At 38.3% G+C, this 144179-nt stretch overlaps 9 protein-coding genes, 2 long non-coding RNA genes and 1 pseudogene across 19 annotated transcripts; 11 read left to right on the top strand and 1 right to left on the bottom strand.

Annotated features, from left to right (window-relative positions):
• The first annotated feature begins 5997 nt into the window (after positions 1-5997).
• Positions 5998-10402, top strand: LOC103454641 (hydroxyproline O-galactosyltransferase HPGT1-like). The gene is made up of 12 exons (XM_008394238.4): positions 5998-6347; positions 6485-6548; positions 6714-6763; positions 6861-7054; positions 7263-7326; positions 7404-7476; positions 7973-8096; positions 8619-8706; positions 8810-8860; positions 9305-9376; positions 9484-9596; positions 9973-10402. Exons 1-12 carry the CDS (start codon positions 6235-6237, stop codon positions 9993-9995), a joined length of 1029 nt encoding a protein of 342 aa, XP_008392460.1. The 5' UTR covers positions 5998-6234; the 3' UTR covers positions 9996-10402.
• Positions 10403-10852: 450 nt separating this feature from the next.
• LOC103454642 (common plant regulatory factor 1-like) lies at positions 10853-14568 on the top strand. Of its 5 annotated transcripts, none has more exons than XM_070823556.1 (8): positions 10937-11099; positions 11507-11578; positions 11708-11894; positions 12047-12102; positions 12228-12275; positions 12536-12741; positions 13148-13351; positions 14025-14568. In XM_070823556.1, exons 3-8 carry the CDS (start codon positions 11776-11778, stop codon positions 14250-14252), a joined length of 861 nt encoding a protein of 286 aa, XP_070679657.1. In that variant the 5' UTR covers positions 10937-11099; positions 11507-11578; positions 11708-11775; the 3' UTR covers positions 14253-14568. The 5 variants fall into 5 exon arrangements, with proteins under 5 accessions (XP_070679655.1, XP_070679659.1, XP_070679657.1 ...); XM_070823559.1 differs by having other exon boundaries at positions 10957-11099; positions 11746-11894; XM_070823557.1 differs by having other exon boundaries at positions 10960-11099; positions 11681-11894.
• Positions 14569-16328: 1760 nt separating this feature from the next.
• LOC103454643 (putative glucose-6-phosphate 1-epimerase) lies at positions 16329-18980 on the top strand. The gene is made up of 7 exons (XM_008394244.4): positions 16329-17134; positions 17366-17440; positions 17545-17762; positions 17865-17999; positions 18084-18186; positions 18273-18372; positions 18473-18980. Exons 1-7 carry the CDS (start codon positions 17042-17044, stop codon positions 18637-18639), a joined length of 891 nt encoding a protein of 296 aa, XP_008392466.1. The 5' UTR covers positions 16329-17041; the 3' UTR covers positions 18640-18980.
• A 20514-nt stretch (positions 18981-39494) lies between these two features.
• LOC114825684 (U2 spliceosomal RNA) lies at positions 39495-39632 on the top strand (annotated as a pseudogene).
• Positions 39633-46944: 7312 nt separating this feature from the next.
• LOC114819121 (probable inactive receptor kinase At4g23740) lies at positions 46945-51229 on the top strand. Of its 3 annotated transcripts, none has more exons than XM_070823560.1 (4): positions 46945-47121; positions 47380-47472; positions 47865-49179; positions 50369-51229. In XM_070823560.1, exons 3-4 carry the CDS (start codon positions 47946-47948, stop codon positions 51022-51024), a joined length of 1890 nt encoding a protein of 629 aa, XP_070679661.1. In that variant the 5' UTR covers positions 46945-47121; positions 47380-47472; positions 47865-47945; the 3' UTR covers positions 51025-51229. The 3 variants fall into 3 exon arrangements, with proteins under 3 accessions (XP_070679661.1, XP_028960568.2, XP_070679662.1); XM_070823561.1 differs by having other exon boundaries at positions 46986-47026; XM_029104735.2 differs by having other exon boundaries at positions 46974-47472.
• A 1119-nt stretch (positions 51230-52348) lies between these two features.
• On the top strand, positions 52349-54931 carry LOC114825678 (uncharacterized). The gene is made up of 2 exons (XR_011582041.1): positions 52349-52796; positions 52837-54931. It is a non-coding gene; the product is annotated as an uncharacterized lncRNA (long non-coding RNA).
• Positions 54932-60013: 5082 nt separating this feature from the next.
• On the top strand, positions 60014-70586 carry LOC103454639 (ubiquitin-conjugating enzyme E2 10). 3 transcript variants are annotated; one of them, XM_008394235.4, is made up of 5 exons: positions 60014-60200; positions 60320-60392; positions 62068-62195; positions 62998-63102; positions 70246-70586. In XM_008394235.4, exons 2-5 carry the CDS (start codon positions 60323-60325, stop codon positions 70387-70389), a joined length of 447 nt encoding a protein of 148 aa, XP_008392457.2. In that variant the 5' UTR covers positions 60014-60200; positions 60320-60322; the 3' UTR covers positions 70390-70586. The 3 variants fall into 3 exon arrangements, 2 of the variants coding, with proteins under 2 accessions (XP_008392457.2, XP_028960569.1); XR_011582337.1 differs by having other exon boundaries at positions 60059-60200; positions 62998-63477; positions 70001-70586; XM_029104736.2 differs by having other exon boundaries at positions 60105-60200; positions 60285-60392.
• Positions 70587-87281: 16695 nt separating this feature from the next.
• On the top strand, positions 87282-89065 carry LOC103454637 (ethylene-responsive transcription factor CRF2). The gene has a single exon (XM_008394232.4). The coding sequence runs from the start codon at positions 87832-87834 to the stop codon at positions 88876-88878; it is 1047 nt and encodes a 348-aa protein (XP_008392454.1). The 5' UTR covers positions 87282-87831; the 3' UTR covers positions 88879-89065.
• An 8796-nt stretch (positions 89066-97861) lies between these two features.
• Positions 97862-99289, bottom strand: LOC103454638 (umecyanin-like). The gene is made up of 2 exons (XM_008394234.3): positions 98923-99289; positions 97862-98403 (listed from the first exon to the last, which is right to left on the bottom strand). The coding sequence occupies exons 1-2, from the start codon at positions 99098-99100 to the stop codon at positions 98018-98020; spliced, it is 564 nt and encodes a 187-aa protein (XP_008392456.1). The 5' UTR covers positions 99101-99289; the 3' UTR covers positions 97862-98017.
• Positions 99290-103908: 4619 nt separating this feature from the next.
• On the top strand, positions 103909-107492 carry LOC114825466 (uncharacterized). The gene is made up of 3 exons (XM_029104194.2): positions 103909-106136; positions 106239-106635; positions 106740-107492. Exons 1-3 carry the CDS (start codon positions 103909-103911, stop codon positions 107490-107492), a joined length of 3378 nt encoding a protein of 1125 aa, XP_028960027.2.
• A 2235-nt stretch (positions 107493-109727) lies between these two features.
• On the top strand, positions 109728-111567 carry LOC114825536 (uncharacterized). The gene is made up of 3 exons (XR_003774291.2): positions 109728-109909; positions 110654-110699; positions 111403-111567. It is a non-coding gene; the product is annotated as an uncharacterized lncRNA (long non-coding RNA).
• A 3629-nt stretch (positions 111568-115196) lies between these two features.
• Positions 115197-120510, top strand: LOC103423445 (uncharacterized). Its single transcript, XM_070823050.1, has 8 exons — positions 115197-115432; positions 116708-116772; positions 118366-118646; positions 118877-119115; positions 119244-119459; positions 119572-119670; positions 119752-119832; positions 119934-120510. The coding sequence occupies exons 3-8, from the start codon at positions 118373-118375 to the stop codon at positions 120453-120455; spliced, it is 1431 nt and encodes a 476-aa protein (XP_070679151.1). The 5' UTR covers positions 115197-115432; positions 116708-116772; positions 118366-118372; the 3' UTR covers positions 120456-120510.
• Positions 120511-144179: the final 23669 nt, after the last annotated feature.

Consider the following 144179-nt stretch of genomic DNA (forward strand, 5'->3'; position numbering starts at 1 on the left):
CGCATTTGAGTTTGCTTTATCGGTCGCGTTCCAGGCTTAACTGCAAGATGATGTACAGCGATGACAGGGTCAAGGCCGGGCATTTCCTTGTAAGTCCAAGCAAAGACGTCTTTGTACTCTGATAACAGTTGGTAATACTCATCTACCTCGTCTGCACTTAGCAGCGCACTCACGAAGATAGGTTTCTGCTCCTCTTTTGTGCCTAAGTTGAGCTCCTTGAGATCATCAACCGTGGATTGCCCCCCATCCTCAAGTTGCGGTGGCGCAGCAGCGACATCTTCTTCGGGGATCTCATCTTCTCTGCTTTCTTGGATCGTGATGTGGAAGACATCTTGGAATTCCTCTTCGGTGTCGTCCTCTTGGGCTGGTCGGCATGAAGATTGTCCAGTGTGGATAATGGTGCGCCTTCTTACTTTCAGTGGTCCATTTGTGTCCACCTCCAAGATTGCTTGGCGCTTCATCCTTGAAGGAATTGAGCTTCGAATATCACATTTTTCTGCTATCATGTCGAGTTTTTCTTCCTTTGACGTTGTCTTCCTATTTCTAGAAAACTTCTTGTTGTCTTCAAGTCTTTCCAAAGCTGATTGACGAGGAAGAGAGCTAGTCGTGTTGCTTTGCTTCTTAGGTTTTGACAACCTTTCAAAAACAGAGCTTTGGGATGCTGGCATGTTAAGTCTCTTGAAGACGGAGGTTCGGTTTTGACCACCAATGCGGTTAAGTGCTGACATTCTGGATCTTGAACGATTCATCCTATCGAAAACTGACGTCCAAGGGGTGGATTTAGGCTCATCATGATCTTGTTCAATACTCACGCTGATGTGTTGAGTGCTAGCATTTTTCGCTTTGCTTGAAATCTTCACGGGTGCATTTGGTGTGAAGCCTACTCCAGCTTTGTTGTTATCAACTCCGTAACCGTGCTTCTTCAACTTCTTTTGAGTCTCGGTGAGGTCACGTTCTTTATTGTTAATGGTGTTTGAAACCTTCTTTTCATGATTCGAAGAAGAAGCGAAGTCGTAGCCAGCTTTCGACATGAGTTTATAGGCGTTTGGATCAAAACCTTCTTCGGTCCTCTGGGTTGGGAGAAAGCTTGGTTCCACCCCCTTTGGTAGAGCTTTTATGAAGCCTTGTGGTAGTCTTGCGACCTTAGTGCCGCTTAGCTGTGTCAGAGGTAAAACTGCATTCGTCTTGAGCAACTTTACATTATCCATATGCCTCTGTGCATCGGCTTTGTTTGCTCCAGTTTCGAACGGAGATTGACCATTCTTTCTTCTCGACATCGGGATGTATCGGAAGACGGGTGTGTTTGGTCCATTTGAGGGCGTCCTACTCCCCTTTGTTGTTACACGTTTAGCCAGCTCATTATCGTTCTTGCTTGAAGACGGCGTAACTTCTTCTTCTTGCTTCTTAGGCATGGCTTGTCGCTCCTGCTTTTTAGGTGTTGCTTTGCCCGTGGATTTGATCTCTTTTGGAAGAGCTTCGGGTACCATGTCTTCATCCATGTAGAACTTGGCGTCTGCGAAATGTGATTCGGCTTCAGTGAATGGTTTGGTGTCGCCATAGATCACCTTCACTCCTTCTCGGTAGAATTTTAAGCATTGGTGAAGGGTGGACGGTACTACTCCATTCGCATGGATCCAAGGCCTTCCTAAGAGTAAGCCGTAGGAAGTTCTTGCATCAATCACATGGAATATCGTGCTCGTCTTGAGTTCACCAATAGTCATCTCCACTCGGATCATGCCCATCGCTCTTTGTCCTCCTTGATTAAAACCTTGGATTAGTAGACGACTTAGGGACAGCTCATCTGCCTTGATGCCGATTGTAGTCATTGTTGACTTTGGCATGATGTTTATGGCTGATCCACCATCCACAAGCATGCGGTTGACTTTGTGCCCCTTTACATACCCAGAGACGAAGAGAGGACGGTTGTGAGGCTTGGATCCTAGCAGCAAGTCTTCGTCGGTGAAATGGATTGCATCCTCGATAGCACAACATGTGGCACATTCATGTGGCTGAAACTTCAAGCCTTCGTTCTTGCTTTCTTGCACTTCATGTTCATTGGGACTTTCCAAGACCGCTGCTAATGCTATTCGCATCTTCTTTGGTAATCGTAGCGCTTCCTCAATGCTAAAGTGTGTTGGCAGACCTTCTTCGAGCGTGAGAGTTTTTTTTCCCTCAGTGGTGATATCTTTGCCTTTTGGAGGTTCTTCCGTTTCTACTTCGACCATATGGCATGCAGCGGTAGTGCACTGTTGGAAGAAGTCATTCGGGAAGTACTCGCGCAAGGAGACAAGAATGCGTGGCTCTTGCTCTATGGGTTCCCCAACATACGTTGGCTTATTGACTTTTACGTTTCTTTTAGGCTTCCTACTGTTGCGGCGACGATTTTTTCTCACTTGTTCCACCTTTGGTCTTGTGGCTTGTGGTTTTGGTTTCCTTGTTTTTTTGTAGGTCACCAATGTCCATCCTTCATCATCATCAGTATACGCATCTTGTTCGTTTGCCCCCGGCGATGGTTGAGTAGAAGGCGCCTTGTAGCTTGCACATTGATAGGAATGGTCGGGTGTCGTTTGGAGAGGCACGGGATCGAAGGATCCGAACGCCACCGTAGTAGTATGTGTTGCGGCTGTGTCCTCAAGGTCTAGCTCGATTCTCCCTTGTTGCGCTAGCTTCATAATGAGTTCTTTGAGGACGAAGCACTTGCCCACATGATGGCTTACGATACGATGGTACTTGCAGTACCTAGGATCGTTCGTTCGATTCATTTCTTCAGGGCGCTTGCACTCTGGTAACTCAATTACCTTCTTTTCCAGCAAGTCATCTAACATCGCATCCACGTCTGAGTCAGGAAAAGGGTACGTCTTTTGCTCCAACTCTCTCAAGGTGTTTTTATACTTGTCTTGGGTGTGAGGAGGCTCACTTCTCTTTGTCTCCTTTGCCTTGGTCTTGGAGGAAATCTTGATAGGCGCAGAGGTGGTCTTGATAGGCGCGGATGGAGTTTTGATGGGGGTAGTGTTGACAGTAAAAGTTTCCTTGGCAGGCTTTTTTCCAGTCTTGTCCACACTTGGGGCGAACACCTTATCCTTCTTGAAGTGGGTGATCGGCTCATTCTTTCCGTGATTGGCGATACTCAGCTCCATGTCGTGGGAACGCGTTGCCAGCTCCTCAAACGTTCTTGGTTTTATGCCTTGGAGAATGTAATGTAACCCCCAGTGCATGCCTTGAACACACATCTCAATGGCAGAGGTTTCAGAAAGCCGATCTTTGCAATCCAGACTTAATGAACGCCATCTATTGATGTAGTCGACGACGGGTTCCTCCTTCCACTGTTTCGTACTGGTCAGCTCCAGCATGCTTACGGTACGGCGCGTGCTGTAGAAGCGGTTGAGGAATTCCTTTTCTAGCTGATCCCAACTGTTGATAGACTCGGGCTCGAGGTCGGTGTACCAGTCAAAGGCGTTGCTTTTCAGCGAGCGCACGAACTGCTTGACGAGGTAGTCTCCTTCTGTTCCAGCATTGTTGCAGGTTTCAATGAAGTGGGCGACATGTTGCTTCGGGTTCCCCTTTCCATCGAACTGCATAAACTTTGGTGGTTGATAACCCCTCGGCATCTTCAAAGCGTCAATCTTCTTGGAGTAGGGCTTTGAGTATAGTACGGAATCATGTGAGCTTCCTTCATACTGCGCCTTGATGGTGTTGGCAATCATCTCCTGCAGCTGCTGGATAGAGAGAGACCCCATGAGTGTCGCCGCTTGGTCCGGCTTCAGTGTCTCTTCGACGTTCTCCACTGGAGGTTCCTCATCCTCGTCGTTTTCCCTCTTTACTGGATTATCCCCTTGCCTGACTTTCTCATCGGGCTTTGCATCTAGTTGGTTAACGAGTGCTGCGATTTGCAGGTCTTTGTCCTCCACAGTCCTTGTGAGTTTTGCGATTGTTTCACTCATCTGAGCCAGCTGCTCTTCAATTGAAGTCGCTCCAGCAACCATGACTTGTATAGCTATGCCGCTGCTTGAGTCGGCATCAGAAAGTAAGGATTCAGAGTACTTCCTCTGGCTTTCCTCTCTTGGCGCCTTGAGCGAGGCCAGGGTGATCACCGGTTTGTGCCTCGGGTGCTCTTGTGCCTTCGGCGGAGTTGATGCAGGGGCGGAAGAGGCGGCAGAAAGAGCTTTTGCCTTGCTTCGAGTTATGATGCCTGGAGTGACGCCCCCTATCGTGATGGCGCTCTTGTTTCTTGCATTGGCAGCGAGAACAACTTGGGCCTTCCTTGACGCCATTTGTGCTTGTTGCGGATTCAAAGATAGAGATGAGAGGTAGAGACGGTCCCACTGGGCGTGCTAATTTTGTAAACACGGAAAATTCCTGAAACGAATGAGACAAGAACACGTGTACAAAATAATATTTGTATTAATGATTTAGGGGTTACAATCTCTTCTACGAATTTGGCCTCTGATTCTATCTTTGAAACGTGTAGATGTAGTGTTGCTGATCCAGGGGCCGTCGAGGCTTGATCTTGAGCGAACAGTTGATGAGTGATGAACACCTTCTTCAAGGGCCGTCGGGGCTTGATCTTGAATGAGTGGAAGTTCTTCAAGGGGCGTTGGGGCTTGATCTTGAAGGAGGATTTCACGAAGAACGAAGAGGGCTTTCTTGATCCTTTGGGATTTGCTTGAGAGCTTCTAAGTTTCGAGGCTTCAAGGCTTTGGTGTGGTGTGACTTCTCTTCCAATTTGGGAGTAGAGAAAATGTATGTAAAAATCCTCCCTTGATTCTTTGATGGAGGAGCCTATTTATAGGCTTTGGGAATGAACCACCACCATCCATTTATTTTGGTGGATGTTGTAGGTGAATTGGTGGATTGTTGTAGGTGAATTTGGGTGGAGGTTGTAGGTGAATTTGGATGGATTGTTGTAGGTGAATTTGGGTGGAGGTTGTAGGTGAATTTGGATGGAGGTTGTAGGTGAATTTGGATGGATTGTTGTAGGTGAATTTGGATGGATTGTTGTAGGTGAATTTGGGTGTATGTTGTAGTTTTAATGCAATGGTCAACATTTATTTCACTAAAATTTCAATGTTTACAAATGTAATTTTAATGCGATGGCTAACATTTATTTCAACGAAATTTCAATGTCTACATAAATCCTAGTAGATCTAGGAATATCTTTTATATTCCTATTAAGAGTTGATTACCTATTAAAAATTGTAATTCTAAAAGGATAATGATTTTACCTTACTACTATAATAGGCCTACAACAAAATAATGTTATTTTAAAAAATTAATGAGAGTATTACATAAATTAGAACTGCACTTTGCAAGGTAGCATAGGCATTATATGCGGCATAATAAACAGCGACAAGGTGCCACTGATTGTTTGCCATTGCCTGAGGTTTAAAAAAAATTATTTAGCTTTGAAACCCTAACTTCTTAACTTACATTCTCTCGAGGATGAACTCATTTATCTATTTGCAAATAATATATATTTATCATAAAAATTCATAATCTGAACCGTTTAATTTCTTAATTTTCATTTGAAAGTCATCTTTAGAAGAATAAAAAAAACATTTGAATCGGATATTGTTTAGTCATATAAATATGTCAGATAAATCAATAGTGTAGGTAAGTATATTCATGATAAACCGTTGATTTATTTCAAATATTTTTAGATGAGTATATGGTATTTAATTCGAATGATTTTTTATATGGATGATTTAAATGAAGATTAAAAGATTGAATGATTTCGATTATAAAATTTTATGATAAAGATACATATGAACAAGCGGGACAATGAGCTCATCCCCTAAATAGGGAAGATATTATTATGCACACATTCATTTTTACTTCTCACGTACCTCTCTTACTTTTTGGCCATCAAATTGAATAAATTAAAAAAAAATCAAATTCTTATTTTATAAAGATGTATTAAAATTAAAAATGAGTGTCTGAATAATACTTTCTAATGAAAAATCATTCCAATTTATTACTCCAAATTGCAATTACCAAAATGACATGAATATTCTTTTACAGAGGATGCAAAATTAATTGCAAAAATCCCGTTACTGCAGAGAGCACAATCGGTTACAACGTCTTCGTCTCCTTCTTCTTCTTCCTTCTTCATCGAGAGTATCAGTTAGTTTCCGACTTGATCGAGCTCCGAAACCCCTCCCGTGATCTAGCTCGCCGCCACTCACTGAAATCCGCTCGAGCTCTGCGCCCCTTTGTTTTCTGCCGCACCGGAAAAACATGCATAGCCGGCCGTCGCACAACCGGCTATCCGGCTCGGCTTTTCACTCTCGGATTTCAGCTCTCTTGCTCGCCATGGTCTCCACCATGGCCGCCATCTACGTCGCAGGCCGGTGAGTTTCTCAATTTTCAAATTTTGCTATTTCATCTGTGATTAGAGCTGTTCATAATTTAAATTTTGGATTTTTGTGAAAAAGTTTGGTTTTTTATTTTTGATGAATGTTTGATGGGGTGTGTGGTGTGTTGATAGATTGTGGCAGGATGCTGCCGATAGGGTTTATTTGATTCAGGAGCTTGATAAAAGAAATGGTCAGGTAACTTTAGTTTTTCGGTTTTTGTTAATTTTGTTTTTGTCCAAGTTTTTACCTTTCAATTTCAGTTCAAATCCCTCATGCAAACAGTAATATGTTGCTGCTTACATGAATTCAATCTAAGAGATTACGAATTAGGCAGATGATCGTTAATTTTCGATTTTTCAGGGTCAATCTGCTATAGCCGTAGACGACACACTTAAAATTATAGATTGCAGGTACATTGATCCAATCTATTCTGTAAATGGTGTCATTGTTGAATTTTGAGAATTTGTGATATTGTCTTTGCTGTGATGAATGATGGTCGTTTTCTAGGGAGCAACAGAAGCAGTTGTCCGCCCTTGAGATGCAACTGGCTGGGGCAAGGCAGGAAGGTTTCATTCCAAAGAGCTTGTCGAAAAATGAGGGGGCTCATTCTAAGAAGAAGCTTGTAGCTGTTATAGGAATTATTACAACATTTGGTCGCAAGAAAAATAGGGAGGCAATTCGTAAGGCGTGGATGCCTACAGGTACTTCCTGAAAATCTCGTTGTTCTTTTCTTTTATCTTATGTATAATTTTATGCTATATATAGTGACCCATGTTAGTGTTATAGTATTATACAATCCTGCCAATTTTCTAGTTACAAATGTTTTGGCTTGCAATGGTGAACCAAACTTCTTCTAGTGGTTATAGCAATTATATATATATATGTGTGTGTGTGTGTGTGTGTGTGCAGGTGAAGCACTGAAAAGATTAGCAGATGAAAAGGGCATCATTGTGCGATTTGTAATTGGAAGAAGGTCTGTATATTGATGATTTAGAATGATGACAAGGAATTGTCTGCATTTCTGTTCAGTTAAGCATGTGTATCTTGCAGCCCAAATCGTGGAGACAGTTTGGACAAGGAAATAGACAAAGAAAATGACCGGACCAACGACTTCATTATTCTTGTATGTTAACCATTTGAACAATTTTGTTTTACATATATTTGGTGGGATCTTTTGGTTGGATGAAATTTCGTACTGTCAACAACTTTTTTTTTATTACTACACACATGTAATTCTATTTGAATTTCTTAAGAAGTTAAGTCCCCTGAACGATACAAGATGCTGTCTGAGGCTTTGAGCAATAGCGGGGAATTGGTATGTAGAATAGAGACGAAGTGATGGCTAGTTAGAGTATGACTAAGTGATGGCTAGTTAGAGTATGACAAAGTGATGGCTAGTTTGTAGTTATGAACAAGCCAATGTAACCTTGATTGTAGTTCAAGGAAAGCTGGCTGTGCATTCCGTATTTTTATTTCTTGCATCATGCCCATGGCCCTTAGCAAAAATTTGTGCACATCCCTCATGGTTGATTCAAGTATCATTTACGGGATAACTGAAATTGCTATAGGCAGATAAGTTTACGTCGCATTGTTGTTCAAATTGTTCTTTTACCTTACAGGATGATCAAGTGGAGGCATCTGAGGAGCGGCCAAAAAAGACAAAATTGCTCTATATTCATGCTGTAGAGAACTGGGATGCTGAGTTTTATGTTAAGGTCAATGATGATGTTTATGTTAATCTTGGTATGTAGTCGTAATATAATTATTTCTAGTAAACAAGAAGATAGTTAATCCTCGTGATACTTTCTGTTATACTGCATAACATTAAATTGTGGTAATTAATGTGGATGATACTAGTTAACAAACCTGTGCTTACTAGTGGAGAAACCCAAAGAAACTGTCAGACGAGAGCATAGGTATATGGTTATCTAGTCATGATCTCAACTGAAGTGTTGATTTCTATCTCAGAAATCAAAGCTGCATCATATATAATTTCAATTTAGGTATTTGAATTTGTTGCCATTGTTTTGTTAATAGAACCTTTCTGCAAAATGCTGCAATTGTTTGTCTAACTTCATAGTAGCCTTGATTTGGACACCACTGGGTATAATTGATAAGTTGTAGCCAAACCAAATAAATTTAGTAACGGGGCTTTTGAAAGTTAAGAAAAGCAATGTTTAGCTGTTAACCGTATCAGAAAAGTTAATGCCCCCAAACAGATTATTTGAAGTGCATACTAATATTTGGCTTTTATTATTGATTAAGATGTCCTGGGAGCAACTCTAACTACTTATATAGATAAGCCTCGTGTCTATATTGGGTGCATGAAATCAGGCGAAGTCTTCTCTGAACCGTGAGTGCCGAAAACATGCTTTATTTGATGAAAACTTTGAAATTATGAGTCATTTTAGAATAGATTTAACTTTTTCTTTTTTTGTGTTGTCTTAATTACACAGAACACACAAGTGGTATGAGCCAGACTGGTGGAAATTTGGCGATGCAAAATCGTAAGCACAGATAATGTTTATTAGTGAGATATGTAGAGGGCTCTCGACGTGACCTGTTAGAGTAGCCCACCGAAATGTTATCCTAAAAAACAAACATGTGTAATAAACACTGATGATTGGTTTTATCTATAGTGCCTTGGTGATTTCTTCATATAGACCGTTCTACGTGATGCTTGATTGCCTAATGATTCTGGGAGGGTGATTATTAGATCTTTGTAGGGAAAAACGTATCTGTGAAAATGTTTGTTAGTTAGGTAAGTAGAAGGAAGACACGTAAAGCTGATTATTTGGTTTTCTCTATATGTCCTGTATATAGAGTATTCTCACCTGAACAGTCATGTAGGCGTTAGGTCATCAGTCTTCAAGTACTGAAGCAATGCATAATAGCATTTGGTTGTGCTGCTTAAATTCCCAGGTTTTAATTTCATTTGGCTTCCGATGCAGATACTTTAGACATGCTTCTGGTGAATTGTATGCCATTTCCAGAGCCTTAGCTCAGTTTATATCAATAAACAGGTGCTTCTGCTGCCTCTTTTTCCTTTTTTCTTTCCTGTTTCAATAGTATTGTGTAAAATGCTGACAACCTTGGGAGGATTTAGTTTATAGCCTTCTGTCGGTTGCAGATCTATTCTTCATGCTTATGCTCATGACGATGTTAGTGCTGGATCATGGTTTATTGGGCTTGATGTGAAGCACATCGATGAGCGGAAATTTTGCTGCTCCTCTTGGATGCCAGGTCTGTTGGTCTTTTTTGTCTAGTACATATACATATCAATATGGACATGATAAAACTTTTCCTGATCATATCTGATGTTATCTTGAAAAGAATATTGAAGTATAACTATTTTCTTAATATCAAGGCAATAAATCATCTTGCTGCGGTTACTTGTTTCTAAACCATTTTCTTGGAAAATGCTCGTTGGAAAGGGAAATTAAATTTAAATAATTAGAAAAACACAACCGAGGACAAATAAAGAGATAGTGAGAGGGTCTTTAGATGGTCAATGCCATTCAATATGGTTCTCCGTCTTCACTCCGGTAATTTCATACGAGAGTGATAAATTTGAATCCGATGATTTTCGTTATTAATCCGTGTGCTTCTTTCATTTCAGGAGCAATATGTACAGCTGTGTAATCTGACATGCCGAACACCTATTGATTCAACCAGTGCATTATGAAAGGGAAGGGTCCTTCGTTTACAGCAGTGCCCTTCAATGCCTTCTTCGACCAGATGATTCAAGCAGCACACAATGATTTATTCTGCCCCAACTTGATTCGAGCAGCCTTGAGCTAAGTGGTTACGTTAGAATTGATTTCTCTATGCTGCTGGTCGAAATTCTCTCGGAAGTTCCAGATCCTGTTAGCTTAGTTTTCGCCCTCGTAGTTACTGAAAGTCCGGTGTCATTTTTACTTTTTCGTCATACCTGTATCAGTACCGTAAGAGTTCACCTTTGAATCTCACTAATTTAACATCTATACGTATGGAACGATTACTGGAGAGTTACAATTTTTGGTGGTTGATAATATACAAACTTGGTGCAAGCATTGGTTTCATGGTGGTAACATTGCACTGCTTATAACTTTTCAGTTACTGCCAGTTTGGGAATGATTTGAACATGACTTGAACCTGACATGAAATTAACAGGTTGAACCTTACCTCATAAGGATCCGAGAGGGAATACGATAAACGAACATAACTACGCTCAAATTAACTTAGAAATCTTTTTTGTTACGTAAGAAGCTGCATAATTGTGTGAATTTGAGATTAATCAATTAATCAATCTATTCAATTCAGATTTTAATTGATTAATCCGAAGTTATAAGCAAACTTTTATCAACATTACAAAAACAAAATCGACTAGGAAAAAAAAAATCAATTAAAATCTTAAAACACAAATTAATCAAAACAAAATAATAAAAAAAAAGTACGAATAACGGTTTGTGGCGGGGCCCACAGACCGGTACAACATTGAAAAACGAAGGCCCCGTGAAGGGGACCATCGGCCAATGTCTCTACACGTGTACGGCTCAGAATAATAGTGCCACATCGATCATCTGGGCCAATCCTATTAACCCAGTTTACGACCAGACCGGCCGGTGTACGACCCCATCGAAGCCAAAATTTTCCATCTAAAACGCGGGAAAATTGAGGAGCTAGGGTTCGGTTCTGTTGAGGCTTCTTCAAAATTACTGCCTTGATTTCATTTCTCCTCCCTTCTGAAGATTTCCGAAGATTCAGGTACATTGCAATTGCCTCTTATGTTTTGGTAGAATTTCATATATAAATATATATAATATAATATTTGTGTACGACTCGGAATATAAATGTGGAAGCTTTCCGGATCTCTGAATTTTGCAGATGCATGAATGGGGAAAATTTAAACTTTCAAAGTTAATTGTGGAAGATGACAATTTTTAATATTTTTAATGAAAAAAAGGGGGAATTATTTGGTGTGCAATTGATCCGATTTTATCAATTAGAAATTGTGGGACAATTTGGGAACAGTAAAAGTAGAAACTAATGGGCATGAGGAAGGTGAATTCTGTGTGTGTTGCATGTTTTGATTGAAATGATAAAGCTTCTGTATTTGGTGAAAATGGTCAAGTTTTTTGTTTGTTTGTTAAATTGTGGAATTTTTCGTTCAGTTATTTGGAATCGGGTTAATTGAGTTCAGCTGAAGCGTGTTGTAATTCGAAATCTGGATTTTGTCTTCAGAGGTGTGTCCCTGTTGTTAATTTGTTTTGAAATAATGTCATGGAAGCAGATGAAAGAAAAAAAGGATGGTTATTAAATTTTCATTGAACAATATATTTGTGTAGTTTTACATTCCCAATGTGAAAATGCAGCTGTGGAGAGTAACCTGACAGTTAGCTACCCGTCACAGTTTCTTTAAGCACAGGAAAGGCCTTCTAAAATGTTGGACAGCATGGACCAAGATGTAACAAAGAAGTTGAAGGGATCGGATGGAACTGCATTGCCAGTTGGATATGACAGTCCCAAGGACGGGAACCTAGTCCTTGAGGCATCAAAGAGGTTCTTTCTTTATTCTTTTTTCATTCACATTGGGGCTAACCTTTGTACGGGACAAAATTGAGATTATGAACAGTCAGCAGCTTCCAGTTAGTTCTCTGATGTTGTCACTAGATTTAGCCAAACTAAACTTTTGATCTTATGAACATGTGCAGTTTGGAACAAAAGGTTGATGGTTTGACTGATGGAAATGATGGCAACACTAAAGCAAGTGCTTTTTTTGTTATGCCTGCTCAATCTGAGACAGGCCTCTCCTTTGAATTCTCCTTTCTTTAGATGCTATCTATGCATGAAGTTAAACAGTTAAAGTAATAATGGATTTCTTCTACCAGGCAGAGCACTTCACTCAGAGGAACAATGGGTCGGAGAGCATGCAATCTGCTGGTAAGATTAAGCACTCTCATTAATTTATACTTCGCGATTGTAATGTGGGACTTTTTCCATCAGGATTTCTGTTTCTGGGGTTCAATGTGGGAGGGCACAATTTCGTGGCCTGTTTTTGCCCTCCATCATCTGTTGGTTTTGTATAGAAAAGGGGATGGTTCTTTCCAGTTTTGGTTTTACTTGGATAAGTTAGGACTTTGCTACCATTTGTTTCATAGTTCATACTGACTGATTTGTTTCCTTAATTATCTGAATGACAGAAAATGATGTGAAAGTTCATACTCAGGTCAGTCCTACAACTAAAGGGGAAACGAATGAGAATTCCAAAAGTGTTTCTGGTACTGCGCCTCCTGCTGTTGGTTACGTTGGAGCATCTCTCAGGCCGCCATATGAGACAATAGGAATTAGCACAGCTTTTGTTGCTCCTTCTGCTGGTTCTGGGTTGCCTTTTGGTGCACCTGTTCTGGTATGGAAATATTTACCTTGTTGATTTTGGTACTACTTATTTGTTTGCAAGCTGATGCCTTTCTACTTCAATTTGAATTGAAGTGAGATAACGGTTTAAAGAATTGCGGGCTTTGATACTTCTCTATTTGTTTGTTTTGAACAACACTCAGTTACTGGTTTGATTGAAATCATGGGACTGATGAAAGATTACGGATTTGGAATTTCCTCAAATTTTGTGAGCCAGAGTTAGCTGTGAAACAAAGCCCATCTTAAGACTCTGCAGGGCGGTCATTTGCTGAACCGTTGTTATATTCATGACTTTTGAGTACTGTTGAGTCCAGACTCATCTTGGATGCACCGAATTCTTAGATAACTCTTAGATGTTCTGCTATTCACACTATTGATTCACATGTTGATTTCCTCAGGATGAAAGGCAGATGAAACGAGAGAAAAGGAAACAGGCTAACAGAGAATCTGCAAGGAGATCTAGGTTAAGAAAGCAGGCTGAATATGAGGAATTGGTGAAGACATGTGAATCCTTAAACGCGGAGAAAATGGCTCTTCAATCCAAAATAAAAAAATTGAAAGAGGATTCAGAGACACTGAGGCTTGAAAATGCTGCGTTAAGGGTACTTCTCAATGTTCTCGTAGAATTTCTTGAGCTGTTGGTCTGTTCTCAGTTATTTTTTATGTGTACCAAGTTGTCACGTTCTCTTTTCTTTTTAGGGGTGATATTCATTTGTTTTTTTGGTAAGCGGATTCTTAAAGATCAACAATACAAATAGGTTGTCGAAAGAACAAAGTTTCTAGGTTGTTCTTTGTGCAAAAGTTTGGAGGTTGACTCATCAACTGGTAGCATATCCCGAGCCCAAGGCTGGGTTCATAGGAGTGGGCTTTAGGTTAGTTCAAGCCTTTGCATATGCACCAGCAATAGTTACCCAATAGGGAAACTCTAGTATATTTTACCCAAAAAAACAGTAGGCACTTGGACAACTATGTTCGGATTGTTTTGATTTCTTATGTCCAGCATATACTTAAGAGAAACTAAGCCATCTTCACATTGAATTATCATGTTTTTTTGCTTGTGGTTGCCAAATATTGACCAAGAGTACAAATTTGCCAGCGTAGTGAAGGGTTTGGTGTTGGGATGGGTTTTGTTCCAATGCATTGTAGCACGTGCTACAACGTTAAGTTGAACATGAAAAATCGAGGAAAACTGATTTGGTCCATCCTAGCTTGTTTCAACCTAAGTTATATTTACATTCACTTGTAGCTGGATCTCACATGTGTTCTATCTTGTAGGAGAAGCTGAAAAATGCTCAGGCAGTGACGCAAGGAGGGATTGCTTCAGTCAAGATTGAAGTAGACTTGGAGCTGCCAAATGATGCCAAAAATATAATTAGCAACTTGGGTTCTGTAAGCAGGAATGGTGAACTGGATTGCGAGAAACATGAAAGTTCCATGTCTGAAGCCAAGTTCCATCAGCTGTTGGAATCAAACTCTAGGACCGATGCTGTTGCTGCTAGATGATAAGGAAGCTGGTGTTGTCTGCAGCCTCACATCACACTCGGTGGACTGAAAAATCTAATTAACTTAACTTCTGGTTTACGACCAGCAGGTGGAATACAGGGAATTCCGGTCAGAAATAGAAGTTTCTAATTTATTGTTCCTTTAGAATTCAACTCTCCTTTGTGCTATGATGTACTAGATTCGAGATTGTCCTGGCGATTTTGTGAGGAGTTTAGGGGAGGCTAAAACTGTGTTTACATATTATGAACATGAACATTCCAAAGGATTGGTCTCTGAAGTTAAGTGACTCGTAATTGTTACTGCAGACTTCTTGTTAGATTGACAGAGTGTTCTATTTAAAACCGGGTTAAGCATTATATTTTATCCTTGTATTAGAAATTCGACCATGCCGATGAGATTCTAATTGTTTGGACTTTCGACTGAAAATGTCTATGGAATCATATTGGCACTAGAAAAATCATTACGAATTTCACGCTCTCATTTATTTCATTGAGGACTGCAGTACGACTATTTTTGGAGCATCAACAACAGCTTCGTTAATCAATCCTAGCATATGTTACACGCTTTGTATGTGAGTATTTTTTTATTTTTGTTTTAAAATGGGAAGGGGAGAGAGAGAGAGGGTGTAGGGAATGTGCCAGTGGTGAGACTGGTTTTTGTTTTTTGTTTTTTATTTTTTAATAATTACATATAGGTGAGATTTCAATTAAAAAACACCAAAATTTGGTTTTGTAAAACTACATTATTGCCCATCATTTTTTTCTATTATAAAAGACTAAATAGTCTTTTTACTTCTTTTTTCTATTAATAGGTAGTTTAAATTAAATATCTTGTTTAAAGTTTCAGCACATAATCATATTATATTGCGGTATCCATTCTACGTTCCATTATTGGAGGAAGTTCTGAGTTCAAATGAAGTGATATTTTAAGTGTTTGAGTTGAAGGTGCAAATGGATATAATTGGTTGGTGAAAAGTGCAAGTCAAAAGAGGAACTTGAAAGAAAGAAGGCCACAAAATCCCATCAAAAGGATTTTCAAAGGCAATTTTGATAGTACCTTTGATTGCACCTAAGAATAAGATGTCCACTCCTCAATTTTGTGTGTTGGCACATCGCACCTAGAGTTTTATCCATGACATTGAATTCCAACCCCAAATCCCCCTTTCCTCTCTCTAGTGCCTTTCAATTCAAAGCTTAATAGTGAGACAAAATTATGGAAAAGAAATTATGGGTCATTTGGAAAAGAGTTTGGTATGCTTCCTCTAGAAAAAACTTTCTATGGATTTCTACTGTTTTTAGGCCTCTCCTTTGTGGGGTCCAATTGAAGTTTCTCTTAAGTGTGTTTCTGTCGTGATTCCTCGTATACGAGTCAAAATTAAATAATGTTTGATGCATTTATTATCACCCAATAAGTATTATTAACACAAATTATTATCATTTATCGATATTAAATTACAAGATATGCGTTCAAGAATGCATGCAATCTGGGCCATGGCAAAATCTCTCTCGAATATATCCGAAATTCAGTACTATCGTATTTTTGTTTGTATTGTAACTTGTACATCAATAAACTATTTGAATTTGCCTTGTTGGGAAGATGAGACTCACTCATCCGTCCCAAGGATAACTTTCTTTATCCAATTTTCACGTGTTGAAGAAAAAGTTGCTTCGATCATATATTTTCATCATCAATTTTCCTTGGCCGATGTCTAAGGCAGACGATGTGAATGGTTCACCTCAAATTATGCAGAGTTTATTGAATATATTTTGGCAATAAAATATAAGTACATCATGTATTATACTAAAATCCGACATACTGCGGTACGTGAAAATATCAACAAATATACGTATCTTTTATTTTTAACTGAATATTCCACAGCTTAATAATGTCACATTAATGAAACAGACTCACGCAAATTTTTCTCGACAATCAAGCCATCGAAAAAGTCAGAAACTTGAAATTTCCACATTGTTCTCGATTTTCCTTTCTTTTGAAAATGGATTAGTTAATTCAGTTAGAGAGGATGGCACGTTCATACTTGTCTATATCACGTGTAGAAACCAGCAAAGACTAATCATGGTTGGCTGGTTGCTAAAATTTCCATGTCTTATACGCACATGTAATGATGTAAATACACATAAATAACATATTTGAAACTTGTGCATGCAAGTGGTACTAATTTATTCTTAATCTGTTCATTACCCTCCTAAGATATACCCAACGACCTTAATCTCTCGTATATTATTTGACATTTCAATATTTGTTTATCAGGAGCGCTCAAACGCTAATCCTTTGTTGCATATAGATAGATTAGATTTATATTTGATATTTCCGCCCATAAAGGTGTTTTGACCTCATTTCTTCTAGGTCACAGCTTTCAATTTTTCTTTCTGTTTGTTAGACAAAACTGTTCCCATCATAAATACTTTTTGTTTTGGTTTGAAACCGGCCATTGTGCAGGAATTTTAAGACCGTTTGGTTTCATTCATTGGGTAATTAATCATCCTGTATTTCTTTCAGAAAATTTGCATCTGTTCGAAAAGTGAGAGAGGGGAATTGGTAGTTGGGAATTTGGTTTCAGTTCACAAGAAAATATAGGTTTTGTCACGAGAAGGGTTCATGCGAAAGTTGAGTTTCAGCTGCTTGATTGAATGAACGGCAAACCATTTTGTTCCCTGGTGATTTGAAGCTGTTTTCTAGAGAGAGAGAGTGAGAGAGAGAGAGAGAGAGAGAGAGTCATCTGTGTTCTTGTTTATTCAATTGATGTTCTTGCTTGCTGTGTTCTTGAAATGAATCCTTCTGGAGCAGCAGTTGAATTTTCGAAAGACAAGAATGGAATCGATCAAGTTCATCTTCACAACCCTCGCGGTGCTTCCGTTAGGGTTAGATTTCTTTTACCTTCCTGTTTCTAGTATCGAGCAGCGTCGACGTTGTATCAACTTAATCACCTGCGTAGTCCATTAGGTGTGGGGTTTTGTACAAAATACCCTAATTCAATATAAGTTGTATTTAATTAGTCAGGTTTCCGACGTAGGGCTTGTATACTTGAGCAAGCCTAGAATTGCTGATTTTGTAGTTTACATGCATTCTGATGTCGTGCAAAAACAATCCAGGTGAGCTTGCACGGAGGCCAGGTTCTTTCCTGGAAAACTGAACGCGGCGAGGAATTGTTATTCACTAGTAGCAAGGTGAAGAATTTCTTCATACTTCTTCATTGTTATTCATCAACTATTGGGAAATATGTACACTGATCCTAGAGTTAGCTTATATATTTTCTGTTTTGTCTATGCAGGCGATTTTTAAGCCGCCAAAAGCAGTCCGAGGAGGAATTCCAATCTGTTTTCCGCAGGTTGGGACCGGATCATTGGACCAAAATGGGTTTGCCAGGAACAGAATTTGGGCCATCGACAATGATCCTCCACCACTACATCCAAATGATTCGAATGGAAAAGCCTACATCGACTTGCTGCTCAAACCATCCGACGATGATCTAAAGATTTGGCCACATAGGTAGCACATATAGCAGCATGAATTCCGAAAAAGTAGCATGCTAATGCTTTGTGTACTTGAAATATTTGTTTGTGACATGATGGTTTGAAACATGTTTTGCAGTTTTGAGTTTCGCCTTAGGGTGTCGCTTGCAGCAGAAGGGCATCTAACGCTTATATCGCGCATCAGAAACATCAACAGCAAGCCTTTCAGTTTTTCATTCGCTTTTCATACGTATTTCTCCATTTCGGATATCAGGTACATAATCTTCAATTAATCATAAATCTAATTAAAGACTAATTGAAGTTCCGAGGTCTAAATGAATTTAATCTGGACTGACAGTGAAGTGAGGGTTGAGGGATTGGAGACTCTAGACTACCTAGACAACCTATGTCAAAAGGAGCGGTTTACAGAACAAGGCGACGCCTTAACATTCGAATCTGAGGTAATCGTGTTTTCCCAAAACCTTCTCCACTTGTCAGTTGATCCAAAACTCTCCTGCTTATGAAGTGTTTTTTCATTTTCCGGCAGGTGGACCGTGCTTACCTTAAGTCTTCGGATGTGATAGCTGTTTTCGATCATGAAAAGAAGAGGACATTCACCGTGCGAAAGGAGGGACTTCCAGATGTTGGTAAGAATCATGTTCTACTTCGATTAGTCACTAAGCAAACTTAGACATATGGATTAGTGACAAATTAAAATCTTGTGTTCTTGAACTTTACATGTACTAGTTGTATGGAATCCGTGGGAGAAGTCCAAAGCGATGGCGGATCTTGGAGACGAAGAGTACAAACAGATGCTTTGTGTTAATGGAGCATCAATCGAAAAACCGATCACCTTGAAGCCCGGCGAGGAATGGACGGGTCGATTGGAGCTCTCTGTTGTCCCTTCCAGTTAAATCAAGAGGCTGCCAATGACTTGCAGGCGAAGAAATAAACCTAAAGTATCACTTAGGGTCGAAAAATTCGACAATGTTTGCAATAAAAAATCAGTAAGAGCATGATCAATACCTTTAATTTTGGTTCATGTTTCTTAATCGATTTCGTTTCGACGGAGGCGGAGATATATTTTTGCTTCTCCCCATTGTAGCTGTAACCTGTAAATGTATATGGTTCGTCTCAATTTAGTTGTGGAAATTGTAATTTGTACACCGCATGCAATAGATTGCAGAGACTCAAAAATATGAGAAAGTTAATCATGTTTTTTGGTGGAATATAATGTCAAGTTTCTTGAGCAGAAGAGGACTAAGTTGGTTTAAATTGTAACAAAGCAAAGCCTCATAGACCACGAAGAATGGAGATGAAAACTTGAAAAGCACAGCTTTATCAGAGGCTAGTTTCGGAACAAGATTCTATCCGGAATCTCTTTTTGAGGATCCTAGAGATCAGTTCATTTTATCCGTTCGTCATTCATCCTGCGATTAGAAATTATTTTGAATTTTTTATTTAAAATTGAATATAAACAGTGCTTAACGGAACTGACCGCACAACGTACGATGAACGGAAATGAGATAAATTGAGGACAGGTGCTTTATGGGCCCGCCACGCTTCCGCTGCACCACCTTGCAGATATACAACTGTGAGGGCTTTTTTTTGTTTGGGCCAAACAGAGTAAAGGCCTTGTGGCCCATATGATCATGTCCAAACTTTTCTGCAAACGGAGGTCCTCGTCATTTTGAAGGATGTAAGACTAGGAGCACAAATCTTCATGTGTGTTGCCAAACTAGGGTGTTATATAACGATATATTTACTCTAAATTATGGAGAATAGATTAGTATTAAACGCAGCTTTCACCATATTCGAACATAAATTTTTTTTACTTATAAATGAAAAAAAAATATTACAGGCCGTAGTATTAAGGGATCCAATAGTATGAACTTGGCTTTAAATAATTGGATACAGAGGGTTGACCCAAAAACAAATAAGAGTTTTGTCTTTTCAAAACTAGTAAAATTGTATTTTCTCTAAATGTGAAATTGTTTTGTCATCCGTAATAGAAACACGCTTTTTTTTTTATAATTTTGAAATTCAAAATAAAATAAAAAAGTTATGAACACGTTTTTCAATAATTTTGAAATTCAAAAGAAAAAAAAGTTAGAACACGCTTTTCACCAAAAGGGATTAAATGATTTTTCCCTTTGACCAGACATGGTGGCTCTTGAATAAAGAGATAGGATTGGATTTTCTTTGTGAGGATCTCGAAGATCTTTTAATTATGTCCGTTCATTGTATATTGTACAGTCAGTTTTCGTTAGGTACTGTTTGTATTTAATTTTAAATAATATAATTTAAAATAAATTATAACCGCACGATGTATGATAAAAAGACAGGATTAAAGAATTTCCGGAATCCTCACAAAGAGGATTCGGCGAGGATCGTATCTCTTTGAAAAAAATGTTATAAAATAAAGGGTTTTTGTCACAAATGGTTCCTGATTAAACTCATCATTTAGGTCCCTCACTTTCAAAATCAATGTCGTCCCTAACATTCACTACCGCACATCAATTTGGTCATTTCATTAAGATTCCGTCAACTATTTTGTTAGTTTGTATGTGGGATTCACAAATCCAATGAAATGGTGACACATGGATTTACACAAAATAAGGGCTTTTATTGCAAATGATCCTTGACATTGATCTAACTCCTCATTTTGGTCTTTGAGTTTCAAAAATCGATAATTTTGGTCCCTAACTTTCAATACCACACGTCAATTTAATTCTTCTATTAAAGTTTTGTCAATTTTTTGTCCCACTAATCCAAGCATATGGTGCCACGTGGATTAACTACAAGAAACTTTTTTTTTTAAGATTTAAAACTAAAAGTAAAATAAGAAACTAAAAATCAAAACTAAAAGAAAAAATAGTCATCGTCGTTTTCATTAGGGTATGCTAAAAAAGAAAAGGAAGAAACTATGACACTACTAAAGTACTTGGCTCATGAACTCACTCCTCATTCTCTAGTCGGTTATAATCCTATCAAATTTGAATTGAATTTGGATTTGATTTTATCAATTTTAGATTGATTTTTTTTTTCAATTTGGGGTTGTGAGATGCGAGAAAAATGCCAGCGCCGAATACTCGTTCGTTGGTTCACTCTTAAAAAAATAGTTTCTTGTAGTTAATTCACATGGAGCCATATGATTGGATTAATGGGACCACATCAACACACAAACAAAAAATATGGATGAAATTATAACAGAATGACTAAATTGATGTGCATAGTGAAAGTTAGGGACCAAATTATCGATTTTTGAAACTCAGGGACCAAAATGTTGAGTTGGATCAATGTCAGGGACCATTTGTGATAAAACCCCTTATTTTGTGTAAATCCACATGTCACCATTTCATTGGATTTGTGGGTCCCACATACAAACTAAATAGTTGACGAAATCTTAACAAAAGAACCAAATTGATGTGGGGTAGTGAATGTCAGGGACGGCATTGATTGATTTTGAAAGTGAGGGACCGAAATGATGAGTTTGATCAATCTCAAGGACCATTTGTGATAAAAACCCTAAAATAAAAAATATTAAGAAGTCGTCTTTGTGAATAAACTTTCCAAGTCATTGTCTTTGAGCTTGACTGACCAACGACAATTGCAGCTTTGGTCTAAATAAGGCAATGATGCATTCTTGTTGAGACCACAACCCAAATTTTGCAATAAATCCATCAGAGCCTGGTTTCGATCCAGGGACTACCACGCTTTTGCTACGCCACTTTGATTAGTTTATATTATTTTATTGTTCAACTAGTGTCGATCAAGCTAAACTCTCCTTCATAAAACATAGACATACATGCTGGTTTGAGATTGTGATGCTTTTAAAAATAAAAATAAAAATAAAAAGTTGCTTATTATAAAATTTGGAACATCAAATGTATTTGGTATAACAAAAAAAAAAATGTTAAAACTATTGTTAATGATAGTAGGAAAGCATAGAAAAGCAGAAGCAGAGTCTATCATGTTTCTACAAAAAGTGTTTTTTTTTTTCAAAGCATAGTAATCAATGCCCATTTAATGAAATTTCAAATGGCAATTATAACCCCCCATATTTTAGGAAATTACAAATTTTTGCTCCTAAATTATTGTCTTTGACAATTATTATATCACGTTTGTTGTAAACATTCTTAGTTTAAGTGTGATTGTCTAAATCCTAGATTAGATTAGATTCTAGTTATCATTTCCTATTGTATCTTGTACTTCTTGCGGATGAAGGAATATCTTCTTTCCCTTTACTACTATAAATAAAGGCACAATGTAGTTAGGATAACAACACACATTCCCTACAATTCTACAAACACATCACACACTCTCTCTCTTCTCCTTGTTGCCAGCCCTCTTTAACCTTGTCAGATAAAATAGACCAAAACACGTTATCAGCACACTCCTACCGTTGCGCTTAGGAATCTGACGTTGAAGAATTTTTCTACATCAAATCAGTTCATCCATATCATCATGCAATCAAGTTCTTTCAAAACAATGATTTTTATCTCGATATTTTTATAGCCTTTATAGCATGAACATTCACCATGATGCATGACCCAACTTTACGTTTTACGAATTTTAGATTTTACATAAATTGTGTATGCCTCATAATCATAATTGTTGAATTATGTGAATTTGATATTGGTTATGAATTGCATCAAATTATTGAATTTCATATGCATCGAATTGAATTATATATGAATTGTATTGAATTGAAAAAAAAAATCCGAGAAACCTTGGGTTTTTCGAACCCGTGACCCTTACAACACTGGGCTCGCACGAGCCCACATAGGTTGCAATGCACCAGAGCAAAACCCTTGCTCCATCTGAGAAGATGTTTTTGGCATCAAACCCTAACCTACGTCGCCGCCCGCAGTCGGCCACGGCTTCACCGCCGGCAGTCGGCCACGGCTTCACCGCCGTTGTTCCTGAGAAATCACACCTGTAGTTGTGATTAGGACCTCGCCATCGTCGGAAACGATGGGTTTTTTTCTCAGAAATCCGATGAACATCGAAGAAGCTCTTTGACGGATTCCTCGAATCTTAATCGCTCTCGGACCTCCTCGACTTCGAAACCTAGGTTTACATCCAAGATACGAGTTCCCAGTTGAACCATTGTGCATTGTCGTGCCATAAACCCTCGAGGACAGTTGCCTGAAGCGACGCCGGCGTCTTCCCAACAGCGTTCTAACACCCAGCATCGCTGGGGTGTCTCGAACCTTCTTGACCCGAGCCCAATTGGGTCTCAACCCCTTGGCCCACATCAGCGCCTATTGGGCTTGCTGCTGATGTGTGTTGTCTCGGCCCAGATCCAACAACCCATCCTTTTTCTGTTGGGCCCAGCCCATGAAAGAAAGAAAAAATTTGTTTGGGTTTTTTTCTCAGAAATCCGATGAACATCGAAGAAGCTCTTCAACGGATTCCTTGAATCTTAATCGCTCTCGGACCTCCCCGACTTCGAAACCTAGGTTTACATCCAAGATACGAGTTCCCAGTTGAACCCTTGTGCATTGTCGTGCCATAAACCCCCGAGGACAGTTGCCTGAAGCGACGCCGGCGTCTTCCCAACAGCGTTCTGACACCCAGCATCGCTGGGGTGTCTCGAACCTTCTTGACCCGAGCCCAATTGGGTCTCAACCCCTTGGCCCACATCAGCGCCTATTGGGCTTGCTGCTGATGTGTGTTGTCTCGGCCCAGATCCAATAACCCATCCTTTTTCTGTTGGGCCCAGCCCATGAAAGAAAGAAAAAATTTGTTTGGGCTCACCTGAAGCGGCCCGAATGAATGTTTTTTGTTTTTTGTTTTAGATCTGCCTGCAACAGCCCATTCCCCTGCTCTTATCTCTCCCCATAGGCCTGCAGCCTACACCTGAGACCCCTTACCTAATTTTGGGGCCTAAGAAGCACCGACCAATTCTCTTAAGCCACCCGTAGGCTTAGTTTTTCTTTTGGGCCCCAAGTTTTATTCGCCTAATTATTTTTAGGCCCAATGGGTTTTATATTTTTTCACGCACACTTTAATTTGGCCCGAAGTCCAAATAATTATATTCAATTATATTTTAGACCTACAAATTATATTGTGCATATTCTTGTTGCATATATTTTTGTGTATATTTGTGTTTACCTGCAGGAATATATGAACATGAAGTTCATAATTATTTTAAAACCTAAAGTTTCTTACAAACATGCCATGTTTGAAAACCTGAAGTTTTCACTTAAAAACATCACCCATGAAAACCTGAAATTTTTCATGCAAAATATACATGTCTATTAGAACCTATATGTTCTACTCCTATGTGAATGGATTGATTTTTCTCCATTACACTAACCACATCTTGTCCATCTATTTTGTGATAGGAACATGTCGAATTTGAACAAACTCGACTTCATCGCTTTAGAGGTCTCTGGAAGGAACTACCTCAAGTAGGTCCAAGATGTGAAGCTCTACCTCACTGCCAAGAACTTACGTCCTGCTATTGAAGAAGAGACGGACAACATTGTTGGCGAAGCTGAAAAAGCCACTGCTATGATCTTCATCCGAAGACATATCCATGACGCTCTGCAAACTGAGTATCTTGCTGATGAGGATCCACGTACACTATGGGTCGCTTTGGCTGATCGTTTTGATCACCAAAAGGACATATTCTTGCCTGAAGCAAGACACGACTGGCAGCATTTGCGCTTCCAAGACTTCAAGTTTGTGAATGAATATAATTCTGAAGTTTGTCGAATTCGATCACTTCTCCAAGTTTTGCAATGAAACTTTGACTGAAGAGGATATCCTGGAGAAGACTTATTCGACATTTTCTACCTCTAATATTGTCCTGCAACAACAATATAGAGCTTAGAAGTTCACTAAGTTCTCGGATTTGATCTCTGTTTTACTTCTCGCTGAAAAGCAGAACCAGCTGTTGATGAAGAATCATCAAGCTCGACCTACTGGGGCGACTGCTATGCCTGAAGCACATTATAGCACTAACCAATGCCCAAAACGCTAAAAAAATGCGTGGTAAGGGCAGCCAGAAGCCATCCCACCAAGGTCAACAGAGTCAATGCCCATCTAAGGGAAGCAAGAAAGCCTAGAAGTGCCCAAACCTAGCTCCCAAGGCCCCGAACTTCAGGAATAAGGGCAAAGCACCTGAAACCATGGACGCAGATATGTGTTATCGCTGTGGTTCAAAAGACCATTGGTCCCGTGTTTGTCGAGCTTTCAAAAAGGTTGTAGATAAATATCATTCTCGTCATAAGAAGTTTGAATCAAACTTTGTTCAAGTGGATGATCCGGAGACTACAAAGATGGAGGTTTCTAACTTTCAAAAGGATACCACGCTTATGAAAGACTAGAATCTTAGACATAGACTTATTTTTTAGTTGAAATAAGACAATGGGGCCGAATTCTACCTAGTGGCCGAACCCCTCCTTTGTTTTTGGTTGTTTTTTGAACAATTTTCCTTTATGTTTGGATTATTTGTCGGTGATTTGTTTTTTGGATATTAAGTTTTAATTAATTACCATCCTTGAATAAATGAAATTATTTTGAATTGATATTTGTTTTTAAAACTTTTATGCATGTGACAGATTCAAATTAATTTTTCATTCTAGGTATGACTAATGGGAAAGTTAGTTGTCTGGCAGACAGTGCAACCACGCATATAGTTTTGCATGAACACATCTATTTTACTAACTTCATACCTAAGAATGCATCTCTGACAACCCTCTCAAGCCCATCCAACCTGATCGAAGGATACGGTAAGACATGTATAATGTTGTCCAATGGTACAATCTTGACCATTTCTGAGGCACTATATTCTCCACGTTTCGGAAGAATGTTGTTGAGTTTCAAGGACATTAGAGATAACAATTACCACACTGAAACCCACGTAGAAAACAGAGTTGAATTTCTGTGCATAACTTCTTACGAATATGGCTAGAAGCGTATTTTAGAAAAGATGAAGCGTACCCCAAGTGGTCTATATACTACGACCATATGCCCCATAGAATTCCACTATGTGGTCGGCCCTACTACTGGGACCGCGCGCATGAAATTACACTTTGGCATGATCGTTTGGGATATCCTGGACGAATAGTGATACGCCATATCCTCATCTTCACACGGGCATCCACTAACCCGAAGTTTAGGTTCGATCCAAGGAATCGCATATCAAACATGTTCGATGGGAAAGCTTATTACTAAGCCTTCTTATGACAAGATTCGTTTGAATCGTCCCATTTTTTCTATAACTGATTCAGGGGGACATTTGTGGACAAATTCATCTTCCATGCGGACCATTTAGATACTTTATGGTTTTGGTTGACGCTTCCACACGTTGGTCACATATGTGCTTGTTGTCCACAAGGAATGCTACATTCTCCAAACTGTTGGCTCAGGTTATCAAGCTCAGGGCTCACCACCTTGATTATCCGATCAAATCTATTCGGTTAGATAATGATGAAGAATTCACATTTAAAACTTTTGATGACAATTGCATGTCGGTTGGGGTTGAAGTTGAGAATCATGTACCCCATGTTCACACCCAAAACAGCATGGCAGAGGTTTTCATTAAACGCTTACAAATGATTGCTCGATCGTTGGTCATACGTACCAAGCTCCCGATCGCTGCTTGAGGCCATGCAATATTATACGCAGCAAAGTTGGTCCGCCAGAGGCCTGTTGTGACACAACCATTTAGTGCCCTTCAGTTGGTCACCAGATACGAACCAGACATATCGCATTTGCTCGTTTTTTTGTTATGCGGTATATGTGCCGATCTCGCCGCCCTTACGTACAAAAATGAGGCCTCAACGAAAGATTGGAATCTATGTCGGTTCTGATTCTCCTTTGATTATTCGTTACTTAGAACCTTTGACTGGCGATCTGTTTACTACTTGTTTTCTGAATTGTCACTTCTATAAGACAGTCTTTCCGTTGTTAGGGGGAGATAAGAACATTAACGTTCCTGAAGAACGATGTGAATTATCGTGGATGACTCCCACTTTGTCTCATTTAGATCCCTGCACCACTCAGTCTGAAACTAAAGTGCATCGCATATTAAATCTTTAGAGCATAGCTTAGAGTATGCCAAATGCTTTCACCGATCTAGCGCGGGTGATAAGATCGCATATTCCAGCTGTGAATATGCCTACAAAGATGGATGTACCAAATGTACGACTAACTTCCCTTCTGGAGGCCTGGGATGCCAATTCTGGTGATCCACGTACATTAGTGGCTAGCCAATCATCTATCCCTACACAAAAGTGTGGCAGACCCCTTGGTTCAAATGATTCACAACCCCGGAAGAGGAAACCCACGGTCTTGAAGAGCTTACTGTGAATCCGACTATCGCTTACTCATTCTATCTAACTCATGAGGAAATTCTAGATTATGGAAGTGTTATTGAAAAGACAAATCCTCCTATCGAGAATCATGAGATTTCGATCTATTATGCTAGCTTAGATGATGTGTGGTGTAGAAATGAAATGATTGACGATGATGTATTAGCATATGCAGTAGTTACTGAGATCATGTTGAGCGATGACATTGAACCGCGTTCTGTTAATGAATGCCGATGTAGAATTGATTGGTCAAACTGTAAACAAGCAATCCAAGTCGAACTCGATTCGCTTACGAAACGTAAGGTGTTTGGACCTGTAGCTCCTACTTCTCTGCATGTGAAGCCCGTTGGCTATAAGTGGGTTTTCTTTCAGAAGCGTAATGAGAAGAAAGAAATTGTGCGTTACAAAGCTCATCTTGTTACACAAGGCTTCTTACAACGTCTCGGGATTAACCATGACGAAACTTACTCACTCGTTATGGATGTGATTACTTTTTGCTACTTCATCAGTTTGGTAGTTTTCGAAAAACTGGATATACAGCTGATGGACGTAGTAACCACGTATCTCTATAGGGATCTTGATACGAAAATCTATATAAAAGTTCTAGAATGACTTACATTGATTGGTTCAAATATTTCCAAACCCCGGAACACGCTCTCATTCAGCCGAGGCGTTCACTCTACGGTTTGAAACAATCTGGAAGAATGTAGTATAACCGACTGAGTGAGTATTTGACTAGTTAGGGATATGGGAACAACAAACTATGCCCTTGTGTGTTTATTAAGAAGTCACATTCCAGATCTGCGATTGTTGCAGTATCTGTCAATGACATGAATCTTATCGAAACTCTTGAAAAGCTCGCGAAAGCTATCGTGCACCTGAAGTCAGAGTTTGAGATGAAAGATCTAGGTAAGACTCGATACTGTCTCGGTCTCTAGATAAAGCATTGTTTGGATGGAATCTTAGTACATCAATCGAACTACACCCAAAAGGTGTTGCGCCGTTTTAATGAGGATAAAGTGAAGCCTTCGAGTATTCCTATGGTCATTCGATCGCTAGATGCAAAATGAGATCCCTACTGTCCGAATGAGGATGATGAAGAGATTTTGGAGCCTAAAGTTCCTTATCTAAGTGTGATAGGCGCTTTATTGTATTTAGCTTAATGCACTAGACCTGACATCTCCTTCACTGTTAATCTTTTGGCAAGATACAGTAATGCACCTACACGCCGACACTGGATTGACGTGAAAGACATCTTTCATTACCTTAAGGGTACTACGGATTTGGGCTTGTTTTATCCCTATGAATCCTCAAATGGTGCCGCACCCTACACTCCTCAAGTTGATTCTTACCTTGTTGGTTATGTCGACACATGATACTTGTCTAATCCGCACAAGGCACGTTCTCAAACGGGTTATGTCTTTATCGTTGAAGGCACCACAATCTCTTGAAGGTCAACTAAACAGACCTTAGTTGCCACTTCGTCTAACCATGCTGAAATTCTCGCCTTACATGAAGCAACTCGGGAATGTTTTTGGTTGAGAGCAGTAGTGGGCCATATTCGAAGCTCCTGCGATCTTTATCCTGCCGTTGGTAACGCAACATGCATGGAACAGCTCAAGAAGTGTTGCATCAAATGAGCAACACCAAGCACATTGCGCCGAAGTTTTTTTTTCTTCACATCAACAACAAGAGCATCAGAAGATTGAAGTCACGCAAATCCGTTCACAAGACAATATGGTCGACCTTTTCACCAAATTGCTGCCAAAGACGACCGTTTCAGAAGCTTGTTCATGGAATTGGTATGCCTAAACTTTCTGAGTTGTAACTTTGATATTTCTCTTTGGAATTATGTCAAACTCAGGGGAAGTATCTTGTAGATACTTGCTTGATCTTAATGTACTCTTTTGCCTTACGATTAGGAGCATTTTTCCCACTGGATTTTTGCTACCTGATTAGGTTTTAACGGGGTACCCACCTTGGGCTGGTCATATCCCGATGACATCCCGTAGACGTTTCTTTTGACTTTGCATTTCTCACACATTTTTCCTTAGACTATGGATTTTGTCCCTCTGGGTTTTTGCCATAGCCTTAGGGTTTTTTTAGTGAGACTTACTACTTATGTAAGTTCCTACCTTATTGAGAATAAGCGTTGTTCCTTAGAATCAGTGCCAATGAGTCGACTTCCTCAACTTCTGCATGATGCTAAATCTACCTTGAGTATTTACACACTCAAGGGGGAGTGTTGTAAACATTCCTAGTTTAAGTGTGATTGTGTAAATCCTACATTAGATTTGATTCTAGTTATCATTTCTTATTATATCTTGTATTCCTAGGGGATGAAGGAATATCTTCTCTCCTTTTACTACTATAAATAAAGGACACAATGTAGGATGGATAACAACACACATTCCCCTACAATTCTATAAACACATCACTCTCTCTCTCTTCTCCTTGCCGTCGGCCCTCTTTAACCTTGTCAGATAAAATAAACCACAAAAACATTAAATACTATATCATTTTTAGTCATTTAACATATTCACAACAATTTATATAAAAGTTTACCAAACTCTCGGACTTTTTTTTTTTTGTTAAAAGCACTTTTACAATAGAAAGTTTACCAAACACTTAACAACTTTATTTTATAGCTGTTGAGTCTTACAGCACAACATAAATAGTTTTTTAGAAAGTAGAACAATACCAAACTAGCCCGCATAATAGTTACATTATTTAGAGCATATATGATTTTTTTTAAATACGAACAAGTTTGAATCTTCTTTATTCAATAACATGTGAACAAGTACAAAGAGAAAGAAAAAAAGAAAGAAAGAAAAAAAAAACCTCTTACATGAAAATAACGTGCGCATATCATCCCTTGATTTATTCACATTTCTCTCTCACTATGTACTAGTTTGGTGCTAAGGTACTTTTATAAAAAAAAGTGGGTATAAAAAAAAACTGAGCTCAAAAAAGTGTTTGGTGAACACTTAAAAGTAGCTTATTTTCACAGTTTTAGGTGGAAAAAAAGTTGAAAACATGAAGCAGCAAAAATGAGCTTATTCTCATAGCATAACAAAAACAATTTTTTTTAAAAGCACAACAATACCAATCCAGCCCTACACGTAGTCCTGTGTAAATTTTTGCTTTTGCATAAAATTCATTGTACAATGAGTCCTACTACGCATCAATGCATACAATACATTACTCTTTAAGTGGCTCCGGTTTAGTCATTGGATGCTCTAACATTTTTCAACTCATCCAACTATAAAATTTAACAATGTGGCCTCGTTTGGTGGGTCGTATAAGTAGGACAAATAATACGAATCCGATCATTTGGTGTCCTCTCGTATTAAATAGTCGTCGAATTAATTTAGTCAATCTGCTTATAGTATGCACCTGCATAATAAACCCTTCCAAAAGGAGTGGATTATTAGTCTGGTTCCCTTCCCTCTTTCTCGCACTTCGTTCTCCATGACACATCCTCTCATCGTCACCGTTCTCGCCATCGTCGTTCTCACCGACGTCGTTCTCCCCATCGTCATTCTTGCTAGCACCGTCAACGCTTACGGCCGCCACGTCTTCCTCTACTACAAGAGCCCCGAGGCCTGGCCGTTGCGCGTCGAAGGCTCTGAGTCTGATCCGCTCCCTAAGTTCTTCGCCTGCGCTCTCAAAGCTCGTAAGAACGACTTCACCGTTAAGGTCCGACTTGCAGCTCAATTCTTCTTCGATTGTGTCAAAAACTTTTGCAACTCAATTCCCCTTTCCCTTTTTTTTGTTTTCTAATAGTAATTAAGTTTCCTTATTTTTGGGTAATTTGGGATTCGTTTCAGATGTATAGAGGGGGAATATTTGCTTGAACTAGTAAGGAGAAGCGAGTGAGGGTGTCTGGGGCATGGAGAAGATATGGGGAAGAAAGGACTTTTATTTGTCTTTTTTTAATAATTTGGTTTAAATAAAGGACAAATAGAAAATGCAATAACAAAGTTCAAAATGACAAACAAGATTATTTTTATTTTATTTTTTAATTTGATGCATTTGGTTGTTGTGAATTTTTATAAAAAAAAATCCATTTTTTTCATTAGTCATCTAATTTTTTTTCGTATAAATAATATAATACGATCTCTTATCCGGTACGGAACCAAATACATTATAAATAATATGGTCATTAGTACGATACTGCACCAAACGCCTGACTAATTTAGTCAGTACAGTTCGATGGCAGATTATCCTATCCAACTGAAATAATCAGTACAGTCCGAGCTGCTAAATAAGGCATGTATGTCATACGTTAATGTACTGTAAAATTTCAACTACAAATCAAGGTATAGTATACATTGTATTTTAAGCGACTTAGATTCATGCATTGAATTCTCTGGATTGTTGTGTCCATATAACTGTTAAATTTAACGATTTGTGTCAATGTCATACATTATAACTTTAAAAGTTTTGTTGTACAATATAACATGTTGCAATAAACACTTTGGGTCGTATAATTGAATGGAGATAACTACTAAACGGGACCATGTACAAAAACATGTTCAATGTCTCCAAGAATTATAACGACCTTTGATGTGCTAGTTCAAGGTTTATGAGGAACAATGAAAGCGACTTTGTTCACCCAACAGCTTCTTGGGCTACTCATAAATCAAATGAAAAACAAGTTGCCATTGACCATTATTGAAGATAGAATCATCAAGTCGTTCAAGGAAGATGGGTTAACTTGTTGCACCCGCCACATGAAACGTGTGTCTCACATTTTTTGGTCGATTAGAGTTAAAAAGTAGGTTTTAAAGTGTAAATTATTCATTTCAAGGTAATTTACATCCTCTGTTGGAGATGGATGAGGCCAGAGAATTAGCAAGTAAAATGTTCAAAATGTATTTTTTGAGAAAGAGGTAAGATATTCATTAATGGGTGGGATACGTACAAATTGATGAGGATATGGTGCATACAAGTGTCTCGTCAAAAACATTGTCAGGGATTTTAATCCAGTCAAATGGAAAAAAGTATCCCCCACCAAATATATTAAGAGTTACTATATTCAAAGAGAAAGTTCAAGAATACATCTTTGAACCAAAGAATAGAATTATCACAATCCAGACTCATCCGTATGATCTGTATTTGCATGCTCCCTAGTCCATCCCATGCATTATTCCCTTTCACTTCCAATTCACATGCAATTTCAACTCTGAAGGTATATATGCAGTCTAAATCAAAGCAGATATATGTAGGGTGCAGATACTAGCTAGCTAATCTATCGACAAACTTCCAATTGCAACATGCCTTCAATTTGGATTTAATAATTAGATTCTTTCATAAAATGTTAATTATTCACTTAAACGATAACACGTTTATTTGTTTTTTTTTCATAATATACCTTTGACTTGAGACATATCAATTCTATGACTTGTCCATATTATAACTTCATAATATACCTTTGACGTGAGACATATCAATTCTCTGACTTATCCATATTATAACACTGCGCAATTGTAAGTCACATAACGTGTGTTCTCTACAGACGCAAAAAAAATTCCTATAAAGAGTTGTGCTATCCACATATCATTTTTTACTTATAATACATCATTCTTTATTTTCGATCGTCATATCAAATAATCAAATAAATTAAAAAAAATTAATGACAAACGTTAACAAGGAATTCGTGTAAAAAAATGTGCGTAGATAATATCATCCTCAAAAAAATTGAGAGAAGTTGTTGACACCTGTGATAATGTGGATAATTGATCCACTTGTGACCCCACACACTATCCATCAAAGCATTCTTTACCAACCAGCAGCGTGGACAAGTATGGCCAAATAATGCAGACAAGAATTAGTGATGAGAAAGAAATAGTGGTTCATGGTTTGGTTGAAGTCTTGAAGATAATAAAGAACAATGCCATGCACTAAGACAAGAGTGGGTGTGTTCTTAACAAGAAACAAAACAATAAGACAGATTAGGGAAAAAAACAATAAAATTATAAAAACAGAGAGAAAAAAAAAAGTTGATATATATCTTTTCAATGAATAATATCAAAAGTAGTATTATGTATGGACCTTTTCAGTTTATTGTTGTTTGTCATATCATACAATGTTTCATGTGTATAACATCTTTACAACAAGAAAAGGAAAAAAATGAGGAAGGAGACTAATGAATAACTACAAGAAAAAAAAACTTTACACTATATTTGGATAAAGGAAATAAATCTGAAATTTTGGTAAAAGTTGAAATTTATAAATTGACATACACCAATTCTCTTATTTGGATTCATAAACATAGAAATTTAGAATTTCTGCGTTAAAAAAAAAAACTTCAAATTTGAGACCTCCAATTCCCAAGTTTAAATTTTATGTAAATATGAGTTATTTTCAATTTCTATGAGTAAGAGTTTAAAAATCAAAAAGAAAATCCGTATTCAAATTTCATTGTTCTTTTAGGTTAACCAAACAAGAAAATTCACAAATTAAAAAAAAATAAAATTATGTCATTTATATTCCCATCAATTTGAAATTCCTGAGTAATCTTAAATTTTCTCATCCTTTGAAATGAAGAGGTTTTATTTTCTAGAATTTGTTAATTTTTTTGTTTGGTTAACTTAAAAGAACAATGGAATTGAAAACGGAATTTGTTAATTTTAAACTCTCAATCATAGAAATTGGGAAATGACACCTATTTACATGGAATTTAAACTTGGAAATTGGAGGCCCCAAGTTTTTTTTTTCCACGTGGAAATTCTAAATTTCTATGTTATTAATCCAAACAAGGGAATTGGTGCATGTCAATTTATAAATTCTGACTTTTATCCAAACTCCAATTTTATTTCCCTCATCCAAACATAGTGTCAAAGAATATGGACAATGGCTGGTTGGTGCCTAGTTGTATAGAGTTTAATAATAAGGAAAACTAATGAAAATGACTTGAAAACTTTGAGTTTTAACGATAAGGACAAAATAAAGGGTAAAGTGAATAGTACCATGTTTGACTTTTTTGTGTAAAAATGTGATTTTTCGTTAAAGTAAACAATATCGCGGGTTTTTCGTTAAAACTCCCTTAATAATAATCATGAAATGGAAATTTTTATAGAAACTCTTATAAAATATAATTGTCATGAGGATAAGCTATTTGACAAAAGTCTCATTATTACTTTCTACACTCATTTTTACTTTCCATACACTCTTTTAATTTAAGGTTTGTCGGATCGAATGAATTAAAGAATATCAAATGACAAAAATTAACAAGATGTGTGAGAAATAAAAAAGAATATGTAGATGGCACACTCCTAAATAAACAAGAGATATAAAAGTGACCCAGACCAAAACAGGACTATAGGATAGGAAAGGGAAAAGCTTCTTGTGATTGGGATTACTACATCTTATCCCAAAAACAAATTTCCTAAATCTGCCACGGATAAGAGCTACAAACAATCACATTTGCTTCACAAAGTACATATTATTGGTATACTATAAAAAATAACCCATTTTCTTAATCTGAAGACTGAGATAGGACAAACCAGCCATGCAAACCATGCACAAAAGTGAAATGACGAAAATACCCACATATAAAATGTAAACACTCACAGGTGATGATGTCATTTTTCTGATTTCAAAGAGAAGGCTGTGAGTTGTGAGTTTTTGGTTTGGCTCAGATCTGTGAGCATATCATGTGCATGTCACTGGAAAATGATAATTTTTAATGGGATTTCCAGAATCTAGGTTCAAGTCAAAGATTTGCAAACTACAGATCTTTAAGGGATTTCCAAAATCTAGGTTCAAGTAAAAAATTTGTAAACTACGGATCTAGGCCCCTACATATCCCACAACCTCATCAATTGCACGATAGAAGTCCACAACAAAACCGATACAAATTGCATCAAGAAGCCTAGTTTCTCATAGTAAAAAAAATCCTAGATTAAAATATTGAAAGCTCTGATTTTTGCCCCGACACTCGAATTCCAGAAAATGACCCATTGCATCAATGACAAGGACTAAGAAAAATAATAGAATATATACAGAGAGAGACCGTTATGTGTAACCATCCATTTAAAGATTCCCAACAAAGAATAACTTTCAAGGTTGTTCTCTCACTTAAATTGCATATTGCCCTACCAATACTGTGGGTCAGCAACAATCCATTAACATTACTTGGCCACTACCCTATTATCGTCAAAAGATTGCATCCATTGGGATCAAATTTTGTCAGTCATGTTTCTCTCTCTCTCCTCTCTTTTTTTTCTCTCTAGAAAATGAGAAATGAGAGTTGAAATTTATGGGTAACCCATTTATATGGGAGGGCAATTTGGTAATTGTAAGCTTAGAAAAATCCTATTTATGTCCTATTGTTGTGTATGGTGTGTGCATGCTCTGTGCATATTCAGAAAATCTTATTTCAGTCCTAAGATTAAGAAAATGGGTTATTTTTGGCAGTTTCACTAATTTTTTTTTTGTGTTGAAAATAGTTTAGACGGAGATGAGACATATAGAGAGTGTTAGCTCTTTTTTTGTTTTTTTTTTTTTTTGAAAGATGCGGCATATATTTCAAAAGGACAAAGTCCATGGTAACCAGTACAAAAGAGTTAGGAGTTAACACTAGTAGTGAGTCCAAAACCAAAACAAAAGGCTGGAAAAAAAAAAGCCAACACAAAACACCATTAGTTACTACTTTCAGACAGTAGGACACCAAGAATAACATCTAATGGTTCATTGAACCATGCACGATCACATGAGGATGAGAGAGCATAATGCACAAGATGGTGAGCAGCCTTGTTTCATTGGTGATGAGCGTGGGCAATAAAAGCTCCAGTGATCTCGTTCAACATAGCTATCGAATTTTCGACGATATGCCCAATAAATGGCATGGCAAGGAAGATCAAATTTAATGTATATGTGATTTGGAGTGAATCAAACAAACCCTAAGCTTAGCCAAAAGCAATCATTCACGAGCCGCAAGGGCTTCAATGTGAATAGGCGACAATACATACTCGAAGGTTTTGATGCAAGCCACTACAAAACCCTCATCCTTATCTCGAGTCACCACCTAATACCTCCTACCATCTGGGTTTCTCTCTATGCATCATCGACGTTGATTTTAAGGAAGCCAGGGGACGGTTTACTCCACCGCAACTCGGGTAGATTCCCACAAACCTGGGGGCAAATACACAGACATCTCGTAAGTTCAACCACTAACTAAGAGCTCGAGCAACTACTAAAGCAGGCCTTTCACATTTATCATTCTAGAGCATCTTATTACAGGCCCCCTCCCCAGAATGACCATCAAACCATAAGACAAAGTTCGAAACGAGATTGGTCCAAATGTGATGCAAGGAATAAAGCCCAATCCTTCATAGAGTTTCCAGTTGGAGGTTTCCCAATACATGTGGATAACTAAGCACAAGAAGCAAAGCAACAATCCTTCATTAGTTGAAGAATGGATTCCATCATACCTTTGCACAACACACAGTTGGAGTCAATAGCGAAATGACACTTAACAAGGTTCGGACAATTAGGGATAATGTCATGGCAGATTTTCCATACCCCGACCTTGACCTTAGGGGAACTTTTGCTGCCCAGATCTTCTTCCATAACCCAGCGTATGAGTTGGTCCCAATAGTCTGCCCAACAAGTAACAGATCCCTTAGAATTCCATATGCCACATGATACGCACTTTTCACCGTGAGTCGACCCCCTTTGTCATATTGTCAAATGAGCTTATCAGTTGGTCGCTGTAAGCAGTGGCAAAGCCAGGAATTTACAACAATGGAGTCAAAATAGCTTTAAAAAATTGATCACACTTTCATTTAAAAATAGCTTCCAAACTCAAATCCCAAATCCTACATACACTCATAGCTCTCACTCAAACAAAAAACAAATAAAGAATACGTTCGAAAATACAAACAAATTTCTCTTCCCAATATGAGTGATTGCTAGCACCCCAAGGAGAACACTAAAGCAGCAGATGCTGCCTTCTACATGGTGCCTCATGTTTTTCTCACTCTCTGCGTCTGCTTCTCTCTCTCAAAATGATAGAATCAACTGCTCTCTTTTCCAAATGGGAGAGCTGAATGCTCTTCCATAAAAGGGTGTGACTATCATCTATCTTCGCTCCTCACAAATTGAAGTTATCGACATACAATTCATATTCTCTCTACTGCTGCTGCTTAGAACCAAAAGGCATAATCAAATGCTTAAGATATTTTGAATGATGCCAAAACAACCTTCTCTCTCATTAAAAAAACAAATCCATCAGCATTTCTTTTTCTTTATTCTTTTAAGAAACCAAAACAATGTCTTTTTCCATTTTCTCTCTTCTTTGCACCGAAAAGGAAAAAAGTGGCCCAAACTTATTAGGGTCAAGGAATCCCAATGCACCCACCTTGGCTCCGCTAATGGCCGTAAGCTTAAGGGCATAGATACGATGACATTAAACTCAACATCAATAAATAGGGATTTGATTATATAAACCTTCCATTGGTGCGAATTAGAACAAATTTACTGATTAACAAAATCTAGCCCGCAGTGAGAAGACCATGAATCGCTAAGGATACGGGATCCATCAATCCTCCAAAATTTTGACCAAGTCACCCATTCTAATATGCCAATGTGAACCCTTCTCAAGCATTGTTCTCATGGCATAGATACTTCTCCAAAAAGGTGCAGCATTGGAATTCACCTTTGTCTCAAGAAAGGATATAGTGGGGTAGTATTTTGCCTTCAAAGTTTAGGCCACGACCGATGATGGATCATTGACGAGCCGACAACCCTACTTTGCTAGTAGCCCGAATTTAAAAGTGTACATATTCCTGAAACCCAAGACACCCTCATTTTTTGGTGTACATAATTTTCCCATGACATCCAGTGAATCTTTCTGGAATCATCAGCTCTATTTCACCAGAAATTGGCTACCATCTTACTTAAGTCATCACAGAAGTACTTGAGTAGGAGGAAACATTGCATGGCATAGATGGGTATAGCCTGCCCCACTATTTTAATTAAGATCTCCTTGCCTGTTGCACTCAACAGACACCCCTTCCAACTCTGGAAGTACTTCCAAAGCATTTCCTTTATATGGTTGAAACATGTTTTCCTATTTCAGCCCACCCAAATAGGTAATCACAGATATTTTTCATGTTGATCCACCCAAGGAAGAAAATATCGGTAATATCGGAAATATCGGTAGTCCGAAAACACGGAAATATCGATGGAAATATCGGGATAATATCGATATCGATAAAAATTACATGGAAACCACGGAAATTGTAAGAAAAACTTGAAAATTTTTAATGAAACTTTGCAGGATGTTTATTTAGTCAATTATCTATTAGTTTATCACAAAAAATTGGAAGGAAATGCATTGCATGATGGATTTAACTGATTTAAGTTGATTATATAGCGAGCTGGCAAACATTGTGAGTGTAGAAAATATGTAGTAATTAATGAAAGAAGTTTAAACACACCATAATCATTTATATATAATTAATTAGTACAATATTGGGAGGTTTTATTTAGGATATTAAAAAAAAAAGGGAAGTGAATAAAATGATGAAGAATAATGTGCCGAATTTGACACTTTAAATTTCTTACACATAAGCATGCGTCTAGGCGTTGAAGTTCCAAATTATAGTATATCAATTAACGATTGAAAATCAATACGTTGAATAAGACTAAACTTTAATTTGGATGCCGATTATGTTTTTTCAAGTTTATATAAAGTAAAAGAATTGAATTTTGGAAGCCAGGAGTGTGTCAATTGTTTTATAATTCGTCCGAATACATATATCAGGTTGCTACTCAACGTAATTTGAAAGTATATCTAGTGCAAGGACTTGTCTTTTTTTGTTGATAAGCAAAGGGTTTGTAGCTTTTTTTGCTAAGCAGTAGAACATATTATGTTTGTTTAATCTTTAGCATTTGATGGTTGTCCACAAATATAGGATAGAAGGCCCCAAATTAGATCTGGCTCTTACCTAGTTGGAGTCACAAGTTCACATGTACCAGCCCTTGAGGCAAAACGTTTTGGTTTTCCGGCCAAACCACGGCTAGTTGGCCGGCGTGCAAGGTATCAATCTCTTCGTCTCGTTGAGTAGTACAACTTTCCTTTTTGTTTCACTCAATTTCGTTGAGTATTGAAAAAGTTATACTCATTTGAATCTTACCCAGTTTCCGGCGACCTCAGTGACTTTCGAGGCATTTTTCGGCCAAACCACGACGAGTCAGATGTCATGTGAGGTACCATTCTCTTCGTCTCTTCGAGGGCCACAACTTTTGTTTTTGTCTTGCTTGATTTTGTTGAGTTTTGACAAAGTTATGGCCGTTTAAAGTGGGTGTGGATTTCCGGCCGAAATTCCAATTTTCTCTCCCATTGGGTCGAGTCCCACATCGCCCACGCGAGGGCAGTGAGCAAGCAAGAAGGCCTATAAAAGCCACATTCCCAAGCTGAGAAAAGCATGTCTTGCTCGGCCTTTGGGCTATGATCAAGTGTAGTATGTGTTGAGATTTCTCAGCATTTTTAAGTATTTTTGGATATTATATCGCGATATTATCGATAATTTCGAAAATATCGCGATATTTTGACGAAAACCATTTGGATAGTTAAAAAAATATCGGACCCCCAAAAAAACGATAATATCGGCGAAATATCGCCGATATTATCGATTTTTTCTTCCTTGGATCCACCAGAACCATGCCTAGAAAACTACTCAATACATCCTGCTTAGGTTACTTTACGTTTTTATTAAAGCAAACCAAGCTTTTCTGAAGGTTTATAAGTTGACTCGAGGCCCTCTCATAGCATTAGAGGCTTTCTATGATTTGAGAGCTATCATTTGCGTTGGCACGAGTGAAAAGAAGGTTGTCATCGGCAAAGAATAAATGACTAATAAGTGGGGCGCCCTGTCAGATTGAGATTCCATGAAAAGAGCCGTCCCTGATTCTTTTCAGAAACAATGTCGAGAGACCTTTAGCGCATACCAGGAATAGATAGAGAGATAGAGGGTCTCATTGTCTGAGGCCACGTTCAGGATACAGATAACCACATGGAGCTCAATTGATTAAGAAAAAGTAAGAGACGATTGAGATGCAGAGCATCAGTAGTTCCACCCATCTATTATAGAAACCCAGTTTGAGCATAACATCATTCAGATACAACCATTCCACATGATCGAATGCCTTACTCATGTCAAGTTTCATTGCCATGAATATCTTTTTTCCAACTTCATCTTCAAAAGAAAGTGAGTTATTTTCGACACCAACAGAGTAATCGACCAGGGACAAATGCACTGTGGTGGTCAGATATGTTACGGGGGATAATAAGCTTAATACAGATATGGTTAAAATGCACTTTGGAGATACCCATGTACATGACGTTACATAAGGCAAAGGTGGCCCATTTCGGTGTGATTTTTTACCTTGGGAATCAGAGTTATGTACATGAAATTGATCTTGAGCATTTTACCACAATTGAAGGCTGAGATGATCACTACGAAGGCATCTCTGCCAACAATATGCCAAAACTTTTGGAAAAACACCAGAGGGATTCCGTTAGGGCCAGGCGGTTTAAAGGCTTCCATTTAGAAGAACGCAGCCTTGACCTATGTGTCCATGAACTCGGCCTCAAGAACATGAAGCATATCGACATCAATCTTCTGATCGAGGGCATCAAATATTTCATCCGCATCTAGGTCGCTCCCCTGATTCGACTTGATAATGTTGTTGAAATAGCCGAGGACCGAGTTCTCAATTTCTTGTATATTCTCAGACCAAGTGCCTTGTAAATTTGTTAACTCTCTAATCCGGTTCTTTGCCTTTATGCCATTTGCGCATTTATGGCAAAAATGAGAATTGCGGTCCCCTCTTTTCATCCATGAATTACAAGACCCTTTGCCTCCAAAATGCTTTTTCTTTTGATAACAAGTCATCCAGCTGGGTTAGGAGATTCGCCATTTCAGCCAAGAAAACGTCTGAAATTGGTTGGGCAAGAATGAAGCCAAGTTTGGCCTGAATGCCATCAATGTCCTTCTGCCTAGACTAGAAAGTATCATGCTACCTTTTCAGAAAAGCCTCCCAAACAACTTTAATTTTCTCACAAACTTGGAAGAAGGGGACACCCATATCAAAAGTATCTTATGCTCTCTAAATAACCAGTTTACATTCCTTATGATTCGTCTAAAGATCTTCAAAACGAAACATAAAACGTCTTCGAGAAAACAGTATAGGATAGCTTCAAACTTCCAGGAGGATAGGGATATGATTAGACTTATAGGGGTTTAGATGGCGCACCACAACAGCAGGATACTTGTCTTTCCAATCCCGAGAGGCGAATACCTTATCCAAACGCTTTTTGACACCCCATGCACACTAGTCATCCATGTGAACGGTTCCCCAGTAAACCTAAGATCCGTGATATGACACTCTTCAATCGCTTCTTGAAACTGTAAGATTTGGCCAATAAGTCTAATTCCCCCTACCATCTTTTTCCTTGGTAATCAATAGCTCATTGAAGTCTCCCCCACAAACCCATAATATAGAGGAATTGGAGGCCAATGAGCAGAGTAAGTTCCAACAACTGATTAGCAGCACGGCAACGAGATGGCCATAAAAACCAGTAAGCCTCCAGTGATCCTTATCCTCTAACCCACCAATTTAAGCATCAATGTGGTTTAAGATGATGAGATGATCCGTATCGGTATACTTCCTTCCACATCAAGACAATACTTCTTGATCTCCATCTCGAATTAACTACAAAATTTTCATCAAAGCCAAATTTAAACATCAAAGACCTCAGTGTAGCAGCATAGCACTTGGTCTCACTTAAAAATACTATACAAGAAGCCTGTTGTTAGATAAGCCCAATCAGCTCTTGAACTATTTGAGGGTTCTCAAGCCCCTGATAGTTCCAAAATAAAATTCTCATTATGCTCGGTGAGGCTGATAGTACTCAACCTCCACCAATCGCTTATTGGTGCTTTTATGCATCTATTCCCTGCCTAAAAGACCAGTATATTCAACATCCATAAGTTCCTTTGAGGGGCTAATAGTTACCTCACATAGAGTGTTGGGAATAAAATCATCCTGAGCCACCGACAAATTGCATGAGAGTGTCCTCACACCACGTCCCCTTAGAGCGTCCCTTATTTCCCTTACGCAAAGTGTTAAAGAAGCGAAAGGTTTTTCCATATCGGGGAGTAATGGTTAAACAAGCCTTCTTAGGAGATGATTCCAAAGACAAAAGTGGGCTACGGTCCATACATGTGATGATGGGTGTTACAGTGTGCGACCCATAAAAAAGTCAGTAAGCCCGCACATGGGCTTTCCTCAACATAACCAGGCTTAGGCCCAAAGTGATGCGGGTCACATAACAGTACTCCAGAATTTTTTAAAGCCCAAGGTGGCACCTTATGTCACGCCCCGATCCCAACATACGTTCAAGACTGACACATGACATCATCAAAAATCGTATATCTAACATACCCCGCCTCCGGGATATGTACCAAGCTCAACTCAAACCTCAAATTTAAGTAGTAATTTTTTTCGTATACTTTATGGTTGCATCTAACATCCGCATTAGACTGCCTACGTACCCTAAACAGGGATCATGCCATTCGTAGTTCACCCTTTCACTACACTCGAATATTCATCACATAAACCGCCATGTCTCAACATAATACACAATTCAATGCATGCAACATCTCAAGGAACAATCAACGAAGCACAATAATAATCTATAACCATATTGGTCAATGGTCTATCATAATCATAACAATTACATCCAACAACATCCAATAATCACACCAAATAATAACACATACGATACACTGAAATGCAGGGCTAAAGCAACACAGTTCGACTGAAGCGTACATCTCTGAAGTTGAAATCAAATCCAAGGAACCAAGACACCAAAGGGATTCCAGACCTCTCAACGGAATCCAAACCAGGATACGATTCCAGACCATCACTCAACATAATCGAGGAGTATAAGGGACTCCGAACCATCACTCAACCGAATCGTAGAAAAACTTATGCTAGTTAATTGAAAAATCAACCATCGATCAAGATCTAGAGTAGGGTCCACAACCCTAGAAATCTAAACCGGAAGATCCACCTATCAGATTTCCGATCTGTAACTTCTCAAAGTCCACATTATGCTCATAGAACGACATAATAAATTCTCATTGTGATTTGACTGTCGGACCTCCACCAATTGCTAGTATTTTAACAATTAATTTTACTAACTTAAAAATCCAATTTGGGAAGATCCGTACATCAGATTCCCGATCTATTAGTTCCAACTATCCTCAAATATTATGTTTTATAACGCATTAAAGTTTGGTGACGATCCAACGGTCAGATCTTTGATTTATATTTTAATCAAGTAAGGTATCGTAATGAAACTAAGTTCAAACAATCAAATTACATCATACGGATATCAAACATGAACTCAGGGCACCTAATAGTACTTAAAAAGACATCTTCGGCCCACTGGCCACGTGCCGCCGCGGCGAGTGGCAGTCGACTGCACTGAATCGCCGGAAAATTCAACTATTTCCAAAAATTCTCAAATTTAACCAAAATGACAATCTCAATTAGTAGAGTAAGTTTTCATACCTGTGACCAAGGCCAATTTGGCCGGGAAAAACCTTAATTTTTCACAAACCCGCCGGAAACCCTAAAGAATGTGTGCTTTGATTCGACCCTCATACTCGCTCCGACGCATCCACCACTGCTTAGGCCTTGTTCCTGAGGTTGAGGGGAGCCTAGCCATGGTGGTAGTCAATGGTATTGTTTTCCCAAATGGCGGAATTGCCGCCTCCGTCCCGCGCACCCATCTGTGCGGTTTCACCCAAAATCAATCCATTTTTCACAATTTTTCGGTTATAAATGGGTGAGAGAATGATTGGGTTAGTAGGAAGAATCATTTTGGCTCCGATCCCGTCGTCAACGGTGGCCGGAATCGAAAAATATGGCCGAGTCAGGTCAACATACAACCGGGTCGAATGAGGGATCCAGTCCCCTCCTTCTCCCCTCTCTCATTTCCCCTCCTTGCTTCTGTTTTCGATTGGTCCTTCTTCCCCCTCATTTTCTCTCATTTCTCTCATTTCTTTTCTTTCCTTTCTATCTCAACCATCCATCTCTTCTTTTGTTTTCATCCTAGCCACACACATGGCACATCCTTTGCTCCAGATTTTTTGGAGCCTTCTAAATGAGGACAAAATTACAAAAATGCCCCTAACTTCAAACGTTAATAACTCTTTCGTTATAACTCCGTTTCACGAACGATTTGCATCTACATGTTCGTGAGATCGAGGTCTATTCGAAATAAATTAATATAAATTCTCGAAAATTAATATAAAATCTCAATAATACAAATACGTAGATTATAACAGTGAAATTTAGGAACGGGATTTCACACCTTATGAGGGTCACACTATACCTTGTCAAGGGACAAACCATTGATAGCAATGGTCAACGAAGCATTAGTAAATTGGGTCCCATAGTTATCCGAGTGCCAAACGTGGTCGAGATCCAGCATAGAGGAGCACCGCGTGGACGGTTCAACTTGCTCCACCATAGCACTCGAGTCAGGACAAGCAGTTTCGTTGCTCATAGGTCTGCGCATGTCAGACAAGACAAGGTCAGATGATGCAGGAATTGTCTTGTCCTTGTTGGGCCTTGGTATTGACCGCCTGAATTTCCTCTTTGCCATGAATAGATGCGCCGATTCTTCCTATAGCTCATCAGGTAGGCTATAAAAATCACAGTCGAAATTCCATTTTCGACGCCAATGACGCTCATTCACTCCAGAGGTCGCAAGAAGCGAGCCTTAGGGGGGAAAGATGAGGGAATGAGCCAAAGAAATCTGAGGGGTGAACATCTCTACATTAGAGTAGTTTTCTCCTAAACCCATTGGCGGATTCTACCATGGACAGCCCCTGGAGTGGCCCAATTTGCCGCACTTGAAGTAAACGTGCATCAACCCCTCATACTTCAATCGAATGAACCTATTTCTTGTCATCGGACAAGGCATCATGACTTTGAGGTGGAGAGGTCTAGTGGTGTCAAAATCAATCTACCTTCGTAGAAAACCCATGAACCCAATCTTTGATGGATATTCGATTTCCAACATAGATCTGAGCTTTTCCCCTAGATAAAGGGCTTTTTTTTTTGCATAAATTTTTGGGGATGCCATGTGCCTGAATCCAATATATCGCCCAATCAGCTCAAATGTCATCGAGGGAATGGTAGAGAGGCCAGGGCTTAACTGAGAAAGTGTACCCCTTCATAAACCAGGGGTTCCCCTCCTAGGATTCGGTGTGTTACTTCCTCTTCTCCAACAGTGATAAAGTAGATATTCGGTTTCGCCTTCAAAACCCTTACCACGCCTAAGTCGTTCCAAGCCTGCCTGAGCATTTCCTTGATTACAGATTCAGATGGTTCTTAGTTGGCGATAAGTCTGCCAGCCATGTGAGTTGACTCCTCAAATTGATCCTCCAAATCAACAGAATCTTCGAAGCAAATCAACATGTTTGGAGCTGGCTGATGAGACATTCCGGCAGAGTTTCAGGGGTGGCAGACATAGAAATTAGGGGGAAATAGGTTGAAAAACAAGGGAGAGACACTGAGGAAATAGGTTGAAATATCAAGAAAAGATACTAGGGAGGTACATAACCTCACACAAAAGGCACAAGGCCTCAACATACCTCCATTTTGTCAAGGAACTTCATTCCTCCTTGGTTGCTTGGTGTACATAGTCTTACCAAAACAAATAGTTGACTTTTCCCTAATAAATGAATAAAGAAATAAAATAGTTACGTCTAGAATCATTACCACAAAACAAGATTACTGTTTATAAAAAGTCAATAGATCTCGATATGCTCACGCTAGACACAATTATGTACACATTCTTTTAGCACTATTTGGTGAAATTTCTCATATATTAGTTTAATAAACATCAAACTTTTTTGCATTATTTAGTGAAATTTTAAAAGAGTTTATTTACATTTTTTATGTTAAACAATAATTTTTGTTAGATTAAATGTTAGATTAGTCACCGACGACGTTCGAACCATGCCGTCATGCAAGAGCTCAACTTTTTTCCACCACTATGGTAAAGAGCCAGTTGCAGAGTTTATTTACAATTATTTGGCATTAATTTGTTTTTAACAATATACATTTATTTGTTTTGATAAATACCATTTTTGGTGAGATAACTTGAATGGAGATGCTACCAACTTTCTCAATTGAACCTTCTTGTACCACCTTTTCATCTCTTTATTTTATTCTTGTAATCTTTCATGACAATTTCAACTCTATAGTTTCTAGATTACTTTTTTAAGATCAACTTTATAAAAAATCAACGAAATTATCAGTATTTAAACCTTTTTTTTAATAAAGAGGGACAACTGTGCAATCTACGATTATTTAAACCTTTAAATATCTACTTTGTTAAAAACCAACCAAATTCAAAATTATTAGTCCTATATAATATTTATTTAATAAAAAGGACAAATCATATTCAAATCATTAAAGAGAAACCTAAAAGGTGAATAATTAAAATTATGGTTCAACAATACAAGTTAAGAAGGTAAAACAAGAACGATCAAACGAGGTTGCTAGGGTAGGATAAGCGTTGGTCAACAACCCGTGTATAATAATCTAATATATTTTTGTCAAAGTAAAAAATGAAAATTCGTACTTAGCAAAATAAAGTCAACCAAACGCCGTCACCCATTGCTACTCTAATCGTTAACTAACGACAGCTCAAGAACGAGAAGAGCACCTCAATCGGGTCCACATGTCAAATCCCCACGACACCACGTCACTATCCGAACCACAATAACGGCGTTTCCGTCCACCAAGTCACGAACGCACGATCCACTCGCTCCCACCACCGGTTACGTTATAATAACTCCCACCCCCCTCTCCTCAGCAGCAGCAGCCGCCTCCACTCCCTTCTCTTCACTCAGTTTCTTCAGCAAAACGGGTATTTTTCCAGAGCCCTCCAAATCCCGTGAATTAAAATAGCGGCTTCATTCTTCTTGTTTTTTCACTTTTTACCCCAACAACAGGACAAAAAAGGTAAAATCATTTACCTTTGGCCTTTTTTTGCAACAGTATTCCCCTCCTCCCCCTCCTCCCCCTCCCCCTCAGGTTTATTCACATTGGATGCTAATAGCTTCCGGCACCATCAGTTTAGAGTCATCATAACACATACGTTTCCACTGCTCTCTCTCTCTCTCTCTCTCTCTCTCTCATTCCTCACAGTAAATTTCTCTCTCCACATTTTACTTTGTTGTACTATATAGTAATTTTCCTCTGAATTTTTTTTGGGTTCAGAGGCAGATTTGAACTTGTATTCGACTTGGGTTCACTCAAAAGAGCAGAAAACCTTGATGGGTTAGTTCTGAAATCAATGGTGTTTATGTAAAGGTACGTTTTGAGCTTCTGTGCACTTTGGTTTTCCTTTTTTTTTTTTTTTTTTTTTTTTTACAGTTTATGAACACAATTCCCATGTAAAATTCTTGGGTTTCTGTAAATTTTTTGAAATTTGAACTTGCAAAGCTCAAAGCAAACAAAGAACAAAAAGAAGCTCGATCTCTGGTGGTACTACTGCATACTTTGCTTTTTGCACAATAAAATAACTCCCTTTTTTACCATATAAACACGATATTCAAAGCCTGCAAAAGCTCAAATTTCTCAGAGTCTCCTCTCTGCTTTTTCTCGACAATTTTCTCGGAATCTGATTTATTTTTCTTTTTGTTTTCGCTTTACATTCTGTCTTTTGTATTTTTAACTTGATTTTTCCCTCTATATTTTGCCAGAAGTATGAAAAGATAGAAACTTTCCAGAAACAGCTCGTTATTTGAAGGGTTTGGGATTTTGGTGAGAGGGTAGTGAGGGAAATGGCGGGTCTTGGCGTTTTGTATTGGATTTTTCTTTTGGGTTTGATTTTCTTGCAAGGAAATGCAGACCCAGTTGAGGATAAGCAGGCATTGCTCGATTTCTTGAACAATTTGCCTCACTCTCGCACTCTGAATTGGAATGAGAGCGGTCCTGTGTGTGACCACTGGACTGGAGTGACTTGTAGTGAGGATAAGTCTCATGTGATAGCCGTCCGATTGCCCGGCATTGGCTTTACCGGCCAGATTCCGGCCGACACGCTTAGCCGCCTCTCGAGGCTGCAGATTTTGAGTCTTCGATCCAATGTGATTAGTGGGGAGTTCCCTTCTGATTTTTCTAATCTGAAGAACTTGTCTTTTCTGTTTCTTCAGTTCAACAACTTCTCTGGGCCATTACCCTTGGACTTCTCAGTTTGGAAGAACCTCACCATTGTCAATCTGTCTAACAATCACTTCAATGGGAGCATTCCTTTTTCACTCTCGAATTTGACTCAGCTTTGGGGATTGGATCTTGCAAACAACTCGCTTTCGGGTGAAATCCCTGATCTTCAATCGCGTAAATTGCGGCAGCTTAACTTATCTAACAACAAGCTGAATGGTAGTGTCCCCGAATCACTTCAGAGGTTTCCGAGGTCGGCGTTTATTGGTAACAACATTTCTTTTGCAAGTTTTCCACCTGAGTATCCTCCTGTTCTTCCGCCCGCCCCTAAACCATATCCGAAATCTAAGAATGGTGGGAAGCTTGGGGAGACAGCACTGCTGGGAATTATAATTGCTGGTGCTGTTTTAGGCATTGTAGCGTTTGCATTTCTGATACTTGTTTTCTGCTCAAGAAGAAGGAAAGAAGATGGGCTTTCTGGAAAGTTGTCCAAGGGGGGAATGTCACCAGAAAAGGTGATCTCACGGAGTCAAGATGCGAACAATAAACTGGTTTTCTTTGAGGGCTGCCACTACGCATTTGATCTGGAAGATTTATTGAGGGCTTCAGCTGAGGTGCTTGGAAAGGGGACATTTGGTACAGCGTATAAGGCGATACTAGAAGATGCAACCTGTGTGGTGGTGAAGCGGTTGAAGGATGTAAATGTTGGAAAGCGGGACTTTGAGCAACATATGGAGGTTGTCGGCAATATTAGGCATGAAAATGTGGTGGAATTGAAGGCGTATTATTATTCCAAAGATGAGAAGCTGATGGTATATGATTACTACAATCAAGGGAGTGTCTCTGCTTTATTACACGGTAACTTACTGTCTTCCATATTTCATATTTGATAAATGTTAGCCTGGTCACGCTGGTAATCTTTCTGTTGAAAAGTGTTGAATGTAAATAGCTGATTGTTGTACCTCTTTCTTTTGAAGTTAATACCCTTGATATCCTGTATGCTATAGATGTTATCTTTCTATAAGTACTCAGCAGCATCTAACACTGGTGGAATAACTTGTATTCAATCATTATAATATGTTGGAACTGTACTACTAGGTATGTGATAGATCCATTTGGAACTAGCCCGAAACCTAGATGAATACTATGAGTCTTCGCTTCAACTCACTGTTTTTAACTGGTCTTCGGTCGTCAAATATTAGAATATGTCTTGGTTTTCTGGATGTATATAGGGTCAAAACTTGTTAAAAGATATTCTGCTGGTACATGGTGTAGACTTTGGATTATTCAGTTAACTCCTTGCCGAGTAACACTTTTACTATTCCTGTGGCTTAGAATTGTTTAATGCTTGAATTTTGAGGTTTAGAAGCTAACCTTGTTTTAATCAATAAAACAATAATGACCCTTTTTCAGTCTAGTAATACTATATGGTTCATACCAACACTGTGTGAAGTTTGGTGGTACATCACTTGCTGCTTCACTAGTCAAGAGAAAGTAGCTTCATAGAGTCTGAGTGCGTTCACTGGTGTTACTTTGCCTTAAACCTTTGTAAGGCTTCAACATTTCTTTGACCAAGAAATATAAGTTTTGAAACTAGGATAATCCATGGTTAATTTTGGACATCGGGGAGTAAATATCTGTCTGAAAAGCTTCTTTGGGTAAAAGTTCCTCTGGTTCTTCCATTCTAGAGTTCTTTGTTTGTAAACCATGAGGTGCGTTGGAAGTATTCGTTCCGTCAAGGTAGGGACATGCAAATACTGTATTTTACACATCATGCGCTATTCTTTGGTGCACCCTAGTTTTATCTTGATCAAGCCTTCAAACCCCCAAAAGTTGTGCGCTAAAGATAACAAAGTTGTGGCTGGTAATTGGGAGGAACTCAATTTTATTGATGAAAATATGTTGTTGTTCTCGGCATTGACATCTTTTGGTATGACAATATTTGGTTGGTGGCATGCTTGGCATTCTTACTCCATTGTCTATGCTGCACGCATCATCCCTGTAGTAGCGACTAATATGTATCCTGCAATATTCTTTCCATTTTCAGGTAGAAGAGGAGAGGGCAGAAATCCTTTAGATTGGGATACCCGACTGAGAATAGCAATTGGAGCTGCAAGAGGAATTGCTCATATTCATACAGAGAATGGTGGGAAGCTTGTCCACGGAAACGTCAAAGCGTCAAACATCTTTGTAAACATGCAACAGTATGGTTGTGTTTCTGATGTTGGTCTGGCAACTATAACGAGCTCATTGGCCCCACCAATCTCCCGTGCTGCTGGTTACCGAGCTCCAGAAGTGACAGACACTAGGAAATCAGGACAACCTGCTGATGTCTACAGCTTTGGGGTTGTGTTACTGGAACTCCTCACTGGAAAATCCCCAATCCATACTACTGCTGGCGATGAGATCATCCATTTGGTCAGGTGGGTTCATTCAGTTGTCCGAGAGGAGTGGACAGCGGAAGTGTTTGACTTAGAGCTGATGAGGTATCTATACATAGAGGAGGAAATGGTGGAGATGTTACAGATAGCCATGTCTTGTGTTGCAAGGATGCCTGATCAACGACCTAAAATGCTGGATGTAGCGAAGATGATAGAAAACGTCCGCCGGGCTGATAATGACAATCGAACATCGTCTGAAAACAGATCCGAGAGCTCAACACCAGCGCCGGTGGTTAGAGCAGAAAATCCAACTTCGCAATGAGCGAGCGCCACTTGCCATTTTTCCCTTCTGGTGTAATTTCATTTCATCTCAAATGCTTTTGGTCCAGTTAGTGAACAAATATGTGGTAATTTTTATTTTCTTTATCAAGTTGATCCCATTTAGGTAGAAAGTTAGGTCATTGTCAATGTAGTAGTGGCTGTTGATTCTCACAATGGCATTGCAAATTATGCTTTGTTTGTTCGAAGTTTCATCTCTCTCTCTCTCTCTCTCTCTCTACAAAGTTTTTCACTTTTCAGGGCTGCAAGTTAAGTTTGATGCTGATTTCTACGTGGCCAAAGTTCATCAGAGTGTGAAGAATATTGGAGGGAGAAGTCAAAATTTCAAGGTGAGTTGCGGAGAGATTCGAAAGTAATGGTGGGGAAAAGCACTCTCCCTGAATTCTTTTCGGTGTGCCTTGACCTCAGTGGAGGATGACTTCCGTGATTCGAAATATCAATCTGACATGGAAGTTGCTCTCGCTTTAATGATTGAATATATACTGGTGAGAAGAAATCAAAATTTGTTATGTTATTCAGTAAATACCTTTTGCATTGATGCTTTCCCAAGTGAGAAGAAGAGAACTTCGAAATTCTCCCTACATAGAAAGTTTATACTCATGAATCTAATACGTAAATCAAATTCTACACATATCACGGCTAACTTTTCTAACCATTTTTCAACCATGGAGTAACAATTACAGTAAAATCTCTCTAAAGTAATAAACTTCACATTAATACGTTATAATTTTCTTGAAGAAACACGCCTCTACATGGTTATAAATGTTGCTTCCAGTTGGAGTTTGATGTTTTCTTCTTGCACAACTCAACACGAATATGTCTGCTTAACTGATTTTTCATAATCACCTTAGCTGATTTGAAGGTGACAAAAAGGAAAGGCATTCAACACCCTTTATACACAATAGGGCCTTGGGCATCAAGGAACGCCGCCTTAAAGTACAAGTAAAGAAAGTACATATGTGCAAGAAATAAAATACTTGGCGCCCATGGAATTCTAATTAGGAAATACAATATTCATTAAGGATAAATAAGTCAATAAATAATATTTTTTAACTACAAATCTATCAACTTTATGACTTTATAGAGGTTTTATTGAACAATGTAAATATACAAGGAAATTCTGAAAAATAACTTAAAGCGATGTGTTTTTTTTCAAAATGCACTTCAAATACTTTTAGAACCAAAAAATATTCACTCATTTTAAAAACACTTCTAAACATACTCTATATCGATAAGCAAGATATAACTGCTACTTAAATTCAAATACATCCCTTGAAAAAAAAATTCAAATATCATGAAAAGACTAAGGGTGCGTTTGGTACGTGGGATGGGACGGAACAGAGTGGGACGGACGCGTTCCGTCCCACGTTTGGTGCGCTAAAATTATGTGGAACCCCTGTTCCACGGAACGAAAATGTGTTAGATTTTGGTTCCACCTCCCACACCTGGAACGGGTTTTTCCATCCCGTGGAACACAAATTCATAACATTTTAAGACAAAAATACCCCTTCTCTTTTTCAATATTTACATCATCCAAAAAACAAACCCTAAAATTCTATCTTCTTCGTTCCATCTTCTCTGCCTGCCGCTGCCTTTTCCCGTAGCCCTCCTCCTCATCCTCTCCCGTAGCAGCTGCATATCCAGGTTCGATCTTGATCTTCTCCCGTAGCCGCTGCATCTCCATGTTCAATCTCAATCTTCTCCCGTAGCTCCAGGTTTGATCTTGATCTTCTCCCGTAGCCGCTGCATCTCGAGGTTTAATCTCGGTCTTCTCCCGTAGCCGCTGCATCTCCAGGTTCGTTTTCTTGATTTTTCCATGGAAATTTTCAATTTTTTGGGAAAATATGATGATTTTGAGAAAAGAAGTTAGTTTTCTTGGTTTCTCTGGTTTAACTTGTGCTTGGGAAAAAGAACAAAGTCTGATTTTTAAGGTTTATTACGATTCTGGTTTGTAAAGAATTGGATCTGGTTCCGAGCTGTGCAATTTAGTGGGTTCGGTTGTGAGCTTGGCTTTGTATGATGGAAAAAGCTGGTTCTTTCTGCATTTGGTCAGCTGAAATGTTAATCAGTTTGATGCATTTTAATGGTTATTTTACTGATTATTGGTCAGTGTGTATAATTGAGTTTTGATACATTTGCGTTTTGACCCAAATTGTGTTTTATGAAAGAAGAGATGCTTTGGGGTCGTAAAATTAGTGCAGAATCATCGTTTGTGAAGTGTTTGAGCTAAATTCTTATGGCATTTTTAGGGGTTTTGGCAAATTCCATAATTTGTTTCACAAAAATTGGGTTCGGCATAAATAACCCTTTGTACTGGGAGTTAAACACACACTGAGAAGCCTTTCTTGCGTGGTGAAATCGTAAGAAAATGCGTAGGCTAGATTGGAAAATGGGTTTGAAATGTCCCTCGGTCGCTCATCCATATTGGAGAGCTGCATCACTGTGGGTTTTAGAGCATTTCTTGGGTTTTAGAGCATTTCCCTAAGACTGTAACAATTAACATAGATAGTCGAAGAGGTGTCTCTATGGGTGGAAATATTTTGGTAGGAAAAGGGGTTGAAGGGACAATGTAACGTTGCCTGCCAGGGATCTTCTTATTCCTTATTAGTATTTTCTTTTAGGGGGAAGGGAGAGATGAAATATATAGGTTTTGGCTAACGTTTTTCTTAGTTTTCTATTTGATTCTTGTTTTGCATCGTGCTTCTTTTTCTTGTTAGTTGCTGTTGTATATTGGAAGGTATGGTCATAGTATGCGAAGCAAGTTGTCCTTGTGCATCAGTGGTGTCATTATTTTTCGTTGTTAGAACTTGTTTGTTGGCAATCAGTTGCCAAATTATCGGATATCTTTTTTGTTGTAAAATCATGTCCTTTGTCCAACTTCTTTTCCTCCCCCAGCCTAGTGATTTATTTTCTTGTTGCATACTTTATCCCACTTTATATTCATTGTTGGACGCTTTTGATTTTCCATGTTTAGCATCTTTAGCAGCTGCGATTCTTCATAAGGCCAAAGCTGCTAAAGATGGAATTGAATGATAATGCTTTTTCATTATTTAGGATGTACAAAACATGTGAGACGTGATAGACACGATAATGCTCTGTGGCTGATTACTTGGTGCTTTTCTTTTGTAAAAGTTGCCCTTGTCTTTAACCATGTCAGACATCATGTAAGTTTGTAACTGCTTTGCTAGGAGGGAAGCATGCATGGGGTTTAGGAAAAACTATGTGAAAGATTGTGACTTGCAAGCAGTTTTACTAGTGTGTGTGATTGTAAAAGATGGTCTGTTGAAGTTTATTTGGTGTTCTCATATGCTTATCTCTCCTCCTTGTATACGGGAGTTCTATCATGTTGAATGAATTACCATTTGAAAAAAAAAAAAAAACATGATTTGGAATTATCACAAGATTGGTCATTCATGGCTTGCTGATAAATTTGTGTACTTTTTCTATTTTATTATTACTTACCAATGCTCTTTGCTTTTTGTTTTCTAGGTCTCCATGTATGTTGTTGCAGCATATTAGATTATCTTCAAGATCCAGTCTTGTCCCAAATAGCCTTTTATTAGATGAATACTCAAGAAACATAAAGTTATTGCTTCAGGCCATGGGTCTGTTGACTGATATGTACACATCAGTATGGCTCTACAGACACATCAGCATGAAGGTTACACATTAGCAAGGCACACATCACCAAGGCACACATCAGCGAGGCAGTTAGCTTGTTGAGATTGTAGGAAGGCTGTTAGTCTGTTGGGATTTGTAGGGATAAGAAAGTTGGTTAGTAGCTTATGAGTGAAGCAAAGAATACTTGTATAAATAACGAACACCTCTCTCTGGAATTCCTTCATTGTTCAAGGAATACAATCTTTAGTCATTCACTTTCTCTCTCTAAATTCTTTGCCATTGTTTTTCGTTTTGCTTCTTCTGCCATGTCTTCAGTCAAGAAATGGCATAACATATATTATCGCGTAACATATCTTTAGCCATGTGCTACTGTAAAAAATATATCATAGATAAGCATATGTGTTCAAATATGAACAAGTTCAAAAAAAAAAAAAAAAATTGTCTCGTTCTGTCCCACGTATAAGCATTGTACCAAACAACAAACGGAACAGGGGTAAGTTAGTCATTTAATCTTGTTGATGCACAAAACCGGAGGTCTTGGAACAACGTAAATCCGGTCGTGAATCTGCAAGTAATGTAAATGACACAAGATGTATCGTGGTTCACCCCAATGTTTGGGCTACGTCCACACTGATTGTATTGTATTTCTCTGAGAAGTGAGGGAGAGAGTGTGAGAGCTTTGCTCTAGCCAGGAGTGACTTAAGGTTTGTAAGGGTGATGAGTCCCTTTTATAGAATAAGGGCTCATCCCCTAATTACATATTTGCCCCTTCATTTATTACATAATTACATTTAAGTCCCCCGAGTATTTATACGAGGTCTAAATACGAGGCCCTAAATATGGTATAAACAGTAGTCCCCCAAGTCTTCAGTCAAGAGAGTCTTTTGGCTGGAGACTTGAAATTCAGTCCATGTGTGGGCCGAAGTAACTAGATGTTGTCTTGAACTGATGCTCGATATGAGGTAATGCTCAATCTGAAATGACGCTAAACTAGAAGTAGCACACGCTGCGAGACTGCTCGGCTCGTGGCTTATGTTGCCTTGGTTGGCTCGGCTTGCGGCATTTGAAGGTAAGGGAGTCCCTTTTATAGAATAAGGGCTCGCTCCTCAATACATGAATGATGGGCTAGAGTTGATGCTCCCTAATGATGGTGAGGGAGTCCCTTTTATAGAATAAGGGCTCGTTCCTCAATACATAAATGATGGGCTACAGTTGATGCTCGCGGCGAGGCGGTTGCTCAGTAGGCGGCGATGCTCTCTAATGATGGTGAGGGAGTCCCTTTTATAGAATAAGGGCTCGCTCCTCAATACATAAGTGATGGGTTAGGAATGATGCTCGCGGTGAAGCGGTTGCTCAGCTGGCGGCGTTGTTCTCTAATGTTGGTGAGGGAGTTCCTTTTATAGAATAAGGGTTCGATCCTCAATACATAAACAATGGGTGCTCTCTAATGAAAGTGAGGGAGTCCCTTTTATAGAATAAGGGCTCGCTCCTCAATACATAAGTAATGGGCTAAGTCCCCCAAGTATTTTGTATTTTTCATGAGGCCCAGTTGAGGCCCAATATATGGTACATAATGTAGTCCCCCAAGTCTTCGGTCAATAGAGTCTGCTGGCTGGAGACTTTAAATTGAATCCATGTATGGGCCGAAGTGGTGGTTGGTCAGAGGCGGTATTTGTATACCCTGCACTGAAGCTTTGTAGGTGAAGTTTGCAAGTGAAGCTTTGTAGCTAGAGCTCTGTAAATGAAGCTTTCGAAGCTGGAGTTTTTGTAAATGAAGCTTTTGGAGCTAGAGCTCTGTAAATGAATCTTTTGAAGCTGTTTGACATGAGTGATGCTCATGAATGTTTATGTTGATTGACATGAGTGATGCTCATGTATGTTGTCATGAGTGATGCTCATGAATGTTTATGTATGAATGACATGAGTAATGCTCATGTATGATTTGAAGTACTGGAAGTACTTTTGATCACCTGGTTGTTGGCATGAAGGAGAGTACGGGTTGTACATTTCATCACCTGGTTGGTGGCATGAATAGCTCGTTGCCAAATGATATTAGAGTACGGGTTGTACATTTCATCACCTGGTTGGTGGCATGAATGGCTAGTTGGCATGAATGGCTAGTTGCCAAATGATATTAGAGTACGGGTTGTACATTTCATCACCTGGTTGGTGGTAATAGCGACAGGTTGCCGAATAATTTTTGGAGTACTAGGCGTACTTTTGGTCATCTGGTTGGTGATAATAGCGGCGGGTTGCCGAATAATTTTAGAAGTACTGGGCGTACTTTTGATCACCTGGTTGGTGGTAATAGCGGCAGGTTGCCGAATAATTGTGGAGTACGGGGCGTACTTTTGATCACCTGGTTGGTGCTATTTTGGGCTTATGGGCCTTCGGCCTTTACACAACATTCCAGCCCATTTATTTTGGGCTTTTTTTTTTTTTTTTTTTTTTTTTTTTTTTTTTTTTGTGACTGGGTATGATACCGGAGATACAGATGGTGATAACAATACATATACCAGCAAAAAATAAAAATAATGTCTGCGGTGCCCGCGTATGCATGCATATCTTCGCTTTCTCCACTTTCTCTTCTTTTGTGCTGTTCACTCTCTTTGTGCTTTTAAAGATACATCACAGACGACCCATCATCACACTTCCACTTTTCTAACAGTGATGCCCTCTTTCTTTTTCCTCTTCCTTTATGGTAAGGCAGAATAAGTGGAATCCTGAGTAATGAACCCATCCACTGGTTTTTTGGGTCAGGCACGGGAGGCCCACTTCCACACTAATATTTGCAGAATAAGTATAATAATAAAAATTATTTAAACTATCTTGCTTTAAGAAAATGTGGCCAGCATCTTGTAATAAAAGAAGACTTATCTTCTGTGGTTTGGAGAGTGGGATTGTGGGCTGGCAGATAGTGGGATAGTGTCTAACAAGCAAAGTTGATGCCGTTGATGCTTTGTTGGTGCTGCCAAGTTGATGCTCTGTCGGTATTTCATGAGCCCACAATTGCAAGAAAACTCTGCTTTCAGTTTGAAGGTAAGGGAAACCATTGCAAGTAACTCCTTGTAGTTGTAACAAAATGATGACGTAAAGGGCTTGGCGGAGATGGTAGAGGAGTGTGAGTGATCATCGGGGATGACGACGTAATTGGCCAAAACGACGACGTTATTCTGGATTTCTTCCGAGACACACTTCGTGCTGAAGGAAGGTAAGGTGACCCAGATGGCTTGACCAGTCCGTGCCCAGCACAGGACCAACAAGATGGTGGTAGCAACCGCACTCTAACCCTAACTCCTCATCGTCATCATCGTAACTCCTCTACTTTCTCTCTCCACTGCTTCTGTCGATGCAGATTTCTGCATCCACATGCAATACATCCTCGGTGGGACCGCCTCCAGCTCGTCCACTTCGGACGATGACGATGACGGAACTGGAAGGAAGAAATCAGAGATGGTGGCTGCTTCACCCACTGGTTCTGAAATTCATCTCCTCTCTCTCCTTTCTCCTCAAACCCATTTAATGGGTTGCTTTGCCCACTGGTTCTCAAGAATTCTGACACCAGACATTGGAATCAAGCAGTGATGTACAACTGTTGTCATGCTCTTTTGGTTAATGAGAGTCCATAGCCTCGAACGCCTAAGGTTTGAGAACTGCAATTTATCACGGAGCTGTAATTTCATATTCAAGAAAACCCCAAATTCCTGCTCTAGCTTGTGAAAAGTCTCTTCGAATTTTTCCTCATCGAAAAACTGCAAGATCAGGAACACAAGCTCCCTACTCAGAGAAGACATCATGATCGCCCCCCATTTGCTTTTCTTGACTGCCAGATGTTCATGGAGATACCTCTTGCGACTGTGACATGATACGCTCCATGACGAGCTGAGAGGTCTCGGAAGAAGCAAAAGAAAATGGGTTGCCAGAAAAAGTGGCGCTCTCGTTTATCTCCCCGGCAAGATCATCTGGTATAGGACCACCGCCACCGCCATTGACGGCAGAGCTGAGGTTGAGGTTTGTGAGTTGGGTCTGGTCAGGGGGTGGGGCCAAGGCTTTGGAGACTTCGAGAGCTGAGACACTCCAAGAGCAGGAGATGAGCTCCATGGGCTCACGAGGAGTCTCCGGTGGCTGGAACACGGCGGCCTGTACCGGGTCCATTTAACGTGACGTGGGTGGTAGTAAATGAACCGGCTTGGAGGAAAGGGAGTGGAATTGGATGTTGTTGTTGCCACTGCCATTTCAACATTTGCTATCGAGTGAAAAGTGGAGGCTGTGCAATTGCCGAGAGAGAGAGAGATCTGGTCTTGATGCATGCTGAGAGATCTCGATCTTTACATAAATCACAGAGAGATCTGGCTCTTGATGTTTACAAAGGACCAAAATCGAATGATGAGAGAGAGAGAGAGAGAGAGAGAGATGAGTGATTTTGAGATCTGGATCTTTTCTGTTTCTGGGTTTTTGCAAATTTTTGCAGATTCACGATGGAGATGAAAAAATGAAAGAGAACTGACACAACTTTTCGTATCGATTCCCACAGACGGCGCCAAATGTTGATGCACAAAACCGGAGGTCTTGGAACAACGTAAATCCGGTCGTGAATCTGCAAGTAATGTAAATGACACAAGATGTATCGTGGTTCACCCCAATGTTTGGGCCACGTCCACACTGATTGTATTGTATTTCTCTGAGAAGTGAGGGAGAGAGTGTGAGAGCTTTGCTCTAGCCAGGAGTGACTTAAGGTTTGTAAGGGTGAGGAGTCCCTTTTATAGAATAAGGGCTCATCCCCTAATTACATATTTGCCCCTTCATTTATTACATAATTACATTTAAGTCCCCCGAGTATTTATACGAGGTCTAAATACGAGGCCCTAAATATGGTATAAACAAATCTTTTTGTTCCATTCCGTCCAGCGCGTACCAAACGCAGAACGGAACAACCGTCCCGTTCCGTCCTACGCGTACCAAACATAACACGGAACCTCCGTTCTGTCCCGTCCTGTCCCGTCCCGTCCCGTCCCATTCCGTTCCGTCCCGTCCCGTCTACGTATCAAACGGTACCTAAAAGAACAAATGACTGGTTATAATAAAGCATAAGGCTTTAATACAATGACAATTTTTTATTAAACAAAACCATAAGGTATAAAGTTTTGAATCTCAAATTAATATTTTTAAAATTTTGATATCTGATAGGAACTGTTATTAGCATTCCAAATGTATTTTTCTTTATAATTATAAAACATTTAAAAAATAAAATAAAAATTTTAAAATATCAATAATAATTCTCTATATGATATGCAGAAAAATTTCTTTGGTACAAAATACAAATAATGTCAATAGGATGGCACACTTTGATTGAAGTGATTCGTTAAGGAAATGACACAAATGCCCCTTTCCTCCTTCCCTAGGTATAATATATAAAACTGATTTTGAGTGGTGGTTCAAAGAGCTACCTACCTTCTCAATAAACTCAAAAGACCTTAAAACCAAAAGAAAGCATAAAATCAAAATCAGTAATAAAGCAGGAGGCTCTCTCAGGTCAAGGTAACCCTCTCTCTCCTCTCTCTCTAGATGATTTTGCCGAAATTTAATTTGGTCATTTTTCACTGAGGTGATTTTATGATCTAGGGTTTGTTTGTTTGGTTGAATTTTTGTTTGTCAAGGTGATGGCGTCGAAACGGATCCTGAAGGAGCTGAAGGACCTCCAGAAAGATCCTCCTACTTCGTGCAGCGCTGGTATGTCTAGTTCTGAATCCGATCTGATTCCTTCTGATGTTGCTTTTGGTTTGTGTATGCTGATAAAGTTTTAATTTTGTGTTTTGGGTAGATTTCGGCATCTGATTTGACCTTCGATTGATGCTTGCTTTTGAAATTCTGATTTTTTTTTTTAAACCCAAACCAGTAAATCTGTGTAAAAGCAGCAGTCTTGCTCTTGACAGACTTTGATCATTTTATCTCATGCAATTTTGTATTTGTCGAAAATTGAATGAAACTGTATTTGTTTTCGAAAGTTGGTCATCTGAATTGCATGGCTAAGAACTATTTGAGAAGAGGTATATGATAGTGAAGGTGCTATTGTGTGGTAGTTGCTACTTGCTACCCATATACCCATTTTCCTGCCCGACCCACCATACCGAATTGGGCAATAGATGACCCATCTTGCATCTTGGTTATAAATGGGTAATTTCCATTTTAACAAGGTGACAAATCTATAGCATTGGTCTGTAAGGACACACTTAACATCCAAAAGGGAAACCTTTACGGTTTTTGGGTGATCCTTATTTTGAATAACTCAGAATCACTGGGTCTTACAAGTCCACCAAGGTGCTAAAGCAGTTTTTGGTGGGAGTTTGGTTATTCTCATGCTTGTCTATGGTCGCAAAGACTGAGTCATTAGACATTAATGTTGTTAGAAAGCCTAAAGAAAGAGGGAGGTTAGGGCAATCAAAGAAGTTGGCTGGTAATTTGAAGTTGGATTAGTGTTGAGTATTTGTTTTCTGATTGTTTTGAATATTGTTTAGGTAGAGCGGTCATTGTGTGGTTGTATAAGTTGTGGTGGGAAAAGAAGCATTCTTATTTTTTGTGGTAGGTGATTCAGTATTGTCTTGGGGTTTCTTGTTCGACTCTTTATCTCAACAGATTCCCTGAAATGGCATTACTCTGGAAATGAAGGACAAACTGCTCTATGTTTCAAATTTCCCCCTTGTGACAGTCTACTGCATGGATTAATTATAGATATTTCTTCCCGTCTGTTAGTTGGATATGTGCTATATCCATAGTGGACCTAGACCTACCCACCCTAACAATTGGTTAGGTTGGGTATGGGCGTTAGATGTAACTGGAAAGTAAACGAGAATCTATTAGTCAATCCCGCATGTGGCCCACCCTAAACCTTCCCATTTTCCTCCTAAGTGCTATTATTTAACTGAACGGACTATAAACGCATATTCGTTTACAGATATACTTTGAAGATTAACATTACCCTCTTATATATGGCTTATCTTATAAATGATAATGATTTGTTTTTTAGTTTCAAATAACTTTACTGGGTTGGTTTGTTTATGTTTATCATCAGTTGTATTACTATAATTTTTGTCATTGTTTATGTTATCCACTCAACGGCTGCAAGAGTTCATTATTTTGGGAGAATATGGACTAAGTCTCTATCATTTATAGCCACAGCAGTCTATCTACTGTGATTAACGAAACTATGTGCAAGTGTAACCCTTCACTTCTTCTAGGCTATTAGAACTCTTTTTGTATAATGTTTACATAGTGAATGGCAACTTTTGTCTGCTTTTTCAATTTTTTTGTCGTTGGAAATTTACTGAAACTATTCAATAAAAGACTAATGACATTGTTTTCAGCAGATATCCAATTTCATTGCCTTTACTCTTATGTATATTTTTAGGCCCAGTTGCAGAAGACATGTTCCACTGGCAGGCAACAATAATGGGTCCTGCTGACAGTCCTTATGCAGGTGGAGTGTTTCTTGTCACTATCCATTTTCCTCCAGACTATCCTTTTAAGCCACCAAAGGTACTTGCTGGCTTTCTTTTAATTTCACATCATATTGGTGCACAAGTTCCTTTCTGTATTGCTCTGCTGATTTCATAATTGAATCAGAATCCTTAGTATCTTGATGTCAAGGAGTTGAGTACCTCATCTGGCCTAAAAAGTGGGAAAGACGTCAATCATATTCTTATGCTATCTTTCTCGCACATATGATGACCAATTGAATAGGCTCATGCCTGGGAAATATGACCATCATCTGAGCCACTATGCCTTGATTGATAACCAATTGATGAATGACGCCTAATGTATCTCATGGAATTGATTTCATGATACTAGAAATTGACAATTTTTCACTAGCTTATTAGTACTGAAGTAAATGGCATCCTCATTTGGAATGGTAACCTGTTTGCATTACTAGTGGCTGTTCTGTAAACGGGACTCCACATGGTTCACTAGTGGTGTTCCTGTGGTAAATTATGATGTAAACTAATTAGAAGGGCTACTTTTACAGACCTTTTAAGTCCTATGGGATATTTGGTTTAGTTTCAAAGTTCATTGGTATTAAACACACCAGCTGAAGTCCATATTGGACGTTTTAAAAGTTCCAAATTTTGATAAATGACTAGGAAACTACGAAATTTTGCATATTGGTTATTGTAAAAAAATTTTGCATATTGGTTATTGTAAAAAATACTGGTATGTTGGCTTTTCAAGATCTTTTACTTCTACTATTAGGACTTGTTAAGGATTTTGTTCAACTGTTATTTCGTTTATGTTTTTTGCTACGTGCATGTAATTCTGTGCTATTTGTTTTATGTTTTTGCAGGTTGCATTCAGGACAAAGGTGTTTCACCCTAATATCAACAGCAACGGTAGCATTTGCCTTGACATATTGAAAGAACAGTGGAGCCCTGCCCTGACCATATCCAAGGTAAATGCTTAATACCCTAAGCAGGATTGCTTGCTTCACGAATTTGATTGTTTTACAGACACTAGTTTCCCCTACTGAGTACTACATATGACTTGAAGTGGTTACGTTTGTACAGGAAAAGCGAATCACTAATGATGAAACTTGGGGGTTTTTATATGATCCTATACCATGATTTTGGTGGACTCCCTTATTATTACAAGGCCCCTTGTGATTTATATCTTTTGATTTTAATTTGCAATTTTGTTACTTCTGAAATTTTACAAATTAAAGTATGCAAACATAAGAGCTCTATGGGAAACAAACAGCACAAGTCCTTTATCGGCCAGAATAATTTTCTTTTTCTTTTTCTTGTGACAAATCAACCAAAGAAGGAGAGTTGGATATCTATAAACTAGCTAGAGCAAGGGAAAAGAAGACAAGGGACCTAAACCAAGTGAGGTGCATCAAGGATGAGGATGGAAAGGTTCTTGCTACAGAGAACGCGGTTAAAGACAGATGGAGAGGTTATTTTCATAATCTTTTCAATGAAGGACATGAAAGGAGTGCTTCTTTAGGGGAGTTGAGTAACTCAGAAGAGTGTAGAAACTACTCTTTTTATCGTCGAATCCGGAAGGAAGAAGTGGTTGTAGCTTTGAAGAAGATGAAGCATAGAAAAGCAATAGGCCCAGACGATATACCAATCGAAGTGTGGAAAGTTTTGGGAGAGACAGGTATAACATGGCTCACTGACCTTTTCAATAGGATTTTGAAAACGAAGAAGATGCCAAATGAGTGGCGAACGAGCACTTTGGTGCCTATCTACAAGAATAAGGGCGACGTACAAAATTGCATGAACTATAGGGGTATTAAGTTAATGAGTCATACAATGAAGCTCTGGGAGAGAGTCATTGAGCATAGATTGAGGCAAGAGACACGGGTTTCGGACAACCAATTCGGGTTCATGCCAGGGCGCTCAACCATGGAGGCAATCTATCTCTTACGAAGATTGATGGAAAGATATAGAGATGGGAAAAAGGATTTACACATGGTCTTTATAGATTTGGAAAAAGCGTATGATAGGGTCCCAAGAGACATTCTTTGGAGGATCTTAGAGAAGAAAGGAGTACGAGTAGCATATATCCAAGCTATAAAGGATATGTATGAAGGAGCAAAGACTGCCGTAAGAACTCATGAAGGACAAACCGAAAGCTTTCCCATAACTGTAGGATTACATCAAGGCTCATCCTTAAGTCCTTACCTTTTTGCGTTGGTAATGGATGAGTTAACAGGACATATTCAAGATGATATTCCTTGGTGTATGCTTTTCGCAGACGATATAGTGTTGATAGATGAAACTCAGGAAGGGGTAAATGCAAAGCTTAACCTTTGGAGAGAAGTGTTGGAATCTAAAGGTCTTCGCCTAAGCCGATCAAAGACAGAATATATGGAGTGCAAGTTCAGTGCAGATGGAGGCCAAAACGAGTTAGGGGTGAGGATCGGAGATCAAGAAATACCAAAGAGCGACCGTTTTCGTTACCTAGGATCTATCTTGCAAAAGAACGGAGAATTAGATGGAGATCTCAACCATAGAATACAAGCTGGATGGATGAAGTGGAAGAGTGCATCTGGCGTGTTGTGTGACCGCCGTATGCCACTGAAGCTCAAGGGAAAATTTTATAGGACGGCAATAAGGCCGGCGATGCTGTATGGCACAGAATGTTGGGCGGTGAAGCATCAACACGTACACAAAATGGGTGTAGCGGAGATGAGGATGCTTCGTTGGATGTGTGGGCACACGAGAAAGGATAAGATTAGGAATGAGGATATCCGGGGTAAAGTAGGAGTAGCCGAAATTGAAGGAAAGATGAGAGAAAATCGGTTACGGTGGTTTGGACATGTGCAAAGAAGGCCTACTGACGCTCCGATTAGAAGATGCGACTATGGGACAGAGGTTCAGGGCCGAAGGGGTAGAGGAAGACCTAGGAAAACTTTGGAAGAGACTCTAAGAAAAGACTTAGAGTACTTGGATCTAACGAAGGACATGACACAGGACCGAGCACAATGGCGTTCTAAGATTCATATAGCCGATCCCACTCAGTGACTTAGATTTTCCAAGTCTCCAACCGAGAAGTTTTCCTCACTCGAAAAATTAAGGGAACACTACCCCAACCTACATGCTCCACTCAGAAAGCTTCAACATACAAGCTTCAACAAAAGAAAATTCAAAGAACTTAGCGAAGAAGGCTTTGGTGTATTTAACACAATACGTTGAAATGAAGGAAAACTTATTTATTGATATCCCCGATAAGCTACAAATATGTACATATACATGAGTCAAAATAAACAAACAAGATGGAGCCTTCACAAAGGTTGCTTAGGAGAAGTCTCAGCAGTCGGTAGAGCCCCAGAAAGAGAAGGCATCGGAGGGGGATCATTCGGAGCCTCAGTACTGGACAGAACCCTAGACGGAGGAGGCATCAGAGGTTGATCATTTGGAGCTTCATTACGCGGTACAGCCCCAGAAGACGAAGGCAATAAATGCCTTTGGAACAAACCCACAAATCTCTGATGATCAAGTAAAACCTGACCATCAGTTTCCTTCATCTGGTCAAGCTTCCTCTTCATGTTTGTAGCATAGTCATGTGCGAGCCGGTGCAACTGTTTATTCTCATGCTTGAGCCCTCTAATCTCCTGTTTGAGACTCATCACTTCGGCCGCCAATGATTCAACTTGGCGGGTTCGAGCAAATAGGCGTTGGGCCATATTAGACACAGAACCTGCACACTGAACACTGAGAGCCAGTGAATCCTTAACAGCTAACTCATCAGACCGTTTGGAAAGTAGTCTGTTATCTTTGGGAGTGAGAAGGTTCCTGGCCACCACCGCAGCGGTCATATCATTCTTCATCACGGAATCCCCAACGGTAAGAGGACCAGTAGGGGAGACGAAGGATGGGCGCCATATGTTGTCTGGAGAAGGCGGGGCTGCCTCTTCAACAAGGTTCAAGTCAAAACGACGGTCGGAGGGGCCAGACATTTTCAAAGGTATTGAAGAGAGAAGAGGTCGGACAAATCAAGATCTTAGAAGTGCAAGAATGGAGCTTCTACTGGTGGAGATACAAGTGTGCTTTGGAACTTAATGCCAGCCCCTATAAAAAGCTGCACTCGACGGAGCTTTAGACATCGAAGAGGCGCCTGCTCAGAAATCGAAGAGGCGTTTGCTTTCTCAAAAGCTGGGCTGCTTAGAGACCACGAGGGTTGATCTCATAAATCGAAGAGGTGTTTGCTTTCTCAAAAGTTGGGCTGCTCAAAGACCACGAAAGCCGATCTCAGAAATCGAAGAGGCGCTCGCTTCCTCAAAAGCTGGGCTCCTCAGAGACCACGAGGGCCGATCTTAGAAATCGAAGAGGCACCTACTTTTCCAGCCTTGTCAGCACCTGTCACACGCACACTCAGCTTTGCGGAAATTATGGGTATTCTGTCGAAGACTTCTGGGGAAGTAGAAAACACATGAATCTTACTGTCCAATCACCCACTTCCCACACGCAGCAATAGCTCATGGGTACCACAGATAACTTTGCCAAAGTTCTCTGCCAAAGTTGAGCACGTGAAGCTTGCAGCTCCCACTACATCGCTCTGACCAAGAAGGGTAAAAGAATAGCAAAGAAACAGCACTAACAAAGTTTAGACCCATAAATTTTGAAGGTCTAGCTACCATATTATTACCCACAAGGGTAAAGGAACAGTACCACTGTTGGATAATTGGAAAGTCCCTGTGTGTCAACCTCCGTGCTTCGTGGCAAGGTAGACTAGCAAACATGCCCAACCTTTACTCACATTCGAGAAAACACTCCCAATAAGATTGCTTGCTCCAAAATCGAAGAGGCACCGTCCTCCGAATCTCGAGAGCCAGACTCCCAACATGACTACTTTCTCAAAAATCGAAGAGAAGGTAAAGGAACAGTACCATTGCTGGATAATTGGAAAGTCCCTGTGTGTCAACCTCTGTGCTTCGTGGCAAGGTAGACTAGCAAACATGCCCAACCTTTACTCACATTCGAGAAAACACTCCCAACAAGATTGCTTGCTCCAAAATCGAAGAGGCACCGCCCTCCGAATCTCGAGAGCCAGACTCCCAACATGATTACTTTCTCAAAAATCGAAGAGACACTGCTCCCCGAATCTCGAGAGCCAGACCCCCAGCATGATTGCTTTCTCAAAAATCGAAGAGGCATCGTTCTCCGAATCAATCGAAGAGGCGCTCGCTTTCTCAAAAGCTGGGCTGCTCAGAGACCACGAGGGCCGATCTCAGAAATCGAAGAGGCACCTTCTTTTCTAGCCTTGTCAGCACCTGTCACACGCACACTCAGCTTTGCGGAAATTATGGGCATTCTGTCGAAGACTTCTGGTGAAGTAGAAAGCACAGGAATCTTACTGTTCAATCACCCACTTCCCACACGCAACAATAGCTCATGGGTACCACAGATAACTTTGTCAAAGTCTCTGCCAAAGTTGAGCACGTGAAGCTTGCAACTCCCACTACATCGCTCTGACCAAGAAAGGTAAAAGAATAGCAAAGAAACAGCACTAACAAAGTTTAGACACATAAATTTTGAAGGTCTAGCTACCATATTATTACCCACAAGGGTAAAGGAACAGTACCACTGCTGGATAATTGGAAAGTCCCTGTGTGTCAACCTCCGTGCTTCGTGGCAAGGTAGACTAGCAAACATGCCCAACCTTTACTCACATCCGAGAAAACACTCCCAACAAGATTGCTTACTCCAAAATCGAAGAGGCACCGCCTTCCGAATCTCGAGAGCCAGACTCCCAACATGATTACTTTCTCAAAAATCGAAGTGACACTGCTCCCCGAATCTCGAGAGCCAGACCCCCACCATGATTGCTTTCTCAAAAATCGAAGAAGCATCGTTCTCCGAATCTCGAGAGTCAGATACCACATACCACTTTTTCAAAGTGCTCTGACAGAGTTAAAACATGTGAAGCTGGCAGCTCCCACTACCGTGCTATGACCAAGCAGGGTAAAGGAATAGCATTACTACTTGTTAGGGAGACTCCTATATATGTCGACCTCCATCCCCAACGGACAGGCAGACCTGCAAAAATGCTCAACCCTTCCTCATATCTGAGAGGGCACTCCCAACGAAGCCTTTCGAAATATTCAGCTTTCTTTCCCCCCGATAATACCTCTGCAAACAAGCTATACTAGAGCAAGAATATCTCATATCATCAGGGTTAAAAGCAAGAGTATCCCATATCATGCTTTTTCCCTGTCTTTTCCTTTGGCCTTGTTTTTACCTGCAAGATAAGGAGAAAGAGAGCAATCAGTCAGCACTTGAAATCAAGCTCCCAGCCAGGAACTGACAGCCTGGAACCCCTTACCTGATTACTTACCTGGCATTGCTCTCGAGTACTCATCTTCAACATCTTATGTTGCCAGGGAAGATACCGCATCTGCTTGAGGAACAGATAGGGCAAGTGCGAAGGATACAAGGAAGCATGTGGAGACAAGCGTAACAGCACACGTGCCGATCCATCCATTACTCTGTCAAAAGCAAAAGTATCCCATATCAGCAGGGTCGAACGTACTCTAGATTTGATGGACTTGTTTTGACCCTCAAATTCTTCAGTCGGCCTTATACTCTGGAGGAAACCAGAAAACCCTCCAGCTCAGTTCAAGAATAAGCCTGTGGAAAGTTACTTCTTCAAAAGCAAAAGTATCCCATATCATCTCTTCTCATTTTTCTTCTCTTTATCCTTCATGCTGCTGCAAGATGGGGAGAAGGTGAACAATCAGCCGGAGCTCTGATTGCTTACCTTGTCTGTCACCTCTTTCAGCAAATCCCCTAGCTCGGCGACTTGGGGGACTCCTACTACATGGTTTGTATCGCGCTTGACCAAGCCTGAAACTACAAGTAAGCTTCAAGTGAAATTGATACATTACCTTGTGCATCTCCACCAGTTAAAGATACCACCCCTGGATGGAGGAAGAGTACTTCCAGAGAAGCTGCCACATCTACCTATGAGACAGATAAGGCAAGTCAAGATGATACCACACTCCGATACTTAGAAGTTTCGTGATTACGAGATCATTCTCCCACAATATTTCCTAATGTCATTTGTACTCTAATGTCATTTGTACTAAATCATTCACTTGTACTCACTAAAGGAGAGCTTGAACCTATGTACTTGTGTAAACCCTTCACAATTAATGAGAACTCTTCTATTCCGTGGACGTAGCCAATCTGGGTGAACCACGTACATCTTGTGTTTGCTTTCCTATCTCTATCCATTTATATACTTATCCACACTAATGACCGGAGCAATTTAGCGAAGATCACAAAAAGCGACCGTTTTCGCTACCTAGGATCTATCTTACAAGAGAACGGAGAATTAGATGGAGATCTCAACCATAGAATACGAGCTGGATGGATGAAGTGTAAGAGTGCATCCAGCATGTTGTGTGACCGTCGTAGGCCACTGAAGCTCAAGGGAAAATTTTATAAGACGGCAATAAGGCCAGCGATGTTGTATGGCACAGAATGTTGGGCGGTGAAACATCAACACGTACACAAAATGGGGGTAGCAGAGATGAGGATGCTTCGTGGGATGTGTGGGCACACGAGAAAGGATAAGATTGAGAATGAGGATATCCGAGGTAAAGTAGGAGTAGCCGAAATTGAAGGAAAGATGAGAGAAAATCGGTTCCGGTGATTTGGACATGTGCAAAGAAGGCCGACTGACGCTCCGGTTCGAAGATGTGACTACGGGACAGAGGTTCAGGGCCGAAGGGGTAGAGGAAGACCTAGGAAAACTTTGGAAGAGACTCTAAGAAAAGGCTTAGAGTACTTGGATCTAACGGAGGACATGACACAAAACCGAGCGCAATGGCGTTCTAGGATTCATATAGCCGACCCCACTTAGTGGGAAAAGGCTTTGTTGTTGTTGTTGTTGATGCACTGTGGCTTTTGAACTGTTATGATGTTATGCACTGAACAGGAAACAATGTTCGATCAGATGTGCCATACACATTGAAACTGGTTTGGCTGGAAATTTCATATATCTGGGTATTATTATAGTTGATGCAACCATATGTCCTTTGTGTCACTGAAGCATGGGCACTGGTTTCACTTTGATGTTTCAGGTGTTGCTCTCGATCTGTTCACTGTTGACAGACCCAAACCCTGATGACCCTTTGGTCCCGGAGATCGCCCATATGTACAAGACTGACAAGAACAAGTATGAGACCACCGCAAGGAGCTGGACTCAGAAGTATGCTATGGGTTAGTCTGGGAGCTGCTAGGACCGTGTGAAGGAGGGCTTCTTTCCCTGTGGCAGTATGATCATTTGATCGGATGTATGAATGGATATGTGATCTGTTCTTTACATAAGCGGACCAAAAGGGAGAGTTTACTGCCCTCGGAACACTATATTGCTTTCGAATTGTTTGTTATGCAAAAGTTTATATATGAGACTATGAAACCATTTTCTCTCCCTCTAACAAAGTGCTGCTGAAAATGAACATCTTTGGCCCCTCTCCTAGAAAATAGTGGTTCCGGCTTTTTGCAAATCACATTTTGACACATGCAAAATTAACTTATTAGAAACGCAACAAAAGTTTTATGTGTGAAAATGTGATTGGCAGATAAGCAGGAATGTCTATTTATATAGCAGATAATGGCCACAAGAAGAATGAACCTACGAGCATCTAAGTACGTAGCACTAAGTGTTAGTGGTGGAAGCGTTTTAGTTGTTAAATTTAATTTTCACAACTATTATATTTTATTTTGTTTTAGTCATTTCTATTTTGTACCACTCTGGGTACGTATTGTAAAAAAGAAATTGTAAAATAAGATGGATTTAGTCAAGTTGGCTAGAGATTATCATTTGGCAGAGGTCTTTGTATTCAAGTTCGAATCTCCATTGATCGATTTAAATGCATTTATCCTACCATTGTATGTTATGCTAGTGTCTTTTGGCAACCCCATGAGGAAGACTGGAGCTGAAACTCACCAGACGGACGTTGGAGGCCGAGTCCGCCTGAACAATCCTGATCAGCTTCTTCATCAAGCAACACAGCCTAGCCTAGGGACTTTCTTGGGTGCTCCGAAGTACCCAGTATTCTGAGAATTTTAACGATTAGATTTTTAGTTTAAAATACCAAACTAAGATCTAACCGCTAAAATATTGGAAGTACTGGGTACAACCAAAGCACCCATGAATTCCGCGCCTAGCCTAAGTCCTAACCCGATGTGATTTGAAACCTCCCAAGTCCCAAAGCAAAAAAAGTCCTTGGAATTCTTTATTCGTATCGAACAGGATTGTGTACTGTGTAGTGTTCATTTTTCAGTGGGCTTCAAAGAGGTTGGCCCAAATCCATTTTAAAGGGTGAGTTGATACAATAGGAGGAGACCTAGATACCCCAACAATCATAGTTATTTTTTAGGGATCAACTTGGATGTTACGAGTAAAGATAAATTTGAATTACATTATTACTAATACATTGTGAGGCTAAGCCCACATCCTTTCCCATTAATATATATAATATCGTTCGACAAAAAAAAAAAAAAAAAAAAAAACTTGGATGTTACGAGCAACTTTTGCCCTTCGATTCCCCAAAAACTAACCTCTAACCTCTTGTTTTTGTTGGGTAAGTTCAAGCTACTAGTTTCTACTCAATGCGAGCGTAGTTATAATTGTCAGATCGACAAGTTCATCATGAGTTATAATTATCGGATTGACAAGTTCATCGTGAGTTACGACTCATCGCAATCAATTGAGTTGTGTTCCCATCAAAGTACGAATTCGTAAGGAAGATGCACCTAAACCTGGATTTAGTAAAGCATGCATGCTTTCATGGCATTTGAACCTGGATTTAGTAAAGCATGCATGCTTTCATGGCATTTGGATGGTGTGATTGGGTGGGTAGGCCACTTCCATTTTTGTTGCCTTTTCAACCTCAAGCAACTGTCTGAGATCAGAAGTCCCCTCAGTCTCTTTGATCCTCCAAAATCTTATAAACAATGACAGTAGCTGATCATGTGCCACTGCCAGCCAAACCAAAACCCTAGGGAGACAGTACACGGTAACTAGAATAAGGACTTACTGGAACTAGGCTTCCATCCACCGCAACCTCCCGATCTAATAATACAATGTTATGTATGAATTTCTCTCTACAAAACATTGCATTATTAGACTGAAACGCAATGTAATGGTAAACATATTTTATATAAGTTGTTTTCATTAACTAGATGCGGTAAAAAAAAAAACTTAAATTACTCAAAATCAGGATCCATTAATTAATGATGCATCAGTTTTTTTAGGCAGGTTGTGTCCTCCCCCAGCGAGTGTGATACCAAGTGGATGAATAAAACATCACTCGAATTCAAATTGTGTAAATTTTTTTTGTCAATACACTATCAACATGATGCGTATCAATTTGTACACAAAACGACAATTCTGTCTTTGGGGAAAATGTAGGGCTGCAATCCTACGAAATGGTGCTCCAATACCCTACAAACCCACAACTTTATTTTCTCACCATTGTCATTTCCTCTTTTGAAAAATACTAACTTCTCTTTCAAAATGTGATTTTCAACACTCTATTTTCTTATATTTTTTACATAATATTTTATATTATTGACATAGAAGTTTAGTTTAAACGATAAGGTGATAGAGAGTTCATAAAAAATTTCATACTTTTTTGTCTAAAGAAAAACCTTTATTCAAATCAAAAACCTCTAATACATTCCGTTCTAATACAGTCGAAAAAATTCCACTTTTAAGAGCTGTTAGTTCTTTTCCTCTTTTTAAACCAATTTTCAACATGGTAAATACGTGGAGTTACAAACAAAAAAATCCAAGTGTTTTTAGAAAGACGTGTCCTACAAAAGGGCTAGAGCCTAGGACCATGGGCCTAGAGAGAGAGAGAGAGAGAGAGAGAGAGAGAGAGAGGGGGATACTTTGTTTGTTCCTCTCTCTCACGTCTCACCTTCTTTCTCAAACAATGTTGATTTTTGGGGGTTCTTTAACGGAAAATGATGCTCGTCGAATTCTTTTTTTAGGGATCCGGAAGATTATATGTGATTATCGTACATCATGTAGTTAGAAATTATGTTAAATTTAAAATTTAAAATTAAATATAAATAGTATTTAATGAAAACTGATCGCACGATGTACGATAAACGAACATTATTACAAGATCTCCGAATTCCAAAGAGAAGGATCCGGCGATTTTTAACCTCTTTGCAGCGTTGAAAAGCCACCTAAGTGCCCCCCCCAAATACCTTTTCAAAATAAAAAATAAAAAACAATAAAATTTGAAAAAGGATAGAGATTTGCTTCTCTCTCCCTTTCAAAAGAAAAAAGAAAAAAGAAAAAGAGATTTGCTTTATTTTTTTGTTTGGATTCGAATTAGTAGGTTCAAAGTCAAAACACAGAGACAGCCTTGAAGAACATCAGAAGCATCCAGTGGACCTAAATGGTGGTGGTGCTAGTTCCGAACCAATCACGTGAGGACACTTGGAATCCTGCTTCTACCATCCTGTGTATTTGTTAATTGTTAAGTGAATTTAACTCACCAAGCCGTTAATTAAGTGTGCGAGAAATGCTCATGGGCTCTTTTAAAAGTGACGACTTTTCATAGGTTTTGTGCAAGCATACAATTTTAAATTAAGTTTCGTGTCAACATTATAAAAATATTATTTAAAAATAAGAGTTGACAGAAAATTGTGTTTTTGAGAGAGTCTCTTTGACATTTCTATTAAATATGCTCATGCCTTTCATTGGGCATGTTATTAAGGATTCCATAGTGTTGCTGCAACGGGTGATTGGAGGCGATTTGACTCATGTACATTGACATACTAATCGCTCATCGTTTTTTTTTTAACATCAAGAAAACAATTAATCTTAGCTTAAGTAAAGTTCCATTTTTTGAAAAGGAGATCAATTTACTTAAAGAACAGAGTCATAAGAGTTGCTAGTACAGAAGGGATCATACAACAAGGTACGTCTAACCACATGCTAATACAGTCAAAATTAAAAATGCTAAAACAAGTGAATTCTTGTATTCAATTCATAACCTTAAACCCGCAATGACACAAAATACAAAGTGAGTTCTTAACATATACACAAAATACAGAGTGAATTCTTCACACGACCGAATGCTTTTACTTAATGATATTATTTTATTTTACAACAAAGTTGAAGATGTTGGGGACAATATAAGTTCTTTATTAAGTATCTGGCAAGCTCGTACATTATACGATCAAACAAGAATTCACTTGATCAATGTTCTATACTCATGACCGACATTGTTTTGGACGACAACATCTCTCCTTAGATACGTTTAACCTATTAACAAATCGCATTACTCGAACATTATCTAAATAGTGCGTACGTACCGAATAGTCTAAGATCAACCTCACCAGCCGGAAACTATGGAGATCAAGAACCGTGGCCTGTGTTGGTAACCCTTGAATTTAACAAGGTTGAGTTCCCAATAATAACATAAGCAAACAGCCAAATGAAAGCTTAGTTGTATCTTAGTGGCAGAGAGATCATGTTTTTCTATGTCTAACACCATTGTACTTGTAAGATTACTTAATTCAAATTAAATTTGACCAAAAATTATTTATTTATTTATAATCCTTCACACTAACATTATTTAATTTCAGCATGCACGTGGAAAGGCTTAATGCAGAATATAAATTCAGAAAGAAAGAAAAAAAAAAAAAAACCGAAGTCCCGGCAAACTAGTCGTGTTTTAGGAGTTGGAAAAAGACCCTGGTTATCAGGTCTTTAATTCCTACTTTAATCACAATTAGGAGGGCTGATTGTCTCTACTGAGGACAGGAGTGACTCCCAAGCTGGTGACCTCCACTCAAAGATGTAGTGATGTGGCCATTGTCGAGCTCGGTCTCCATTTCTTAGCAGTTGGTGAAGTGGACTTACACTAAAGTTTGGTTAAACTATTAAGGGATATTATGGTCTCTATAAATCATTTGTTTCTTCTAATCTAATCATTTAATCATTTGGTTAATACCTAATCATTCTTTGCTGATTTCCTTTAATTTCTCCTCCAGATTACAGTTTTAAGGAAAATATATTATGATAAATTATTAGATATGTAAATTGCGATAGTGTGTATATATATAAGTACACTTCCTTGAGCTTGTTTGAACAACCAGTTGCGCGGAGCAGAACCAAATCACAAGTTATTTACAATAGATTATACTGAATGTTTTCTCGTCGTGAGCGCATATATATATGATTTTCACGATTTTCAGCTGTTGATCTATGAGGCACCAATTGAGATTCATTGTCATACACATGACATGAACAAGACTATCACTAGCATTCACCATCCCCATGCATATATCCTCCTCATTTTTTCGAGAGATTTTTTAGTGCGACGGTCATATTGTTCTGTAGTATTATTAACACACATATAATAATATGCATGGATGGATGTCAAAACTGATATTTCGTAGGCCTAATATTTAGAAAATTAATGGGTAAATACATATATATTAAATTATGAATAAATTAGAAACATCACGTGCTCTGTCACAACACAAAAGGGAAAAAAAGTTGAGACATTAGTTGTGTGATCAACATGCAATGTCATTAAATTGAGCACGTTATTGGTGAGCCTTGAAATTATGGGATGGTTACTATGCTACCAAACATGTCTTATACAATCAAATATCAAATAATCACACACAACTTGCATTTCAAGTCAACAATTTCCTAATTGCTTCAAATAATACTTCTGTTAATAAAGGAAGTGTCGGATAAATTAAGAAAATTGGTGTCCTAATTTGTGGTCCAAAGGTGAAGTTGGTGTAATTTATTAATGTTAATAAGTAAGTTTCAACCTAAACCGATTGAACCCATTAAATAAAGTTCAAGCATAACATTCCAAGCGTGATGTTGTTCCCCTAATGTTGGCTATCTCAACTCTTAACCCTAAAATTCGGGGTTTGGAATTTTCATAAAAAATAAAATAAAATAAATCAAAGGGAAAGAGCACTATAGGAGTTTATGTAGTATGAAATTTCAACGGAAATGGATGGAAATTCAAGGAAAATCGAAACGAACGTGTTATGGAGAATCCACGTCACTATGCATTCAAAAGTTTAGATTTGTGACAACTACAATAAGGTTGCTCTTATATATATATATATATATATATATATATATATATATATATATATTCATTTCTACTTATCAAACTCATATTTTCTCTTTACACATCAAGTAACGGGAGTTGATTTCAAACACTTTTTATGAGTCTCTTACAATCCCTTCTTATTTGTGGTCATCAGATTGAATAAATCAAATAAAAACAATACACAAGATTAAACAAGTGTGGGTAGGAGGATAAAACTCGTGTGTTGTCATCATTTCTGTATGCTTTTGTGTAAAAATAAACTTATTAGAAGTAGTGATAGAGTACATATTAGATTTTTTGATAAAAAAGAACAAAGGATTAATTTGAAATAGGGGGGGGGGGGTAAATATGTTGTTTAAAAGTTTACTAACATTGGTTCTTCAACTTATATACACACTTCATGAATAATTAACTCGAAAACAAAAAATTCCATTTAAATACAATAATAATTATTATAATAACAATAAAAAATAATAATACAGTAAAACCTCTCTAAAGTAATATACAAATAACCTCTTTAAAGTTATAAAAACATTCTGGTCCAGTTATGTAAGGAATAAACCCTACATGGTAATAAATTATAATTTTTTTTGGTCCCATCTTAGAAAAACACGTATCCAGTTATAATTTTTGCTTTCAGTTGGGGTTTGATTTTATGTTTTTTTTTTTTTTTTTTTGCACAACTAACACGAATATCATCAGTTAATTGATTTTGCGTATTGACCCTGATGGCACGGCTGATTTGATAGAGAAAAAATGATAGGTATGCAACACCCTTTATATGCACAATGGGGCCTTGGGCATCAAGGAACAAGCCTTAGAGTGCAAGGAAAGAAAGTATATATATGCAATAAATAAAATAGGATAAATTAGGTTAGCTATGACATCCCACATCGTCCAGGGGAGTGATCCTTAAATGTGTATTTCCATCCCTACCTAGCACGAGGCCTTTTGGGAGCTCACTGGCTTCGGGTTCCGTAGGAACTCCGAAGTTAAGCGAGAAGGAGGCCAGAGCACTCCCAGGATGGGTGACCTACTGGAAAGTTACTCGTGAGTTCCCAAAAACAAAACTGTGAGAGAATAGTAAGCCCAAAGCGGACAATATCGTGCTACGGTGGTGGAGCAGGTCCGGGAAGTGATCCGCCCCGGGCCAAGATGTGACAATTTGGTATCAGAGCCTAACCCTGGCCCCGAGTGTGCCGACGAGGACGTCGAGCCCCTAAGGGGGGTGGATTGTGACATCCCACATCGCCCATGGGAGTGATCCTTAAATGTGTATTCCCATCCCTACCTAGCATAAGGCCTTTTTGGGAACTCACGAGCAACTTCCCAGTAGGTCACACATCCTGGGAGTGCTCTGACCTCCTTCTCGCTTAACTTCGGAGTTCCTACGGAACCCGAAGCCAGTGAGCTCCCAAAAGGCCTCGTGCTAGGTAGGGATGGGAATACACATTTAAGGATCACTCCCCTGGACGATGTGGGATGTCACAATCCACCCCCCTTAGGGGCCCGACGTCCTCGTCGGCACACTCGGGGCCAGGGTTAGGCTCTGATGCCAAATTGTCACATCCCGGCCCGGGGCGGATCACTTTCGGGGGCCCGCTCCACCACCGTAGCATGATATTGTCCGTTTTGGGCTTTTTGGGAACTCACGAGCAACTTCCCAGTAGGTCACCCATCCTGGGAATGCTCTGACCTCCTTCTCGCTTAACTTCGGAGTTCCTACGGAACTCGAAGCCAGTGAGCTCCCAAAAGGCCTCGTGCTAGGTAGGGATGGGAATACACATTTAAGGATCACTCCCCTGGATGATGTGGGATGTCACAATCCACCCCCCTTAGGGGCCCGACGTCCTCGTCGGCACACTCGGGGCCAGGGTTAGGCTCTGATGCCAAATTGTCACATCCCGGCCCGGGGCGGATCACTTCCGGGGCCCGCTCCACCACCGTAGCATGATATTGTCCGTTTTGGGCTTACCATTCCCTCACGATTTTATTTTTGGGAACTCACGAGCAACTTCCCAGTAGGTCACCCATCTTGGGAGTGCTCTGGCCTCTTTCTCGCTTAACTTCGGAGTTCCTACGGAACCCGAAGCCAGTGAGCTCCTAAAAGGCCTCGTGCTAGGTAGGGATAGGAATACACATTTAAGGATCACTCCCCTGGGCGATGTGAGATGTCACATTAGCATTTCTCATTTTTCTTTTCATTAATTGAAACCTTATTCATTTTTTATTTTTGATCAAGGTCCATTGACTTTTGTTCACGTCATTATTTGAATATAAATTATTTACATGCCAGCCTATGTCAACTTCAAAATTGAAAAACTTATTAATCATTTTCAAATATATCATTTTAGTATTTTTCATATATTTCTATTTTAATATGTACCAAATTTTTTAAATTGTACAAATTATTCTTTTTAGTTTTATTTTGTACCAGTAAAATAGTTGGCACCCAATAAATCTTATTTATAAGGTACTACATTCATTAAGGATAAATGAGTTTCCTGTAGTACTAGTAGTAATAATAATAAAACAAATCAATAACAAACCATGTACCATAGTAATAATTTGTAATTACCAGAAACAAAAAATTTTCTTTGGAACTTGGGAGGAGGAGGTAGTGGGGTTGATCCCTCTCAAACACCATGATTGTCGAATAATAACAACCCAAGCTAGACAAGTACATCTAGGTATTAGTGCTAATTAATTGACTTCTATAACAACATAGGGATACGGTTAATTCGCAATAAACCAAAAACTAATAACTAATAATGGTTAAACCTAATTAACTAATATTAGTACTCGAAGTTGTCTATATTTTCGTTTGGTGATGCTAGAAGGATCATTTTTGTAAGAGTAAGACCATATGATGTGACGGTAATAATTGAATCATAAAAAAAAAATCCAACTATCAACTGTAACATCTTGTAGTTTACCAAACATAATATATACAAAATGGTTTTTGTAACATTTTTCTTTTTCGTGGCTCAAAGAACGTATATATCTCTCACATAAGGTTAAGAAACCGTACAAATTGCAAATACAAAACCAAAAAAAAAAAATTGTTTGGAAATTTCGTGGTTTGAGAACCCAAAAAACATCAAATATATGATTAGTTATGGAGCTTAGAGACTAAGAACATGACCCCTCTCTCCCATGTATTTGTCGAATCCCGTGTGGTCTTTGCTAATTGTTTTTTTATCTATGGTTTCATACGGTTAGCTCCAAATTACGAGCGGCCAAACTCCAAGAAACCCACAACTTCATATTTTTTTTGTTATATTATTTTATTTTTCAAAATTTGATGATGTGAATCCAAGTGCCCATTTCTTCTTCTTAAGCATCCATTGGATCGCAAAACACAAGTTTCAATATATCATTGAAGGAAGGTACGCACACATAAAGCTAATGTGAGTTTTTGTTGGTAATTTTTGTAATAATTTTTGCAAATTGCCTAATCTTGAAGATTTATAGGTTTTGGTGTTTAATTTGAGTACCTTTTAGCATACTTGTAGGAAAGGTTTTACATTCACACACACACACACACATATATATATATAAGAGGCTCAATGAGAACTCTTATTAGCAGTACAAAAAAGTTATTTTGCATTCCTCTTTAATAAGTTTAGGGCATGGAAACTTACATGAAACAGACCCTCGTAACAAACTCGTTTGGAGATGTAAGCATTTTATTAGTCTTTTATGTTAATCTTATACACAACATATTTATAGAGAAAAAAACCGTAATAGTGGATGGACTTGCTAAGTTACTCCTTTCATTTAGTCCAGAAAGTGTTTGTTTTTTTATATCACTATTTTCTTTGTTGTTTTTGACGTGTTAAATTATTAGTGTCTAACGTCTTTTAAAATCTTGTTTTTACCTCATGCAAAGGACAAGGTTAGTATTTTTTTCTATAAAGTTAATGACAGACAAAAAAGAAAGTATAATATTATTAAAATCGGCCGGGGGAACAATTCTTTTCTTGGTTATATGTGTTGTAGTTTTTACTTGAATTTGGTGTCTATATTGTTGAAACAAAATTTGTGATTGTTTTTTATTTAGGTAGCCAAATTCCCACTTTGTTGCCAATATTCTTTATTATGTATGTAGACATTGCAAATTTTGCCCGTATCCAAATTTTAACAATGATAATCACCCACTAATTTTGTTATTTAGTTGATAATTATAAGTGATTAGTACATGAATGAAAGTGTAAGCAGTAGCAGCTGAGACATAATCCAAATTTGGTTATACAACAAAGCGGCAAATCATTGCAAAGTGTCCAACTTTACATTTTCTTTTCATGTTAAAATAAATATGGCGAGAGGAGCCTAGCATGGTTTTGAACGCCCCAACCTATCAAATAATTTTCTTTGTTTTTTTTTTATTTTTATTTTTCTGGTTTAGATAGCATGGTTTTAAACTATATGGGTAGAAATTGTAAAATTTAGTGCAAATAGGAGAACGTATTGCTCTGTTCGACTTTGTTATGTCCATATCTAAGCAATTTTTCTCTTGTAAAAAAAATATAAATTTAATCGAGCGCCCGACTTCTAAAAAGGAGGAAAAGCCTGAACTGGAGAGGAAAGATGAGGAATTCGGGGAGGAGTACTTGGTGAAATTGGTTGAAGAGAAGGGCCATGTAGTTTGTACCATTTGGTTCTTAGGTTGCTCCGTCCTGTCTCCGAATCCCCAATCATTACGAATGCATAACATTACAAAAAATAAGCTTAATTATAGTTAAAACTCAACAAGAGCACAAACCATCTTTCTCCAAAGTTCTATAAAACAAAAGCCAAAGAATCGAAACCAAAAACATAAAAAATGAAGTGGAAGAAAAAAAGACAGCAAGTTGCCCAATAAGAGTGGCTACGTTTGCGTTCAGAGTGTTGATGCAACTAGTACTTGTAAATTGTCGATCTGTATGGTATCGTTTGGTATGCAAACGGGAATGAGACGAAACGGAATGGGACGGAACGGAACGGAGAGAGAGCAAGGATGCCCTCGGATGGAAACAAGGAGGAAGAAGAAGGAGACGGAGATATTATAATTTTGTGTTCCACGGATGTGGAACGAGTCATTTCAAGGGATGAGGCGGAACCAAAATTCACTCAAAATTCGTCCCGTAGAACAGCACGTTTTACCCGTTTTAGGTACACTAAATATGAGATAGAATGCCTTATCCCACGTAACAAACGGTACCTATGGGAACTCTCACTGGAGTGATCAGACCAAATAATTAATTGGATATTAAAATAGATACTTTAAATAAATCGACTAATTTACAAAAGAAACAAGCAGGACGGCTTCGGTTGTCTGATACGTTGTTCGAGGACTGGTTAATTGGGCACCTCTGTCCTCCCCACGGTCACTCTTTCAGTCAAGCATCTTCAAAAAGATGGGCTGCCTGGCCCATGCTCCTATTTTTCAGCCCACCTTTTGTAATGGCTTAAATTACTTTTCTGCCCTTCTACCTAATTTTTACCATGAAAAATTGTATTCGCTCCTCATTTTACCTTTCACACACCTTTGTTAATTTCTGACTAGTGATCTTTTTCAATTCATTCGATACGACAATAAAAAAGTCAGAGTAATGTCTGAAAAGTAAAAATAGGTGTATAGATTACACTACCCTTTTACTATTTGTCGGTAGATGTTATTGTTACTCATAAAACAAAGTAATTTTGCATTCTTTCAAGTGCATTATTTAGAGTGCCGGATGACCTCGTTAGAGAGTTAACAACAATTTATTTTTTGATTTAGTCTAGTTAAGCATGAGTGGAGAGGGTCTCTATGAGAAGGTTAGTCCTTTCTAATCGCTATAAGCAAGAAGAAAGTAACCTACAATAGTAGTTGAGGCCAAACCTCAAGGTCTTGACTCTTTCTAATTGCCTCATGCTAGATGAGAATAAGGCTGCATCAATAGTGTAATGGCCAACCTTTATGTGTAGTTAGGCTCCACTAATCCTTCATTTCCTACCAGCTGTTTACTTTCAATTCTTTTTTTTTTTTTTTACTTTTATGTATTAGTTTGCTAAGTTTCTTCAATAATATCATATCGATCTTTTCTTAAAAAATGTATTTGTTTTTATGTTTTATTTTATCTGTGTTATTGATTGAAAAGAGATCAAATCAATGATCTTAACCAATTGAGCAACAAGCCATTTGCATTCTTTTTTATTAAAGAATCGATTTTCAATCCATATATAGTTACTAATACTATAAATAGCATTACCGCTATCATATTTTCGGAACACATATATGTTTCACTAGTTATAAGGTTTTAAAAGATATTAGGCGCTAGTCGGACGGTAGGCTGGGGCCTAAAAGGAAAATTTTTGAAATGTCATATAAACTTATACACATTTTTCAATTTATTATATGAACAAAAATTTTAAGCGATTTGTCATATTAACTTTCTAAAATCATTAATTTGTCATCTCACCCCTAACACCGTTAAGTTTTCTATCCAAAATAAGTCATGTGTCTCGTACATGACTTCTGTTCAGGATTATTTCAGACTTATTTCCTCCATTTTACAAGTTCTTTGATTCTTTTTAGTACAAAACCCTTAAATTTCGGCTAGTTAGAAAACATGTCGTGTTCGTTTGAAAAACTTATGGTGAACTACTAAAAAAGTACATTAGACTCACTAATATGGAGTTGTGGCTAATTGCAAGCTTTGAGAATTTAACATGGTCAATCATGTTCATAAGAAAACGTGGACAATCATGGCCATCTCTTTCATTCCATTGCTACCCTGTAAAAAATATTTGTTTGCTCTCTCTCTCTCTACAACATCAAGCCTCTCTATCTTCCGCCCCCGATCTCAATTCTCAATCTCAGTCTCTCTCTCTCTCTCTCTCTCTCTCTCTCTCTCTCTCAATTTGGGTAGCCAAGATGTCGATCAAACAAACACCTTTATTTGGGCAGCAGAGTGGGCTTTGATCTGTCTCTCTCAACCTTAATTTCTCAATCTCATCGACGAGAAACCGTTCGTGCAGCCAGTCGACATCCACCTAGACAACCGCCCAGACCGTCGAGGCCACCTATACGACTTGCAGGATGCCCCCTAATTCACATCCTGATTTTCCTCTTGATTTAATCTAAACCACGGCGGCTCGACATTGCCTATCATCTAGGCACCGTTAGGGATGGGCAAATAACCATTGGTTATGGGTAACCGTGGTTATTCGCCGATTTAAATTTGACGGTTATGATTATGGGTAACCATTTAGATAAATAAACGGTCATGGGTATAACCGTTTACCCGTGAAATTTAAATGGGCGGTTATGAGTATTACCCGCGGTTATAAACGGGTACCCATTTAACCATTTATTTTAATATATGTAAAACTAAAAAAAGAAAATAAAAAGTTTCTAGCTAAGTTTAGTATCCCGAAACGTATTTGGTTATAAGGGGCCATAATATATATATGCCTCACTTGAGAGAAAAATATAGTTGATAGAACGGGTCAATGTTTAATATATGTGATTGAATGTGCTAAAGCATTAGAGTGTTCGACAGTTTTGTTTTGGAGTCTTTTGGAGTTTTGGCCAATTCAAAATAATGATTACCTTAAGCTTTTAGAAACATGTTATTGTCGGCTGATGTGTACCTATATTTATATATGTATATATATATATTTAATTGGCCTCGAGTTTTCAATAAGTATTTGACCCAAAAATTAGAAATCAATTAAATGGCTTGGATCGATGAACATATGTTTCTAAATAAAAATCCAAATTTTTATCAAATTAAATTATTAGCAGACTGATGCGTACATACATACATACATACATACATACATACATATATATATATATATGTATGTATGTATGTATGTATACAGGAATATTAATTAACCTACAACCATGCATGATTCTTGTAATAGATTAACTGTCAAATAATTGGAAGACATCACATTTATTCATAAATAATATTGCTGTTGATACAAAAATTCATGTTAAATGTATTTATAATGGTATTTAATTGTTAGAAAAAGAAAATTATAACAAATTTCTTTTTAATTTTCAAGTTGTTAAAAAAATAGGTAGACGGGTGAAAAAAGAAAGAAAGAGTAAACGGGTATGCGGTTATGGTTAAATGGGTATGCGGTTATGGGTAAATGGGTATGCGGTTATGGGTATGATTAACCATTTATAAATGGTTATGGGTATGGGTATACCCGTTTAAGTAAATACCCAACGGGTAAACAGTTATGCGGGTAAAAGTTTAAACGGTTATGGGTAAATAACCGTGGTTACCCGCCCGACATAACCATTGTCCATCCCTAGGCATTTTGAACACTGTTAGTTAGATCATCCTTAGTTCACCTACTTGAGATTAAAAAAAAAAAGAATTATTGACACTTTTGGTAAACTATATATTAATTATTATATAATAGAGAAGTATTATTGGCATTCTAAAAATCTCTTTTTACACTCCTCACAAGTGTATTTTTCTTTCCAAATATAGAAAATTTGAAGTGTAAAATGAGATTTTTGGAATGCAATAACAATTCCAATATAATATTATTATTATACTCCGACATACTAAATTTCATTGTATCTAACGAGTCAGGAATTTAATGGCTTACATTTGTCCAGGCAAGTAAAATTTCGTAAAAAAGTAGGAAGAAACATTCGAGTTGTAAAAAAATTGGATGAGGAAACCATGATTAGCAACAGAGGAAGGGTAAATATTATCACCAATCACTTTCGTATTAATTAAGTCGGGGGAAATGAGATGCATCTAGAACATGAGGATTGAGGGAAACAGATTGTCACGAGTCTGACAGGTTTCATAAATATGTAATGCTCTTTCATGGTTTTTGCTTCTGCTAGAAAATGACACTACTTTAATTTCTACTTGTTTATCGCTTTATTGTGATCACCTAAATATTGTCATGTTATAAACACTCATCTCACTTCACTACTCTACTAGTCAAGTAGCTCAACATATTGAAGCCATTTAGGTTTTAGATATGCTTCTAACATTATATCATCATCCGACAATCAATCATACATGCTTGAACGACTGTAAAACGTAAAAACTCATATAATGTTATGTTCTTTTTTCTAAACGATCCAATAATGAAGACATTTTTAGTATACAATTATATCGTCACATGATGTTACCAAACGAATAACAAAGTTTAAATGTTACAGACGAAGAGTATAATAATACTAATCAAATACACTATTTTAACACGAGTGGCATAAACTAACAATGTAACTATCACGCAATTCATCAAAAAATTACTCCTCATAATGACACTACTAAGGGCTGGTTTGGTATTGCTGTGCTTTGAAAAAAAGCTGTTGTGAAAATAAGCGGCTGTGCTGTGAGAATAAGCGGCTGTGAAATAAATCAGCAGAGCGTTTGGTAAACTTTTTTGTAAAAGTGCTTTTGGAAAAAAAAGCAGTCTGATAGTGGGTCTTTGCATTAAAGGAGCACTGTAGCTCAGTGTGCTTTGAAAAAAAGCCAGTTTTCCAAAGCTGCAAATAGCAGCTTCAGCTTTTTCCTTTGATTTCAGCTTATTCTCACAGCAGCTTCCAAAATAAGCCTTTTTTTTTCAGTTTACCAAACACCTAAAACCCTCACAGCTTTTTTTCATAGGTGTTTTTTTTTAAGCACCTCACTCCCAAACTAGGTCTAATTAAGCAACTGAAGATACAAAGAAACAAGATATTGTCTGTAAGAAACCTCATAATTTTATGACCATATATTGTTTGTAAAAAAACCTCATAATTGTATGACCATATATGTGGGGGAAATTACCCTTTTTACCCTGCTATTTACTTTGTTCACATTGAATACCACCACCCCCGCTTACTGCCTCATGAAACCATGCATATCCGTTTCAAGCATACAACGAGTGGAGAAAAAACACCATCTTTATGATCCAACGCCTACATTTTTAAATGCATCACCCCTACCCTTCCCACTAATTCCCCCAACATATGAATTACCTAATTACATTTACTGCCAACAAAAATAAAAACTAACAAAAATTCTACTTGTCGAAATCCGGTGATATCTACGCAACATAATTCAGCTAACGACCTTCTAACGTTTGAATCCTAAATCCGCTACGAATGTAACAGTTGAAAAAGCCTTTTCGTCGGTGATTATGGGGAAGGCATGCAGTGGTTAAGGAGATAAAAACAGGCTTATAAAATTGCCTTGTATTCGAGGTTGCCTGCCACGTGACACTTGGCTGTTAATTAAACAAAAATATAAGGTTAAAATCTTCAAATGGTAAAATAAAATCTAAATCATAGTACGTGCACACATAAGGTAAGGTCATAAATTCGTAACGCCATTTTCTTATTTTACGTATTACAATGACGAAAACACCCCCACTGGTGAAGTCGGTAACCGAACGTTAAGCAGTAATTAACAGCCATTCAATGGGGGATTAACACCATTAATTAATCTTAATATTCAGTCAAAGTAGAACCCATATGTCCTCTCACGTGACCCGAATCCCAAACTCCAAGAATTAGTTTTTTCTCCAGCTGCTGAGTCAGCCCCGGCCCCACCTGAGCCCTCCCCCGTCCTCTCCTCCCATGCGGCGCCTCGTAAAATATCTCCGAATCTCGCCGGACTCACCCGAACAGATTTTTCATTGTGACCGTCATACTAAGTAGTATACTACGTGTTCCTATATAAATAATGGATTATGTATGTTAAAAGGTTAATAACTTAAAAATTAAAATTTTCCACTGCTTGCATAAAAACATATAATGTATTATTTGTGTTACCATTACAACTAAATTTTTTTCCTCTTTTGAAGCTTTTAGAGCCAAAATAAAATAAAAAATAGATTTTTTTCCTTTTTGGGGGATAAAAATGGAAAAAAAGAAAGAAAGAAAAAGATATGAGAAGGCAGCTGAACCGGGTTTACCGATTTTATCAAAAACAAAAAAACCGGGTTTAGCGATTACGGCTGTTGGGGGATCCTATAAAGTAGGTAGTTTTGGTATCCAGCGAGACCTTGTGCTTCTTCTTTCTCTCGCTCTCTCTCTCTCACTTAGTACACACACTCCCCCCATTTCTCACTACACCCACCACCACTTCCACTCTCTCACACCCCCCACCCCCTCTCTCTGCTTTTCAGAAACCGATTCCGATTCCGAAAACATTATATTCCCTTTCGGAGTTTTCTGAAAATCTCCCGTTCTTTTTCCGTACCGTTGGCCGAGAAGGCCTGGGGCTTCCTCCCTCACGCTCTTTCTTTCCCCTTTTTCTCCTTTTCTTGGCGAAGCTTTCCGTGAAATTTCTCGTCGTTTGATGGTACTTTTTGGTAATTTGAACTCCGTTTCGAGCAGCAGAAGCAGCTTCTCCTTCACGCCTGTTTCTCTCTCTTTATTCTCTCCGCCTCGTGTGCTCTCAAAGAATCTCCTTTTTTTCTTCTGATTTCTCCACCTCTATTTTAACCCACCACCGCTGACTCGCTCCCCCACTCACTCACTCTTTCAACTCGTTCTCGATGCCACTCACCTTCTAAATTTTCACTCTATAAAGTTTTGTTTCTTTTTTGTGAGCTATGAATCGTCCTGCTGTTAAGTACACGCAGCACCGGCGCCACACTACGATGGTGGCCAATTCGGCGGAAGCGGACGAGTTCGAGTCCGTGAGGCCGCGTGTTGTGCGGATATCGGTCACCGACGGAAACGCCACCGACTCCTCCAGCGACGACGAGGCCAAGGAGTCGTCTTTTTGTGGGACCCGCCACCGGGTCAAGAGGTTTGTTAATGAGATTACCATCGAGTCCTGCTCAAACAGGGACACCGACTCTGCCGTTTGGAGGAGTCGGATGTCGAGGACTGGGAGGAAGCGGCCGTCCGGGAAATCCAAAGGTCCGGCGAGTGGTCGCCGGGATTTGAAGGCGGTTGCTGCTCCTGCAGGGAAGAAGTTCCGTGGCGTGAGGCAGAGGCCCTGGGGAAAATGGGCGGCGGAGATAAGAGATCCTCTGCGACGTGTACGGCTCTGGTTGGGAACGTTTGACACGGCCGAGGAGGCCGCTGTGGTGTACGACAACGCTGCCATTCAGCTGCGTGGACCCGACGCGCTCACCAACTTCGCTCCTCCTCCTCCGGCGATATCTCTACCTGACGTTAAGCCGGAAGTTAGCTCTGGCTTTTATTCCGGCGACGGGTCGCACAACCACCTTTGCTCTCCGACGTCAGTGTTGCGCTGTCCCTCGCCTTCCAACGAAGAAGCCGAGTCGCCGTGCCCGAAACAATCTCCGGAAGTCATCGAAGTCCGAAATGTCCGAGAGAACTCCTCCGTTTCGAAGAGCTTGTCCGAGTTTTCGGATTACACAAGTTTCGAAACGTTTATTCCGAACGACATATTTAACTTCGAAACCTCGATACCGGACTTCTTGGAGGAGACGAGTCTCCGAGACGATATCACCGATTTCGGAAATTTCGGCATTTCGAAAGAAGGAATGACCGATTTCGGAAACTTGGGTGACCTGTTTGTCGATTCGGTTCAGGACTTCGGATTCGGGTCCACGCCGTGGTGTACGGAGGACTATTTCCAAGACATCGGCGACCTGTTTAGTTCCGATCCTCTGGTTGCGCTATGAGACGGACAACAGTATAGTTCTCCGTCCGTGTGTTGTCGGTTTAACGGCGAGTTTTGTATCGGCGGGAACGGAAAATCGGAATGTGTTTAATTTAATTTAATTTTTAATATTTTTTGTTTTTGTTTTTATCAGGTTTGGTTTGTAATTGTTTATTTATGAACGGTGAATGAACGGTGAGTTTTGGCCATACGGTGCACAGTGCGCCTGTTCTTTTTGGTTTTATCTTTTAAATACCACGTGACAGTGGCACGTGACTGACACACGTATAAGTAAAATCGATTTATAATATTTTGCCTAATTTGCAAACACATGTGGAGCTGCACACGTGCTGGGTTTATTTATAAATGAATTATCAAAATTTAAAGGTAATTTTTTAAGTTTATAAGGTTGGACCGAATCCAATAAAATTCTGACTAATTCAATAAATATATTTGGAATCTAAGTACTCTTGTTTTCGACCAATTCATTTATATTAATATATATTAGTAACAAAACTCTAGCATCGTATATTAATTTTTGTAACGTTTTTAGGTTAAATTGCTTCCTTAAGCATTAGCATTTATGTTAACCGTTATTTGTTTTTTTTGGCATTGACTCTACAACGTTAAACTGAAACTCGATAATTCTCTAGGTGTTGTTTACAAAAACTCCGATAAGAAGAATGATGGGCTTATTCATTATATCCGTTCCTTTAGGTATCGTTTGGTATGTAGACATGACAGGAAGGAACAGAATGGGATGGGACGGGACATGACGGGAAGAAACGGAGAGGGAGCAAAGGTGCCCTTGGATGGAAACAAGGAGGAAGAAGAAGGAGATGGAGATGTTATAATTTTGTGTTCCACAGATGTGGAATGAGTTGTTTTAGGGGGTGAGGCGGAACGAAAATTCACCCAAAACTCGTCCCGTGGAACAGCGCGTTCCACTCGTTTTAGGCACAGCAAACGTGGGACGGAACGTCTCGTCCCACTCCGTTCCGTCCCATCCCACGTACCAAACGGTACCTTAGGTCTAAGTAGGGATCTTTGGATGCAGACATGGCAGATCTAATTACCAATAATTAAGAACAAATTAAGTAGTGGCCTAATTGTGATAAATCCAATTATTTTCAACAAAATTAAGAAATAAATGAGTGGTTAGAGCGGAATGGAATCCGACAACGTCTTGAGAAATTTTTATGTCTTTTCGGCACACATATTAGCACACCGCATGTTATTATACAACTAAACGATAAGGTTGATATGTGACAATTTAAGGTATATTTTTCAATGTTCCTTTGTCAGAAGTGTGATAGATAGTATACATCATTTTATATTCTGGATACACTAAAAAAATATCTCATGGGTCTTGATATATTGAAAGGAGACGTGGCACGTTGTGATGGAATTAATGTAGGAAATGGAACCAGGATCCTCTCCTGAGCAGTTCCCTAGGGATCCTAGGGATCCCTCAATCTTGTCCGTTCATTTTATATCGTGCGGTCATTTTTCGTTAGGTACTATTTATATTTGAATTTTAAAATTTAAATTTTAAATAATTTCTGACCGTACGATATACAATGAACGGACATGATTGCGGGATCCCTAGGATCCCTAGGGAACTGCTCAGGAGAGGATCCTGGTATTAGGAAATGGAATCCATGGTGATTTATAGTGGCAGGGTTATGGCTATTTTGGGTGGGAGGGAGACTTGTTATTTTATGCATTGCTTGGGGAGCTTTCATTTGGTAACACGTAGATAGAGTGAGCAAGTGGGAGAGTGAGACCAAAAAACAGCAATATGGATGTACGTTTTTCTCTGTCACACACTCAATCAAAATGTTTGACGAGAAAAGGGAGACAATTTTGTTGTTCAAAGAACGGTTGAAAAGATGCCAATTATTGAAGGGTTATATGACAACTTTATTAGATATATATATTTGATACAACCATGCCTTGATAGGATGGACTAAAGTTTTGAGACATTTATGTTGCTTATGTTATGATTGGGTGTTGAGGGTCTAGTTACGTTTTTGAAATATTTATTTTCGCATTTTATGTATACGAGTGTAATAAAATGCGTTTGATACAAAACATTAGATACAAAAAAAATCTTATGTGTTACAAAACGTCAAATTGGTATTTCATGTGTCTACATCTAAAAGAAAAAAGAAAAAGAAAAAAAGAGATACACCTAATCACATTAGAGTTTTAAGACCTAAAAACTCAATCATGTAACCAACACCCGATGACCATATTATTGCCACCACTACCATTTCTACAACCATAACTTCCCCCACACTATATCATCACCGCCGCCGCCATCCCCACATACATTGTCACCAGAACCACTGCTACCATCTTCACCACTATCACCTCCATCACCCTTAAACCACTATTGCCCCTGACACTACCCTTCACCACCATGCCACCACCACAATCGCCAACATCTCTACCACCTGAACCACCATTGCCACCACCTCCACCCTATATGTATAATCGTGCCACCCCTACCGTGACAACTATTGCCGCCAACACCACCCTGCACCACCGTTGCCACAAGCATGACCCGTGCGCCTCACCTTCCCCATCATTTTCTTAATATAGAAAATGGAAAAACATTACTACCAAATGGAAAAACTATATGGATAATACTTGTGTACCCCTAATGGGGGAACTTACTTGTCTCCCCACTTCTAATTAACATATCTTGATCACACAAACTTCATAATCAGACCCGTTTATACTCTTTATAATCATCTAAAAATTATATCTGCAAAAAATCATTCAATTTGAAGATCATTAATTAGCGATTCAAATGCATCAAACAAAGGGAAGGTTCATTATGAGGATGCTACTTGTTAAAAAAATAGTCGATTGGTTTGACAAACGAGGATGACTAAATGATCTTCAACTTGAATAATTTTTTGCCGACATGATGTTTAGATGATGATAAAAAGTATGAACAGTTCAGATCATGAAGTTCGTAAGGTAAAAATACATTAATCAAAAGTAAGAAGGCAAGTAGATTGTCCCCTCATGAGTGGAACACAAGTATTATTATTTTCCTTCTTACTTTTAAGGTAAAAATAATAATACTTGTGTTCCAAACACGTTATTTTTCTTTATGTTTTTTTACTTAAAAGAACACGTTCCTCAACTTAAAATGCAAAATTTTATTTTACAAAGTAGTTTTTTAATACCTTTTATGTCCATGCATCTCTCACTTCGCGTCTCATTTAAAGAGATATGCGTAGACATAGCTATTGTCATCGAACTCTATATGAACACCATATAGTTTTGACTTTGGAGTTTGGAGAGAATTTGCAGAGCAAAGTTGTATGAATAATCACACTTTGTTTAAAAGAAACCAATTAATCGTTCATTTTGTCAACTAAACACCCGTTTAGAACGTCTATGTTGTTAGATTGCGAACCGAAGAAAGGTTTAAATCAAATCAAATCACATCAACGGACAGGGTTGAAGAAAAAGCAGTCCAGTGGTCCATGAAATAGTTTTGAATGCCACCATATAAATTGTACCAATTGTGCCTCACCCACTACAGCAGCAGAAAAACTCACAGAGTACCTGGCTGGCTAACCCTAAAACCAGATGCCCCATCCCACAAAATCCAAACTTCCATTCCGTTTGCTGATTTCTCAAACAAGTGCCAAAATGCCCTATTAAATAGGTTTTGGCAAATTCTGGATACAGACCCGAAAGCCTTCTATCCTGCAAACATAGCTAATATGACAAACATACGCCTGAGAAACCCAATCTGTCTTTTTCTCTGTTTCTTTCCTTTTTTTTTTTGTTTGCCCAATCTATTTGCGATATTTTACTTTTGTATTGCAAAATTCTGCAAACCTCCTTTATTGGGTTTCTAGTTCTTCAAAAACTTTTGCGACAAATTCCAGGCATGCATGCATGCATGTGTTAAATTTGCATGAATAGTATTGGTATTTATTGGGGAGGACTGAGATGTCATTTTCTTGGTGGATCATGGAGTTCCAAGTGTTTAAAATGCAAGAGCTTTGAAATGATGGAGTGAATGAGATTTTTCAGTACGTGTCCTGTGTCCTAATTATGTAGGACTGCTGGGATTTTCAAGGACTTGTTTAGCCTCCAATTGAAGCCTGGCCGGAGAGAGATAGGGACAGCAATTCCGTTCCTTGTTGTATGTTCTTAAACTTTTGGGGTCCCCTACAATCATACACAACATATACAAACCACCCAGTTAAGAAGAAGAAAGATCCATCTCTTTTTTGTTATTTCATTTTGTTTCAGGTGATGCTTATTAGAGATATGTTCTGTAACTTCTCTTACTAGATTTTTTTGTAAGAAACATTGGTTGCACGACATCTTTATTTTATACAATAGTTTAATAACGTAACATGTCATATCATATGAAATATGTACTACCTTTATGTAATGTTTAGTCACGCAAGAAGCTAAGACATGAGCGACAACTAGGAACAACCTATCCTATTCAAGACCAATCAATTAAAATGGACAATGGGGCTTTCATGTTTAGTGAATTTAAATCCTTCGAGCCTATACTTATTAAATTGGACAACTATCCAACATATTGTGGACAACAAGTTCCTTTTACAGAGATAGAACTGAATATAAATAAATTGAACTCAATCTCGATCCTGTCTAATCTAAACCACCCAATAGGTAAAGTTAAGGCAAGCACATGTAGCATTAGAACATTTTCCAAGTTGAAATGGAAGTAGGAAACTTCGTTTTTTTTTTAGTACATCGATATTTTTACATTTAGGGGATGAGGAGTTCGGCTAAGTCACACAATGAGCAGTCTAATTTGGTATCGAATTCGTCATCTACAAGATTCGAACCTAAGATCTCTCATTTTCAAGTGAAAAAAATACCACCAGACTGTAATACTTCATTCTTGAAGTTCTAGGTTGCATTTAATATATTGTCAAATATGACAAGAATTGTGTTGAATTTTTGTTGTAAATCCAACAAAATAGTATTTATAGTCACATTGAAAAGCACAAAAATAGTAGATGGAGCGATTTCATCTCTAAAGTTAGGTATACATAAACCTCAAATGAGACCACATAAATGCATGAACTAACTAACCAAACCAAAACACTTCCAATCACTCGACAAAATACAATGCCTACCCAGATATTCATCAACCCATCCACGGTCCGTATCAATTCAACGTCATCATCCCCTCAAATATTGCACCTCGGACTTGGGGTTTTTCTTAAATTTATATTTTCCTCTAGATTTTCTCCAATTCTTTATATATCAACATAATCAACATTATTGAGCATGTCTGTAAGTGTTTTTTAAATAACTAAAAGCACTTTAAATCAACAAAAACACTTATGACTATGTTTGGTAGAAAATGTTAGAAGTGTTTGTGGGTTCTGAGAGCACTTACAATTTTATTAAAAATTTCAATGTGCTTATGACATAAGAGTTTTAAAGTAATTTTGAGCATAAATACTATTTAAAGAAACAATTTCAAATGAGATCTTAATGAGTTCTCTTTAATAATAATTATACATCACAATCTTAACGCATGTACAATGATATGCAATCGTAGCAATATGCAAGTGAATCACGTGTTCTTTTACATGCACAATAGACTTGGTGCACCGAAAGAATGAATTCTTTGTCAAATTGTCAAGAATCTAAGATAAATTATAAATCATAACGCGTAATATATCTTGTAACTAAATTACACTTGTGAAATTATGATTTGCTTACAACAAGTTATAAATCTTTACATGTAAGAAGTTAAGCATTTTTTGTTACACTATTTGTGACTTATTTCGGGGAACGAGCCCTTGTGCCTCTGTGTCCCTCAACCTTGGTCGGGGCTAGGCCGCCTCTGCCCTCTCTCTCTCTCTCTCTGTGAACAATAACAACATAGGGGAAAAGAGAGGCCACAAGACACATGCAAAAACCAACCCAACGCTTAAATGTTTCTGCACAACACACCAAAATCTTGCAGATTTACTGAGTGCAACCCAGAAGATCTTCTTTGTTATTTCGTCCAACCTCCCCACGTAATCAGTCAATCACAGCCGTACACGTCATGTCAGGCTAACGGTATTCCACCTCGAGCAGTGCAAGTGCGAGTGCTGCAACTGGGCCTTCTGCCTTTGGGCCCCATTCTTGGTCCCGGTCCCCACCTCCTCCTCCCCTGTCCAGCTCACTCTTCACTGTGTCTGCGACTCTGCGCCATCCGATTGCGATTGCGGTCCCACCAGCTCTCTTGCCGATGACGTGGCCCTGCATTTTTCGATAAGAGCACCACCAGGCCCACTGAATTGTGGGCTTTTGTTTTGGTCTTGCAAAGCCCATTTGGGATTGTCTGGCCAAGATTTGAAGTCATGGGATTAGATTTTGTGGTTTTTTTTTGTTGACTTTTTCTGAATATTTTGGTTGGAGAGTTTCGTTTCTCCGCGTCCATTTTTTTTTATTGTACATAAAATTTGTGGCTGCAAATTCTAATAGATATCAGAGCTATCAAAGAGATTCGAAATCCATAATATTTGTCCCGTTCATAACAATTGAGGGAAAAAGGATTTCATGCAACAGAAGGATCCCTTACATTCCAAAAAAAAAATCTCACCTTCTTTGTTTTTTTCGCTGGTTTTGAGAAACAACATATCAGATAATCAACGGAATACAAATTAATAATTAGGGGTAACAAACTCTACTCTCGAGTGCCCTGTACTTTGCAAGAAATAACCCTACGTCGTGGAAATGGTTCACTAGGTAAAACAATAATTTGGATAAGCTGTGAAGCTCTTATTATTGTCACCTTCTTGGGTCAGATCATTTAGCATTTAGTTGGGTGGGTTGGAAATGGTCTAAGAAAACGCATCCAAACACTTTTTAGTAATAATCACTTAAGGTTGACGTATCTCTAAGTACTTTTGCTCTTCTTTCAAATGAACATGAAAGAAATATTCGAACTTGAGATATGTTTCAATGTCACAAAGAAAATTACAATTTTGACCAGGTGCTAGCTAGGATTTATTATTTTAGGTATAGAATTGAAAGAAAAGAGGGTGAGTGACTATAAAATTATAAAACCACTCTATTTATTTGAGGTTGTCCCCAGATCTAAATATCTAGCTAGCTAGCAAGCTTACTTTTTCGACGAGCAAATCAAATCCGTACAGCAAGCTTACTTTTTCCACGAGCAAATCAAATCCGTACAACAATATGTGCAGTACGAGTAATTGCAGAAATTAAAATTTTCAGACTAAATGTATGCATGCATGCATGTGACTTTGCAGTGAAGCAGTAGTCATGCATTGTGGGTGGAAAATCAGGCAGGTAGGGTCAAATGGGAGCCAAGTTGAGCAGCCACCCGACAGCAAGACTCTTGATACAGAATATCGAGTGAGATTTCCTCTATGGGTCGGACATTGATATCTTTCATGAGATTTAATGGAGTGATGGATGGATGATATTTGTTGAAATATCAAACAATCATCACGTGAGCGATTTGTATGGTATGTGTATACTGTCACGATGATGTTTTATGCTAATGATACAAGAAGACATGGTGAGAAATTAACCCATTTTCTTGTATTGTTGGGATAATATGTACCAACGTAACAGTGTATTTGTGATATATATAAGTTATTCTATACTCCACAGCACACACTCCAACCATGCACTTCTTGTGTGTTTCTTTTTTGCACTTTCAATCTTCCTTTTGTTCTCTTTATCCAAAGTCTTTACCTTTTTTTTTCTTTTTTTGTTTTTTTTCAGCCGGTTTCTTTTTGTTTATCCAAATTTTATTCCTTTTTTCACGGCCTCAAATGTGTTATTCCGTATCTCATCTGACTTAATTTTTTCAGCTAGTAGAAACAAAGATCTGCAGAGAGCAATGTGTGGTTGAGAAGAATATTGGTTCGTTTTTAATGTTAAGCAGTTATTCTTCCTTGCCTATAAATGATAAGCTGACATATTTACTCAAGTGACTTATTACAAGCATATAAAAAAAAATATATGTATATGTCAAATTATGATTTGTCTGCAATAAAGAAAAGGAAAAATTAGTATCCGATTCTTAGTTACTAATGTTCTTTAATTGAAACCTTATTAGTTTTCATATTTTGATCAAGGTCCCTTGCATTAATGCAATAATGAATTTACATGTCAGTTACAAAATTTTTAAAATAAAAATATGTACCCATGTTTATATGAATACATACACACACACATACACAATATATTGGAGAGTATAATTTATATTTTAATAATTTTAATCCACAAATTATGGGGGTTTTTAATTTAAAATCTCATTAATACAAATACCAAAAATTTCAAATTTTAATTTAAAAAAATATAGTAACCTACATAGAAATACATTATCACATTAAGTTTAGGGACTTCGATAAAAAATTGAAAACCAACAAGGTTTCAGTAAAAGAATATTAATAGTTAAGGACCGTATCCAAAATGTCTCTTAGAAATCTACATACATAGAAGTAGCCGTATATTTTCGTGTCCAAAATGTGTTGAAAGCCAGAATTTGAGTTTGGATCTACAATTTGAATCCTCTTCCATTGTACACGCTCTAAAAATGGATTTGATCATTTCCAATACTCTACCGTCAGGCTTCTTGGGTCATAGTTTAAGGCCTATCTAGTTGGAATGGGCTGAATTGATGGTCCATTATTTCCTTTGACATCATACCTATACCTTATTGAGCGAAGGGCAGCTTGAGTCCATTAAGAGTCAAATCTCTGCATTTCCGCATTGTTAATCCAAGAGCCGTTAAGGTATTCCACAATAGTTTATGTGAGTTTGATCACAATACATGAAAATCAGACCGTATGTGTTTGATTTCTATAACACTGTTTTTGTAGAGTGTAAATTTAATGGTTGTAAAAGTTATATATTATATAAGAATCGAACTCAAAACTTTTGACTCACGAAAAGGCGCATTTAGATAAACTAAATTAAGATTCCATGTAAATGTAATTGTAACTTCATGGTTTAGACGAATTATTAAGATTATTTAATTTAATAGGGGTAAAAATCCATCTTCCAGTACAATGTTTGACAGAATTTTCTCTTAATTGTAGTATGGATGATATATATCATGTAATTACTTTGTCAAGGGCAATATCAAAAGTACATAAAATCTCTCTTTAGATGAAGAGAGAAAAGAAGACGGTCAATAAACCAGAAGCCATGCCAACATTTTGAATGGTGGTGGCTGAGGAATGAGCAGGAGCAGCCGCATCTGTGATGGGGGCAGGCGCGCCAGCAGTAGTCTTGGTGTTCTTGGAAACAAGCTTGAATGGGGAAATCTTGCCAGACGATCCAGGCTTGTTGACGACCTTGATGTGGAGCTTTTGGCCAAACTCGCAGTGCTTGCCGACGCCACTGTAGTAGTAGTAGTCACCTGGTGCTGTGAGGTCGAGGATGGTTGGTCCATTGTAATACATGTAGATGACATTCTTCTGTGTGCATTTGTCGAAGTCGTCCTTGTTGATGACTACTACGTTGCCAGAGCCGGGCCTGTAGGGGAAAACTGCAATTCGGACCACACATTCAGGCAAGAATTGTTAGCCAGATATATAGATATATCAAATGGTATTCAAGAGTATATGAACCTAAAGTTTGAAAATTTGTAGGCCAAGCCGAACTTGCTTTGATTTACGTAGCTCAAAGGAATTTCGATTGCCAAGACAAAACCATATTTGGTTGGTTCGAGTTTCATCCTCATTGTTTAGTTTGAAAACAAAAATCATTTAGAATCTTTAGTAAATTCGGAGTATTATACACATGTTGCAAATGTACAAACTATTTAATTTATTTCGAGAATCAAACTGAAACTCCTTGTTTGTTTTTAAATTAAGGGTTTCGTTCTGAACCTCATTCCATGTATTCAAAACCGAAACCCTTTCAAGCCAATCAGACAGATCATTCGTTCGTTTATCGGTTAGAACCCACATTGGGAATTCAAAGCCTTTTATACAATAAATAAGATGAAAATGGATACTATTTTTTTTTCCTTCATAAATTTGAAAAATCAACTAGAAGTTCTTACCAAGTCTGTCACCAACCCCAAAGGTTCTTGGAAAAGCCCAGTCCTCATAGAAAGTTTTGTTCTCAGGTACAGACCAGCCCTCTTTTCCTCCAACAATGTGAGTGAAAGCACTCACTGATCCCATCAAGAAGCAGCCCATTGCTGCCGCTAGGAACCCCGCAATCTGAATCTTTCCCATCTTGCCTCCCGGCTTTCTATATATCTTTCGATATATATTACTTATAAATATTTTATTTTATTTCCCTGGTGAGCCGGTGTTGAAGGAAGCTTAATTATAATAAAAATAGAATAAAAATAATAATATTGTAACCTAGTCCTCGTTTCCTTCAACACAAGACGGCTAAAAGAACAGTGAGATGGATGCCTGCTATAAAAATTGTTTGGAGTTGCTTGCTCCTGTGATTGCATGGTATTTTAAGGGTTTCGGACGACGTCAACGGTTATGTTGTTAGAGATATGAGAAGGGAATTTCGCCTATTTTTCAAAGGAGAAGAGGGTTTTTAGCACGAAAAACTAACAATCTGCATGCAGTGTTTTGGCTATTTTAGGAGAAATAACAAATGACTATTTGAATCATCAGGTGTCTTGTTGAACCTAATTACGCAATTTGTTAATAAACGATTCTCTGATTTGATTATGCTTCTGTTCGATATGAATCGTTTTCAGGTTAGTTAATTATTGACTTTAATCTATTAGTATGGCGGATGTGGTTAACTAGTCGTTAAACTTGTCAATCAAGTGTAAGTCTGAACATGATTACCATGGACATTGTTGATGTCAATAGTTGGATTAACTTATTACACCATAAATCATACAAATGCACAAAAACATAACGATATATATCGCAAATTCACCAAAATTGAGCTACGTCCGCACTAAAAATGTTTCTGGTTTCACTATGACAACGTATTACATGTACATAGAGTTTTTTTTTAATTTTTTTTATACAAATTTGTCCACTCCAACAAAACAACTACTAGATGTTTTTGAACTTTAACCCTTAAAGAAGATTAAAATTTAATAAATCCTTAAAGAAGATTAAAATTTAATAAAAATTTGGTGTTAGATTGGATATTGATTTTAGTCCTTTAATGTGTACTTAATTCAAATTCATATTATATTTTTGTTTTAATTTTAATAGATATCTTATTTAATGTTGTGGAGTCTTATAATTTCTAAATTTTATACACGACGTGCTTATATGATTAAAATTTTAGACTTCTCTTTTTATTTCTATTTAGTCATGCATAAATGGGAACAATTTTATTTCGCTTATATTTAAATAGAAAGTTGATTAGGTTAACTAAGGTTGGGTTGAAATTAGACTACAAACCATATACAATTTATATTTAACCCATTTGGAATAGGAAAAATTCAATTTGACTTCACCCTTCTTTAGTTTATTTAGATAGATTGTGGAACTCCTAAATTTTCAAAGTGCTTAGAACGCGTTGTAGATTTTACTATTTTGAACGTCATAGGATGAAAGTGTATTTCATTTCGAGATCATAACAATTTTCGGTTTACATTTCAGAGCCTATACAAATTCAGACAATTGGACTAGGAAATTGAGGACAAATGGCATTCATTGAGTGGCTAAGTTTGCCATGTGGTGTTTACCCACCATGCCAACCTAAGGACACTAATCATATTATTAGCATGTTTGGTGGAAAGTTTGTAGGTTATGTGTCGTCGCTTGGTGGTTTTAGAGTGCTTAGTAAGCACTTTAGTGTGATGACTATTGAAGGCTATGATGATGACTAATGAACCCTATAGTTACAATGGAATGGTGTTATAGCATGAGAAGTTGATTGTAGAGAAACCTATAAACCAATGAGAACAACTAGTTTTGCCGCCTCATTTATAGTATAAATAGGAGCAATGCTCCATCTTTACTCTTTTTTTTTTTGGGAACATGCAATACATACCCTACGTAGAAAGTGAGTACGAGAGTAATAAAAGGAGATGAGCAAAAGAAGTACTCGTGGAGTAAGAAGTGAGGATTCGAGGTAGGGGAATTTGGGGAATTAATTAATTAATGTGTTATTTGTATTACGTGAAATGTTGATATGTGAACATGCTATATATATATATATATATATATTTAACTATTGGCTTAGAAGTGATATATTATAAATGTGGTATATTATACACTGGCATGATCATTATCATATGTCAAGGAAGTAAAGGAGTTACTTAGGTTGTGGAAAAATGTGGAAATTAGCTTTTTTTGTAGTTGAATCTATTAATTGTGAAACCCGTCCAAGCGAGCTCGGTGTGCACATTAGAATAAGGTATTGGCGGGATAAATCGTCAATGTGGGTGATTTGGGCTGGAGATCAATGAATTAGATAAGATGACTAGCAAAAGGGGTTTATGAACTTGGGATATTTGATGGGGGTTATTTTATATATTAAAGCACTCGAGACCACAGTGGTAAGATGCATGGTATGAGACATGCAGGTCTGTTTGTTTTAATATATAGATTAACGGGTTGGGTAGAAAAGAAGTACGTTCTTGCATTACATTACTCATAAAACATTCATAACATTAATAATATTAATCATTTAAGACCTTGGGCCCCTACTGAGCTTTTAGTTCACCCGTTATTAATTGTGTTACATGAGCTGAGACAGAAATCTAGTGGTTGACTTGGAAGAAAGAGACTCACTAGTACAAAAACATGTTTGCACGACGGAAACTTGCGCGACGCAGAAAATTTAGTCGCGCAAAGTATGTTTGCGCGACGAAATGCACAAGACGTTGCGCAAGTAGTCTTTGCACGACGGCACTTTGCGCGACGAAGGAGTGAGTCGCGCAAAACAGCATTGCGCGACGTAGTTGTACCTTCGTCGCGCAAAATATCTTTGCACGACGCACTCCTTCGTCGCGCAAAGTGCCGTCGTGCAAAGACTACTTGCGCAACGTCTTGTGCGTCGCGCAAGAGTTTGGCGCCAAACCACGTTTATTTACCGCTTTTTTCCAACTTTGCGCGACGCCTGGCTTCGTCGCGCAAAGTCAACACGAAAATCTGCTTTTTATCTTTCTTTCCAGTGTTCTAATACAATTCATAAACTCCATAGCAGCCTTCCCCTGTTCCTCACCTGCAAACCTTCATAGTCGCCTGATCACAATTTCCTTGGAATTATCTTATTCAGTTTTGTAAGGTAGAGGTCCTATCTAGCTGTCCTTATTCAGTTTTGTGTTCGATTGTAATAGTTTTACAGTTTTGTGGAGGCTACATGTTTCCCCTGTCATTAATATTTTTACAGTTCTTTGTTTGTATGTGATGTACTGATATGTGCTTTTGTATTTTGCTTCATTCAGGCTGAATTCACCCCAGAAGATCTTGATTCCCGAAAACCTCTATTGAACATTGAAGTATGTTTAACCATTCTTTTGTTCATTTGCATTGTTCTCACGTGTTTGAAAATTGGATTTGCTGAATCTCCACCTGTCCATATAATCTTTTCATGTGTGTTTATTACTAAATGTTTTTGGGAGTTGTGACCAAGAAACTATTGTACCAACTACCAGATGAAAGTTTAGATTGTGCTTTGATTATACTTGAACTCATTAACTGAGTGAGGTGATTTAAAAACTTCTATGTTATTCATCCATTTTTATATATGATTGTATTGAAATTTTGGTGGATATTACCCAATATATTGAAAATTTTGATCTTTTTTGTTCTTATCATGCATATATGATTGAGGGTAAATACTTAGTTTGGTAAATACCCAATATATTGAAAAATTTGGTCTCCTATTGATGATGGCAGTGTAGCACAAAGGGACTCTTTCTCTAACGTGAGGGTAAATACAAGAAAATCTACATTTCACTATCGCTTGAACAAAAAAAATGAACTAAAAAGAGATAAAAATGATACTTTAGAAAAAATAACCTTGATTAAGTGGATATATAGTCCAAACTAAAAGGGATTGTAAAAGATATTTAGAAAGAAAAGAAAAAATTGATAAGTTTCTATCTATAAATATCAAAAAGTTCAGCCACATATTTGCTATAAATATTGGAATGGCACACTATTACAACCAGTCTTGTAACTAGTTTAGTTCGATATATGAAACAAGAAGGGTAGACAAACAGGACACTCTTTGGAAATTTATGAACAATCCTTTCATCTTTACAGTTTATAACATATCATATCATGCTCTCTATGAAGATTTACTGAATCTATTAATGGTGCAAAGGAGCTTTTAATCCTCATGGATAGGAATTTTTTAAAATTAGCATAAAAAAATAAAAGCAAAATTTTAAGGAAGATTGTAAAGATCTAAATTTTTGGTCAAGAGTTTGGTTTTCATTTTAACCTATTTTATATAGCTATATTATTTCCCCTGATCACGTATGAACACCAATTTTTGAGCAACTTCAGATTCCTTATACTTGTTATTGTGTACCTTTGTCTACGTGCTATGCCCTTTTTTTGTCATGTTGGAGTTTTTTTGGATTGAATTTGTAATTGATCTTTATTAATTTTATCTATTTTATTTAGCTTTAGTAATTATTGTGATTTAATACTACTTAACTTTGTACATTTTTTTCAAGAAAAAGCTTAGTTTCCCGTTTGAGAATTAGTTGGATTTCGTGTATGGATGCGAAAGCATGACTGCGGTCCAATTAATTCTTGAATTGTCCCATTTTATGGACAGTTTGGGAATGCATAGTTATGTGTTGTAGTTTGCGGTTAATGGATTAGGTATCGATAGTGGAAATTTTGGTAACATTTCCTGTTGTTCTTCGAGTACACGGTGGATATTATGTATCTACGGCGTGCACTTGAAGAACTGTAAGGAGATGCTGCCGAAATTAGCCCACGTCGACATTTAATCCATTGAAATCGTAAATTACGACACATAAATGTGCATTTCTGAATGGGATAGGGCCCTTACCGGAGGAATAAGGTGACAATACAGTAGTTGAAGTTGTTGTAACTCTTGTACTATTATTGGGATTGCAGACAAAATGGACAGACAATGGATACAGAATCATAATAGATGTGATGTTCAGTACTTGGATGGAATAGATAAGTTCACTGAATTTGCAACTAGACACAACCCAGGTTCAACTCATATCCGATGTCCATGTAGAAGGTGTAACAACTCAATGTGGGAGACATTCGAAAATGTTCGATTTCATTTAGTTAGAAATGGGATGATGGAGACGTATACTACTTGGTATCATCATGGAGAACGATTAGACCAAGCTTCGTCTTCATACGTGACACAAGTGGAGACTGTTGAATCTAATGTGGATCCTAGTGAACAAGTTATGAATATTGTAAATGACGTTTATCTATACGCCTCAAGCAACACCAACGAGGAAGGGGGAGATGACGGTCGTCCAACCATGGACAGTGAGGAATTTAAAAACTATGAAAAACTATTGAAAAATGCCAAGCAAGAATTATATCCGGGTTGCGAGAACTTTTCGGTGCTCTCAGCAATTGTGGAGTTGATGCATGGCAAGATCAAGTTTCATTTGTCAAACAAGTGTTTTGATTACTTTTTGGGAGTTATCAAGAGGATGCTTCCAAAGGATAATTGTTTACCTGAAGATCAAAAAAGTGCCCAAAAAGTGTTGAAGGGTCTCGGATTGGGGTATGAAAAAATTCACGCATGTGTAAATAATTGTATATTGTTTTATAAGGAGAACAAACAGTTGGATAAATGCCCTATCTGCAATGAGCCGAGATTTAAAATGACATCACAGAATAGAAAGACCAAGATTCCACAAAAAGTAATGCGGTATCTTCCATTGAAGCCTAGGTTGCAACGATTGTACATGTCGATGCATACGGCAACCGACATGAGATGGCATAAAGAAGGACGGGTAAATGACGATGTTATGAGGCATCCTGCAGATGGAGAGGCATGGAAAGAATTCGATCGGATGTACCCTGATTTTGCAGCTGATCCACGCAACGTCAGATTGGGACTTGCCACCGACGGATTTAATCCGTTTGGGGTTTTAAACCAAAACCACAGCACATGGCCGGTCGTCTTGTTTCCTTATAATCTGCCGCCTTGGAAGTGCATGAAAAAAGAATACATGATGTTGACTCTATTAATGAGCGAAGATCTAGGAAAGTCCATTGATGTTTATTTGCGGCCGTTGGTTGATGAGCTAAAAGATTTATGGGAAAACGGTGTTCGTACATACGATAAGTATACTGGGCAGATGTTCACCATGCGAGCGGCAGTGATGTGGACAGTAAACGATTTTCCCGCGTATGCAATGGTTTCTGGGTGGATGACTAAGGGTTATTTGGCATGTCCAATATGCAAGGAGAACGTAACATCGTCTTGGCATGCGAGAAAAGTTTGTTATCTTGGTCATCGTAGATGGCTCCCTTGGGACAACGAGTGGCGTCAGAATGATAAAGCCTTCCACGGCACAAAAGAGACTCGGCTAAGACCAAGAGAATGGTCTGGAGATGAGATTTTGGATCAGTTAAATTGTTTGGAATTTGGTCATTTGGGCAAAGGGGTCAGTAAGCCCAGACCAACTACACATCTGAACTGGACGCACAAGAGTATGTTCTTTGAGCTCCCGTATTGGTCAAAGTTAAAAGTGAGACACAACTTAGATGTTATGCATATTGAGAAAAATGTGTTTGATACTTTGGTCGGGACAATTCTAGACATTGAAGGAAAAACGAAGGACACGATCGAAGCTCGCCTCGATTTGGAACGAATGGGCATTAGGTCATCTTTGTGGATGCAGAGTGTCGGTGGTACATTGAAGAAAGGCCATCCTTTTTTTACAGTTAAGCCGAATGGGAAGAAAGAGTTTTTCAACTTTATTTCTTCTGTAAAGTTTCCAGATGGGTACGCTTCCAATATCTCGCGTTGCGTGAACGTGAAGGGGTGTAAATTTTCAAACATCAAGAGTCATGATTGTCATGTGATACTCCAACGCCTTCTTCCGGTTGGTATTCGACACTTATTGCCTCTTGATGTGGTGAAACCAATCGTGTTGTTGTCGAGATTTTTTTCGCAGTTAACTGCAAGGTGTTTACGAAAGTCGGATGTTAAACAATTGCAAGACGACATTGTGAACGTCTTATGCAAATTCGAACAGATATTTCCCCCAGCTTTCTTTACAAGTATGATTCACGTGATGATTCACTTGCCAGATGAGGCATTGCTTGCTGGACCAGTGAACTGTCGATGGATGTATCCAATAGAAAGGTACTTAATTAAGTGTGTGTGTGTGTATATATATATATATATATTAGATTCATGATCAACAAACACTTTGAATAATTTGTAGCATACCTTTTATTTGTGCAGATATATTGGTGAGTTGAGAAAATGTGTTCGAAACAGGGCAAAGCCCGAAGGATCACTGGTAGAGGCATGGGTCGCATATGAGTCACTAACTTTTTGTGCAATGTATCTTGAAGATGTTGAGACAGCTTTCAATCGTCCTCAACGCAATAATGACGGTGGTGTCAGAAAAGAGAAACTGTCTGTTTTTGCCCAAATTGCGCGACCATTTGGCGATCCTGTAAAAGGCGAATCGTTTACCAAAAATGACATGGAGGTAGCGCATTGGTTCATACTCAACAATTGTGAGGAGGCTTTGCCATACCTTGAAGAGCATGAACAGTTGATGAAGCGGGAACATCCTTCACATTTATATGCCAAGAAGCACCGTGACTTGTTTCCTTCGTGGTTTCACGCACAGGTAAGTTGTATGTGGTTTGAATTGAGCATATTTTCCAACTTGTTCATGCCTTTCTTTAAATTTGGTTACACTAACATGTTAACTTTTTGTATATGTCATATTAGATGAACAAATTGAAGGAATTGAATTCACCCTCTTACGATGAAGAATTATATAACTTGGCGAGAGGACCGCTTCACGTTGAATTGTTCTCGGGTTGTCATGTAAACGGGATCAAGTTCTTGGGGGCAACACGTGATGACAAGTTGTCTACTCAAAATAGTGGTGTTCATGTCCCGGGTGCAGGCGACAGTGAAGACATTAATTTTTATGGCAAACTAACTAGTGTAGTACAATTGCTTTACAAAGACAGGTGTCAAGTGATATTGTTTAAGTGCCTTTGGTTTGATACAAACCCACATAACCGAACAAGTGTTAAGCGAGATCATGGTTTACTATCAGTAAACAGTACGAGACATTGGTACGATGAAGACCCATACATTTTGGCAACTATGGCGAAACAAATATTCTATCTAGACGACCCTAAAGCCGGCAATGGTTGGAAAGTTGTTCAGAAGATTGAGCGAAGAGGGCTATATGATATTCCGGAACTAGATCATGATGACAACGACGACGTCGCTGACCAACAGTTATCATCTTCGATAGAAATTGGTGAAGAAACACTCCGAGATACTAATATTGTCCAAGAACCGTTTGACATACCTGGAGTACCCGAATTCGAAATATCAATTGACCTTGGTGATTTGCCTCAATACAATGCACCAAAAGAGGCAAACGAAGATGAGGACGAATGGGAAACCGGAAATGATAGTAGTGAGGATAGCGACAGTTATTATTGTAGTTCGGATGAGGATTAATATAAACTTGTAAAGGCAAAAGCAGGAGGCTGAGGGTTTAACACCGCTTCTCATCTACCCACACTAATATTCCCAACAAATCGTCCGATCGTCTCCATTCTATAAAGATAAAGATATCATGTAAGTTTTATGTTTTATGTTAGTCTCATGGAAGGTTGTGATATCTTTTCATTTGAGTTGTTTTTATTATATCTTTGATTACCTACTACCAAAGGTCTGTTTACCTCTCTGTTGGAATTATTGAAATTTATGGATGACCTCTTTGCAGGTTGTGGCTCAAACCATCTGATCATGCTTTGAAGGTATGTGTTTTCTGTTATCACGCTTAAGTGTTAACATAATTTGTTATTTTCTTTTTTTTTTTGTCCGACTACCAACATTTGTGCTGAGATCCTGTGAGTTTTATGTGCATTCATCTTTGACTCAGCCTCAAATGATGGTGGTCTCAGATCTAGATGATGTATTTGTTCCATTGCCAGATGATCTACTTGTTAATCTATCTGAATCAAGAAGCGTAGTGGAGTCTATGTTTCAAGACAACGTGAATGTGGAGTCTGCTTTTGGTCAAGCTCTTAAAGTCTCGCTTATGCTTATGGAGTGTGAGCTTCTTCACAAATAGCTATTTTAATTTTACCTTTGGATAAAATTTATCACCAATTATAAAAGCAGTGTGTTAAGTTATGTATTCCTTGAGTAATTGACTATTTAGTACTTCATTATGCAGTTCCAAGAGTCTGGTTGTGCATTTACTTTGCATTAACTTATCTCCACGTGTGTGCTTTTGCAGACCAACCTTGGGGGAAAATTGTTAACATTTCCGGAACCCGCAGAGGTGTGAGACGCTGTCTTCTGTCAGATAATCAGTTGCTAAGAGAAGCCATGACCGGAGGTTCCAGCATCAGAGCCATCTGGATCCTCAACAGTCTCGACGCCGTCGTTTTGTCCAGGTCATCTCCGAACACATTCTCACGCTACCCTGTCTCCATATCTATAATGGCCTGATGGAAAAATTGGAGGAAAATGTTACAGATTTTGTGTTGTTTTTGAGATGCTGTTTTTGAGAAAATGTTTGTTCATCGTTGATAGAATTGTTATTGCCCTCATTCTTTGAGATGTCTTTCCCCTCTAATGTAGGGTTGCTTTTCTTTACCTGGTCTTGCTGGTTCAGTCTTATTCTTCACATTTTTTGTTTTATTATTTAAATTTGGTTAGCCGCTTTGTAACCAAGGTATTATCGTGAAGCAACAGGCGTTTTTAGATTTTTAATGTTAGCTGTCGTGCCTTTTTGTGCCCGTGTCGTTTATTTTAAGCATTTTACCATATATGTGGTGAATTGCGTATATTTCATTAATTAGTTCAACAATGTCATATTCTATGGAGAAAATTAACCATCGTGTTTGGACAGGGAGTGCGTGCAACCGTGTACATTCTACCTGCAAAATGGTCAGTGCAAGTTTGGATTTACATGGAAATTTGACCATCGAGTGCAGACCATGAGGTACAACCTCTCAGCTTCATCTCTCGTTGATATGCCTGTTGTTCAATATCCGGTTGGGTTTCTGCTGGCCACCCTGGCTCCATCATCCTCATCATTGGATCTCCGGCCTCGAAGGTACTCCTTTACTTGCTCGGCGTTTTAATTTCGCTTCGTTTGAGCTCGATTTGTGCTATTTTCGTAATCTGGGGTTTCTAGGGTTTTGTGTTTGGTTTGGTAATGTGAGGTTGTGATTGGGGTTTTGTTCTGGTTTGCGGGGGAATTGTAGAGCAAATGTGGCAATTGGGGCTAACAAGCAGCGAATCGTGCCCGGAGAGACCCGGCGTGCCCAACTGTGTCTACTACATGCGAACCGGGTTCTGTGGATACGGTGGTCGGTGCCAGTACAACCATCCTCGTGATCGTGGTGCGGTAAGTCCTTGTTCGTTGTAAACTTGCATTGCAATCAGTTAATTAGCTTTTTTCAATACTGCTTAATTGTGGGTTTTGATATGTAAACTAGGACTCAAGCTGTCAGTGATAGGTGACTGCAACAGGATATATAGGTTGTTTTGAATTTTCGTAAGTTTGAGTGTTTTGTTGCAGGTAGTTTTTTGTCCCTTTACCTGAAACTAGATGATTGTTCGTTTGCTGAGAAGGCTGGGGAAAAGAATGGGACTTTTTTGGAATTTATTCGACATAGTTAAACTAGTCTATATTTAATGAAAATATTAGGCCTAATATGTGTGTTTTGGGCTCGGTGCAGTGGGAAATGTTGCCTTAGTTACAACTGCTTGGATTTTATTGGTAACTGAAATCGTCTTTGCATGTGAATTTTGTTATCTTTTGTTTATGATTTCGGTTTGATGCTGCACGTAGGTCGTGGCAGCTGTAAGAGCTACAGGGGATTACCCAGGGAGAGTGGGGGGAACCTGTATGTCAGGTATGCAATAGTTTTCTGATCTGTTGTAGAATACCCAGTATTATAGTAGAAACTAGAAAGTCCTTTGGTTTTTAGCTACGACTCTGTCAATGGCGGTAGTTGCAACGAGGACCAAAATTTAATGCTGTTTAGTGCAAACACTCATGGTGCTAGATGAGACACATCATTCCTCTTTTTTCTCTTGTATAGTTCTTGTTCAATTATCATGCTAGTTGCGTAATGCGATAGTTGATGTGTACTTGTTACATTCCAAAGATGATTACGATCGTGTGTTAATTGGCTTGTAATGTGATTAGAAAATGTTGGTTACCTGGCACTGCTCCAGCTATTCGTAGTCTCTCTCATTTGTCATAGACCCCATAGCTTTCCCCCATTTTTTGAGAGGGTTCACCGAGAATCTACCCTAGGGTTTTTACAAATTATACTCCCTTATGAGTTGAGACCGCCAACTTAGCTATCCCCCCATTTGGAGTTGCTCAACTCTTTCCCTCGCGCTAGCAGTCTTCCGCATTTGATCTTTAGCATCTTTTGATCCCTTTATCAACACATAATTGACCGCATATTTTGACCTAGAAGCAATTACAAATCAAGATTTTTCTTTGAGCAATTGGTGTATGTTGAGAAATAAGTCTGAGATGGGAATGAGAAATCACATTATACAAGACTTCATCGGGCGGTTATCTTTCCATATTGTAATTGTTTATCTATTTGCTTAACCATATGTTTGCTGATGCATTACAACAGGTTGACATTAAAGTATCTCCAGGATCTCATGCAGATGAAGAATCAGGTAATCTCGTTTCCCCTGTTTGAATCAAATAATGACTAAGAAATCTTATCACGATATCGTCTTCTGGAAACGGCTGTTGTGAAGTACCTAAGGAATTGTTGGAATGATTGTAACTTTGTTATGTAGATCTGGAAACTTTTCGGCAACTTTGTTATGTTGTCCATTTATTTGTTTGAGCTTTGAACTTCATATGTGATTGTGGCGTTTGTTTGTCTTTTCAAGATGGGAAAATGTTTTTGAGATTTTTGGATGACTGATGTCTCTAAATCAGGGATGGGAGGCTTTTGAAGATAGATAGCTTATTGCCTTTGTGCTGTTTGCTGGAGTAATGTCAAAATTTAAACTTATATGTTGATTATGTGTTTGTGAAATTTCTGCTCCAATTAAAGTTGCCTACTTTTGTCATTGCTTTCACTATACGAGAACATTTCGGTGTGAATTTCATCTGTACTTGCAAACTTATTGATAAGATGTTTGTTATGAAGTATGTGCAATGAAGAGTGCGGTGCCTTGCTTTTCCAAATCTTGTGGGGTTTAAGTAATTTGTTATGGGCACTTGAAGAATAAAAAACTGGTAGCTAGAGTAGAGAGCCGGAGTAGAAAGAGAGAAGGGTGTGAGATATGGAACCAGTGTGGATTATTTTTTTTAGTTGTTTTATTATGTACTGTGGGATATTTGTAATGGTTTGATCTAAAATTGCAGTTACGAATTGCTTTTCTATCCAAGATATCATCTTGATCAGAGCTCGCTACTTTGTCAAAAACCATTGCTGGCTAAACCAATGGTGATGGATGTCTATCAAGAATATATACTTGTCACATATCGCCCATTTGATGTACACATATTCCATGTCAAGTTATTTGGTGAATTCACTACAAATTTACAGGTAATGGAATGTTTGCTAGCTTTTTTTGTAATGATTCTAATTTTATAGAATATGGTACTATTTACAGATAGTTGAGCACTTGTGATTTCATTTGCACGCTAAATGAGAATAATTTAGTGAAAAATATTCTTCATACGTTTTAAGTGATAAAATGACAAACATCTTTCTACAGTACGAGAACTCTCAATTGTGACTGCAAAGAGCCATGTTGCAGCAATGCGTTTTGTACCTGATCAGCTTCCAAGAGAGGGCATTTCAAACAATCACATTTCTTATTTATCAGGGTGTAATGAATTTACATATTTTTGAATTGCTTTTTAATTATATGAGTCGAGCTTGAGCGAGCTTAAAATGTACAAGCTTGGTAGATAACTTGAGTCGTTTTGAGTATACAATAAATAGCTTAAGTTAACTTGGTAGATAACTTGAGCTATTTTGCGTGACGCACGTGTACCTACGTCGCGCAAGTATTTTTTCTTTTCTTTCATTACCTTTTTCTTTTTTAAGTAAGATGTGTTATGCTCGACTATTGTAGATGACCAATTGGAACTTTTTCACGTCATTGAAATGTTACTCTTTCAAGTAGCGTCATCTCAAATCTTAGCCTCTCCTCTATTTCCTCCCTGAAGAGGTTCTTATTCCATACCTTTGTTTGATCGGCCTTCACAAACCTCCTGACATTCCACTCCAATCACCAAACAGTATTATTGTAATAACGAAAACTTGAATCGGAGACACTACTAATTAAGGCAATCTTCAAAAACAAAATAAAGTATTTATTTTGTACTCATAAGCCCAAAACAAAACAAAAAACTTTGCGCGACGTAGGTACATCCGTCGCGCAAACTATCTTTGCGCAACGTAGATGCACCTACGTTGCGCAAAATAGCTTCGCGCGACGCATGTACCTACGTCGCGCAAGTTTTTTTTTTTTTTTTTGGCTTATGAGTACAAAATAAAAACTTTATTTTGTTTTTGAAGATTTTGTGTTATATAATTTATGTTGAATTTATTCTGGTATATGAAATCTACTTGCAAATATTTGTTTTAAGTAAGATGTGTTAAGCTCGACTCTTGTAGATGACCAATTGGAACTTTTTCACGTCATCGAAATGTTACTATTTCAAGTAGCATCATCTCAAATCTCTTAGCCTCTCCTCTATTTCCTCCTTCAAGAGGTTCTTATTCCATACCTTTGTTTGACCGGCCTTCACAAACCTCCTGACATTCTACTCCAACCACTATACAGTATTACTAATAACGAAAACTTGAATCGGATACACTACTAATTAAGGCAATCTCCAACTATGGAGTGCTACATAGGCCTAAAAAAAATATAATTTTTTAAGGAATAATAACAAACTAAATTTATATATTTTCAAACACAAAATATATTCAACATAAAGTATATAACACAAAATCTTCAAAAACAAAATAAAGTATTTATTTTGTACTCATAAGCCCAAAAAAAAAAAAAAAAAAAAAAAAAAAACGTTGCGCGACGTAGGTACATGCGTCGCGCGAAGCTATTTTGCGCAACGCAGGTGCATCTACGTTGCGCAAAGATATTTTGCGCGACAGATGTACCTACGTCGCGCAAGTTTTTTTTTTTTTTTTTTTTGGGCTTATGAGTACAAAATAAATACTTTATTTTGTTTTTGAAGATTTTGTGTTATATACTTTATGTTGAATTAGTTTATTGATGATCGAATTAGTTTATTGTATTTATATAGGATTAAGGAGTGTAGCTATAAAAAATCATCAAAATCGGAGTTAAATTAACCGTTAAATCGTGTTTTTTCGTTTATAATCGTCGAAAAGTTTTGTCCCGTTACTTGATCTCTATGTGTTTTTTTTTTTGCGATTTTTGGCGTACATGATCTCGAAGCATATACAAACAACTTTGACGGTTGGATCGTTGAAACTAGTTTCGTACAATGCGTATCACATCAAAACATTAGATTCACTAAATTTGAAGTTTATTTATATTGTCATTAAGTATAACATAAGATATTGTGGTATCCACTTGTGTCAATATTTTAAATTGACGATCGAATTAGTTTATTGTATTCATATAGGATTAAGGAGTGTAGCTGTAAAAAATCATCAAAATCGGAGTTAAATTAACCGTTAAATCGTGCTTTTTCGTTTATAATCGTCGAAAAGTTTTGTCCCGTTACTTGATCTCTATATGTTATTTTTTTGAGATTTTTGGCGTACATGATCTCGAAGCATATACAAACAACTTTGACGGTTGGATCGTTGAAATTAGTTTCGTACAATGCGTATCACATCAAAACATTAGATTCACTAAATTTGAAGTTTATTTATATTGTCATTAAGTATAACATAAGATATTGTGGTATCCACTTGTGTCAATATTTTAAATTGACGATCGAATTAGTTTATTGTATTCATATAGGATTAAGGAGTGTAGCTGTAAAAAATCATCAAAATCGGAGTGAAATTTACCGTTAAATCGTGTTTTTTCGTTTATAATCGTCGAAAAGTTTTGTCCCGTTACTTGATCTCTATATGTTTTTTTTTGCGATTTTTGGCGTACATGATCTCGAAGCATATACAAACAACTTTGACGGTTGGATCGTTGAAACTAGTTTCGTACAATGCGTATCACATCAAAACATTAGATTCACTAAATTTGAAGTTTATTTATATTGTCATTAAGTATAACATAAGATATTGTGGTATCCACTTGTGTCAATATTTTAAATTGACGATCGAATTAGTTTATTGTATTCATATAGGATTAAGGAGTGTAGCTGTAAAAAATCATCAAAATCGGAGTTAAATTAACCGTTAAATCGTGCTTTTTCGTTTATAATCGTCGAAAAGTTTTGTCCCGTTACTTGATCTCTATATGTTATTTTTTTGAGATTTTTGGCGTACATGATCTCGAAGCATATACAAACAACTTTGACGGTTGGATCGTTGAAACTAGTTTCGTACAATGCGTATCACATCAAAACATTAGATTCACTAAATTTGAAGTTTATTTATATTGTCATTAAGTATAACATAAAATATTGTGGTATCCACTTGTGTCAATATTTTAAATTGACGATCGAATTAGTTTATTGTATTCATATAGGATTAAGGAGTGTAGCTGTAAAAAATAATCAAAATCGGAGTTAAATTAACCGTTAAATCGTGCTTTTTCGTTTATATTCGTCGAAAAGTTTTGTCCCGTTACTTGATCTCTATATGTTTGTTTTTTGCGATTTTTGGCTGATGCGATCTCAAAGCATATACAAACAAGTTTGACGGTTTGATCTTTGAAACTAGTTAATTTCATACGATGCTTTTCCCGTGAAGTTCAACGGTATATATATTTACTAAGTATATTTTAATTTATTTATTTCGTACTTATAATACTTAAGAAATTGACTGATAAATATGAAAAAAATAATTTATAGTGGGTTTTTGTTAGAAAAATATATTATTGTGGGGGATGTTAAAAAAATTTGAATTTGAAAGGAGGAAAGTCACATTTTCAGTAATTTTTATAATAATTGTTTTTTCCAAATAAATACTTTGCGTGACGCCTTCGTCGTGCAAGGTCTGATAATTTTGGCGGTACAATAATGAAAAATAGGCGCTTTGTTTTTCAATTTTTCCAAATTTTTTCAGTTTGCCGTTCTTCATCTTTCTCTTGAACACAGAAACCTCCTACTTATATTCGAACCTAACCCAACCGTCCCTCTTTATCTTCCTCTCTCCTCTTCACAAATCTTCAACCCCAAATCTTTTCTCTTCACAATCTCGAACCCAAACGACAGACCTTCACGCAAATCTCGAAGCCGACGCGAATCAAGTCCCAAAATCAAGGTAACGGTTTCTAACTTTCGATGGGTTTTTGTTATTTAGGGTTTAGGCTCAAATTGCATGTTGATTTCTGAGTATTTTGTTGATGTATGTGTGTTTTGTGATTCTCTTCCTCCGCTGACAAGTTTGTGAAATCGCACGGGTTGGAACGCCGCTATTGGTGTTTTGGGTTTAGGGCCGCTGAGAAGTTGATTCTCTTCCTCCATATAAAGATTATCAGTGATCAATTTCTGTCATGGAAATGTTATAGCTGCTACTTTTGTTCATCGATGCACCAAATTGTTTTCAATGTATATTGTGTGTTGATATGCAAATGCTTTGCAAGTGATTTGGCCTCGATCGTTGGGTTTCACATTGTTTTATTTAGTCGGAGGGCTGAATACTGAATCACGGATTCAGCTTGTGCTCCATATCTATCTTTATTTAAGAGAGTAAGGTTTTTAGTTTGCATACATGGAGCTTTTGTAGTTGAATCTGGAATTTCCCTTGTGTAGCGATAACCCTTTGGTATTATGAGCGAGTGTTCTGATGATTAGAATTGGATCATGTGTTGTAGTTGATTGCATTTGAGTTCTGTAGATTTCATTCTCTCTCTGCACGCCGATATCTTAAGCTGCTCTGTACGAAGTGTATGGTGCTGATTAACGTTGTGTGTTGTCATTTTCGTCTATCCTTAACATACTGCACTTGCGATCCTTGTTACTCGGGCAAGTACCGGAATAAATCTTGCAACCTTTGTGTATGAATGTCTTTCAAATTGCATTGGATTGGCATCTTGTTCTAGATGAATTCAGGTTTTCTGTTTCTGTTAAAGAGCTTTGAGATTTACAGGCAATTGCGATACAATATTTTGTTTGCAGATTTTATGGTTTCGTTGCGACAGTCCTTCCTGCATGTAACTAATCATTTGCCGGATTTGTGTGTTTACCTACTTGCTGGTGGGTTTTAGATCTCTTCGTAAATTTAGAGTAATTTAGGATATCGTTGTACCAAAAAAGAAATGTCCTTCCATTCAATCAATCTCTCTCTGTGGTGTTTCATGTGTGAGGACACATGCTTATTCTCAGTGGTATTCTAATTTGTTTAGTTGGCTATAGAATAAGTTCTTTTTTAATCAATTATCCTGAAATTAACTGTCCAACAAGTGATGTATGAAAAGAATTGGTGTATTATTTTATATGGAATGACATGAAGACTGAATTGGAGTTATGTAATTTGTGATTTTTGTTGTTCGTCTTGCTGAGATTTTTGTTAATTTTGTACCACTCTGTGTTGCAGCGGTATCACGATTGCCACCCAACAGACCCAATTGGCTGTAGTTCAATTACTGTTCTTGGAAGGAGGTAAAGCTATTATCTTTTTGTACAAAGTGTTGGTTTTTTTTATTTGGCTGATATATTTTGTGTTTTTTTATCTGTTGGTTTAGCCTATGTCGAATTCCGCTATGTCTTAATGTTCACGTATGCCTTATAAGTGGTGATTTGTTCAGTGTGACTGTCTATAACATTACATGGTGTTCACACGCCATCATTTTGTTATTGGTATTGTGTATTCGTTGCTGGGTTTCATTCCGCTTTGATAGTGTTTAATAGATAACACTAAAATTCTGCCAATTATGTTGGTTCACCATAAGTTCTATGCTTTACAATAAACTGAACACTTGCAGTAAAAATGTTGATTATCTTACATAATTGCAGTGGATTCATGGGTATGCATCGTGTGTGTTCAATACAGAGAGTTTGTTTCTTTTTTGTTTTTCTTTGAGGCACAAAAAAGGCAATCTGCTTTGCCTTTTTTTTTCTTTTTTCTTTTCTCTTTCACTTTTTATTGGTTCAAATAATAAAGTTACGATTGAAAATACCTTATTTTGATTATTCTTCATCAAACTTAACCATGTCAACCCCTCTATTGCTTTTACAATATAAGGTACGTTAGTAGAAGGAGTTTTGCCCTCTTTTTCTCATTTTTAAACACGTAAGAAGATAATGTCTGTGTTTTTTCTTTTTTTCAATAGCTTTGCACTGAATGGTGTTTTTTCTTTTTTTTACTTTGTTTTGCACTCAAAGGAAAAGAGTGGCTCAGTGATTTGGTTAGCGTTTGAACGCTTATAGGGATCAAATATAGAGTCAAGGGATTTCAATGCAGTGTTTTGGTTTGCTATTAGGTTTAGTTGAAATAGTATTTCTCTTTATCACTGCTGTTTTCTGATTTAGCTACCAGTCTGTTTCTGTTTATCCCAATTTTAATATGTATTTAGAATTGTTGGATTAAAAGGGGTTTCTGATTTGTTAAAAAACATGAATCAAATGACTCCAATTTGTTAAAGTTTTCTGGTTTTGGTTTCTATTGAAAACATAAAAAACTGAGAGGGAAATTTCGATATAAAGTATTAAGTTTAATTGTGATTTAAATTTTTTTTTATGCTGTTGGTGGATGAACCCATGTGTTGGTCGAATTGATGGATGTAAAAAATAAATATGGCAAGGTGTAAATAGTTGAGGTTTATGGTATTTTGCAACTTTTCAGTTGGTTTGTTAATGTATGTGCTGTTGTAATCTGTTTCTGCATTTCTTTTAGATTATTAATCTGTTTCTACATTTCTTTGTTGATGATTTCTATTATTACCAATTGTCCATCTTTGCCAAGTAGGTTTTTGTGAAGAATTATTATGATTAACTTCCTTTCTACAATTTTTGTCTTCTATTATTTTCTATTATGTAATTAAAATATCATGTCCTGCTGAAAAAATGATGTCACTGTTGATGACCCGCAACATCGCGCGGGCATTACTGCTAGTGTGTTTCTGTACATTTGGTTTTCCTGTGTCTTTACTTCATGGCACAAGAATATATTCACTTTTATTAGTCCAAGTGGTGATTCGTTTCAAATGCAAGAAATGATTAGTTTCTAATGTTATATTTTTATGGTCCAAAAAGTGTATAGATGTCGCAGTTGATCACTCGTCGTCGGAGTGTGACCAATGCGTCTCCCGCATTGTCAGCATCTACTGCTCCACCCATGAGTGCTCCATTGATTCAAGAGCCTACACCCCTTGCTGAGGCTACTTCTACGGCGTCTCAGGTGCCCGTCTCATCGACATCATCAGTGTCGGTTCAGCCGCTCAGTGCACGGCGGCCTCACCGGCGCCGCCGCGAGCCGGAGCCTTCTGATCACACTTCCTCGGCATCCAGAGTCGAGGGTGAGGCCTCCCAGCCAGGTACATTTTTTTTTAATTCTCACTACGTTGTATTTTTTTTTCATTTTAAAACTATTATTTTTATGATGGTGAAAATAAGTTGGATTGTGAAAATGTGTTGCAAGTTGTGAATTACTGTTATTTTATTGTTTTAAGGTTTTGGGAAATGCTATACTATTATGGGAGGTTGTGTCGAATTTTTTGTACAAATTTAAGCTTAGGGTTTTCACCATTTAAGTATTTTTGGCTAGCTAAAAAAAACACCAGGGGGCCTAGTCGAATGCTGAAGCAGAAACAGAACGTACGTCAGACCGGCACCAAGATCAAGATTGTGTATGACCCGCGACATCGTGGAGCGTCTACCTCACAGCAGAATAGCTCCATCGTTAGTAGCTGTGGTGCTGTTATTCGAGACAATTGTCCTTTTCAGTGGCAGTCTTGGGCAGAAATTCCCGAGGACAAGAAGGAACTGGTGCGACACGAGTTGTCGGTTAGTATATTAATTTTTAGCCTTTATCATTTTTTTTAATTTTGTTTACAAATATTAAAAACCAAAATATATTATCTTTAATATTATTAAATTTCTTACTATTAATTTATTATTTTTCATATTCGTAGTTCATTTATGATCTTGATGACGCATCCCCCGAGGTCATGGCCTACTTAGAGGGGACCTTAGCAAGCCGGTACAAAAATTGGAAGCACAATTTTCACAATCATTTTAAGTTATGGGATAATCTGGAGATTGCTCGCTTACATGTTCCAAGCGAATTGAATGACCGGCCAGAGGATTGGGAGTGGCTCTGCAAGCATTTTACGGACCCAAACTTTGTGGTATGTGCATAATATTTTAATAAAAATTTATTATTGTTTTAGTAATTTTTAAAGTTTTTTTATTAATTTATTTCAAATAGTTGCACTAACATGTATATTGTGTGTTTAACAGAAGAAATCTGTTGCTGGCCAGATAGCTCGAGAGTCAAAGACACTTCTCCACCATTCTGGTTCGAAGCCCTTTTCGTATAGGCTTGAGGAACGACGTCAGGTAATACTATATTAACTTTGAAATTTTATACAATTTATTTATTATTATTAATAAAATTTTCTTATTGTTTTTTTTCTTCAGGAGGGTTCTAAGTTCCCAGCGATCGACATGTTCAAGGACGTTTACGTTCGACCTGGTAATGAAATCGCTGGGCAGTTTTATGTAAGTATATGTAATTATTATTATTCTTATATGTATGAATCGTTCAAATATTATTTATATTTTGTTATTAAACATTATATGTTTTTTCTTTATTATTACAGGATACTATGGTGGAAAAGAGCACTGCTGTTCTCCAAGAAGCAGCATCGCAGCTTCCCCCGGAGACTTCGATCGAGGATGTCATGGTACCAGAGGATGTAGGTTTTCAGATCATGACTGAAGTCTTGGATGAGAACCTTGGTCGTCGTCATGGCCAGGTTGTTCGGGGTATGGGGAAATCACGGGTTCGTGAGACGGGTGCCTCTTCTTCCAGATTGAACACATCATTGATGGATGAAGTGACAACCTTAAGGGGTAAGCTTGCGATCCAGGAAGAGCAGATGAGGGTCCAAGGCAAGCAGATGAGGGCCCAGGGCGAGCAGATGAAGGAGCAGATGAGGGCCCAGGGCGAGCAGATGGAAGCGCAGCTGAGGGTCCAGAGCGAGGAGGTGAGGACCTATGCTGCAACGGTGAGAGACCTTGTACGAGCCATACAGACGGCCGGCCTACAAGTCTCGCTACCAGCACCTCATCTTGATCCACCTTCGATCTCAGAGCCACCTCACCCTCCCGATACTCAGTAGCTTGATGTTTTAAACCTAGTTCACTTGTACTTTTTTCTTTTTTGTTTGGACATCTTGTATGTATATATTTTTATATATTTTATAATTAAATACTTTTGCTTGGTTAATTAATTATTCTTTACAATATTTATCAAAAATTAAAAAAAAAAATAGTTTTGACCAAAACATTTAAAAAAAAAAAAAGGGTTTGCGCGACGTAGGTCGCGTCCCGCAAGGAAACTTTGCACGACATAGGCCCTACGTCGAGCAAAGTGGCCTTGCGCGACGCAGGACCTACGTCGTGCAAAGTTTCCTTGCGCGACGCAGGACCTACGTCGTGCAAAGTTTCCTTGCGGGACGCAGGGCCTACGTCGTGCAAAGTGGCCTTGCGCGACGCAGGGCCTACGTCGTGCAAAGTTTCCTTGCGCGACGCAGGACCTACGTCGTGCAAAGTTTCCTTGCGCGACGCAGGACCTACGTCGTGCAAAGTTTCCTTGCGGGACGCAGGGCCTACGTCGTGCAAAGTGGCCTTGCGCGACGCAGGGCCTATGTCGTGCAAAGTTTCCTTGCGCGACGCAGGGCCTACGTCGTGCAAAGTTTCCTTGCGCGACGCAGGACCTACGTCGTGCAAAGTTTCCTTGCGCGACGCAGGTTATACCTTGGTCGAGCAAACTCTAGCGTTACCGACTTGGCGCGACGGGTTTTGCACGACGAAGGTACGTCACGCAAACCCTTGCGCAACGACTTTGGACTTTGCACGACGAAGGTACCTACGTCGCGCAAAGTGTTTTTTCGACTAGTGACTGCTTATAAATAGTTTAAAACTTTTTTTTAAAGAGTCGTTGTCGCTTCTTTTATGTGTAATGACTATGTAAATTACTTTGTTTAATAAAACGTTTTAGTTCAACACAGTCACCTGTTATTACATTTAAGTTACCCTTTTTATTCATGCTCTAAATAATAATAATAACTAATTGGAATCAGAGCATTAGGTTTACAATCCTTCAATTAAGAATTGCCAGTTTAAGTATTCTTACCATTAAGAAGGAAGTTTTGTTTTTGTTACAAATTTGACAATCTATTATACAATTATTGTATTCTAGACGTCTTATTTCTTTATGGCCTTGACAGATACAATGGAGTCAAATATAAGTGATGGATCGTGCGGAGAATTCCATCTCTCCTATCATGGGTGTATTCCAACCAATCTTGGTCACTATAATAACCTTATTCGAAGTTCCACTAAAGATCTTGTTAAGGAGATAATTAAATAGACTGCAATTATAAGGCACAATTACTTTTTTCGAGCCCAAAAGCGTATTGCAAAGCATAGCATTAGAACGAGAAGGCATGTTGTTGAAGCTGCTGATGATGGAATCAATAGTGATAATGTTTACAATTCCGTAGTAGTGGAACTTATACAAGAGAAAGGAAATATGTGGCCTCTAGTAGATATCGAAAATCCATTGGCTAGAGAACCACCTAATGAGCCAGTACAAGAAGAAAATGAAGAAGGAGAAGAAGATCCGAGTGAAAATTCAGTTAAAAGCATTACACCACCACAACATACACGATCAGAAGTGATCATCATCCATTCGGATGAGGAAGATTAAAAAGGATAAATGAGATGGTAGTTGTATAAAAAGCTCTACTAAGTCTTTCAAACTAACTACTAGTCTTTTGATGTAAAATAGTGTAAGACAGTGGAGTATAAGACTTTTTGTTGTATCATAGTGTAAGATAGTCGGAGTAGTATGAACAATTTTTTGTTGTAAAATAGTGTAAATGTTATTAAATACATGTTTTCTTAATTGTCTTTGTATTACCATATACTTTATATTATTATTTCTTTCTTTGTTTCTTTTATTTTGAGATAATTTGTTTGTTGGATTTGAGATGGCAAACAATCAAAACGAGTTCAACGGAAATGTCGAAGAAATTTTAGCTATTCAGGATATGGCCACAACATTTAGAGAAAGTAATAACCAAGACCGACATCATGAAACTGAAGAAAATCGAGTTATGAGGATACAAGGAGAATTCTGCAAGACGAAACCAACTATATTTAGTGGTGAGCCAAACACTATAGCCGCAGAAGAATGGTTGAGGCAGATGAAGAGAAAAATGGATAACCAAAAGGTTCCAGAAGACGTTCGAGTGATTGTTGCTTGTACTTATTTAGAAGGACAAGCATACCTTTGGTGGGAGTCAATTTTAAGTAATCCAAATACACAAGTTACAACTTGGGAAGAATTTGAGACTATCTTCTTGGATAAGTATTTCCCAAGTACTTTGAGGAGTATGAAAGCAAGAGAATTTGTTAATCTTGTAAAATGATACTTAACTATCATTGACTATGAGGCTAAATTTGAAGAGCTTATGTGTTTTGCATCTTATATGATTCTCGACGATGTCGCAAAAGCGAGGAAATTTGAAGAAGGGTTGAGACAACCAATCTTGGAAAATGTGGAATTTCTAAAGTTAAGCAAGTATGCTGATGTAAAGGAAATGGCATACATAACGGAACGGTTTGAAAATAAAAGAATTTTGGATTATAAGAACTTTAGCAGTGAACATACCAATAAGCAGACAAGATTTAATTCTCTTTCGTATCAACCATAGGAAAGCCAAGAACGCCAAACATGTTATCAATGTCAGCAAATCGAACTTATTAAGAAGAATTGTCCACGACAACAAACGAATCAAGGACCTCAAGTGCAATATTGTGCCCCCAAGTACAATTTTACACTCCATAAACATAATTTCGTGCACCACCACCTTAGAACTATGTCCCTTATTAAACTCAAGGAAATTGGCCAAGACCACAAGTTATTCAACCTTCACAACGTCTAGGAGGATAATTTTCACAAGCCAGACCAAGAGCTCCTCCAAATACAAAGAAATCTGGACAACTCACATAGGGACAAGTTTGTACTATAGCAAATGTGACAAGTCAAGCTAAGCATGAACTAGTGGAAGGTACGTTTCTAGTTTTCAACTCTTTGGCTAGAGTGTTATTTGATGGTGGCGCTACACACTCATTTATATCGAAATGTTTTGCATCTACTCTTGGGTTAGAAACTCAAAATATGGAATTTTCTTTGTTAGTTGGATCTCCCTTGAGTGGTAGCAAAGAGGTTACTTAAGTGTGTAAATCTTGCGAGATAGAAATGTCAAACCATAAAATTCCCTTTGATTTGAAGATATTAGACATGTTGTAGTATGATATTATCTTAGGGGTGGACTGGCTCAAAAAATATGAAGTTATAGTTAATTACAGCACAAAGAAAATTACAATAAATACTCATGAGGGAGAAACTTTCAATTTCTATGGGGATAAGCAAGCTCACATAGTGCATAAAAGAACATTTGATTATTTGGGCTTGTTAGCCAGCATTATAACTGAAGCAGTTAGTGGGTCACATGAAGAATTAATTACTATAATAAAGGAATTCATTGATGTTTTCCCCGAAGAGTTATCTAGATTGCCACCAAAGCATGAAGTGGAGTATGTGATAGAATTATACCCAGGTTCAACGCCTATTTCTATACCTCCTCATCGAATGGCACCAGCAAAACTGAAAGAACTCAAAAAGAAACTTCAAGAATTTCAAGAGAAAGGATTTATTCGGCCAAATATTTCACCTTGGGGTGCTCCTGCATTATTTGTGAGGAAAAGTGATACAACCCTTAGATTGTGCATTGATTATCGGTTGCTAAATAGAATCACTATAAAGAATAAGTACCCTCTACCTAGGATTGATTTATTTGATCAGCTGAAAGGTGCTCTATATTTTTCAAAGATTGATCTCTAATCAAGTTATCATCAACTTCAAGTCAAAACAGAAGATATACCTAAAACAGCATTCAGGACTCGTTATTGGCATTATGAATTTCTAGTTATGTCTTTTGGATTGACAAATGCACCAGCAACATTTATGGATATGATGAATCGAATCATTCAACATTGCTTGGATCAATTTGTGATCGTATTCATCGATGACATTTTGGTCTATTCTAGATCCAAAGAAGAGCATGAGGATCATTTACGAACTATTCTACAAACATTAAGAGAAAATAAATTGTATGCCAAGTTGAGTAAATGTGAAATTTGGACGACAAAAGTAAAGTTTTTAGGACATAATTTCCAGTGAGGGCATTGCAGTTGATAATTCTAAAGTGGAAGCAGTATTGAATTGGAACCAACCAAAGAATGTATCGAAAATACAAAGTTTTCTTGGATTGGCTGGATATTACAAAAGGTTTATGAAGGATTTTTCTTGAATAGTTGCACCAATGACCAAGTTGACACAAAAGGTAGTGAAGTTTATATGGAATGAGGACTATGAAGAGTCATTTCAAGAATTAAAAACTCGCTTGATGACAACACCAGTATTAATTATTCTTGAAATAGGCATAAATTATGTAGTTTATACTAATGCATCTTTACGAGGACTTGGATGTGTTTTGATGCAATCTGAAAGGAATTATCCAACACATGACTTAGAGTTAGCTGCAATTGTGCATGCTTTGAAGACCTGGAGACATTACCTTTATGATGAGCGATTTGAGCTTTACTCTGATCACAAGAGTTTGAAATATCTTTTTACTTAGAAAGAGCTCAATTTAAGACAATGACGTTGGATGAGATATTTAGAAGATTTTGACTTTGGTTTACACTATCACCCTGGAAAAGCCAATGTTGTAGCGGATGCCTTAAGGAGAAAATCGCATGGATTTGTAGCATGGTTACAAATCCAAAAGTGGAAAATGATTGAGTTTATTTTGGACTACGATTTACATGTGAATATACATGAAAATAAGGCATGTCTTTATAATTTGGTTACAAGACCTACTTTGTTGGGAAAAGTTGTTGAAAAACAACAAGATGATGCCTTTTCTAAGTCAATTCGAGAAAATTTTAGCCGGAGATAAGCCTGAGCGATGGACTCTTCATGATGATGATAGCCTAAAATACTTAGGCAGATTATATGTACCAGGTGTCCAAGAATTGCGAGATGACATTCTTCATGAAGCACATTACTCGTTGTACACTATTCATCCAGGCAATACAAAAATGTATCATGATTTGCGTCGTCAGTTTTGGTGGAGTGGTATGAAGAAAGCTATAAAGGTGCTTGTATCTAAGTGTTTAACTTATTAGTAAGTAAAAGCCGAACATTAAACACCGGCTGACTCTCTTCAATCTTGACCTGTTGTAGAATGGAAGTGGGATCATATAACTATGGATTTCATTACAGGCTTACCGCATTCACCTAAAAAGAAAGATGATGTTTGGGTCATTGTAGATCGTTTGACTAAATCTGCACATTTCATACCAGTGAAAAAGACGGATTCCACATAAATCCTTGGCAATATTTACAATCAAGAGATAGTTAAATTACATGGAATTCCATTGTCAATTGTTTCGAATAGATATTCGAGATTCACTTCTCGGTTTTGGGATTTGCAACGAGCTATAAGAATTTTAGTAGTGCATTTCATTCCCAAACTTATGATTAATAAGAAAGAACTATTCAAATTTTAGAAGATATGCTACGAGCTTGTGTCTTAGATTTTCATGGAAGCTGGGAAGATCATCTTTCTTTAGCAGAATTTGCTTATAACAATAGTTTTCAATCAAGTATAAGGATGGCACCCTATGAAGCACTTTATGGGAGATCATGCCGATCACCTTTGTGTTGGGCGGAAGTAGGTGAAAATGTTTTACTAGGACCAGATACGGTACAAGAAACTATTGAGAAGATCAAGATTATAAAACAACGCTTACTTACTGCTCAAAGTCAACAAAAGAATTATGCTGGTAAAAGAACAAGGCCATTGGAGTTTAACATTGGCAATCATGTCTTTCTTAAGGTATCACCAAGAAAATGAGCTAAAAGATTTGGAAAATTTGGAAAATTATGTCACATCTCGACCTGGGTCCACCACATCTCGGGCTCATTCCACCACCGTAGCACAATATTGTCCGTTTTGGGCTTACCATTCCCTTACGGTTTTGTTTTTGGGAACTCACGAGAAACTTCCCAGTGTGTTACTCATCCTGGGAGTGCTTTGGCCTCCTTCTCGCTTAACTTCGGAGTTCCTATAGAACCCGAAGCCAGTGAGTTCCCAAAATGCCTCATGCTAGGTAAGGATAGGAACATACATTTAAGGATCATTCCCCTGAGCGATGTGGGATGTTACAATCCACCCCCCTTAGGGGCCCGACGTCCTCGTCGACACACTTCCAGCCAGGGATTGGCTCTGATACCATTTGTCACATCTCGGCCCGGGTCCACCACATCCCGGGCCCGTTCCACCACCGTAGCATGATATTGTCTGCTTTGGGCTTACCATTCCCTCACGGTTTTGTTTTTGGGAACTCACGAGCAACTTCCCAGTGGGTCACCTATCCTAAGAGTGCTCTGGCCTCCTTCTCGCTTAACTTTGGAGTTCCTACGGAACCCGAACCCAGTGAGCTCCCAAAAAGCCTCGTGCTAGGTAGGAATGGGAATATACATTTAAGGATCACTCCTCTGGGCGATGTGGGATGTTACAATTAGTTCCAAGATTTATTGGACCTTTCGAAATATTAGAACGAATTGGAGAAGTGGCTTACAAGTTAGTATTACCACCTCAACCTTCGAATGTACATAATGTGTTTCACATCTCAATGCTTCGGAAGTATCAGCCGAATCCAACACATGTTCTTAATTGGGAAGAACTCAACGTTGATGAGAAATTATCATTCAAAAAGAGACCAATACAGATATTAGACCATAAGGATCAAATGTTACGTACAAAGATTATTTCATCAGTCAAAGTTCTTTGGCTACATGGGAATGTAGAGGAAGCTACATGGGAATTAGAAGCTGAAATGAGAGAAAAATACCCAAAATTATTTTTTGACACCGGTATGTTTTAAATTTTGAGGACGAAATTTATTTAAGGAGGGTAGATTGTGGAGTCTTATAATTTCTAAATTTTATACACCTTCTTCCAGACATGCTTATATGATTAAATAGAAAGTTGATTAGGGTAACTGAGGTTGGGTTGAAATTATTAGACTACAAACCATATACAATTTATATTTAACCCATTTGGAAGAGGAAAAATCCTTGACTTCACCCTTCTTAAGTTTATTTAGATAGATTGTGAAACTCTTAAATTTTCAAAGTGCTTAGAACGCGTTGAAGATTTTACTATTTTGAATATCATAGGATGAAAGTGTATTTCATTTCGAGATCACGACAATTTTCGGTTTACATTTCGAAGTATATACGAATTCAGATTTTACAATTGGACTAGGAAATTGAGGACAAATGGCATTCATTGAGTGGCTAAGTTTGCCATGTGGTGTTTACCCACCATGCCAACCTAAGGACACTAATCATATTATTAGCATGTTTGGTGGAAAGTTTGTAGGTTATGTGTCATCGCTTGGTGTTTTTAGAGTGCTTAGTAAGCACTTTAGTGTGATGACTATTGAAGGCTATGGTGATGACTAATGAACCCTATAGTTAACGTGGAATGGTGTTATAGCATGAGGAGTTGATTGTAGAGAAACCTATAAACCAATGAGAACAACTAGTTTTGCCGCCTCATTTATAGTATAAATAGGAGCAATGCTCCATCTTTACTTTTTTTTTTTTTTTGGAACATGCAATACATACCCTACGTAGAAAGTGAGTAAGAGACTAATAAAAAAGATAAGCAAAAGAAGTACTCATGGAGTAAGAAGTGAGGATTCAAGGTAGGGGAATCTGGGGAATTAATTAATTACATGTGTTATTTGTATCACGTGTGTTTGTACCATACTTGACCAATCCCGAAACTACTGAGCACCGGTCAACGTTATACCGTCAAGGACCCAGAAGAGTTTCCCTCCAACTAGGAGGCCAATCACAGCGCGAGACGTGTCGACATCAGAAGCCAATCATAGTGCGACACGTGTCAACATCAGAAGCCAATCACAACATGACACATGTCAATGTGAGAATGAAACTAGAAACTCTATTCTATAAATAGAGATCATTCTCTCATAATATTGCCTAATGTCATTTGTACTAAATCATTCACTAGTACACACTAAAGGAGAGCTTGAACCTATGTACTTGTGTAAACCCTTCACAATTAATGAGAACTCCTCTACTCCGTGGACATAGCCAATCTGGGTGAACCACGTACATCTTGTGTTTGCTTCCCTGTCCCTATCCATTTACTTACTTATCCACACTAGTGACCGGAGAAATCTAATGAAGGTTACAAACTTAACACTTTCTGTTGTACCAAAGTTCTCGCTGATTTTGTGCATCAACATTTGGCGCCGTCTGTGGGAACGACATTTATTCCCACTCTCTTCAACTTTGCCAAGATGGTTTCCACCATTCGTACACTCTCTTTTGACCAGGCATCCCTCTCTAACATGGGGAGCGAAGGAAGCCACAGTACACAGAATGACACCCCTCTTGCATCTAGTGCGAAGCAACGAAAGAAGGAAGGAAAAAGGGTTGCTCTTCAAGCTAAAGTCGATGAGCTAGAAGCTCAGAACAACAAGATAGCAATGAAGAATGAGATCCTCCAAGAGCAGTATGAGAAGCTCTTTGAGACGTTCCACGAAATTAGGTGTACTCAAACATGCGAGCTCGTTACCCTTGTAGACATCAACCATCATCTGGGTACCCCCCAACATGGAGGGTCACCTCCCTTTGACATGGGTATCCCTGATGAGGAGCGAGCTAATCATCAAAATATTGATCAATATGAGACTTCTCTCAACCCAGATGCTTCGACCCGAAGTAGGAGAAGTGGAGGAAGACACTTCCTTGCAGAAGGGTTGGAATGATCGAAAGCCGTTCATCGTGACTGCCGAGACTTCCTAAAGCAATGTCGAGAGAATCCCCTCCACATATGCTCAAAGATCAATGACCCAAGGGTTTCTGAAAGACTCGGTCCCCTCCCACGACCTAGGCCCGCTGCCAATCTAGGGAATGAACAACAGGTTCCAGAGGAACATGAACGTACTGGGAACTCTGAGGTATTCAGACAGACTCGCTTTATAAGTCAGTACGGCGAGTCCAAGAAAAAACCACACGCCCTTGCTCAAACTTTCCTACTTCCAAGAGGCGATTGAGACTTACGAAAGAAAATTCCAGTGGTATATGGCTCCACTCAGGACCCCATTGTCCTACAGCTCATTGAAGAAGTAACAAGTTGAAGGCCGAACGTCAGGCCGAGATACCTGACTGGAACTAACCCGGGCCTGGCCCTCTCACAATGAGGATCCTCGACACCCCCTTCAAGCGAAGACAAAACAAAAGCTTGGTTTACAACTATATACTGGAAGGGATGACCCAATTGAACACCTTAACCTCTTTGAGTCCACCATGGCATATCAGATGCACACCGACGAAGATCGATGTCTTCTCTTCCCCTCCATCCTCTCTGGCGGAGCTCTAAACTGGTATTGCCGTCTTTTACTTGAGACAGTAGACTCATTTGAGGAACTGAGGAAACTGTTTGTTTCTCAACACATCTTCCAGACCGATCGCTTGCATTCTACAGATGACTTGTACACTATTCACCAGAAGCTGGATGAGTCACTACGAGAGTATGCCGGTCGCTTCAGTTATGAGTATTCTCGTTGTGCTGAGGCAGATGACAAGACCGTCCTCAAGGCCTTCACGGCAGGCCTACGTGATTGTTTCTTCAAGTACATAATCAATGCCAACACTTGAAAGACTTACTCTGAGGTGATGGCACAGGCTTACAACCACGCATCCGCTGAAGCAATGACATACCAAGGGAACCCCCATATGGTTAACCCATATCAACAAGTGGGAAGTGGAAGTCAAGTTCTACCAAGTGAGGAGATCTTGGCCATTCAGACATCCATTGCATCATCTCCTGCCTCATTTAGCTACTCGCTAAGTCACCAAACGTATCTATCTCTTGGTAAGAGGAGGATTTTTACTCTCAGCAAGCCCATTACAACAAGAGGGATAAAAGTTCGTATCAAGACAACCAGGGGTGAACGTACCGTCGACTATTATGACTATAGGGCCAAGCCTCACTATTTCAAAGTGGAGGACTAGGTACTGATGGAAATGCTATTATAAGAAGGCATACACATTACAAATGTTTTGACTCTCAACCGGTTGAGATCTTTTGTCACACAAGCCATTCGGAAAATATTTAAAGAAGAGGGAATTCAGACAACTTATTCTGAGTTTTTTGCGTTCCTAACACTAGAACACTTGGTCTACGCTGACCTACCCTTATACTCCAACTCAGAGCTTGAACATGCATACTTTGACACAAAGTATGTGATACTAAGTGTTACAACCAACATGGTTCACATATCAAAAGCATGGATCCCTTCATGCATAGTAAAACATTTATAAGCATGACTCATATCAATCAACATAAACAACATACATTCCAACACATTCATACATAAACATTATACATTCCAACACATTCATACATAAACATCATACATTCCAACACATCCATACATAAGCCAACTGTGCTTCGAAAGGGTTCAACATACTTTGTGTCTTCGACACTTGCTACAATATGCCTCGACACCTTGCCCTTATTCTCACCAACCAGGTGATGAAATGTGAAGAAGGAACTCATCTTCATACCACCAACCAGGTGATGAAATGTACAACCCGTACTCTCCTTCGTGCCACCAACCAGGTGATGAAATGTACAACCCGTACTCTAATATCATTTGGCAACTTGCCATTCATGCCACCAACCAGGTGATGAAATATACAACCCGTACTCTCCTTCATGCCACCAACCAGGTGATGAAATGTATAACCCGTACTCTAATATCATTTGGCAACTTGCCATTCATGCCACCAACCAGGGGAAGAAGGAACTTATCCTCGTGCCACCAACCAGGTGATGAAATGTGATGAAAGGTTATAAAGAAACTCACATTCGTACCACAAACTAAGTGATGAAAGCAACTCACCATTCATTCCACCTACCAGAAGACGAGTGGTACAACTTGTACATGTGAACTCCTAGCATTCACAAATAATCAAAAGCCCTCAAGCTTGACAACTCAACTAGGGGAGCACTTATGCCCAACAAGAGTTATAGTCACCAACAAAGTCTTATTGCAAGCCAACAACAACTTCAGTGCATGGCATACTAAGATCAAGCTATTCAGCCCTCTTGCATCTGCTTCAAACATTTCCTCTCTGTAACAATGCAAACACTACAACTCGTAGAAAGCTTCACACACTTTTGATCAAGACAGTGTGAAGTAAAACCAATTTATGGTGCCAACAAGAGCTTCATCAAAGGAGTTCAACCATAATTCTAAAAAGCTTCACACACTCTTGATCAAGACAGTGTGAAGCAAAACCAATTTATGGTGCTAACAAGAGCTTCATTAATGGAGGGCAACCACAATTTTCAAAAGCTTCACACACTCTTGATCAAGACAGTGTGAATCAATACCAATTTATGGTACCAACAAGAGCTTCATCAAAGGAGTTCAACCACAATTCTCAAAAGCTTCACACACTCTTGATCAAGACAGTGTGAAGCAAAACCAATTTATGGTGCCAACAAGAGTTTCATCAATGGAGGGCAACCATAATTCTCAAAAGCTTCACACACTCTTGATCAAGACAGTGTGAAGCAAAACCAATTTATGGTGCCAACAAGAGCTTCATCAAAGGAGTTCAACCACAATTCTTAAAAGCTTCATACACTCTTGATCAAGACAGTGTGAAGCAAAACCAATTTATGGTGCCAACAAAAGCTTCATCAATGGAGGGCAACCACAATTCTCAAAAGCTTCACACACTCTTGATCAAGATAGTGTGAAGCAAAACCAATTTATGGTGCCAACAAAAGCTTCATCAAAGGAGTTCAACCACAATTCTCAAAAGCTTCACATAATCTTGATCAAGATAGTGTGAAGCAAAATCAATTCATGGTACCCAACAAAAGCTTCAACTTCAAAGCTTCACCTACAAAGTTTCAACTCCAAAGCTTCACCTACAAAAGCTTCAACACAAAAGCTTCACCCACAAAAGCTTCAATACAAATACTTCACCAACAAAAGCTTCATCAATGGAGGACAACTACAAATTCTCAAAAGCTTCACACTATCTTGATCAAGATAATGTGAAGCAAAATCAATTCATGGTACCAACAAAAGCTTCAACTCCAAAGCTTCACCTACAAAGCTTCAACTCCAAAGCTTCACCTATAAAAGCTTCAACACAAAAGCTTCACCCACAAAAGCTTCAACACAAAAGCTTCACCCACACAAGCTTCACCCACACAAGCTTCACCTACAAAAGGTTGACCCACAAAAGCTTGACCCACAAAAGCTTGATCTACAAAAACTTCACCTACAAAAGCTTGACCCACAAAAACTTGACCCACAAAAACTTGACCTACAAAAGCTTCACCCACAAAAGCTTGACCCACAAAAGCTTGACCCACAAAAGTTTCACCTACAAAAGCTTGACCTACAAAAGCTTGACCTACAAAAGCTTAACCCACAAAAGCTTGACCCACAAAAGCTTGACCCACAAAAGCTTCAACACAAAAGCATCACCTACAAAAGCTTCACACTATCTTGATCAAGATAGTGTGAAGCAAAATCAATTCATGGTGCCCAACAAAGCTTCAACCTCAAAGCTTCAACCTCAAAGCTTCACCTACAAAGCTTCAACACCAAAGCTTCACCTACAAAGCTTCAAAATATATATATATTTTTTTTTTCGAAATTCAAAAAGTCAAAAATTCGAAAATTCGAAAATTCGAAAATTCGAAAATTCGAAAATTCGAAAATTCAAAAAAAAAAAATTCAAAAAAAAAATTTCGAAAAAAAAAAAATTGCCTAGGCCTCATCTTCTTTAGGCCTAACAACTTTCATAACAAATATATATGAAAAAGAAGTTTTGGGCTACCACTTAGAAAGGAAATGCTTCATTCGTCAACTCCCTCGACCGGAGACTTGGGGGACTCCTACCATATGCTACTGCGCCTTGATACTCGGAAGTCTCACGACCACTCAGTGACTTGGATTTTTCAAGTCTCCAAACGAGAAGTTTTCCTCACTTGGGAAATTAAGGGAGCATTACCTCAACCTACATGCTTCACTCACAAAGCTTCAACATACAAACTTCAACAAAAGGAAAAATTCAAAGAACTTAGTGAAGAAGGCCTTGGTGTATTTAACACAATACGTTGAAATGAAGCAAAGCTTATTTATTGATATCTCCGATAAGTTACAAATATGTACATATACATGAATCAAAATAAACAAACAAGAGAGAGCCTTCACAAAGGTTGATCAGGAGAAGTCTCAGCAGTTGGCAGAGCCCCAGAAAGATGAGGCACCAGAGGGTGATTATTCGGAGCCTCAGTACTAGGCAGAACCCCAGAAGGATGAGGCACCGAAGGTTTGATCATTTGGAGCTTCATTACGCGGTACAGCCCCAGAAGACGAAGGCAATAAATGCATTTGGAACAAACCCACAAACCTCTGAGTAAAATCTGACTATCAGATTCCTATAGCTGGTCGAGCTTCCTCTTCATGTTTGTAGCATAGTCATGTGCGAGCCTGTGCAACTGTTTATTCTCATGCTTGAGTCATCTGATCTCCTGTTTGAGACTTATCACTTCAGCCGCCAATGATTTAACTTGACGGGTTCCAGCAAATAGGCGTTGGGCCATATTAGACACAGAACCTACACACTGAACACTAAGAGCCAGAGAATCCTTAACAGCTAACTCATCAGACCGTTTGGAAAGTAGTCTGTTATCTTTAGGAGTGAGAAGGTTCCTGGCCACCACCACAGCGGTCATATCATTCTTCATCACAGAGTCTCCAACGGTAAGAGGACCAGTAGGGGATTAGAAGGATGGGCGCCATATATTGTCTTGAGAAGGTATGGCTACCTCTTCACCAAAGTTCAAGTCAAAACGACGGTCGGATGGGCCAGACATTCTCAGAAATTATGAAGAAGAAATGAGGTGCAATAAATCTCTGAAGTAAGGGGAAAATTTCTACAAGCAATAACTCTCTAAATGTACTTCTTGCACACGATTGGTGCCCTTATAAAAGAAAGGGCAACAGGGTCGTTGGTTCAAAAATCGAAGAGGCATCACTCTCCGAATTCCGAAGAGGCACCACTTTCCACACGCAACATCAGCTCCTCGGGTACCACATATAACTTTGCCAAAGATCTCTGACAAAGTTTAGACACATAAATTTTGAAGGTCTAACTACCCTACTATTACCCACAAGGGTAAAGGAACAGCACCACCGCTTGATAACTAGAAAGTCCCAATGTGTGTCAACCTCTGTGCTCCGTGGCAAGGCAGACTGGCAAAAATGCCCAACCTTTACTCACATTCGAGAAAACACTCCCAACAAGATTGCTTGCTCAAAAATCAAAGAGGCACCGCTCTCCGAATCTAGAGAGCCGGACTCCCAACAGGATTACGTGCTCAAAAATCGAAGAGGCACCGCCCTTCAAATCTCGAGAGCCAGACTCCCAACAGGATTACTTTCTCAAAAATCGAAGAGACACTGCTATCCGAATCTCAAGAGTTAGACTCCTAACAAGATTGCTTTCTCAAAAATCGAAAAGGCACCGTTTTTTGAATCTCGAGAGCTAGACTCCCAACAGGATTACATGCTCAAAAATCGAAGAGGCATTGCCCTTCGAATCTCGAGAGCCAGTCTCCCAACAGGATTACTTTCTTAAAAAGCAAAGAGACACTGCTATCTGAATCTCAAGAGTCAGACTCTTAACAGGATTGCTTCTCAAAAATTGAAGAGGCACCGTTCTCTGAATCTCGAGAGCTAGATCCCCGACAAGATTGCTTGTTCGAAAACTGAAGAGGCACTGCTCTCCGAACTTCGAGAGCTAGATTTCCTTCGATAAAGCTTGTCTGTAATCTTCACACGCAACATCAGCTTTTTAGATACCACAGACCACTTTTTCAAAGTGCTCTGACAAAGTTAAAACACGTCGAGCTTGCAGCTCCCACTACATTGCTATGACCAAGAAGGGTAAAGGAATAGCACTACTACTTGTTGTTAGGGAGACTCCTATATATGTCGACCTCTATCCTCCACAGCCAGGCAGACCTGCAAATAAAAAAAATGCTCAACTTTTCTTCATATCCGAGAGGGCACTCTCAGCAGAGTCTCTCGAAATACTCAGCTTATTTTCCTCCTGATAATACCTCTACAAACAAGCCACACCAGAGCAAATGTATCTCATATCATCAGGGTTAAAAGCAAGAGTATCCCATATCATACTTTTTCCTTGTCTTTTCCTTTGGCATTGTTCTTACCTACATGACAAAGAGAAAGAGAGCAATCAGTTAACACTTGGAATCAAGCTTCCAGTCAGGAACTGACTGCCTGGAACCCCTTGCCTGATTACTTACCTGGCATTGCTCTTGAGTACTCATCTTCAACATCTTATGCTTCCAGAGAATATACCACATCTGTCTGAGGAACAGATAGGGCAAGTGAGAAGGATACAAGGAAGCATATGGAGACAAGCGTAACAAAACACGTGCCGATACATCCACTACTTTGTCAACAGCAAAAGTATCCCATATCATCAGGGTCGAGCGTACTCTAGATTTGATGGACTTGTTTTAACCCTCAAATTCTTGAGTCGGCCTTATATTCTGGAGGAAACCAGAAAACCCTCCAGCCCAGTTTAAGAATAAGCCTGTGGAAAATTACTTCTTCAAAAGCAAAAGTATCTCATATCATCTCTTCTCCATTTGCTTCTCCTTATCCTTGTTGCTGTTTACGACACAAGGAGAAAGAGAACAATCAACCGGAAGCCGAAGTCGAACCTCCGATCCAGGTTGCTTGCTTGGAAGTCTGATTGTTTACCTTGTCTGTTACCTTATTCGGCAAATCTCCTAGCTCGGCGACTTGAGGGACTCCTACTACATGGTTTGTATCGTGCTTGATCAAGCCTGAAACTACAAGTAAACGTCAAGTAAAATTGATACATTACCTTGTGCATCTCCACCGGTTAAAGATACCACCCCTGGATGGAGGAAGAGTACTTCCAGAGAAGATGCCACATCTACCTATGAGACAGATAAGGCAAGTGAAGACGATACCACACTTCAGTACTTAGAAGTTTCGTGATTACTGAGCGGCTTGGATCTTGCAAGTCCCCAACCGAGGAGCTTCCCTCACTCGGGAACTTAGGGGAGCATTGTTTGTACCATACTTGACCAATCCCGAAATTACTGAGCAATGGTCAATGTTATACCGTCAAGGACCCAAAAGAGTTTCCCTCAAACCAGGAGGCCAATCACAGCGCGACACGTGTCGATATCAGAAGCCAATCATAGCGTGACACGTGTCAACATCAGAAGCCAATCACAACACGACACGTGTCAGTGTGAGAATGAAACTAGAAACTCTCTTCTATAAATAGAGATCATTCTCTCACAATATTGCCTAATGTCATTTGTACTAAATCATTCACTAGTACTCACTAAAGGAGAGCTTGAACCTATGTACTTGTGTAAACCCTTCACAATTAATGAGAACTTCTCTACTCTGTGGATGTAGCCAATCTGGGTGAACCACGTACATCTTGTGTTTGCTTCCCTGTCCCTATCCATTTACTTACTTATCCACACTAGTGACCGGAGCAATCTAGTGAATGTCTCAAACTTAACACTTTTTGTTGTACCAAAGTCCTCGCTGATTTTGTGCATCAACAACGTGAAATATGTGAACATGCTATATATATATTTAACTATTGGCTTAGATGTGATATATTATATACTGGCATGATCATTATCATATGTCAACGAAGTACAGGAGTTTCTTAGGTTGTGGGAAAATGTGAAAATTAGCTTTTGTGTAATTGAATCTATTCATTGTGAAACCAGTTCTAGGCGAGCCCGATGTGCACATTAGAATAGGGTATTGGCGGGATATATCGTCAATGTGGGTGATTTGGGCTGGAGATCAATGAATTAGATAAGATGACTAGCAAAAGGAGTTTATGAACTTAGGATATTTGATGGGGGTTATTTTATATATTAAAGCACTTGAGACCACATTGGTAAAATGCATGGTATGGGACATGCATGTCTGTTTGTTTTAATATATAGATTAACTGGTTGGGTAGAAAAGAAGTACATTCTTGCATTACATTACTCATAAAACATTCATAACATTAATAATATTAATCACTTAAGACCTTGGGCCCCTACTGAGCTTTTAGCTAACCCCTTATTAATTGTGTTACAGGAGCTGAGACAAAAATCTAATGGCTGACTTGGAAGAAAGAGACTGCTTATAAATAGTTTTAAACTTTTTTTTAGGAGTTGTTGTCGTTTCTTTTATGTGTAATGACTATGTAAATTACTTTGTTTGATGAAGCATTTTAGTTCAACACAGTCACCTGTTATTACATTAAAGTTACCCTCTTTATTCATGCTTTAAAAAAAAAATTATGGTGTGACAAACCTCAATACATTATATTTTAAATTTATTAAATAAACATTTTAATTCATTAATTTTATTTAACTTCCTCTAATTAGTGTACCTAAACGTCTGAATCATAATATATTTTACTAAATTAGCGTACCGAAATGTTTGTACCTAAATATATTGTAGTGAATTAGTGGCACATAAGAAAATATGCAAAAACATAAGTGTATCGAAAATTCCGTACCTAAATTTTATGGTACTAAACTAGTGTATTGAAATGTCGGTACCTAAATGTATTATACTAAACTAGTGTACCAAAATGTCCCTATCTAAACATATTATACTAACCTAGTGTACCGAAATGTTCGTACCTAAATATATTGTAATGAATTAGTGGCACATAAGAAAATATGCAAAAACATAAGAGTACCTAAAAATCTCTACGAAAATATTTTCGTATATAAGAGACTTACCATAATGGGGATTAAAATTTATAATATTTTCAAAAAATTTAATTTATGAACACCATAAAGTTATAAATAAAAAAGAGAGAAATTGAATACATATTCTGGTATTAATTAGAGTTTAGGAACTAAAATTAATTTTTAATATTGTATAATACATTTTTCTAAATTTCATCTTATTTAAGTATTAAAATCTTGTTTTCTAAAAATTATATTATTCTCAGTTCTCATCATTACTAGTCATAGAAAAGAGGCAATAATTTGCACCACATTTTGCCATTAACAAACTCTACAACTTCAAGTTTGGTAAAATCGTTTAGCCAAAACTCTACCCAAATTTGTACCCATAACTTGATAAGGCATGGAAGAGTAACTGTCCGACATGTTTACAAGTCACACTGCCTCAACAATACACATGATTGAATCAAAATTTTCAGTTTAGACATGCTTATCATACCACATGATTTAGAGTTCAAACTTTCAATTTTTCCTATGTAGTACTCTTCAATTTCATTGCATTGGGTTGGGTATTTAGTATTTCAAAACATTGTTACAAAAGTTCGTCTTTCTTCATTTTATTTATTTATTCCTAATCCATTGCTCCAACGGGCCTTCGAAGCATAAATTTTCCTCGTTAGTGGTAATTCACAATCTTAATCTTACATAGCTGGTACATTCGAATTTAAGACCTATTCATTTCAAGTGAAGAGAAATATTATTGAATTATTCGGTAAGTTGCTATACAATAAAGAATTTTAACTGTTAAGTTAGTTTGACATCAAAATACCCAGCAAAGTAATGCAAATAATTTGGCGGGAATAATTTCGGATTACAACGGAACGGTGTCGTTGGAGGAAGAAAAATAAAAAGGAAAACTTGGGGTCAGACAGACCGACTTTGACTAACGTACTCGGCAAGGCGGGACTGCCGAATTTTCCACCACTTTCTTTGCTTTTCTCGGGAACCAAACAAATCCTCGGAAAAACCATCACCTCTAAAACCCTAAACCCTGATTAAGGTAAAACCGCAATGGAGGACGCTCGTGGCAAGGCGGTGTGCGGCCAGGAGGCTCTGGATCTGCTCAACTGCGTCGCTCAGTCTCCTTTCGATCAAGACAGATGCGTTCGCCTCTTGCATTCCCTGCGAGAATGCGTGCTCAATAAGGTCACCCACTTTCTATTTCTCTCTCAATTCACACTCTTTCTTTGTCTTTTGAGTTTCTCTGTGAATTTGTGGGCACTGGGTTAATTTGGCCTTTGATTGAATTTACTTTCTCTGGAAATTACTAATTAATTGATCGAATAATTCACTCGTAATTTGGGATTTGATTTGGGGGTTTGGCTGCTTATTCAAATTATTTGATTTAATTGAGTGAATGGGGTTAGGTAATTTGGGTTTGATTTATTATGGCAGAGAATTAGGTTTTGTTGAAAAAAGTTTGATTGCGGATAATGTTGAAACTTGAAACCCAGATTGATATTTGTTTGGAGTGAGCTTTTTCAATTCATGCTTTTCTTTTTCTTTGAAAGTACGAAACTTTTTTCGAAGATATAGTTTTCTGGTTTCGTGAAGTTAATAACACATGTGCATATGACAACATTCTGCTGAAACCAATTGATGCATTTGTTTGAACTAAATAAACTTCTTCGTGGTTCTGGTTTGTTTACTGTCTAATTGAATCACCAGCCAGCTTATACTAATTAGCTGATTGCTAATCGGGATTCTGACTCATCGAGGCAGTTGCTTTCCCAATTATATTAGCGTTGGTGGGATCTAATCTTTGGGACGCCATTTTTATGCAAACTAGAGTTAAAGTCGTGAACTTGACAGTTAATCCAATGTTTCCTCAATTCGATTATTTACTTGTTTTAGTGAAGGTATATGGCTCTGAAGATGCGGGAATCAAAGCTGAGTAGTCATCAAGTTGATATTTGGATACATAAACTTGGCATTCAGTGTTTAAACAGGAGAATTAGCTTTCTTTTTGCTTTTGGATTTTTGGATTTACCAAAAGTTGAGAAATCGAGCTTATAGATGCTCTGTAGTCTAATGCTCAAATAAGCAACTGCTTCAAAGTAGATATCGACAAATTAATGATTTTGTCATAACTTATAAGCTACTAATGATGATACTTTCTTACAATCTTGGTTATCGAGTCGCTATTGCTTATTAGGTCAGTGGCTATGGTATCATTTAATTTCTGAATTCAAAATTGTGCCTGCATTTATGCAAACACTAACATGTTTCTTTCGTCTCCAAACAGAAAGTGAAGAAGTTTTCACTAGCTGACCAGGAACAGAAGGATGCAAAGCCACATTGATCGGACAGCCTGATTGCATTTGGTGCTGATAGGATTCTTCGGCAGAGATCTTTCTCGTACAGATGACTTCTTTCCTTCCCCTCTTCATTTTGAATTTTTGACAGTGAAAAACTGACAATTATTGAGGTTTTATTACTACGTAACTCCATGCTTTGTATCTGATATCGGAAATGATGTTTGCAAAATGTTATTCTGATCTGGATTTGTTTCGCATTTTACAAATGTGCTATATTTCGTCTTCTACTTTTCTGCTTCATGTTATTCGTAAACAGAATTCTGGAAATGCAATTGTCAAACAGCAACAAATTGTCAAAGCCAGAATTAGTACCATGGACATCCCATAACACAGCACATGAGCAAAGGAATACACAAACATCCATCTGCTTGTCCGACTAAACAAAACTCCTATCCCTGATTCTGTTGATTCCTTCGTTCGTTCTTGAGCTCAGAAGCCGGGAATGTCGGCACTGTGGATGAGGTATGTAAGCACAAGAGCCAGCACGATTAGTGAGTATGCAATCCCTTGGTCAATGTTTGTCCCTGAAAATTAGATGTTAACCCCCATGAATACCACTAAACCATGAAATGTGGTATCCAAAGTACACGGTGAGAAAAGAGGGAGAGTAAAACAGAAAGGGAAAAACTGATTCAGAACTAACCATCGCTGTGGCTGTTACTGGAAGCTGGAGCGGGAGCGGGAGCGGATGGCATGGGGTTTGCCTGAACAGAAGAAATGGCAATGCCAAAAATGACGGCAGCAATAGCCGCAACTGTAAGACGATTAAGAGAGAGCCTGGGAATGGCCATTGTTGTTGACTCTTTCGGATAATACCCCAAGAGAGAGGTCTCACGTCTCTCTTAAGCTCTCGGAGTCCCTGCCTGCAGCGCCTCCAGAGAGCTCTTCTGAGAGAGAGAGAGAGAGAGAGAGAGAGAGAGAGAGACTCCTAGAGAAATTGTAAGAATCAAAGGGTTGTGAGACCAATGGCGTTGGTGGGAAAAGGTGAAGAGGCTATCTGTTATTATGTTTCATATGGTAAAAATTGGCAAAAGCCCGAGACAAAGCCGGTAATGCCGGTAACTTTGCGTGGGGTGAAAATTGTGTCTGGACAATGGCCTTTTTTAACAATCTTGTGCAAACCTCCACACGAAAAATCTTTCGGACTTAGGCTCCTTGGCCCAATTTTGACCATTTCAATATTTTTATTTTATTTTATATTTTTTTTTAAGTGGGTGGCATTCGAGCACCCTGCTCGATGAGTTCGAACATCATTCCATATGAAAATAAAAAAGTTAATAGGATTTCCTTTGCAATTCCGCAATCGAAAACCTGAAAACCAGGAATCAGGAAAGGTCCAGTTGATCTCATACTCTAGCTCCTACTCTTCACTAGCTATTCACGACTTCCCCGATTCTCGACTCTCCATATTTCAAGTAGCGTGATGCTAGCTAGAGAGACCATCTGCTTGACCTATCTTTTATAGATCACATGATGTGGCAGTTGATAGTTGGAATTCAACCATCAACTTCCAACTATCAACCGTCGCATCATGTAACTACAAAATATCATCTAGAAAACATAATCTTCATATCATTTTCCTTTCAAGTAAGTAAACATGTCATTAGTTACAAGGAAGTAAAACGAGTTTAATCACCATTATCCATCAAACAAGAAGGAACTGATTTCATACTACTACCTTATAATTAGGCCCTACTACTTAACATTGACCATGAAACAAGAAAAGACAGATTTCATGCTAGTTGAGGCCGCTGGAACATTCTAGTACCAGTGAGACGATACAAGATGATTATTGATCCACTTCAATCTCAGGTTGTGGAATTGAAATTTCATGCACGACGAAGACTGGAGAGTTGCTTGGCTAGCAAGTAACATTGCAGGAGGATGACCAGATTAATAAAAATAACTAATTTTTCTCCTGGCTGGTGTCAGAGTGTGTGCGCGCCGTGGATGAGAGGTCATGTGTTGTTTTCAAATTTGTTGAGAGAACCTGCTATGAAAGAAACTATTGATGTCTTATGTTTATTTAATTATTTAATTTTGCTTTAGTTTAGAATTTGGGTCTAGTCCATTCGAGTTAGTTTTGTTCTTTATAAACATAACTTGTAGTTTAGTATGAAAAATAAGCTAGTCACAATATAGTCTCTTCGAGTTATGTAACTGTCTCGGTAAATTTCAAGTGTTCTTCCATTTAGTTAATTGAGTCATATTAGTAATTTTGGGATTATTTTTTCATTCGTCTATATGTGTACTCCATTTTTAACTTGGTATTAAAGCATGTTTGATCATTTGAGGTTTGATCTGATCTCTGTTTTGTGTTAGTCAGTCCGTCCTTGCTCTTCCGTTGTTTGTTATTGGCATCGGCATCGGCATCGACATTGAAATCGCCATCAATATCGACATCAGCATTAGCACCCGCATCGACAATCTGCATCTGACTTCCTGTTGTGAAACTCATGTTGCGTGCCGCCATGAGATTGATGGGGTTGTTCGAAAATATTACTATTTTATGTCTATTTAGTTATTTGGTTTGCTTGTTAGTTTAGAATTTGAATCTAGCTCATCTGAGGTAAGGTTTCTTAAGTTTTACAGTCCTTTCGAGTTATGTAATAATCTCGGCAAATTTGTAGTGTTCTTTTTCGTTTCGTTAATTGTGTAATATTCATAATTTTGTAATTCATTGCATGTTGCATACTCTGATTTCAACTACTACATGCCAAGTCCACTGTACCTCTGATGGCATCCTTTCTCGAAATTAACTAAGGATATTATTCTATCCAATGTTTAATGTAATATAAGGTATTGATCAAACTGATATATACAGTCGATGAGTCTATTTTATACAGATAAAAACCATAACTTTATGCTGACTCAAATATTATCGAGACCAAAAGTGGTTTTGGTTAAGGTTTATGATGTTTTTGTGGCCAAATAAGATGAATATATTTTCCGTAATCTGAAATTTTTGGAGATTAAAAACTTACTGAATGCCCAGTGAAAGACAAAGTTACCTACACAGATTAAATCGTTCTGTTGTGTGCGCTTGTGTTTTTCTTAATCTTTGCCTGGGGTGGCTATAAAATAGTTTGGCATCTAAGCTAACCAGTAATGTGTAGTTAATCTCAATTATGTGCCAATGATCTGCAGAATGGCATGTGGAATATTTACTTGGTTAAAATTACGTCCTCTAGGTGTTTAATGCTCGCATTTCTTCTTAGTTAAAACGTTAGAGGATTCAATCGTGGGATCTCTTCCAACAAAATGCGAGATAAACACCACTAGACACCAACGTATAGCTTACCTAATCACTCCCACCAGAGGAGCTTGTAAAAATTCAGTTAGCTAGACCTTCTCAATCAACTTATACATAAACAACCGCTTAATATAATATTAATATATCACACACTTTATATTACAACCCTTATTTTGATTACATTAATAATAAAAGTACACAGTAATATAT

The sequence above is a fragment of the Malus domestica genome, chromosome 06, assembly GCF_042453785.1.
Source record: "Malus domestica chromosome 06, GDT2T_hap1".
Taxonomy (NCBI): domain Eukaryota; kingdom Viridiplantae; phylum Streptophyta; class Magnoliopsida; order Rosales; family Rosaceae; genus Malus; species Malus domestica.

Bases quoted from the DNA above. Each gene is read 5' to 3' on its own strand.
- LOC103454641 (XM_008394238.4), top strand. From the start codon at position 6,235: ATGCATAGCCGGCCGTCGCACAACCGGCTATCCGGCTCGGCTTTTCAC. The intron at 6,348-6,484 runs GTGAGTTTCTCA...GTGTGTTGATAG, and splicing joins GCCATCTACGTCGCAGGCCG to ATTGTGGCAGGATGCTGCCG. The intron at 8,707-8,809 runs GTGAGTGCCGAA...TTAATTACACAG, and splicing joins GGCGAAGTCTTCTCTGAACC to AACACACAAGTGGTATGAGC.
- LOC103454642 (XM_070823554.1), top strand. From the start codon at position 11,776: ATGTTGGACAGCATGGACCAAGATGTAACAAAGAAGTTGAAGGGATCG. The intron at 11,895-12,046 runs GTTCTTTCTTTA...GAACATGTGCAG, and splicing joins GTCCTTGAGGCATCAAAGAG to TTTGGAACAAAAGGTTGATG. The intron at 12,742-13,147 runs GTATGGAAATAT...TGATTTCCTCAG, and splicing joins CTTTTGGTGCACCTGTTCTG to GATGAAAGGCAGATGAAACG.
- LOC103454643 (XM_008394244.4), top strand. From the start codon at position 17,042: ATGAATCCTTCTGGAGCAGCAGTTGAATTTTCGAAAGACAAGAATGGA. The intron at 18,000-18,083 runs GTACATAATCTT...CTGGACTGACAG, and splicing joins TTCTCCATTTCGGATATCAG to TGAAGTGAGGGTTGAGGGAT. The intron at 18,187-18,272 runs GTAATCGTGTTT...ATTTTCCGGCAG, and splicing joins CCTTAACATTCGAATCTGAG to GTGGACCGTGCTTACCTTAA.
- LOC114819121 (XM_070823560.1), top strand. From the start codon at position 47,946: ATGGCGGGTCTTGGCGTTTTGTATTGGATTTTTCTTTTGGGTTTGATT. The intron at 49,180-50,368 runs GTAACTTACTGT...TTCCATTTTCAG, and splicing joins TGTCTCTGCTTTATTACACG to GTAGAAGAGGAGAGGGCAGA.
- LOC103454639 (XM_008394235.4), top strand. From the start codon at position 60,323: ATGGCGTCGAAACGGATCCTGAAGGAGCTGAAGGACCTCCAGAAAGAT. The intron at 60,393-62,067 runs GTATGTCTAGTT...GTATATTTTTAG, and splicing joins TCCTACTTCGTGCAGCGCTG to GCCCAGTTGCAGAAGACATG. The intron at 63,103-70,245 runs GTAAATGCTTAA...TTGATGTTTCAG, and splicing joins CTGCCCTGACCATATCCAAG to GTGTTGCTCTCGATCTGTTC.
- LOC103454637 (XM_008394232.4), top strand. From the start codon at position 87,832: ATGAATCGTCCTGCTGTTAAGTACACGCAGCACCGGCGCCACACTACG.
- LOC103454638 (XM_008394234.3), bottom strand. From the start codon at position 99,100: ATGGGAAAGATTCAGATTGCGGGGTTCCTAGCGGCAGCAATGGGCTGC. The intron at 98,404-98,922 runs GTAAGAACTTCT...TCCGAATTGCAG, and splicing joins TGGGGTTGGTGACAGACTTG to TTTTCCCCTACAGGCCCGGC.
- LOC114825466 (XM_029104194.2), top strand. From the start codon at position 103,909: ATGGACAGACAATGGATACAGAATCATAATAGATGTGATGTTCAGTAC. The intron at 106,137-106,238 runs GTACTTAATTAA...TTATTTGTGCAG, and splicing joins TGGATGTATCCAATAGAAAG to ATATATTGGTGAGTTGAGAA. The intron at 106,636-106,739 runs GTAAGTTGTATG...ATGTCATATTAG, and splicing joins CTTCGTGGTTTCACGCACAG to ATGAACAAATTGAAGGAATT.
- LOC103423445 (XM_070823050.1), top strand. From the start codon at position 118,373: ATGTCGCAGTTGATCACTCGTCGTCGGAGTGTGACCAATGCGTCTCCC. The intron at 119,116-119,243 runs GTTAGTATATTA...TCATATTCGTAG, and splicing joins TGGTGCGACACGAGTTGTCG to TTCATTTATGATCTTGATGA. The intron at 119,671-119,751 runs GTAATACTATAT...TTTTTTCTTCAG, and splicing joins GGCTTGAGGAACGACGTCAG to GAGGGTTCTAAGTTCCCAGC.